At 35.8% G+C, this 129,550-nt stretch overlaps 5 protein-coding genes across 8 annotated transcripts; 4 read left to right on the top strand and 1 right to left on the bottom strand.

Annotated features, from left to right (window-relative positions):
* The first annotated feature begins 24,481 nt into the window (after positions 1–24,481).
* On the top strand, positions 24,482–29,734 carry LOC132554592 (protein c-Fos-like). The gene is made up of 3 exons (XM_060218915.1): positions 24,482–24,703; positions 25,979–26,086; positions 28,730–29,734. Exons 1-3 carry the CDS (start codon positions 24,482–24,484, stop codon positions 28,922–28,924), a joined length of 525 nt encoding a protein of 174 aa, XP_060074898.1. The 3' UTR covers positions 28,925–29,734.
* A 5,390-nt stretch (positions 29,735–35,124) lies between these two features.
* Positions 35,125–38,666, top strand: LOC132554545 (uncharacterized). Its single transcript, XM_060218870.1, has 4 exons — positions 35,125–35,282; positions 35,736–35,967; positions 37,324–37,431; positions 37,597–38,666. Exons 2-4 carry the CDS (start codon positions 35,749–35,751, stop codon positions 38,413–38,415), a joined length of 1,146 nt encoding a protein of 381 aa, XP_060074853.1. The 5' UTR covers positions 35,125–35,282; positions 35,736–35,748; the 3' UTR covers positions 38,416–38,666.
* Positions 38,667–39,447: 781 nt separating this feature from the next.
* LOC132554546 (cyclic AMP-dependent transcription factor ATF-3-like) lies at positions 39,448–45,722 on the top strand. The gene is made up of 4 exons (XM_060218871.1): positions 39,448–39,460; positions 43,148–43,433; positions 44,398–44,505; positions 45,114–45,722. The coding sequence occupies exons 2-4, from the start codon at positions 43,191–43,193 to the stop codon at positions 45,537–45,539; spliced, it is 777 nt and encodes a 258-aa protein (XP_060074854.1). The 5' UTR covers positions 39,448–39,460; positions 43,148–43,190; the 3' UTR covers positions 45,540–45,722.
* A 2,138-nt stretch (positions 45,723–47,860) lies between these two features.
* LOC132554508 (protein zer-1 homolog) lies at positions 47,861–70,719 on the bottom strand. Its single transcript, XM_060218821.1, has 16 exons — positions 70,574–70,719; positions 69,177–70,033; positions 67,643–67,834; positions 67,081–67,198; positions 64,214–64,360; positions 61,596–61,654; positions 59,109–59,223; positions 58,357–58,410; positions 56,620–56,784; positions 55,667–55,757; positions 54,620–54,693; positions 53,936–53,983; positions 53,141–53,208; positions 52,777–52,965; positions 51,589–51,686; positions 47,861–50,542 (listed from the first exon to the last, which is right to left on the bottom strand). The coding sequence occupies exons 2-16, from the start codon at positions 69,989–69,991 to the stop codon at positions 50,358–50,360; spliced, it is 2,418 nt and encodes an 805-aa protein (XP_060074804.1). The 5' UTR covers positions 69,992–70,033; positions 70,574–70,719; the 3' UTR covers positions 47,861–50,357.
* A 5,548-nt stretch (positions 70,720–76,267) lies between these two features.
* On the top strand, positions 76,268–108,818 carry LOC132554522 (prolyl 4-hydroxylase subunit alpha-1-like). Of its 4 annotated transcripts, none has more exons than XM_060218841.1 (13): positions 76,268–76,653; positions 87,999–88,150; positions 88,539–88,700; positions 92,262–92,422; positions 93,440–93,491; positions 94,067–94,290; positions 95,043–95,219; positions 98,552–98,622; positions 99,517–99,616; positions 102,408–102,461; positions 103,946–104,011; positions 105,459–105,527; positions 105,683–108,818. In XM_060218841.1, the coding sequence occupies exons 1-13, from the start codon at positions 76,481–76,483 to the stop codon at positions 105,848–105,850; spliced, it is 1,629 nt and encodes a 542-aa protein (XP_060074824.1). In that variant the 5' UTR covers positions 76,268–76,480; the 3' UTR covers positions 105,851–108,818. The 4 variants fall into 4 exon arrangements, with proteins under 4 accessions (XP_060074824.1, XP_060074825.1, XP_060074823.1 ...); XM_060218842.1 differs by lacking the exon at positions 98,552–98,622 and adding an exon at positions 98,438–98,508; XM_060218840.1 differs by lacking the exon at positions 92,262–92,422 and adding an exon at positions 91,577–91,737.
* The last annotated feature ends 20,732 nt before the right edge of the window (positions 108,819–129,550 follow it).

Here is a 129,550-nt window from a genome sequence, read left to right as displayed (position 1 = left end):
CACTAAGCATTTTTGGTAAATATTTTATTTAAATGTTGACTAATATGTAATACTATTCCTATTTAAATGAGTATGTATGTGTTAGTTGAGCCATGCACCTATTAAACTATGTTTTGTAACTATTACACACTTAAAAATACCAGAAAACAATTTCACAAAGCCGAAATAGGCATCCTTATACATTGCCTAACAGCAAGCAGTCGTGATGCGTGGGGGAAAACCCCGATCTCAGTTGCATGGAACTTGACCAATCATCTATTACAACCAGCAACACGTCATCAAATAGTACATGATTTTATCCAATATAATCAATTCTATTTTTGAAATCAGTTTCACTCGTATTTTAGGAGTTTCCTTAGGTAGTTTTCTAAACGGAATAAAGCGCCAACCAAATTGGACCGGCTTGAAAAAAGTGAACAAAGCATTACTTTCACTTCATTGCATTTAATACTGATAAAACAAATACCTTTCAGGCATTTCAACAAATAAAATAAATAAAATGAAAATAATGAATATGAAAAAAAAAACAAACGAAAAATAAAAAGTAAAAAAATACAGACATTTGTAAGGTAGATATATGTAAATTGAGAACTTTTTCAAGCTCTTGTATTTAACGGACATTTTTGTGCAAATAATCTATTTAATACATCTAGATTTCAAACATTTTTTTAAAAATACCTTAAGCTTTCAGTTATATTGCTTGAGGAAAGCAAAAGCAAAAATGTGTTTCACCTTTTTATAATTTCATGTAACGAGAGAAAAGGGGTCTTTTCTAAATAAATGATCACAATATTATGAATCATAAATGTGTATACTGGTAAATAATCATCTATTGGATATATAATGCTTTTTGGCACTTACAAGAAAATAATTAAGAAAAGAAATCTGAATCTCAAAACATGTAATAAAATACCGTTTTGAATGGATATTTCAATTACATGTATACACCAACAATATTTATATGTGCATTATACAATTAATGCAATTCAAATTGGATTATCCAATCAATATCTAGAAAGCAATACCATTTTGAATGGATATCTATATCTTATGTAAAATACCATTATGAATGGAGATGCACCATACAAATTACCCACCTAGAATCAGATTCACAATGCAATAAAAAATCTGATTTCCTGACAGCAAACGTTTTGTATAAATTCATTTGGCATGACAGGTTTTGGAGTTATGGTCAGTGCCCATAAATTTCCGACACATTCTTCTCTCCTTTACACTCATTTTAAGTGAGAGAATTATGAGCACACATGAACCTTTGTGAGAAGTGCCTCTGAAAATCTGCTTTATTACAATGTCAATGAGCTTTTCTAAGTCCTGCTGGCTGTATCGGACAATAGCACCATGTTTTCTGATGAGATACATGATACCTAAGCATATGAATGTACGGGGTGACATCTTTGGCTTGATAACAACTTATGTACAAGTCACACCACAACTTTGCTTTGTATTCTACATCATCAGCATCTAGGGTGTCAGATTTAATAATGTATGTTCAGCTCTCTAACCCCATCCCACAACTTCTGAATCTGAACAGCTTTATTTCTGTCATCAAAAAACTCAGCTGAATCAAAACGTTTCAGCAGCAAAAGTCTCTCTGGACCAGTGAGCTCCCAATGCCCTAACTTTTTACTATCAACGTTTACACCAAGTTCAAAATGTATTCCCAACATTTGCAACACATTTTCGACCTTCAAGACATTCTTTAACTTATCTTTATCTTGCACTCTAGAGGTAAAAGTTGAATTTTCTGTTATGTTTTCCATGCACCAGCGACAAGAAGATTAAATAGTTTGCCAGCAATGCATAAAAACATGTGAAGGTGATCAATCACAACACGGTGGGGTGAAATTGTAGGGAATAAAGGTTTGTTTGACCCAGAGAAACAATTATTGGCATTTTTTCTCGATTTTCCCTTGGACATATTTTGCCCTTGTACCTCATTGTACTTGTATTCAAGCCTAGCCCCTTGTGTAGTATCATCCATAGACCAAGTTTTTGACAGATCTAATGTCTCAGTTTTGCTACATTTGCAGTAAAGGCAAAAGTATTGGCAAGCAATTGAAGGTATTCCACAAACTACCAAAAGAAATTTGTGATCACCCCCAAAACATTATTTCCACTTTGAAATTTCTTTCATTGACTGTCAGCGTAGTTCCCTGTAACTGACCTACTTCTTTTCTGAGGTCATCTAGACCAATTTCAAGGTCTTGATATTTCTCTTTTGTTCTAATAATAGCTAATGGGTAGTTAGCCTGCGCAGAAGCACTCTTGTTCTCATTGATAATGGTAAATGTCATATTTACAACATGAACTCTCTTTCCCACATTAGTGCCATCCCCAGAAATTTTAATTCTGATGTCTCCATCTGATGCAAAGTTTTTGTTCATATCTAATATATTACACAACACATTTACTAAGTGTTTTTTCAGAGATTGTTGAACACCAAGACCATTTGGAGTAATTTCGATATTGAACTTCAAATTTAATTCAGCCACAATCTTACTGATAGCATAATTTCTTGGAAGTGCTTCAAATAACATACTCAATTCATGGTATGCTTCATTACTAATACTGAAAGTATCCAAGATGTATATGAGGGTATTTTTGTCATCAACATTTTGATTCAACTCTGAATTTTCTTTATACTCGTAATCAAAAAGTTTCAAAACCTCTTCTTTGTTATTTCTCTTAATTGTAACTGAAATAGGAGTAACCCCATTTTCTGTAAGAAAACTCAATGCTGTTCTACACTTATCTGTGTCTCATTTCCTAAGATTTGATTGATACCCAGGCGTACATTCTGTGAATGGTTTGCACTTCAATGTTTTTTTATTTCTTGAGTTTCTGTTGCTAAACTAAACTTACATAACTTTTTGCTTGAGAAGAAGTCGTTATTTTAACATATTTGAGGTGGGTTGAGGTCATTCAGATGAAGTCCTTTGTATATTTTAACATATTTGACCCCTGTGACCTTGAAAGTGGGCCAAGGTCATTCAAACAAACTAAGTCATTGTTTTCTTTTTCCTTTTCTTCTAACTGCCTCTGACTGACTGCCTTTATTGTCTCAACCATTAACTGTGTCTCTTTCTTGTCAACCATGACATCCCAACTATATTTTAAAAACTCTGAGTCCCTCCTTAAACTTATTTATCTGATTCCCACCCTTTACTTTAGCTTTCAAAGCCTTTGTCTTTAATCTGAAAAGCTCCGCTCTTAAATATTTAAGACTAAGGTCATTTGGTAAAAGTTTAAGTGTACAATGCTCTTGCACAGCTAAAGAGTTTGTTCAACTGTTTTTAGATCTAAAGCTTTCTTCCAAATCTGATCTGATGATAAAATCTCGTTCAAAATTTCTCTAGAAATTACAACCATTTTCTATGATAGTATAACTAAGATTTCTAACCAACAGTCATAAAAACAGAAGTCTTTTGATTATTTAAAGTAAGGGGTCATTAAGGAGATGTTGCAACATTCTGTTGTTGCCAGCACACTTAACAAAAGTAAACATTAGCCATGTTCCTCTAGAATTTGAACAAGCTTTCAATTCCAGTTGATCACTCTCAGGTTGCTTCGTGATTTCATATTCATTCAAATCTCTTCATACTCTTAAATAGAATTTCAAAGTGGCAGTCTTAACATAGCAATTGTCCCCTTCTGCATTCAACACACGGCAGTCCCAAGTTTTCCCGAAAATTTTTGTCAACATAAATCTGGATGAAATAGTATATGTGGTCCTAGATCTTGTCACTTTGTGGACAATAGCAACATCTCTTAATATTTCAAAATCTTTTTCAACTAACGGAATCCTTAGGCATACGAAACTGTCAATCTTGGTACCAACAGTAAGGTGTTCTTTGATAAGGACACCTAGATCCTTCAAAGTCTGAGGGTTGTTTTCAGTTTCAATGAATGGTTACAATTTATTTTCTCCTATCAGTCGATCATATTTTTTACTCCAACCTGTAACAGAAATGGCATTATATAGTATACAAAAATATTTGTATGATATAGAACTTTCAAAATGTCTCTGCTACCTTATAATCAGTGGATTGCTATATATAGTGATTTGGGACAGGGCACAACGTGGCGGACAGATGTACATGGGTGCAACGCTTGGTCCACCTCCCTCCCTCCCCCACCCCCCACTATTTAATGGCTAAGGCATCATAAAATCAAAATAAAACTAGCAAATTATAAATATGTGCTTATATATTTATATTGTATATAAGATTTAGAGGGAATTTCCAAATTCATTCAAAGTTCTGTCTACAGATCTCGAAAGCAGTATGATTGAAAGTAGAAAGTTATAATGGTGCAGTGAGAAACACTGTTAAATATTTCATTGATATACACATCATATTTACCAACTGTTATTCTCAGGGCTTTATATAGATATTGTTAATTCTGATTTAACTCTGACTTAAGACTAGAGTTTCAACTGGAATTAATAAATTGAAAACATTTAATTTGACAGTTACCTATGAAATGGATTTTCACATAGCCATCGTTAGTTTCTCCGTAGTCTAATATCCGGACAGGACATAACCGAGGAGTCCATGTAAGCCTATCATCTGCCCCGGGACACTTTCCCCTTGCAGAATTCAGTTCTCTGAAATCATAATAAATTTATGAATTTCATTTCGACACTACCCGGCATATACTGATATATAGGCATAGGCTGGTTAGGGATGGGATTGGGGTTAGGTCGGGGAGATGGGATTGGGATGTCGGTTGTGGTTTGATTTATTAGGCGTAATGCCCCCACCCTAAAATCAGAAACTATTATTTTAACACTCTCTTCAACTATAAGTTAACATTGATATCATATTTACTTATAAGAACCTACCGGGTCTCCAGGAGCCCCAGCTTTGCGATTTGTAATTCTCCGCCTTCGTGCTGTTGTCATTTTTCTTTTCTCCCGGCCTCAGGATAACAAGGGCAGGTAACTCTAATTCGTTTTGCAAAATAAAGTTGATATGTTATTAATTACTATGAAACATTTACCTTACTCTTTAATTTACTCCTTCTTATTTCATCCATAATCCTATGTATTCTCATGAATTTATATTCTTAAAGCTCATGTTAACACTAACAAATAATCATAACGTTAAAGGATATTGCATAATATTTCCGTTACATGATAAGTCCATATTTTTCTGTTTATAATTAGCTGTTCAGCTGAAATCAACATTTCTGTTTTGCGTGTTTAATATGTATTCAATTCAAGCTATGTAAATGATTCGTTAAAGGCTACCGATTTCTATTCATACGAGATATGCAAAAGTCTTCTGCATAATGTAATTACAGCAATTATGTCTTCAAGTGAAACAATAAAGACAAAATGAGTGATTGCGTAAACAATTTTTTAAGTGAACGACTAAGAAAACGGGACCGATGCGGCATCGCACTATAAGCTGTCAGAGTTACTTCCCTTCGACTGACAAACCTCTCTGTGACCGAGAGTGACATGCAAACGTCATTATGAGATCGTCTAAAGATGACGGAAGGCGCAAGTTTCAAACAGGTAGGTCTATTTGAACTAAACGCAAGCAGCACATCGTCGGAAACAGAGTCTTTTTGGTTTCCGATCGCGATGGTGCTGACAACACAGACTTCTTCTAAACGTCAGATATTATATTTATGCCCGACACAATCAGAATATTCACGCAAATCTTGAAAGTACTGAGGTACATTTCCTAGTGCGCTAAATGTTCGATTCACTAACTAGTAAAGTATGTTCAGAAGGACAAGGAAAAACGCAGTCCACTATACGTTATACAGCTCGGCTATATGTATGAAGTTTATCTGTACCAATATATCCAAATTACCCTAACTCCGCTGTATCGTCTGGACATCGGTTCCGACCCGTTATGTATTTCGGATTGGCCATTTTGTCGAAGATTATCACGTGCACTGTCGACCTATGGGACCTTGCACCCAGATAATTTTGGTCGCTGAAACATATCACGCTTCCATAAAGAATAAAAAATAGCGATTAAAATCATTCACTATAAAATATTCTGAGAAATATTTCATTGGCAATTTTGTGTATTTTTTCTCAATGCACATTTTTACAAGTCAAACATCCTCCCAGATATGATGAAATAACTTATCAATTCATCCTCAGTTACCTGTGTTTTGTTGTCATCTGTCAAGTGAATGAAAATCTATCGGGAATAATAGACCACACCTTCTTGCAATTTTTTGGCAATGGAAGTCTGAACATTGCACGTCTTACGTAGGAAAAGTGATGATTTTTAAATTATCACTTTTGATTACTCATATCTGATTTTAATTAACAAGCAAATTGTAGACCAACCATTGAAAAATTAAGTTTATTTAAATAGTTGGTGTTATTGAAAAGAAGTCTGACAAGAAATGTGGTTCCTTTGAGGAACACTACCAAAAAATAAAAACTTTACTCTAACCCTTTAGAAGGGATGCACACATGAACACAGATATCCACCATTTTCGCATCATTACTTTAGTTAGAATTTTTCTGTCATCAGAATGACATTTCACTTTAAATTATGATTTTTTGTGATACATTTGAACTTCTGGGTCACTGTAACCTATCTTAAGTGTCTCTTAGTTTTAGTGATGTCTTCAGAAACAAAAGTGCAGTCACATGTCTGATATACATGTGGATCATTTCAGGTGAGCAAATTTGAGGTCAGATCTGTGGACGTTTATTTGAAAAAAATACTGGTGTTTCAGTGACAAGTTTTAAAAATAAATCTTATAGTATGAGCATATATGAAATCATTCCTGTCTTTGTTTGGTGGCAGTTCATTGACACATAGCATAACTAATGAGAAATGGTCCTTAAGGGGTCCAAAACTTATTCACCATGGATAGTATATATACTGTATTCGATCCAATAAGCATCCAGGGTGCTTAAAAAATTGCAATTAAGGGGGACGCTTATTAGAGACCATCTCAGATGTACAAGAAATGCATTCAGTACTAAAATACTAAAAGATCTACTGTATGGTTCATGAATTTATAAAATCACTAGTTTTTTTTTACATGCAAGAAAAACTGATAATATCATTGTCTTCTTTGTACTAAAAACACAATAGACATTACATAGACATTGGCCAATTTGTTGATGTACAGTTATGTGTATCAACATTAATGTCCACTGCACATGTACATGAATGTACCATTGATAATGTCGATAAATTGTTTGAGATCATCTTAACATGATGACAAGAAAATTCCATCCATACTTGTCTGTTTTAGCACAACTGTTTTATTTGTCATTTGATAACTAATTGCTTCATTTGTTTCTGTCAGATAATCTTTCACACATGAAAATATCATTTCTTAATCTGCTGTATCAATGGCTATCTTACCTGTTAAGTAATGGACTATGCCTATTCAGTCATCATTACTGTGGCTGAGCGCGCGACACAAGGTAAACATCATCTACCACATGGTTTAGGAATGTGTGAAAAAAATGTCTTTTATGTATGAATATTCGTCTGTGGTCAAGGGATCTCATGTTTATAGAGAGTGTTGGAAACCATTCATAGGACAGTGCTTTGATACAGTTATTGAGGATAATAATCCATTTGACAAGTTTGCAATCAGAGTTGTGAAAGAAGGGAAAACGATGGGTCACATTCTAAGTGAACTGTCAAAAACAGTTAATTTTTTTTATCAGACAAGGTGGGAAAATAGCCCCTTTAAACTATAACAATAAAAAGTCTTAATTAAATGCAAAGTCAGGACTACTCAGTTAACTTGGTGATTTTAGTATCAAAAATCTCTTGGTAAATAGTTTAACAATCTGTGTGAATTATAAGGTAGTATTGTACCTTACCACTCTCACTTAAACATGCACATACATATAAATTGGTGAGTGACTAAGGTCAGAGTTCAGTTAGGATTATATATATATATATAGACAAAGTTGAAAAAATCTCTGAAGGTTAGTGTTACAATCTTAGAAATACTGTAACAGTTGTCTCCCTTTCAATCCCATCTCCCTCTCAATCCCATCTCCCTCTCAATCCCATCTCCCTCTCAATCCCATCTCCCTCCCAATCCCATCTCCCTCCTCCCACTCAACTTTCACTTACAAAGTGATCAATCCACAATTCATGTTCATGAGTCTTTTTGTTTTTATTGCAAAAACAATTGGTTCCCAAAATGTGAAATTAAAGTATTTCCAGAAGTACAGGTCTCGGAACTCACAAGTAGATTTTTCACTGCCCACTAGGGCTGTGGCAATGATTGGACAAAATTGATTATCTAATCATTTTAAAAACATCTGATATGATGATCGATTGTAATTTTTTCATAATTGATCATTGGCACACTACTAGTTTCAAGCAAAGTTGTAGCAAGACAAATTTCGTATGATGCATAAAGATCCCTGTTGCCAATGATATTCATTCCTATGCAAGTTCTGGGAAATCAAGGTATTTTAGCCTAAAGTTATAAAAATAGAAAATATTACCGTGATGAATAATGCTTTAACATTCTTTGAATATTGAACTTGCAGTCAGCCGATCATGTAATTGATCAACTAAATTGGGAAGCATATAAAATTATATCTGATAATCAATTTTGATTTTAAATGGTTTCCCATTACACCTGCTTACTTTACTTTCTTTCCCCATTCTCCTCACTTTCCTATCTTTTTTCTTCAGCTGAAACAGCATTATATGTATATGAATAAATTTTATCAATATATAAACTACCGTCTTCTTTTTCACAGGGGCTGTAAATCCTATTAATTAGTGTTAAAGCACTGCCATTTCAATGTCTGCCAGTCTACAATCAGACAGAGATTCCATTTGATGAGGAACTTTATGATAGAATTAAAAAATGGATCCATACATTAGCAGCATCAGTCGCACAGACCTTAAAAATTAAATTATTATCATTGACTTGTTGATTTTTCTATTTCAGCGAACCATCCAGATAATATTTCAAGAATTTTTCAAAGATGAAAAAACAAAAAGTAAGTTGACATTACATCAGATTTCATGTTTGAATTATTTACTTTTCACATTGTGTCCATTGTCCTTCTACCTGGAAACAAATCCTTGTTATCATTATTTCTTGAGAAGTTCTAAATAGATCTTTCTCAAATTTTATCTGAATGTTCCTCGTGTCTGGTTGTGCCCTTCTGAATTTTGGGACTGCTTAAAAAATCATAGCCATCAGGTGTGGATGTGGGCAGTTAAAAGATTATTATTGATATTTCTGAAGAGGAATTTTCATGATCAAATGTTGTATGACTAAAAGCATGGACAGAGAGGTGAATAGAAAAGAAGGGAAAAGATACAACTTTCAAATGAATACCGACCAAAACAGTGGTTGGCTCCAAAATCCCTCTGGGATCTCTTGTTCCATTTTATTATATATATTTGGGTTTTGATATAGACGGGGATTGTTTGTAACAGTTTCCTTACTATAATGATATTTGTATTTGGTTTGTATTTTTCTGCCATTAAGGTTTGGTTCATTTGGGGAAATTGAGGATTTGGTTTGGAAATGGTTTTTAAAATATCAAATGGTTTTATCATAAAAGTAAAAAAGTTATATGGTTTCTGCCTTATGTCACAGCCCAAGGAAGCAGATGTTACTACCAGTCCTAACTTTCTGATTGCTTCAAATTTTCCAATGAGATACCCATGACCTCTAGTAGTAGTCCTGTGCAATAAATAATTCCACCATCTTTTAAAACAGTGTTATGGATGCAAATGGTTGCACTGACAAACATGTACATAATGATATACAGTGTATTAATGTAATGCACTATACAAAAAACTCAAGTGACAGGCAAGGTGTATCTGGTGTGGCATAGTATTGCAATTTTTTGTGAAGCGTTGTGAAATGAAATGGGGTTTAACTGCCATCATGGTGAAATGAAATGGGGTTTAACTGCCACCATGGTGAAGTAAAATGGGGTTTAACTGTCATCATGGTGAAGTGAAATGGGGTTTAACTGCCATCATGGTGAAGTGAAATGGGGTTTAACTGCCATCATGGTGAAGTGAAATGGGGTTTAACTGCCATCATGGTGAAATGAAATGGGGTTTAACTGCCATCATGGTGAAATGAAATGGGGTTTAACTGCCACCATGGTGAAATGAAATGGGGTTTAACTGCCATCATGGTGAAATGAAATGGGGTTTAACTGCCATCATGGTGAAATGAAATGGGGTTTAACTGCCACCATGGTGAAGTGAAATGGGGTTTAACTGCCATCATGGTGAAGTGAAATGGGGTTTAACTGCCATCGTGGTGAAGTGAAATGGGGGTTTAACTGCCATCATGGTGAAGTGAAATGGGGTTTAACTGCCATCATGGTGAAGTGAAATGGGGTTTAACTGCCATCATGGTGAAGTGAAATGGGGTTTAACTGCCATCATGGTGAAGTGAAATGGGGTTTAACTGCCATCATGGTGAAGTGAAATGGGGTTTAACTGCCATCATGGTGAAGTGAAATGGGGTTTAACTGCCATCATGGTGAAGTGAAATGAGGTTTAACTGCCATCATGGTGAAGTGAAATGGGGGTTCAATTCACCAATGTGTTTAGGTGAACCCATGATGGTAAGTTGGCGCTGCCTTAAATTTTGTGTCAATTAATTTTTCTTCACTTTAATCTTTATCAGTTTGCTTACTTTTGTTTCTTTACATATGAGTAAACAAAAACATTACAAGGGTAGGGAAATTTAGGGTGGGGCAGGGAGCCTTACCTTACCATTAATGTAAAGTATGTCATTATTTTTCTTACTAATCAACTTTATTTCAACATTTTTTTTTTCAAATTAATTTAATTCATTCTTTTAAACACAGGTAACAAAAACTATTAATGGGACGAGGAAATTTAGGGTGGGATAGGAAGCTTCACTTTACCATTATAGGAAAGTGAAACATTTTCACTATTTTCTTACTAATTAACTTTATTTAATATCAAAAATAAAAAAAGATGGACAAACCACTAAAGTGAAGCCCCCAGCCCCACCCTAAATTTCCTCACCCCAGATATAGTTATTTTTATGTTTAAAAGCATGAATCAGGATGATTTTTTTGAAAGTTTGACATAAAAAATGTTAGTTAACTAGTATATATAGTGAAATGCTTCATTGTACCATAATGGTAAAGTGAAGCCTCCTGCCCCACCCTAAATTTCCCCATTCCAGACATATTTTTGGTTATTAATGTTTTTAAAAAAATGAATTAGGACAATTGAAAATATATTTGATGAAAAAAATTAACCAGTAAAAAAATAGTGATATGCTTAACCATGGTTTACTTTACCATGGGCTTCAGTTTATCATACAAGGTTTGTGTCAATCACTAATTTAATTGCAGTCCCCTGGTTTATATTTGTCATACGATTTGTAATCTTTGTTTGATTTTACAGTAACTGCAGATGCTGCAGCTCTGGTTGTTGAGGTGATGAATATTTTTGTGTCAGGTAAGTGATTTGAAAAAAAAAAAACCAATATCCTTCAGTAGGTAATTGGTCTCATAATCACTACTTTCTGTGAAATTAACATACTCAGATTTCATATACCAGCAGTTTACCAGTAAAATATCTAGAATCCCACATTATGCTTTGTGTAGAAGTGATTGTAAATGTGTGTTTAGACATACACTTATCAATCTACAATTTATATTCCTTTTCATTTTTATTTGCAGACATTCATAACAAATTTACTTATAATTGAATCTTGTTTTATAAACAGGGGATCCTATTTGAATTTTTATTCATTCACCTTTCGCTCATTTTTTTTCTGTCTGTCACAGTTTTATGGGTATATAGGCTAATATATCATAACAATGTAGTTCATTTCCTTTTTATTTTACTCCAAGTTTCTGGTACATTGAATCCTATTGTTTCATTCCTTACAATCCCAACACTCCATATTCTCTTATAGAGTTCCCTTGTCTGACTTTCAGGGATCTTCCCCTATCTTGCCTCACTTTCCAGGATCTTCCTCTCTTCTGTATCTCCTCTCAGGATCTTTCCCTCACCTGTCTCACTTTCTAGGATCTTCCTCTCTTTTGTCTCTCTTTTCAGGATCTTCCTCTCTTTTGTCTCTCTTTTCAGGATCTTCCTCTCTTCTGTCTCACTTTTCTGGATCTTTCCCTCTCCTGTCTCACTTCCCAGGATCGTTCCCTCTCCTGTCTCACTTCCCAGGATCTTCCTCTCTTATGTCTTGCTTCCCAGGATATTTCCCTCTCCTGTCTCACTTTCCAGGATCTTTCCCTCTCCTGTCTCACTTCTCAGGATATTTTCCTCTCCTGTCTCACTTTCCAGGATCTTTCCCTCTTCTGTCTCACTTCCCAGGATCTTTCCCTCTCCTGTCTCACTTCCCAGGATCTTTCCCTCTCCTGTCTCACTTCCCAGGATCTTCCTCTCTTATGTCTTGCTTCCCAGGATATTTCCCTCTCCTGTCTCACTTCCCAGGATCTTTCCCTCTCCTGTCTCACTTCCCAGGATCTTCTTCTGACTTTATCTCTGACAATCTCTTTCGAGCATCTGGCTGTCCTCATTGTCTCCTCTCTATCCCCCTTCTCTTCCTTACATCTTATAAGACATTCTATCAGATGATCCCCTCTTTAGGAGGGGGTCTTCATTTGTATGTTTGAAGTGTTTAATTCTAATGACTGATCCCCTGTTTATGAGGTGGGTCTTGTTTTGTCGTTGAAGTCTCTTATTCTATTGGTTGATCTCCACATTAGGAGGCCGGCCTTCATTTATATGTTAAAAGTTTAAAATCGTACTGGCTGATCCCCTCTTGAAATGCATCTGTGTGGTGGTGTTGATAGATTTGCGTGGTGATGTTGATATATCTGTGTGGTGATGTTGATATATCTGTGTATATATTTCCAAAACCAATGATGATTGGCCAATTTCCTGTTATTTTCAGAGGCAGGATGTCGAGCCATCAAGGAGGCAAAGGTATGAAAGAAAAACATTACCATGATCATTCTTCTGCCATTTCGATTCTGCAATAATTTTATTGGTGGGGTGGCTGGGAGAGGTGCATAACATACTGCTTGTGACTCAAAGTCAGCGGGCGGGCTTATTGCAGAACAATGAATAAGCCTTTGGTTATAACTACTGATTAATAATTTACGTGGATAGGCTTATTAAAAGACATGATTATTGTCAAAAAATAAGTTTAATAATAGAACTGAGGTTTTGAACTTGAAGACTTTCATACATTTATGTGATAAATATTATATGGCCGAGCTGTGCTCCTTTGAAAAATACCACATACAAACTGTAAAACCATTTTTTCTGTTTTTTAAATGATTTTAGACTGATCACTCTGACGTGGTGACAATTGAACATTTCGAAAAGATTCTTCCCCAGTTGGTAAGTTCACATCTCAGAGTTATGTCCTTATTACACTAATCCTCCTGTGGGATTCAGTATCAAACACTGCTATTTATTACACTCGTCCTCCTGTGGGATTCAGTATCAAACACACAGCTATTTATTACACTCTTCCTTCAGTATCAAACACACTGCCTCTGGGATTCAGTATCAAACTCACTGCTATTTCTTACATTCGTCCTCCTGTGGGATTCAGTATCAAACACACTGCTGTTTATTACACTCGTCCTCCTGTGGGATTCAGTATCAAACACTGCTATTTATTACACTCGTCCTCCTGTGGGATTCAGTATCAAACACACTGCTATTTATTACACTCATCCTCCTGTGGGATTCAGTATCAAACACTGCTATTTATTACACTCATTCTTCTGTGGGATTCAGTATCAAACACTGCTATTTATTACACTCGTCCTCCTGTGGGATTCAGTATCAAACACTGCTATTTATTACACTCTTCCTCCTGTGGGATTCAGTATCAAACACTGCTATTTATTACACTCTTCCTCCTGTGGGATTCAGTATCAAACACACTGCTATTTATTACACTCGTCCTCCTGTGGGATTCAGTATCAAACACACTGCTATTCATTACACTCGTCCTGTGGGATTCAGTATCAAACACACAGCTATTTATTATACTCTTCCTCCTGTGGGATTCAGTATCAAACACACTGCTATTTATTACACTCCTCCTCCTGTGGGATTCAGTATTAAACACACTACTATTTATTACACTCGTCCTCCTGTGGGATTCAGTATCAAACACACTGCTATTTATTACACTCGTCCTCCTGTGGGATTCCTCCTGTGGGATTCAGTATCAAACACACTGCTATTTATTACACTCGTCCTCCTGTGGGATTCAGTATCAAACACACTGCTATTCATTACACTCGTCCTCCTGTGGGATTCAGTATCAAACACACTGCTATTTATTACACTCGTCCTCCTGTGGGATTCAGTATCAAACACTGCTATTTATTTCACTTGTCCTGCTGTGGGATTCAGTATCAAACACACTGCTATTTATTACACTCGTCCTGTGGGATTCAGTATCAAACTCACTGCTATTTACTACACTAATCCTCCTGTGGGATTCAGTATCAAACACACTGCTATTTATTACACTCGTCCTCCTGTGGGATTCAGTATCAAACACACTGCTATTTATTACACTCGTCCTCCTGTGGGATTCAGTATCACACACTGCTATTGAGTACACTCGTCCTCCTGTGGGATTCAGTATCAAACACACTGCTATTTATTACACTCGTCCTCCTGTGGGATTCAGTATCAAACACACTGTTATTTATTGCACTCGTCCTCCTGTGGGATTCAGTATTAAACACACTACTATTTATTACACTCGTCCTCCTGTGGGATTCAGTATCAAACACACTGCTATTTATTACACTCATCCTCCTGTGGGATTCAGTATCAAACACACTGCTGTTTATTACACTCGTCCTCCTGTGTGATTCAGTATCAAACACACTGCTATTTATTACACTCATCCTCCTGTGGGATTCAGTATCAAACACACTGCTATTTATTACACTCATCCTCCTGTGGGATTCAGTATCAAACACACTGCTATTCATTACACTCGTCCTCCTGTGGGATTCAGTATCAAACACACTGCTATTTATTACACTCATCCTCCTGTGGGATTCAGTATCAAACTCACTGCTATTTACTACACTCATCCTCCTGTGGGATTCAGTATCAAACACACTGCTATTTACTACTCTCGTCCTCCTGTGGGATTCAGTATCAAACACACTGCTATTCATTACACTCGTCCTCCTGTGGGATTCAGTATCAAACACACAGTTATTTATTACACTCATCCTCCTGTGGGATTCAGTATCAAACTCACTGCTATTTATTACACTCGTCCTCCTGTGGGATTCAGTATCAAACACACTGCTATTTATTACACTCGTCCTCCTGTGGGATTCAGTATCAAACACTGCTATTTATTACACTCATCCTCCTGTGGGATTCAGTATCAAACACACTCGTCCTGTGGGATTCAGTATCAAACACACTACTGTTTATTACACTCGTCCTCCTGTGTGATTCAGTATCAAACACACTGCTATTTATTACACTCGTCCTGTGGGATTCAGTATCAAACACACTGCTATTTATTACACTCGTCCTCCTGTGGGATTCAGTATCAAACACACTGCTATTTATTACACTCGTCCTCCTGTGGGATTCAGTATCAAACACTGCTATTTATTACACTCGTCCTCCTGTGGGATTCAGTATCAAACACACTGCTATTTATTACACTCGTCCTCCTGTGGGATTCAGTATCAAACACACTGCTATTTATTACACTCGTCCTCCTGTGGGATTCAGTATCAAACACACTGCTGTTTATTACACTCGTCCTCCTGTGGGATTCAGTATCAAACACACTACTGTTTATTACACTCGTCCTCCTGTGGGATTCAGTATCAAACACTGCTATTTATTACACTCATTCTTCTGTGGGATTCAGTATCAAACACTGCTATTTATTGCTCTCTTCCGCCTCTGGGATTCAGTATCAAACTCACTGCTATTTATTACACTCGTCCTCCTGTGGGATTCAGTATCAAACACACTGCTGTTTATTACACTTGTCCTCCTGTGGGATTCAGTATCAAACACACAGCTATTTATTACTCTCGTCCTGTGGGATTCAGTATCAAACACTGCTATTTATTACACTCCTCCTCCTGTGGGATTCAGTATCAAACACACTGCTATTTATTACACTCATCCTCCCGTGGGATTCAGTATCAAACACTGCTATTTATTACACTCGTCCTCCTGTGGGATTCAGTATCAAACACACTGTTTATTACACTCATCCTCCTGTGGGATTCAGTATCAAACACACTGCTATTTATTACACTAATCCTCCTGTGGGATTCAGTATCAAACTCACTGCTATTTACTACACTCATCCTCCTGTGGGATTCAGTATCAAACACTGCTATTTATTACACTCGTCCTCCTGTGGGATTCAGTATCAAACACTGCTATTTATTACACTCATCCTCCTGTGGGATTCAGTATCAAACACACTGCTGTTTATTACACTCGTCCTCCTGTGGGATTCAGTATCAAACACTGCTATTTATTACACTTGTCCTCCTGTGGGATTCAGTATCAAACACACAGCTATTTATTACACTCGTCCTGTGGGATTCAGTATCAAACACTGCTATTTATTACACTCATTCTTCTGTGGGATTCAGTATCAAACACACTGCTATTTATTACACTCATCCTCCTGTGGGATTCAGTATCAAACACTGCTATTTATTACACTCGTCCTCCTGTGGGATTCAGTATCAAACACACTGCTATTTATTACACTCGTGCTGCTGTGGGATTTAGTATGAAACACACTGCTATTTATTACACTCGTCCTCCTGTGGGATTTAGTATCAAACACACTGCTATTTATTACACTCATGCTCCTGTGGGATTCAGTATCAAAAACTGCTATTTATTACACTCGTCCTCCTGTGGGATTCAGTATCAAACACACTGCTATTCATTACACTCGTCCTCCTGTGGGATTCAGTATCAAACACACTGCTATTTATTACACTCGTCCTCCTGTGGGATTCAGTATCAAACACACTGCTATTTATTACACTCGTCCTCCTGTGGGATTCAGTATCAAACACACTGCTATTTATTAAACTCGTCCTCCTGTGGGATTCAGTATCAAACACACTGCTATTTATTACACTCGTCCTCCTGTGAGATTGAGTATCAAACACTGCTATTTATTACACTCATTCTTCTGTGGGATTCAGTATCAAACACACTGCTTTTTATTACACTCGTCCTCCTGTGGGATTCAGTATCAAACACACTGCTGTTTATTACACTCGTCCTCCTGTGGGATTCAGTATCAAACACACTGCTATTTATTACACTCGTCCTCCTGTGGGATTCAGTATCAAACACTGCTATTTATTACACTCGTCCTCCTGTGGGATTCAGTATCAAACACACTGCTGTTTATTACACTCGTCCTCCTGTGGGATTCAGTATCAAACACTGCTATTTATTACACTCGTCCTCCTGTGGGATTCAGTATCAAACACACTACTATTTATTACACTCATCCTTCTGTGGGATTCAGTATCAAACACTGCTATTTATTACACTCATCCTCCTGTGGGATTCAGTATCAAACACACTGCTATTTATTACACTCGTCCTGTGGGATTCAGTATCAAACACACTGCTATTTATTAGACTTGTCCTCCTGTGGGATTCAGTATCAAACACACTGCTATTTATTACACTCGTCCTATGTGATTCAGTATCAAACACACTGCTATTTATTACACTCGTCCTATGGGATTCAGTATCAAACACACTGCTATTTATTACACTCGTCCTCCTGTGGGATTCAGTATCAAACACACTGCTATTTATTACACTCGTCCCCCTGTGGGATTCAATATCGAACACACTGCTATTTATTACACTCGTCCTCCTGTGGGATTCAGTATCAAACACACTGCTATTTATTACACTCGTCCTCCTGTGGGATTCAGTATCAAACACACTGCTATTTATTACACTCGTCCTCCTGTGGGATTCAGTATCAAACACACTGCTATTTATTACACTCGTCCTCCTGTGGGATTCAGTATCAAACACACTGCTATTTATTACACTCGTCCTCCTGTGGGATTCAGTATCAAACACTGTTATTTATTACACTCATCCTCCTGTGGGATTCAGTATCAAACACACTGCTATTTATTACACTTGCCTTCTGTGGGATTCAGTATCAAACATACTGCTATTCATTACACTCGTCCTCCTGTGGGATTCAGTATCAAACACACTGCTATTTATTACACTCGTCCTCCTGTGGGATTCAGTATCAAACACACTGCTGTTTATTACACTCGTCCTCCTGTGGGATTCAGTATCAAACACTGCTGTTTATTACACTCGTCCTCCTGTGGGATTCAGTATCAAACACTGCTATTTATTACACTCATCCTCCTGTGGGATTCAGTATCAAACACACTGCTATTTATTACACTCGTCCTCCTGTGGGATTCAGTATCAAACACTGCTATTTATTACACTCATCCTCCTGTGGGATTCAGTATCAAACACACTGCTATTTATTACACTCATCCTCCTGTGGGATTCAGTATCAAACACTGCTATTTATTACACTCGTCCTCCTGTGGGATTCAGTATCAAACACACTGCTATTTATTACACTCGTCCTCCTGTGGGATTCAGTATCAAACACACTGCTATTTAATACACTCGTCCTGTGGGATTCACTATCAAACACACTGCTATTTATTACACTCATCCTCCTGTGGGATTCAGTATCAAACACACTGCTATTTATTACACTCGTCCTCCTGTGGGATTCAGTATCAAACACACTGCTGTTTATTACACTCCTCCTCCTGTGGGATTCAGTATTAAACACACTACTATTTATTACACTCGTCCTCCTGTGGGATTCAGTATCAAACACACTGCTATTTATTACACTCGTCCTCCTGTGGGATTCAGTATCAAACACACTGCTATTTATTACACTCGTCCTCCTGTGGGATTCAGTATCAAACACTGCTATTTATTACACTCGTCTTCAGTATCAAACACACTGCTATTTATTACACTCGTGCTCCTGTGGGTTTCAGTATCAAACACAGCTGTTTATTACAGTCGTCCTCCTGTGGGATTCAGTATCAAACACTGCTATTTATTACACTCATCCTCCTGTGGGATTCAGTATCAAACACACTGCTATTTATTACACTCATCCTTCCTTTTTTATTCTGTATCAAACACACTGCTATTTATTACACTCGTCCTGTGGGATTCAGTATCAAACACACTGCTATTTATTACACTCGTCCTCCTGTGGGATTCAGTATCAAACACTGCTATTTATTACACTCGTCCTCCTGTGGGATTCAGTATCAAACACACTGCTATTTATTACACTCATCCTCCTGTGGGATTCAGTATCAAACACTGCTATTTATTACACTCGTCCTCCTGTGGGATTCAGTATCAAACACACTGCTATTTATTACACTCATCCTCCTGTGGGATTCAGTATCAAACACACTGCTATTTATTACACTCGTCCTCCTGTGGGATTCAGTATCAAACACTGCTATTTATTACACTCATCCTCCTGTGGGATTCAGTATCAAACACTGCTGTTAATTACACTCATTCTTCTGTGGGATTCAGTATCAAACACTGCTATTTATTACACTCGTCCTCCTGTGAGATTGAGTATCAAACACTGCTATTTATTACACTCATTCTTCTGTGGGATTCAGTATCAAACACACTGCTTTTTATTACACTCGTCCTCCTGTGGGATTCAGTATCAAACACTGCTATTTATTACACTCGTCCTCCTGTGGGATTCAGTATCAAACACACTGCTATTTATTACACTATTCCTGTTGTGGGATTCAGTATCAAACACACTGCTATTTATTACACTCGTCCTCCTGTGGGATTCAGTATCAAACACTGCTATTTATTACACTCGTCCTCCTGTGGGATTCAGTATCAAACACACTGCTATTTATTACACTCATCCTCCTGTGGGATTCAGTATCAAACACACTGCTATTTATTACACTCGTCCTGTGGGATTCAGTATCAAACACACTGCTATTTATTACACTCGTCCTCCTGTGGGATTCAGTATCAAACACACTGCTATTTATTACACTCATCCTCCTGTGGGATTCAGTATCAAACACACTGCTATTTATTACACTCGTCCTCCTGTGGGATTCAGTATCAAACACACTGCTATTTATTACACTCATCCTCCTGTGGGATTCAGTATCAAACACACTGCTATTTATTACACTCGTCCTGTGGGATTCAGTATCAAACTCACTGCTATTTACTACACTAATCCTCCTGTGGGATTCAGTATCAAACACACTACTATTTATTACACTCATCCTTCTGTGGGATTCAGTATCAAACACTGCTATTTATTACACTCGCTATTTATTACCCTGTGGGATTCAGTATCAAACACACTGCTATTTATTACACTATTCCTGTTGTGGGATTCAGTATCAAACACACTGCTATTTATTACACTCGTCCTTCTGTGGGATTCAGTATCAAACATACTGCTGTTTATTACATTTGTCCTCCATTGGGATTCAGTATCAAACACTGCTATTTATTACACTCGTCCTCCTGTGGGATTCAGTATCAAACACTGCTATTTATTACACTCGTCCTCCTGTGGGATTCAGTATCAAACACTGCTATTTATTACACTCATCCTCCTGTGGGATTCACTGCTATTTATTACACTCATTCTTCTGTGGGATTCAGTATCAAACACTGCTATTTATTACACTCGTCCTCCTGTGAGATTGAGTATCAAACACTGCTATTTATTACACTCATTCTTCTGTGGGATTCAGTATCAATCACTGCTATTTATTACACTCATTCTTCTCTGGGATTCAGTATCAAACACTGCTATTTATTACACTCGTCCTGCTGTGGGATTCAGTATCAAACACACTGCTATTTATTACACTCGTCCTCCTGTGGGATTCAGTATCAAACACTGCTATTTATTACACTCGTCCTCCTGTGGGATTCAGTATCAAACACACTGCTATTTATTACACTCATCCTCCTGTGGGATTCAGTATCAAACACTGCTATTTATTACACTCGTCCTCCTGTGGGATTCAGTATCAAACACTGCTATTTATTACACTCATCCTCCTGTGGGATTCAGTATCAAACACTGCTATTTATTACACTCATCCTGTGGGATTCAGTATCAAACACTGCTATTTATTACACTCGTCCTCCTGTGGGATTCAGTATCAAACACTGCTTTTTTTGTATAAAGCGGTTGTTTTCCTTGTTTGTGTCCAGTGTTTTTTTTCGACATAAAGCTGTCTGACAATTTTACCATCTCTTGTAGTCTTACTTAAAACCAGACATGTAGAGTGTAATATGTTTTCAACATATTTCAATTAGTAAACAGTTTGTCTTCTGAATATCAGATTTACACCATAGCAGAAAGTAATATCAAATTCTTGTTAAATTTGTGTGGTCATTGATAGTTTGAAGGTCAAAGGTCACACTCAAAGCCACTTTTGAAGTGAAAAATAGTACATTTACATTGTGTCTGTAGAACCTCTCAGCAGATTTGGTTTTGTCATGGTTTGATGTGTCAAGTTGTATACCTGATATATTGGTGGTCATTGGTTTAATGGGTCCAATTTTATACTAACACTCTCTTCAAATACTTCTGTAGTCACTGATTCTAAACAGGTAGTGGCATGAAGGTATTTGATGATTTGGAGGCCATCCTTACTTAACCCAATCAATATTTGCAGGTATTCTAAAGCATCGCCTATGTCCATAGGGAGGTTTTAGAATATACTCCAACAGTTGAAGATAATGTGTGCATCAAGTTTGAGGTCTAGTTGAATCGTGAAATATCTGTTTCATCAAATATCATTTTCTAAGTCCCTCCTATCCAACATTTTTTTAGTCATTTATAAGGTACACTGTTGTACTGCTGCACACACAAGAATATTAGGAAAACAATATCATGAGTAAAGACCATAGAGGTCAACTTTCTCCCCTAACCCTAACCCATTTTTTTAAAACTTACATAGCTTGCACACTGTATATTGGTGACACTTAGTACTACAATGTTTGTTAAACTTATCGATCTTTAAATAGTTACAGAATCAAACTAGTTGAAACACTTTCAAAGCCAAGAATGATTATATACAGTCGGTGATATTAAGCATTCTGGCCTTGTGTGCTGCTAACGTTTAGTTGGTGGGGGATGGAGGGATGGACATTTGACCAATTATGAAGTTTATAGGGGTCATACTTCTGATTAACTAGTTAAGAAGGACCTTGTTTGGAGTTTGATCACGTGACTGATAACCAATGACCTCTGAAAACAATCAGTCGGTTTTTTTATGAGATACATTTTTCCAGGGACATGAATGCTTAATGAGATGCAGCCTCACCAGGCCTCTTATATTTGATTCCCCCCTCACCTCCTACCCCTTCCTCCAATCACCCTTTACATCATTAGCTCGCATGGCCCAAATGGCAGTGTCCGGCATGAGTCTATCACTTTTTTGTATAAACTAGGACATTAGCTGCTAGTGGTGAAAGACAGCAGATTTTGACAAAATTTTGTCAGAAGCATCCTTAGGGAAGGCGACTCAATTTTGTATAAACCACTCCACTGGACCGAGCCCAATGAAGCAAATTCTTTAATATTCTTATTCTGTAGGGAGTTCCAGTTTGGAATGAAGTATTCTAGGGTGAACGCGAACTAAGTTTGTGTAAATGATGGTCTCGCTGTATTCATACATTGAAATTATTTTTCTCTGCAAAAGTGATGCAACTTTGAAATATGTAATATATGGCAGCTGAAGTTAATTATCATTATTGCACAAGGACTTTGACGTACGCCAAAGCATATACGTGAGCTGATGACTTGAAAATGATAATTTGACAGTGACGCTCCATTGTTATCCTGAATCATTCGGGTACATTGGATTTCTCTTGGGTCGCCATCGTTTACATGACCATCCTCATTGCTTTCTTCTGCAACGTCCTCTCCCTGCAACCTTCCTCATGTATTCCACTCATGTAATGCAGAACGATACAGATGTTTAAAAATACAAGCATTTTCTGCATCAACCTAGAATTCTCCCAAAGGGCGAAATAAAGCAAATTCTTTCGAATCTTTTCGAATCCCGGTCTGAAGCGTCATCGGAAGAAAGAAATCGCCACCCCACTTTTTTCAGACAAAGGAGCGGGGCCACGTGGTAAAATATTTAGGCTAGTTAAAGTAAAACCAGATCAGCTTTACAGGCAGTATGGGCCTCGTGTTGCATGAAAAATTTAAACAGTGTGACGTATGTTTGTTATTTCATAATAAAATATTAGATTCACTACTGATGCCTGTTTAACATGCGGACGCATAAATATTTTCACAAACGTGAGTAAATATTACATTTATGCAAATATGCTCTTAGGTATATTTCCAGGGCCTTTTAAAAGGGCTTAACACTAACAAAATACTTCACTTGGTAAAACCACGTTTATGCCAGTGTATATGATATAAACATATATGTAAGCCTACAGTCGGTAATAACGCCTTGTTCAGATATTGATAATAGCAGCGAACAATACTGCTACTGTCATATTAAATCAAAGGCTCGTTGGAATGCGCCCGTATTTGGATTCAACTCGAGACTTTTTCCAAGAAAAGCTTAATCCTACTTTTATCATATCGAGGCATGCCAAGCCGACATGTATTTCAACACGGGAAGAATGTTGAAACAGAAGCAAAACTTATTAGTTTAAAGAATTTTTTTTCTCGTCGTTTCACCCGAATATAAAGTACGTGAAACTGTATGCAACATCGGACATATCGTAATACGGAAATATCACTTTCATACTCTAAAGCTGGGAGAATAACAGGCCATCGTATTGATCCACCGTCACGTATCAAGTACTGCCATTGAGCTAGGCCTACTTTCGTTTCCTATTGATGTAACGTTGCATATATTTTCTGATATTCTGGCAGGTTGGACGCACTTCCTGGTATAAGAAACGATCCACACCACCATTTGTGAATTGTTAAAAAATACTGTGCACAGACAAAGATATCCAAGCAAGGCGTCACCGACAGGTGCCTCCCGGGAGCTATGGAATTTTTCCGAAACGCCCGAACAAATCATGCATGATTGGATTGAATACTGAGGATTTCCACATCAACAAACAAGCGTGCTATTGTTAGTAAACAAAGTTTAGTTTGACAGGTTACATATCTGCGGCCATTGTGATTTTTTTAGTTTGAGACCCAGGTTTTTGATGTTTTCTCGCATGGCAAATAAATGCATCGACAAAACGAACACCTATGGATTAAAAACAATTGTGATTATACAATTATTGTGCTAACTGTATCCTCCGTTCTATAACATTCACACACACCCGTCTGACGGCGTTATTGCTCGACCATGATGGTTTCAGTGCCTTCTGCAGTGGGCGAGTTTCAATTAGGTTCTCCGAACACCGAACTTTTGGAAATCACCCAGCCTATATTACTGTTTGATGACGAGTTACAAAAGACCATCAGACATGGGCAGGCGAAATTTGATCTTCGCGAAAAAATCCGAAAACGACGTCAGTCAGAAGGACTTGAAGATATCGAGGTGAAATTTGAAAAACCAAAGGAATACGAAGTAAGTTGCTAGTATTTTGTAAATTCGAGATTATCTCGCATGGTAACCCTATATAAACAGGGATTACAAGAACCCCATTAAAATAGGATTAATACAAAACTTTATAATCACGAAGTAAGATACTCCACACTTAACTTTGTTAATACGAAGTAAGAAACTCCACACTTAACTTCGTTAATACGAAGTAAGATTCTCCACGCTGATTGTCGTTAGCAAGAAAAATTACTCCACACCAAACTCTGTTAAGAGGTCAGATACTCGACATAAAGCCTCGTTATTGAGAAATAATTTACTCCATACTAAACTTATTTATCAAGTTAATCCGTACTGAATTTAGTTTGTAAGTCACTCCACACTGAACTTCGTTAATGGGAAGTCAGATACAGCACACTGACTTCGTTGACAAGAGATCGCAGAGGGATATTTGTGCCCACCACTGTTTTATCTTTGTATGCTCTTTGAAAGTGGGAGCCTTTTCACTTCTTTTCTCTTATCTGCCAAATCCAAAATGGCCGCCTGGAAGCCATTTTGTTTCTTCTGGTCAGTCCCAAAATCAAACGTGCACACGGACAGACCAGCGGGAACATACGTATGAAATTTGAGAGACATCAATTCAGTACTTCTTAAGAAATAGCGATAACAAACTTTCAAAGTCAAAATCCAAGATAGCCGCCTGGTAGCCATTTTGGTTTTTTTTATCAGACCCAAAATTAAATGGGCACAACTAGGGGTCAAGGGGAACCTACACGTGACATTTAAGAGGGATGCAGCTCATATTTTTCAAGAAATAGCTATAACTAACTTCATTGAAAAATCCAAGATGGCTGCCTGTCGGCTTTTTGGTGGGGTTTTTTATCAGTCCCAAAATCAAACAAGCACAACGAGGAACCAAGGGGAACCAACATATGCAATTTGAGAAAGATCTATCTAGTACTTCTCAAGAAATAGCAATAACAAGCCACGGATTCAGAGCGATTTGAACCAAAACAAAAAGAAAACTCGCTTTAAGCTAAGAACCCTTACTAAACAGCGTATGTAAAGAAAAAATTCACACGGAAGTTTGTTAGTACAATGTTTATGTTACTCTATAATACACTTCGTAAATAGAAAGCCGTTCAGCTACATGAGGCTAATTAAGGTTTAAACTCGACTTAAACATCATAAACGCATGTACGATGGTTTGAAACTTTACATTCGTGAATGAGAAGTAGATCAAGTACATATGTGTAATGTAAAGTGTGCGCGGATTGTTGACATACACTCTTTGTGTTCCAGATGAGACCAGAGGAAATTGAGAAACGCGAGTCAAGAAAGGCCCGGAACCGGAAGTCGGCACACGAGAGTCGCGTGAAAAGGAAACAACAAGAGCAGGAACTGGAAGAAGTGAGGACAACATTAATTCTTTTAACTGGTTCTTGTAAACTTAGGCACGTTTTACAAGGTTATGGTAATTCATATCACATCTTATAATGCCATACCAACTCATCATGAGGTAAATTTGTGCAATATTAAATCGATTTCGTCAGACCTAACTCACTCAAATCATTAACTTCTACAACTGTTCGGTAATAAATGATATTTATTGCTACAACTGTTAATTGGTAATGTTTATTACTACAACTGTTCCGTAATTAGTGAAGCTTATTTCTACATCTGTTCGGTAATTAGTGATACTTATTACTATATCTGTTCTGTAATTAGTGATACTTATTACTATATCTGTTCTGTAATTAGTGATGCTTGTTTCTATATCTGTTCCGTAATTAGTGATGCTTGTTTCTACATCTGTTCCGTAATTAGTGATGCTTATTTCTACAACTGTTCGGTAATTGGTGATGTTTATTTATGCATCTGTTCTGTAATTAGTGATACTTATTTCTATATCTGTTCGGTAATTAGTGATGCTTATTTCTTCAACTGTTCGGTAATTGGTGATGCTTATTTCTATATCTGTTCGGTAATTGGTGATGCTTATTTCTATATCTGTTCGGTAATTGGTGATACTTATTGCTACATCTGTTCGGTAATTAGTGATACTTATTGCTACATCTGTTCGGTAATTAGTGATACTTATTACTATATCTGTTCTGTAATTAGTGATGCTTGTTTCTATATCTGTTATGTAATTAGTGATACTTATTGCTATATCTGTTCGGTAATTAGTGATACTTATTGCTACATCTGTTCGGTAATTAGTGATACTTATTGCTATATCTGTTCTGTAATTAGTGATGCTTATTTCTACATCTGTTCGGTAATTAGTGATGCTTGTTTCTATATCTGTTCTGTAATTAGTGATACTTATTTCTATATTTGTTCGGTAATTAGTGATACTTATTTCTATATCTGTTCGGTAATTAGTGATACTTATTTCTATATCTGTTCGGTAATTAGTGGTGCTTATTTCTATATCTGTTCGGTAATTAGTGATACTTATTTCTATATCTGTTCGGTAATTAGTGGTGCTTATTTCTATATCTGTTCGGTAATTAGTGATACTTATTTCTACATCTGTTCGGTAATTAGTGATACTTATTTCTACATCTGTTCGGTAATTAGTGATACTTATTTCTATATCTGTTCGGTAATTAGTGGTGCTTATTTCTATATCTGTTCGGTAATTAGTGATGCTTATTTCTATATCTGTTCGGTAATTAGTGATACTTATTTCTATATCTGTTCGGTAATTAGTGGTGCTTATTTCTATATCTGTTTGGTAATTAGTGGTGCTTATTTCTATATCTGTTCGGTAATTAGTGATACTTATTTCTACATCTGTTCTGTAATTAGTGATGCTTATTTCTACAACTGTTCGGTAATTAGTGGTGCTTATTTCTACATCTGTTCGGTAATTAGTGATACTTATTTCTACATCTGTTCGGTAATTAGTGGTGCTTATTTCTATATCTGTTCGGTAATTAGTGATACTTATTTCTATATCTGTTCGGTAATTAGTGGTGCTTATTTCTATATCTGTTCGGTAATTAGTGATACTTATTTCTACATCTGTTCGGTAATTAGTGATACTTATTTCTATATCTGTTCGGTAATTAGTGATACTTATTTCTATATCTGTTCGGTAATTAGTGATACTTATTTCTATATCTGTTCGGTAATTAGTGGTGCTTATTTCTATATCTGTTCGGTAATTAGTGATACTTATTTCTACATCTGTTCGGTAATTAGTGATACTTATTTCTATATCTGTTCGGTAATTAGTGGTGCTTATTTCTATATCTGTTCGGTAATTAGTGATACTTATTTCTATATCTGTTCGGTAATTAGTGATACTTATTTCTATATTTGTTCGGTAATTAGTGGTGCTTATTTCTATATCTGTTCGGTAATTAGTGATACTTATTTCTATATCTGTTCGGTAATTAGTGGTGCTTATTTCTATATCTGTTCGGTAATTAGTGATACTTATTTCTACATCTGTTCGGTAATTAGTGATACTTATTTCTATATCTGTTCGGTAATTAGTGGTGCTTATTTCTATATCTGTTCGGTAATTAGTGATGCTTATTTCTATATCTGTTCGGTAATTAGTGATACTTATTTCTATATCTGTTCGGTAATTAGTGGTGCTTATTTCTATATCTGTTTGGTAATTAGTGGTGCTTATTTCTATATCTGTTCGGTAATTAGTGATACTTATTTCTATATCTGTTCGGTAATTAGTGATGCTTATTTCTATATCTGTTCGGTAATTAGTGATACTTATTTCTATATCTGTTCGGTAATTAGTGGTGCTTATTTCTATATCTGTTTGGTAATTAGTGGTGCTTATTTCTATATCTGTTCGGTAATTAGTGATACTTATTTCTACATCTGTTCTGTAATTAGTGATGCTTATTTCTACAACTGTTCGGTAATTAGTGATACTTATTTCTGCATCTGTTCTGTAATTAGTGATACTTATTTCTATATCTGTTCTGTAATTAGTGATACTTATTTCTATATCTGTTCGGTAATTAGTGATACTTGTTTCTACAGTCGTTTGTTAATTAGTGATGTTTATTTTAGACGATTACATCACTAGAGAAAGAAAATCAGAAATGGAAGAACTACGTCACCAATCTCCAGAATTTTGAGCAGAAGCTACGCCTAAGGTTTGCTGATCATCTCATCCGATGTAAATCGGCGGAAGTGAAACGCCTTCAACAAGACGCCAAACGCCAAACGTCAGACACCGTGTCTGTTAGTGGGAATATTAATTAAATATGAAATTGTCACCGTTGGTGGTCGTTCTAAATTACGTCATCTTTCGACATTTATTGCCTCCCTCAAAGCTTCGTTTTTGTTTTTGTGCATCTACAGCTTTGATTGAATCAACACGACACCCTTAGAATCACAAGAAACACAGTTCTAACGTCGATTTGTCATTTCACGCAGTCTCTGAGGTGGATGGGGGTGCTCTCACGACATCCAGTAAAACAAACAGCTGTCTCTTTTTCTCATACAGGGCATGTTTGCAATTGTGTATCGCTAACACCATACCTCGATACTGTCAATCTTCATTCTGCTTGTAAAATCCTAGCTGGAGGCTGTGTGACACGTAGTCAATAATAAAACTAAATGAAGCTGGTGCACGGGTGAAGTATTTTAGCGAATACTGACAGTAAATCCAGTTTAAATTAGTGATGTTTTGGATTCCGATATATTGGATCTACGGCAGTGGAGTAGTGTTAGTTTGGTGTTTTAGTGTTTTTAGTGACAATTTCTGTACTTTTATTCCACAGACCGCCGTATCCGAATCCTGGTGGTGTTTCTGTTGTTTGCTTGTTTACGTGTTTACGTTTCTTGTTTGACTTAACGAATTAATGCTGCCAACCTATCGGCGTTTTTTCTGCACTGGCATCTCTATAAGGATCAATTTATTTCTTTGGTACAAAAGATAAAAAGACACGCTTTTCCACGAATGCATCTATTTTCGATCATCGGGAAAAACCCATATACTTCTAAATGTAGAAACTTGATAAATATAGATTAATTCTGTGTAGAAAAACAATTTTCTTTGAACAAGTATAATATACACCTTCATTCACTTTTCTTATTTTCATTTTGATATTCCATAAGAATTACTTTAATTTTGATATTCCATAAGAATTCATAATAAAACAATATGAATATATACATGTAAGTAGATGAAGGACAGTATTCATTCAAAAACAAGACGTCATCCTCCAGCTCAGAGTATCAACAGCTCAGTCAACCTCTACGTATATATTAAAAAGAGTATATAGATTTCCCCTGGAGTGCGTTCGTCCTTTATTGGTGAACAATTGTTATATGAACGCCACCTCGAAAATACGAAACGGAGGAGGGATTGGATACCAATAATTTCAGCAATACAAAATACAAAATATTTCGTTTCGTTTGTTTGGAAAAAACCCCAGAGAAGATGGGCTTTAGCATATGTAACCTTTTTTGTCTTATCGTCGATGTGCTTTAAACTCAGAATACGCGATTTCAATCATAGTATGAAATTGATATTTGTTTGAATTTCTCGTTTTCTTATTTTTTATTTTATTTTCATTCTAGAGAATGATAACAGAAATGATATTGTAATATCGCTGACGTTTTAAACGTTTAATGCCGCACAGAAATACATTACATGAATACCGGTTAAGATAACATTATCTCAAATTAAAAAGCGTAATATCTGTGACATTATTTCATTAAACAAATAATGAACTTGAATCACAAAAAGGGAAAAAAGGCAAGCGTGTGCAAATTTTTAAAGTAATACAGAGTTATCTGTTCTTGCTATCAAGTGTTGATTGTCACACAAGAGCAGATAACTCTGCATTACAAAAAGACATAATTATTTATAACTTTTATGACGTAAATTTCACCTTGGCATACACTACTACCATAACTGTCTAAAAAAGCAATCCCAGCTGTTATGTTTTAGTTGATATGTTTTATTGAAATAATTTAAGTGCATCATATAACAATAGTTTTTATCGAGGGTCGGGAATAGGGGCGTCAGTTTATCACCTGAGGTTCTTATAGGTCAAGGCATAATACTGGCGAAGGATATGTATTGTAAATATGCTTAACATTTGTTTTGTATGTACAATTAAATTTGCGCGTTTGAGATGTCGGCGACAAATAGCATGCGTATCTAGTATATATTTCCATTTTATTTTATTTGCTGTTTACGTCATCAATAAATGTGTTCTAAAAACGTTCATTTTTGTTCAATTCCTATTTTTCCCGGATTCATTGTAAACACAATGAGATTGAATTCTGTATTATGAATAAAAATTGAGTAAAATTCTAATTCCGATACAAATTAATGAAAAAAGAATTTATATTTTATTGACACTAAATTTGTGTGTGCGTGTGTGTGTGCGTGTGCGTCTGTGTGTGTGTGTGTGTGTGTGTGTGTGTGTGCGTGTGTGTTTACGGGGGTGGGGGTAGAATTGTTCATTTCCAGTATTTCCAACGTGTTCCCAGAACAAAAACTTAAGATACAACCATATGAACCAAGTCCTCCGTATCTTTCTTTTATTCTATCGAAACCATTAACTACCACGTATATCGTTCAGTTGTGTAATCACGGTTGTGAACAGGTTTCACCCTATCCCCTTCAGAGAAATTCAATGACAACTTTTTGTACAAACAGACCTAATTTCAGTAAATCGAATAATTCATCACGCGAGCTTCAAACGTGGTCTAAATTACCAGTAAGATCACTATCTCCATGTTGTAGACAAAGTACCTCTTCCATGTTGTAGACCAAGTACCGCGCATGAGAGTTTTTTAATTGATCGCTTGAAGACGTCCATACTGTGTATATTATATAGCGTATACTGCTATTCATAGATTAATGAAACTCATTACGAATGTTCGAACTCCAAGTAGAAACGAAACATGATACCCTGCTTATAAAGAAAACTTCGATATATTTTCAAACACTTGTGTAAACGACCTTTTATTCGACCAATGGAAAATCGACATTAGCGAGCATGTCTTCCTCCGATGACGTCATTATGAAATTCATATGTCAAATATACCATTTTGTTACATATTGCAGAAAGCGTCACACATGAAGATCCCGCGACACAAGCGGCAATCATGTGATAGAGGGTGTTATCATACTGATAACAATACAGCACTGTGATAAAGATCCTTACATCACGACGATAAAGATCCTAACGTCACGTGATGTAGACCCGAACGTAACGACATGAGAGACTCAAACGTCATGACACGATAAAAATCCTTACATCACAACATGATAAAGATCCTTACATCACAACATGATAAAGATCCTTACATCACGACATGATAAAGATCCTTACATCACAACAAGATAAAGATCCTTACATCACAACATGATAAAGATCCTAACGCCACGACATGATAAAGATCCTTACATCACGACGATAAAGATCCTAACGTCACGACATGATAAAGATCCTTACATCACAACATGATAAAGATCCTTACATCACGACGATAAAGATCCTAACGCCACGACATGATTAAGATGCTTACATCACATGATAAAAATCCTTACATCACAACATGATAAAGATCCTTACATCACAACATGATAAAGATCCTAACGCCACGACATGATAAAGATCCTTACATCACGACATGATAAAGATCCTTACATCACAACATGATAAAGATCCTTACATCACGACATGATAAAGATCCTTACATCACTACATGATAAAGATCCTTACATCACGACATGATAAAGATCCTTACATCACGACATGATAAAGATCCTTACATCACGACATGATAAAGATCCTTACATCACGACGATAAAGATCCTAACGTCACGACATGATAAAGATCCTTACATCACAACATGATAAAGATTCTTACATCACGACATGATAAAGATCCTTACATCACAACATGATAAAGATCCTTACATCACGACATGATAAAGATCCTTACATCACGACATGATAAAGATCCTTACATCACAACATGATAAAGATCCTTACATCACGACATGATAAAGATCCTTACATCACGACATGATAAAGATCCTAACGCCACAACATGATAAAGATCCTAACATCACGACATGATAAAGATCCTTACATCACGACATGATAAAGATCCTAACGTCACGACATGATAAAAATCCTAACACCACAACATGATAAAGATCCTTACATCACAACATGATAAAGATCCTTACATCACGACATGATAAAGATCCTTACATCACGACATGATAAAGATCCTTACATCACGACATGATAAAGATCCTTACATCACGACATGATAGAGATCCTAACGCCACGACATGATAAAGATCCTAACGCCACGACATGATAAAGATCCTAACGCCACGACATGATAAAGATCCTAACGTCACGACATGATAAAGATCCTTACATCACGACATGATAAAGATCCTTACATCACGACATGATAGAGATCCTTACATCACGACATGATAAAGATCCTAACGTCACGACATGATAAAGATCCTTACATCACGACATGATAAAGATCCTTACATCACGACATGATAAAGATCCTTACATCACGACATGATAAAGATCCTAACGTCACGACGATAAAGATCCGTCACGACATGATAAAGATCCTTACATCACGACATGATAAAGATCCTTACATCACGACATGATAAAGATCCTTACATCACGACATGATAAAGATCCTTACATCACGACATGATAGAGATCCTTACATCACGACATGATAAAGATCCTAACGTCACGACATGATAAAGATCCTTACATCACGACATGATAAAGATCCTTACATCACGACATGATAAAGATCCTAACGTCACGACATGATAAAGATCCTTACATCACAACATGATAAAGATCCTTACATCACGACATGATAGAGATCCTTACATCACGACATGATAAAGATCCTAACGTCACGACATGATAAAGATCCTTACATCACGACATGATAGAGATCCTTACATCACGACATGATAAAGATCCTAACGTCACGACATGATAAAGATCCTTACATCACAACATGATAGAGATCCTTACATCACGACATGATAAAGATCCTTACATCACGACATGATAAAGATCCTTACATCACGACATGATAAAGATCCTAACGCCACAACATGATAAAGATCCTTACATCACGACATGATAGAGATCCTTACATCACGACATGATAAAGATCCTTACATCACGACATGATAAAGATCCTAACGTCACGACATGATAAAGATCCTTACATCACGACAAGATAAAGATCCTAACGTCACGACATGATAAAGAAATCACAAATTAAGAATCATGTCGTCTCTAGTGAAAATTAGTTCAACAGTTTGTTTACTTATTTCATTTGAAAATCATTTGAGGTGGAGGTACTTTGAAGAAGCTGGTGGCTGCCTCTCCGTACAAAATACGGGAGGTGCGTCGCGTGCCATTCAGATCAATTATAGCAAAGTGTCCTGTAGAAGGACACAATTACGGCAGCAAAGACTAGTTCGCTTCACTAGAAATACAAATCGCCGTGGGAAGGGAGCGTGGTACACGCACCTCGACCCGAGGTTACTACTGACAGCATACGGTATATTGTGATGAAATATGAGACGGTTAAGTGCCGTGAAGACAGGCCGGGTTTAAAAAGATCGGAAACACGTGTAATTCTAAACAACGGTTTTATGAAAGGAGAGGTACTCAAGGGACATTAACGATCACCAGAGTTATAATGCTGTCTTTCTTCTTGTAACATATTACAGAAATTATCTCGTTAATAAAGCAAGATTACATGAATTACGTTATACGTGTAATGCAAATGTAAATTGTACATAACGGTAACTGCCATCCAGTTTAAACTATTTTGAACCGTTTTGGGGTGACCGTCTGTACCACTGACATCAATTATTATTTTGAAGAATAAAAGGACAATTTATACATACCAAAGTTTTCATTGAAGGGAAGATTAGATATAATATGTGGCTATGCACAAATCTCAAAATGTCTAACTTATGGTGCTTGGGTTAGAGGAAACTCGGGCTTGTAGTTTGTTGAAGGTAATTGAATATAGAAAATAATCTTTGTGGTATTTCACATCTGGAACACAGGGGGCTAATTGTATATAGAATATACTGTAAGTAAATCCTTAGGATACAATAATTGTCAATTAAGTTATCCGCTTGTGTCCTACTACGAGTAGTGTGGTGTTATAGAGATCTAGTCTGGCAGCTAGCCAGATAAAATATTATACCACGTACGTGTGTGCTACCTTTAGTCGCCATACGACAGATGTATAAATAGTGGTCTAAAAATAGAAATAGGAAAACACCTGTTATAAATAGCCTTGGCGGGCTTCCCCTTGTCAGAATATAACAGTCCGACTACTTCAGAAAAGTCATACGCAGGCTGAAATTGTAGTGAAAATTTACACGCTGTGATTAAAAATAGGTGTCAGTCACATATTGGGAATAACCTCGGATATCCGCTACACGTCACGTCCATTCTTTGCTCGGTGTCGGCTCGCCACGAGGGTGCGGTTCATAGCAGACGTGTGCCTCCAGAGAACCAGTAGGACGAGCCAGCTCACAAGAACTTGTCAAAAGTACAAGGTAAATATTGATATAAAATTACTACTTTTGTGTGTGCTTTTTTCAGTCTTCTGTGTGTTGATGTTTATAAAGAACACGAAACATTTTATCAGACGTCTGTGTATGTATAGCGACTTTTCCCAGTAGATCAATGACTTTTAGCAGAGACGTGTGTGTTATATACGTCTCTGCTTTTAGACACATACCCAAAATGTCTTTTTATCGATATCAGTTTTGGTTTTTTTTAGGCTGAAAAACATATTGGAAAGAATTTTATTTCCTTGGTAAATTTGGTAGGCGTTATTGAAATATTGTACATTTGAATTTTAAGCATGCCCAGGTCAGCTCTCTGGGTGTCAATTACACTAATGAAGTAGCGTCGGGAAATCTCGACATACTTTGGAATGAGTGGCTTGCAAGCTCTGATGATGGATGTGATGTGTTCATAACAGTCTTTGCTCTTTTGAATTTCAGCTTTTTCCCAAAGATGGCCACCGTCAGTGATAATCCTGTCCGTTTACCGTCAGATGTTGAAAAGTTTGGAGAGGAGACGCCGTTGTTTGCGAAAGCATATTCGGAGTTCTTCCAGACAGGTTCTTGTCTGCCTTTATTAAAACAAGAACTGCGTCTTAAAATTCAGAACAGGCGCATGTCGGAGGGTCAACCGGAACTACAGGTGCAATTTGACGAGGAAAAGAAATATCCAGTAAGTTTGTAACGTCAGTAAATATCACTAATTTCAATTTCTAGATTTGTCAAAAAGTTTACTTTTTATAAACAAATATATTTAATGATATTGAGATCCAGTTTTATACTATTTTTAACACGGTGAAAACTCGCTGATAGGCCACCTTTAAATTAGGCAAAACATTTTTACCCAACTAACCAAACCACTGATCAGTTACAAAGTTACCTGACAAGTGTCAGATCAGTTAGCTTTATATTAAGGTTTCAAACTGGCTCCCAGACAAACTAACATGTGTGATTGTTATAATCTTGTATGCTAATTAACTACTAGGTCCTTTCTCGCTACTCAGATCAGCCACGTGTACACAGTTCGCATGCTAGTATAAATAGTAATGTTTTACTGCAATGAATCGGAACACTAATTATATGTATCGTATTGAAAAAAAAGAAACTTTATACTCAATAGACAACCATATTGGATTGATTGACGTAAAATCGGTGACAAATAAACTTTCAAACACGTTGCTTTTTTCAGGACAGAATTTAGATTTTATCGCAGGATTGTTTCAAATGTAGCAAAATTGTCAACCTGTAATACAGGACAGTTGTTAACCTGTGTATAGGATAGTTGTCAAGCTGTAATACAGGACAGTTGTTAACCTGTAATACAGGACAGTTGTCAACCTGTAATACAGGACAGTTGTTAACCTGTGATGTAGGACAGTTGTTAACCGGTGATGTAGGACAGTTGTTAACCGGTGATGTAGGACAGTTGTCAACCTGTGATGTAGGACAGTTGTCAACCTGTGATGTAGGACAGTTGTTAACCTGTGATGTAGGACAGTTGTTAACCTGTGATATAGGACAGTTAACCTGTAATACAGGACAGTTGTTAACCTGTGATGTAGGACAGTTGTTAACCGGTGATGTTAACCGGTGATGTAGGACAGTTGTCAACCTGTGTATAGGATAGTTGTCAACCTGTGATGTAGGACAGTTGTTAACCTGTAATACAGGACAGTTGTTAACCTGTAATACAGGACAGTTGTTAACCTGTGATGTAGGACAGTTGTTAACCTGTTAACCTGTGTAATACCTGTGATGTACAGTTGTTAACCTGGTGATGTAGGATAGTTGTGTTAACCTGTCAACCTGTGATGTAGGACAGTTGTTAACCTGTGATGTAGGATAGTTGTTAACCTTTGATGTAGGACAGTTGTCAACCTGTGATGTAGGACAGTTGTTAACCTGTGATATAGGACAGTTGTTAATCTATAATACAGGTTTGATTAGTATCGATCTAACCGTTAAAATGTCGAACTTTTTTAAAATGTAGTTCCAGCGTAACAATGTTTAATGATTTACCTTTTTTCAGTTGACCAAGATGGAACTGGAGAAAGTTGAACTCCGGAAACGTCACAACCGACACTCGGCCAAGAGATGTAGAGAGAAAAAGAAAGAAAACCAAACGAATTGCGTAAAGGTACGTGTGCGACGACTTACTCTCGGCCAGTAAAATAGTTCTCATTTAAAATTATAACCTTGAGGGTTTTAATGATATAGCAACATTGATAATGATTTTGTATTTTTCATGGCTTATCGTGAACATTGTACTCGTTTGTACTTATTTGTTAAATGTTCCTTTCAGGAGTTAGGCATGCTGAAGGAGAGGAACAAGCAGCTTTGGGCCCAATTTCACAAACTTACACAATGGAAAAGTTTGTTAGCAAAAAAAATATTGAAGCAGGAGTGGGCGAGTCGATCAGACTTTGGAGAAGAAGATTTGTTCAGTCTCCTGCCAGACTTGATGAAGGTACATCAGGCAGAAAAAGCTTTGTTCGTAAAGAATAACGTCATACAACCAAACATCGCAGAGTTACAGGAAAATGAAAGGATGGAATGGAACTCAGAGTTACAGCAGGAAAATGATCACAGTGCAAGGTTACAGCATAACAACGTTGTAAACTGGCTAGAACAGTGCGCAAAAATACATGACATGGAATTACAGACAGAATCTTTCGACGCACGGAAGGACGTAGAGTTACAGACAGAATATTGCGACGTACGGAAGGACGTGGAATTACAGACAGAACATTGCGACGTTCAGAAGGATGCGGAGTTACAGACAGAATGTTATGAAATACTGGCGGAAGTCCAGGCGAACACCTTCATGCTGCCAAGCGGTAATACTGCAAACCACGTATTACAGCAAATTCCTGAAGCACAGTCGAACTTTACGTTACAACCGAATGATGACATAAAGGCAAATAAGGCGTTACAGGATTTACAGCAGGACCAATTCATACAGGAAGTAGAATTACATCAAGGCGATAAGATACAGGATGTGGTGTTATATATAGACTGTAAGCTTCAGGAGGACACAGAAGTGTTAGATTTTCCCTACCAACAGACCAACGCTGTGTTACAAGGGCTTGACTTTTTGTTAAGTGATGGCACAAAAGTTTAGTTACATAAATTGCGACCTACGGTGTCCGTTAATTAAGACACTTAACACTTAGTCACCTGTTTACTCAGAATGCTTCACCAATAGCTTGCTCGATGAAATTAAATTTGACTTTTGTTACCCGATAAAATGTGCCAAAATCAGAAGGACACATAAAAAACGGTGAAATTTCATAAAATAAGATCATTCCAACCTACTGCCGGAATGCATTCCACAAACTTCAGTGTTTTCGTTTAATTGTACCTGTATTTAATTAAGGGGGGGGGGGGGGTGCATGCAAATTTCAGAAATCTTAGGGAGAGGAAACGATGTAAAATCTTGCCGATTGTCTCTGATTAAACATATTAAAATAAGTTATAACTGTGTTTATTTTTTGTTTACGACAACTTGTCAAGCTACATAACCTGCAGTCAGTCAATGAATGTTACGTGTGTTGCGCAGGATGTGGACTTGCCAATACTTAAGATATTAATTATAAAATGGCTGATGTATATTAAAGTAATATCATGACATTATTTCCTGACTCATATCACAAAGTTATATCAAAATGTTAGAAATGAAAAAATGAAATCTTATCACATTCATATTCTAATAGTGAGACGGGAAGATATGTCACAAACTTTGTTTAGAAATTAAAATGTGCATACAAAATTTTTATCACATTCACGTGTGTCGAGTACTAGTGCCACATAACAGACATTGTATTAGGCTGAGTAGGATCCATAAATATCAGTTCTATATTTAGAACGGGAATACCAGTCTATTTTGAGATGTGCGCGTTGAAAACGGAAAACCCCTTATACATAAATAGAATAAATGCATTATTTCGAATGAATGATAAACAGGTAGCTTGTCAACGGTAATTTAATCGGTTGATAACATCCCTAGCTGTGGAAAATAACTTAAACTGCGGCATAATCTGTGGCTCTATTTAAACCACATTAAACGTTGTTTAGATTAAATATGACAAAGCTAAAATTAGAACAAGGTGTTTTCCTCTTCTTTAAATACAACCAACGCAATCCATGGAGGAAGAAGCATATATCGGGTAAGTTTAAGAAAGAAATTCCATGAAATGTCTTCATTTTGTACTTGCACGAACGTAGAACGTGTTGCAGTATATTTGCATTTGTGTTGTCGCACTAATACAGGCCCGGGAATGAGTTCTTTCCAGCACACGTCAAATTAAGGCCCATATTAATTGTCAGTATCCTAAAAACAATGGAATGCGATGTTCACAAACTGCATCCCACGGCTATGACGTCATCTTCAAAGGGGCGAATCATTACAAGAGGCCCGACAGGCCTGTAACGATAACCAGTTCCATATTTTCTATAGAAAGACTTTGTTGAGAGATATTTTAGGCTGTGTTAATCTATACATCCCATTCTTACCAACATGTTACAAGTGAAATTACATTAACCTGGATCTCTTGGACATTCAGAAGTTTTAAGCTACTTAAAAATTATATTTTTGAAATTTCGAAAGATAATGACATGAATGAACTTGCCAGTCCTTTGTCCTATTATGTTACCTCTTGTCTTTATCACGTTCCAATCCCTGCTACTTAACCATTATTAAAACTGAAATTCCAATATCTAACAGGCACAATATCCCGACTCTAGGTCTCATTGTTATTAAGAAGTATTTTTTAAGGAAAATGCTGACAACGGGCGGATGTCATCTCGCAGTATCAGGTTACTTGCCCTGCTGGCAGGAGAGCTAAACAAGAGGTCCATCGGGCATGTATTAATTAACCAGTTTTGTTTGGCTGATATCGCTTCATCCACAGTAGAGGAAAAGGAATTCTTAAATTCCAAGCACACACTATATTTCCCGATTGGGTATCATCCCTCTGTCTTTAGTGGGTCAGTCAAACAATTCATACTTCAAACAAAACATTGGACAGAATGCTGCCATTCCTACAGAAAATTTGTAAAGAATTTGCTCAATATCACTTAGAATAAGTCGTGCTCTCCCATTCGAAAGGCCTAGACCCACTGTTTAAACAAAGCTGACTTCAGTTTGCTCAGGATGCTTCAGACCAAATTAAGACAAAATTCAATTATTCAAACAGAGGAGTAGGGTTTTTAGCACGCCATCATGAGATGGATGGGTTATTAAAATCGTCCTATGTTCGTGGTCCGTTCGTAAACAATGCTTGTTAACACTATTTCTTGAAAAGTTCTTAATGGATCTTTCTTAAATTTCAGATAAGGTTTCTCTTGGTCCCTAGTAGTGCCCATTTGACTTTGAACCGATCAGAAAAACAAAATGGCCGACAGACAGCCATCTTGGAATTAGACTTTGAAAGTTTGTTATCGCTATTTCTTGAGAAGTACTGAATGGATCTTTCTCAGATTTTCTCAGAAAAACTATGGCCGACAGGCAGCTATTTTAGAGTTAGCCTTAATGATTGTCATCCCTATAATTTAAGAAGTACTGAATGGATCTCTCTAAATATTCATACGCATGATGCCTTTGATCTCTTCTTGTGCCTGTCTGAGTTTTGGATTAATCAGAAAAACAAAATGGCCGACAGGCAGCCATCTTGGATTTTGCATAGCAAAGATTGTTATCGCTATTTCTTTTGAAGTACTGGATAGATATATCTCAAAATTCATACTTATGTTCCCTTTGGTCTCTCCTTGTGCTCGTTTGATTCTGGGACTGATAAGAAGAAACAAAGTGGCTTCCAGGTGACCATTTTGGATTTGGCACATAAAGATAATCTTTTCTGCAAAGGAATGTTCAAATTTCTTATCATTAAGAGCAAAAACAGAGAAGAGCAATGTAGGGAAAAGATCAGACTTTCATAGAGCAAATAAAGATCAAACCATGATGGGCGCCAAAAACATCCCTGGGATCTCTTGTTTAGAATTTGCTTATTTCCTGTATTGGGCAACACCCATCCCATGGGACTGAGAACCGCCATTTATACAAAATTGAGTCCCCTTCACCCAACAATGCTTCATATCAAATTTATGCCAAGATCCAAACATTCCTACTGGAGGAGTAGGATTTTTAAAGAATTTGCTTTATTACTCCTGTTGAGCCTCAATTATCAGGCCCAAGGTGCCCTCAGACTCACTGTTTAATTCAAAATTGATTTCATTAATTAGTTAGAATGAGTTTGTCTGTCAGTTGACGAATTCTTACACAACACAATCTTGATAATGGGAGCAGGCCCTTGAATATCAAATCAAATGCGAAATGTAAATACCTTAGGACGGGGATGTAGGGGTGTTGCTATCCAGAAATGGAAAATTCACAATAGGGAAATTGCAATAGTCATGCTTTTCATACAGCTTGATGGAAAGCTGTCCAGTCATTCCTACAGGAGGTGTAGGATTTCAAATAATTTGCTCTGTTCCTCCATTTGAGTCCCGTTCCTCTGTCCCTAAGCGTCTGAGACTAACCAATTTATACAAAATTTATCCCCCTTCACCAAAGAATGCTTCAAACTAAATTTGGGCAAAATCCAATCATTCTTGCCCAAGATTAGGTTTTTTTTTATGTCACCTGCAACAAAGACTCATGGTGACCTACCGCAACCACCTTAATCCAGCATTTTCGACTTCTTCTCAAAAACACCTGAACCGATTTTAGAGAAACCTTCCCTGGCCTAAGATGAAACAAAATAGTAAATTATATAGTCCCCATTCCACTGGGACCAGAGGGGCAGGGCCAACATTGTCAAATTTACTCGAATTTCAAAAATCTTCTCAATACCCAGATATGGTAGGATCAAACACTCTTCATGGATAGAAGCATCTTAAGGTGGTTTACCAAAATTGTGAATTTCATGGCCCCAATTCCCTCTGTGTGTGTAGGGGAGGGGGGTAAAGTTTATATAAGGAAAATAGATTTTTGAGCATAATTTCCCTTGGTAATATTTCAAATTTGGTTGAAATTATAAATGAAGGATGATAGCTAGATGATATGAATAGATTGATATGAATAAATTGATCCTGACTGACCCCCAGGGGCTGATGGGCTGGGCCAAAAGGGGTGAAATTGACTTAAATTTCAAAAATCTTCATCTCAACACCCAGGTTTGTTGGAATCAAACTCTCCTAGGATGGAAGTATCTTAAGGTGCTTTAATTACCAAAATGGCTCTCACATTTCTTCCTATAATTTGTATAGAAAAAATTTTTGAGCATAAACATTGTTTATTTCTCACTGGAAGTAACTTTGTAAGATTTATTAGTATAGGATGACAGTGTTGATGTATGCATGTTTTGACACTGGCTTACTATCATCATTGCCACAATTTCTTTTTCATGACACTTGAAAGCTGCTTTCCCTTTAAGTTTTATGTTCAATATTGCTTTTCTCAGGTGACCGTTAAGGCCACTAAGTCTCTTGTATAGGATTGCAAATGTTCAGCCCCACCCCACTCCTGCCTCAGGGGGCCCCGAAACCCAACATTTATTCGAAATTGGTTTCTCTTTCACTGAGGATGATTTGTAGAAAAAGTTGACAAATGAATGGACAATGGAAGGATGGACTACAGACACTGTAATATGACATAAGCCCACTGGTTCTTTGGACCTGGTGAGCTAAAAATTAAAAAGTGCATGTATTCTTGAACATAATTTCTCAAGAGTTTTGTAATGATGCTGATGAAACTTAAATGGTATTACCTTATGTTAGTTAAGTTCAGTTTTAAAATACCCTTAGTTTTAAAAGTTTTCATTGACAAACAACTTATAAGTTTGATTGACTTCCAGCATCAGCCGAATTTACTGATAAGGACGACAAAGAGGACTCCGGATGCCACCTAGCGCTATATACACAATTCATCCCAACACCATCCCATCTGACAATCAGGGATTTCTGAACAATGTCCAAGAAGAATTTGACCTTACACGAGCCTACATACAGAGTGCAGAAATGGGAACTGTCACTCCACTCCTCAAACAAGAACTACGTTTTAAGATCCAGGCGAGACGTCTATCAGAGGGCAGAGCCGAACTTTCGGTTACAGAAACAAACAAAAATCCTGAAGAAGACAAGGTTGGTAGGACTACTGTCAAACGCTTTGTATTTCTAACCTTTATTTTTTTGTCATTTAAAAGTTTGTAGTTTGAAGGTTATATGTAAATATTATATACAAATTATGTGTATGTAAAGTTGTCTATCTCATAAACTATTTAACTGCAAATACAGAAAAGTTGTCTATCTCATAAACTATTTAACTGCAAACACAGAAAAGTTGTCTATCTCATAAACTATTCAACTGCAAACACAGAAAAGTTGTCTATCTCATAAACTATTTAACTGCAAACACAGAAAAGTTGTCTATCTCATAAACTATTTAACTGCAAACACAGAAAAGTTGTCTATCTCGTAAACTATTTAACTGCAAACACAGAAAAGTTGTCTATCTCATAAACTATTTAACTGCAAACACAGAAAAGTTGTCTATCTCATAAACTATTTAACTGCAAACACAGAAAAGTTGTCTATCTCATAATCTATTTAACTGCAAACACAGAAAAGTTGTCTATCTCATAAACTATTTAACTGCAAACACAGAAAAGTTGTCTATCTCATAAACTATTTAACTGCAAACACAGAAAAGTTGTCTATCTCATAAACTATTTAACTGCAAACACAGAAAAGTTGTCTATCTCATAAACTATTTAACTGCAAACACAGAAAAGTTGTCTATCTCATAATCTATTCAACTGCAAACACAGAAAAGTTGTCTATCTCATAATCTATTTAACTGCAAACACAGAAAAGTTGTCTATCTCATAAACTGTTTAACTGCAAACATAGAAAAGTTGTCTATATGATAAACTTTTAAACTGCAAAGACAGAAAAAAAAAATCTGACCAAAGATTGTACAAAGGCAAATTAAGTGAGGAGCCCTTTTTCATACAAATTCAATTCTAAATACGGTAAAGGCAAACAATGAATTATACTGCATGATATGGCTTAAGACATGCATTTCATGTTGTACCATTTCCTCTAGCTGACCATCGAAGATATAAAGAAAAGGAGGCAGAGACAAAAACAAAACGCTGAATCAAGCCAACGAGCAAGGCGACGAGAGATGTTACGAGAGGATGTTCTTTGGAAGGTAAATGGTTATCTAGACATACAAACAAGGATTACTCGTCAACTTAACTGACTGACAGACAATTTGGTCTTATCTATGTCAAGTTTGAGTTTAGTGCAGTTTTGTTAATATCTATGACCGACAGACAGTTAGGTCTAATCTTTGTCAAGTTTGAGTTTAGTGCAGTTTTGTTAATATCTAAACACCAGATAAAGGGTGTAATTCAACATTTAATGGCCTTTTTTAAGATATCTCTACCAGGCCGCATATTACCCGTCAACAAGGCAGTATTTTCATTGTCAATATGGCAGATTGCACTCTTTTAATTTCAATGCTGAAAGATTTGTCACTCCTATTATTCTGAAAAATATTTAAAGCAGGACAGTTCTGGAAGTTATGTTAATACAGAGAGCAACTGTCTTACAGCCACATAGAAGTTTTTGTCCATACCAAATGTCTTGTCACCTTGTCATTTTGCCAAACCACATCCATTCCGATGCAATGATGTTGTTATGTAATTGTACTACTAATGTGTCTGAGGATGCCACTTAAAATTCTTTCTATGACTAACGAACATTTTCGGATTAAATAATATATAATAATGATTCCCCATTTTTTTTTTTTTTTAGAGAATTAATGTTTTCAGTGCAGCAAACAACAGATTGAGGAGGACACGGGATGCCTTACAGCAGGAAAAAGAAGATATAATGAACAAACTACAAAACATTGGATGCATCCATGAAACAATATCAGAATGTCCAACATCAAACAGAAATCTGCACATAAAAGTAGTGTCCCCACGAACCAGAACTCCAACAATATGTGTGTTGGAATCTTCACAAACCAGCAGTTCAGAAAAGAAATTGGTGTCGCCTCCTCACACAAGTCTAAACAAAAGTGTGATATCATCTCAACAAACAGGAAGTACAATCAAACAAGTGGAGTTGACTCCATCAACAGGAAGTCCAAAAGAACGTGTTGCCTTCATAAACAGGAAATTAAAAAAAAAGAGTGATGCTGCCTTCACAAACCGGGAAGTCCAAACAAACGAGTGATGCCGCCTTCACAAACATGAAGTCCAAACTAAATGAATTGTATTTACTGACCTGCCTGATATTGCTTCATCCGGACTCACATGTAGAGAATGAACTGTACATAAAATTATGGGAATAAATATTCCCAATCAATAATTCTAAAAAAAACTTTTGCTATCTTGTGCTTTCATTTCAAATAAAACACTGAGGACAGGATGATTTTTACAAAATGTTATTTCTGGTGTCGTCTGCTTGAATAATGGAAAACACTCAGGAAAATCCTCTGTAAAGGTCCTTGGAAGGTAATTTTAAAGTCATCCAAAAAGATATATATATACACCTTGAAAATAAATGATATGAAGAAAACTTAAGTTCATTCCAGAATTTCTCAGCTTTTGTTGGCATCTGCTTTAACAATGTCAATACAGTAAGACACAATAGGATACAATAGGATATTTTATGGACGCGTGCATTAAATTGCCTCTATATCCATATCATTACTGGTATACAGTATAAAATACATAGTATATTAGGTTATGCCTCCGGTGACTGATTTATGACTGGCTAAGTAATTACATTTTATCTCCCGATTTTTCCAATAATTACCTAAATTAATTTCAAATTCTTCTACTGTTTTGGATTTAATAACCGATTCAGACAGGTCATTCCAAATATCGACGATTCTAAACGTAAAGGAGTATTTTCAAACATCCATCTTGCAACGTTGCTTTTCTAACTTTTTTTAATTGCCTCTTGTGTCAAGTTGATGTTCAATAAGAACTTAAAAAGTGACGATTTCTCTTTCTTAAAAAAGATAAATTTTGCGTATGTGTAATCAGTTGTAAAAGAGTAACAATGGATATACCAGTCTATATTAAGTGACTAGGTACAGGCGTGCTGTATTTTCACATTGAATATTCTACAAACGTTGTGTCATAATTTGAAGGTAAGCCCTTCAGGACCTCGCAAGATCAGATATGAGTAAAATCCAACCCAATCAGGTCCCAAAGTAATGTCTGAAATACCTGCAAGGTGAAGGACAAACTTGAGAGCGAATGAGTGACAAACCGACAGTAACAGAGTCGGTGAAAGACCTGGCGATGGGGTTTTCTCTGAAAAATGTCATAACAAAATATGCATCGTGAAAAGATACAAAATTAAACCTTGACCTCTGACCCAGTGACCTTAACTTTCAGTCAGCTGACTCCTTCTTTAATTCTGACCAACTCAAAATGTTAGACCAAACTAGACATCATTGTGCTATCAAAAGTTACCATACAACAAGGGCTATAACTCTGGTAAGAATTGGCAGAAATGAATGATGTTTATGAAGACCCAAGATCATTTCATGTATAACATGTGTGCCAAATTTCATCAAAATCCATGTAAAAACTTTGAAGTAGTAGGCAGTACAAAATTGTGTCAATAGACAAACAGAAGGACACACAGATTCCAGTATACTTTGTTGCGAGAGATCTGAAGGTTGTAGCTAATGGCCTAGGCACTCAAACAGAGTTGTGACAGTTCCACATGCTTCAAACAGTGAAGGGGAGTTAGGGTACTGACAGAGACAAGAAAGTGCACACAGCAAAGAGGGTAAAGCATGACTACCGTACAATGTAGGAAAGCATTTACTGCCTGCAATGATGTAGCAGGAAAAGTAAGGATGCTGTGGTAACATCTGATGCCACCAGAAGTAGTCACATATTGCCTAATTGGGCCTTCATCCCTGACCTGACCTGATCAACCCAGCCAGTATACCTCGACTTGTAGTCTGAAGAGTACTTACCAGTGATTTTATATTTCTCTAGGTTGCAGTCAACCAAGACAAAAATGATATCGCAAACAGATATTCAGAACTTGCTCTGTGAGATGTTTGTCTGAGAGAAATGAGGATTACCAGGATTGGATAGCTCCAGTGTATTCAAGGTTAATTTTAAGGTAAAGTGGAAAGCATATAAAAATGAACATTTACTTGTGATAGGTAGTACAATTGTATTTCATTTTTCATATTTCTTTATCAAGTTTACAAATCTGTGCAGACCCCATCTGTTAACACTGGTTAAAATGTCTTTAGTAGTGTGTATCTACAAAAAGTCCTATCCTATCAGCTCTAAGACAACAGTTATTTCTAGATAAACCAAACTGGTTATCTGCATATCAGAACTGGTTTTATATACAACTTTCGTGTACTTGAATATTGTAAACACATATAAAATGTAAATGTGAAAAATCAGAACACATGATCATGACAAAAGACTCGATTATAAAGAGGCCATGTGACCACAACGACGACCAGTGACGTAAGTAATTAAATACCATAAAACATGAATATTCTTTCACATGTTCTCATGATTTATTAATCAAAATCTTCCTTTTTATCTCAACTTTTTATATAAAACAAAATATTTAACAGAAAAATCCATTCACAGGTGTAAATACAATTTCCATAAAAACTCTCCAGACTCATGAGACTTGTACATGTACAGTTCTATAAAACAGTCCAGACTGATGAGATTTGTACATGTACAGTTCTATAAAACTCTCCAGACTGATGAGATTTGTACATGTACAGTTTCTATATAAACAGTCCAGACTGATGAGATTTGTACATGTACAGTTCTATAAAACAGTCCAGACTGATGAGATTTGTACATGTACAGTTTCTATATAAACAGTCCAGACTGATGAGATTTGTACATGTACAGTTTCTATAAAACAGTCCAGACTGATGAGATTTGTACATGTACAGTTTCTATAAAACAGTCCAGACTGATGAGATTTGTACATGTACAGTTTCTATAAAACAGTCCAGACTGATGAGATTTGTACATGTACAGTTTCTATAAAACAGTACAGACTGATGAGATTTGTACATGTACAGTTTCTATAAAACAGACCAGACTGATGAGATTTGTACATGTACAGTTTCTATAAAACAGACCAGACTGATGAGATTTGTACATGTACAGTTTCTATATAAACAGTCCAGACTGATGAGATTTGTACATGTACAGTTTCTATAAAACAGTCCAGACTGATGAGATTTGTACATGTACAGTTTCTATAAAACAGTCCAGACTGATGAGATTTGTACATGTACAGTTTCTATAAAACAGTCCAGACTGATGAGATTTGTACATGTACAGTTTCTATAAAACAGTCCAGACTGATGAGATTTGTACATGTACAGTTTCTATAAAACAGACCAGACTGATGAGATTTGTAATTGTACAGTTTCTATATAAACAGTCCAGACTGATGAGATTTGTACATGTACAGTTTCTATAAAACAGTCCAGACTGATGAGATTTGTACATGTACAGTTTCTATAAAACAGTCCAGACTGATGAGATTTGTACATGTACAGTTTCTATAAAACAGTCCAGACTGATGAGATTTGTACATGTACAGTTCTATTAAACAGTCCAGACTGATGAGATTTGTAATTGTACAGTTTCTATATAAACAGTCCAGACTGATGAGATTTGTACATGTACAGTTTCTATAAAACAGTCCTGACTGATGAGATTTGTACATGTACAATTTCTATAAAACAGTCCAGACTGATGAGATTTGTACATGTACAGTTTCTATAAAACAGTCCAGACTGATGAGATTTGTAATTGTACAGTTTCTATAAAACAGTCCAGACTGATGAGATTTGTACATGTACAGTTTCTATAAAACAGTCCAGACTGATGAGATTTGTACATGTACAGTTTTTATAAAACAGTCCAGACTGATGAAATTTGTAAACAACATCAAAATGTCCAGAGATTTTTAAACAATATATTACAACTGTCAGTTGTAAAAACACCATTAAAATAAGTTTGACTGTTTCTGAAATCAATGTACTACCTGTGTGTAGATGTCTTACCTGTGACCTTTACTGCAGATGAATGTAAAATTAATATAGGGAAAATGGTGAGAAGGTCAACACCTAAAATGTGTCCCTTCCTCTCAAATTTATCATGATAAATCAATTAACGCTTCATCTCCTGGTATTTTCAAGTTTGTACCATGATCCAAGAAATCCTTGTCATTTCTACCAGAACTGACCGCACAAGTTCACAATGTTACAAATAAGCGAGTTAAAATGGACAAAACCCAACACTACCTGTGATGAATATTTTATGATAACTTAAATGATTTTCATGATAAACAGTCCTAACTTGCCCACCAGATAAAACAAGTATACTGACTACTGCTCTAGTAGTATTTATCCCCTACCAGCCTCCACAAGCTATTACACTGCAATATTTTATATAAATTTTCTAAAAAAAGTAACTGTGACCTTGACCCAATTGTCTTACTGTGGGAAGAAGCTCTTGAACTTAGAAATCTCTGGCAGCTGACCTCTTACCTTTCCATGGCCAATCAAGGAATTTACCCCTGGTTTGCCCTTGAAGTATTTAAAAGACGGAGAAGCAAGCTGACAGAGGGATTTAATCAAAAGTACAATAACCTGATAACATGCGCTAGAACTATTCATACCTGATGGAAAAATAGACAACAGACCTCGCGCTAATGCTTAAGTTCACTTGTCATTTTTGCAAAGATGAGTTAAAAATAAATGAAATTACACGAAATTCAATAATACACTTCAATCAAGTATTGTTTCAAATCTATATATTAGTGAACTTCTAAATATTATTATTCCGATATAGGGAAGAAAGTATCACAAAATGGTTCAATAAACAAACGGCTTAAGCAAGTCTATAACATTATACCTTATAAGGATTGATGGCCATTTCCGACCTTAACAGCATGTGGCTACAGGAATTTGTGTCAATTCATTCACTGAAATGAGTTACAATGTCCTAAACATGTTGATATTCATTCTCCTGAGTTGAGTTCCTCTTTTACATTGCTGTCCGTTAATAAAGCTTTGTATGTGGAACATTGCTGTAGGGTCATAACACCAAGCTCCACAGCTCTAGGTAGTACACGGCTATCCTCAACTAATTGTTCTAGCAAAGGGAGACCACCTTCAAGTTCCAGCATTGGGCAGTATCTGTCAGCTTGAAAATAGATAAAAGATACGCAAAACTAAAATGGTGTCAATAAAAAACAAAAAAAAATGTCACCCGAGACAAAAATTTCTGGTGACCTATTTTGCAATCCCCTGTTGTCTGTTTTTTTTTTTACATTTTCAACTTCTGGAAAACCCCTTGAACATTTCTTATGAAATTTTGCAGAAAATTTTCATGGTCAAAGGTGAACCAAAATCATAAATCCTAAGGTTCCCACTGCTCAGGGGCTGATTGGCTCGGCCAAAAAGGGTCAAATTTACTGAAATTTCAAAAATATTTTTCTCCATACCCAAATATGGTAAGATCAAATACTTTCCATGGATTAAAGGATTTCAAAATGCTTCACCAAAATTGTAACCTTGTAGTTGATATTCTATAACAATTGAAAGTAGATTGAACTTGGTTAGAATAGGATGACAATAAGATGTTATGCCCTGTTAACCCTTGCTGCTGCCCAGGGACTGATAGTTGGTACAAAAAAGGGTCAAATTGACTGAAATTTCGAAAATTTTCGATGGAAAGGTCCTATAAACTACTTTACCAAAACTGTAAATTTTATACCCCAGGATCTCACATCTCCCCCAGGGAGGGGGTGGGGGTAAAGCTAACAATAGTTTATGAAGTCTCTGTTACATCATGAAAGTTACAATAATGAGTTCAAACTTCATTAACAATCTTCTATTCCAGTATAAATAGCATTTCTCATTTCCTCTTCTCTATGATACACATTCACTCTAATTGCTTAATCTTTTAGGCACCTGGTCCTCTTGGTTTCCATCATCAGGTCCTATCTTTGGCTAGGTCAGGTTACAGGTCCTACCTTTGACTAAGTTAGGTTACAGAGCCTAGCTTTTGACTGGGTAAGGTTACAGATCTTAACTTACGAGTGGGTCAGAATACAGATCCCACCTTTGTCTGAATCAGAATACAGAGCCTAGCTTTTGACTGTGTCAGGATTCAGATTATACCCTTTGACTGGGTCAGAATACAGATCCCACCTTTGTCTGAATCAGAATACAGAAAACAGATCATACCTTTAGACCGAGTCAGGTTACAAAGTGCCCAGGTTGCCCAGAGTTGTGCCTCTGGAGTATCGTATTCCACCACTAACTCCAGGATCGGTCGCAGAGATCTGGTTAATAAGAATGTTTGTGTAGTTCCATTACTGCATTTTGATACTAGGTGCTGCGCAGGCTATAAAGGACTTACACAACTAAATCAGGCAATGGGAGACAGGGATTCTGTTTACCCTATTATGGTCTCTACCAAAAATTGAGATTTGATAAAAGATTAAGCCCTGTGGGGGTTTAAATTTATAATTTATAAAATATGAAAGAAGTTTGTATTTAATGGGCTTCATGAAAATGCATAGCTTTAACACATTTCAATGCATCTGGGACAGATTTAGTCAGTTGTTGGGGTTATTCCTAAGTAGGAATTTAGTTTCACTTGTAAACTTCTGATTGTTGACTTCTGAAAGTGATGACAGTCCAAGATGCCATTCAACCTACTGAATTATGCCATATGTTGCCTTTGACAGGCAGGTTTCTATGAATCTAGACAGCTGAATGTAAAGTTTACACACGGCAAATTTCAACAGAAGAAACACAAAGGTTATAGATCATGCCAATCCTTCGAATCAACATTTATTGTTCCAGGTACATCAACAATTTTGACCAACTGTCAAGGTTTGAGAAAACTTAAATGTATACAGTAGTCCTGGAGATGATTGTTTATTACGTATTTAGCAGTGAAATATAGAGATATCTCAAACTGATAAAAGTGATATTTTTCACTAGTGAACTAGCTTCGCACTCGTGAAAGATACCAAAATATTAGTCACACAAGTAAAAAATATTTGTCATTACTGAAGACACTATTAAATATCCTATATCTCTTTTCTAAACAGAAAATTAAAACTGCTCCCACATATGGTTGTGAATTGTTTTTGATCATTTGCAAGAAAAAGTTTTGTCAGAGATAATTATCATTTAGCTTATTATATATTAAGACACTTATGAAAAGGTTTCGTAGTGATCATCTTTCTTTTACTGAAATATTTTTTACGTAGTGCCTCTGTAAAACCCATGTTAAACATTGATTTAAATTTTTCTTGACCATTTATTCCTTTTAATTCTACACGAGGATTTGAAGTAATTTACAGAGTTATTCCCCTTCAAGTGATCAGTCCAGGTTACAGCTGAGCAATATCTGTAACTCACCTGTACTTTATCTTCATCTTGGAGTCCAGGTCCCAGCGGTCAACTGTCTCCACCATTTTGTTCAATACGACACTTCGTTCAGGTTGGCTGATAATCCATGTACTTAATGGATCGATGACCATCGTGGACATGACGGATGTTGCATGGTAGCTCACACCATTCTTGTCTAACTCAGAGTCCATTAAATTACTAAAAAATAAGAATTGTTTGCTCAATAAGGATCTTTATCATGGTGTTGTGTATAATGGCTTTGTCAGCAATCCATATTTTTTCAGTTACATACCAGTAAAATCTAGTGTGATTTTTTTAAAGATATATACAAATGATTTAAATTTTAATATATGTTCTTTTTACATATATTTACCAATATAACATCATCAGTTCTTCATTCATCAACTGTTTTCTTAGCTCTGGAACTTCAGAAAGATTAGCCTGAAAAACAAATCAAATTACATTGTTAAAATACAGACATCATGGTAATCTTGAACAAACCCACCATTTACACAAAAAGTTGGTTTCTCTCCCCAAGGATGCTTCAGACAGATCAAATTTGATTAAAATCTGTGCAATCATCCATGAATAGTTGCAATATATAGTAAAAGTTGACAGACACCGGACACTACTGTATTCCTTCAGGGCAGGTGAGCTAAAAAGCAGTCAAATTTGCCACCTGTATGTAACGAGTACCTGTGTATAAAGACCACTGGTTAAAGGTCCCTGTATCATATCCTTACTCACTCAACCTTTATATAGACCATCTATATATTGTAATGATTACCTGTGTATAAAGACCACTTGTTAAGGGTCCCTGTATCATATCCTTAACTAGCTCAACCTTTATATAGACCATCTATATATTGTAATGAGTACCTGTGTATAAAGACCACTAGTTAAGGGTCCCTGTATCATATCCTTAACTAGCTCAACCTTTATATAGACCATCTATATATTGTAATGAGTACCTGTGTATAAAGACCACTAGTTAAAGGTCCCTGTATCATATCCTTACTAGCTCAACCTTTATATAGACCATCTATATATTGTAATGAGTACCTGTGTATAAAGACCACATTGATTGACTACCAATCTTCTGTGTTATTAACAAACCCCTGTAATACTGGTAAAAATTTTGATCACCAATTTGTAATGCAATACTTACCATTAATCCCGTCATCTTCTTCAACAGCCCGTCTTGTTTGGCGAAGGTCTGAAAGTTCACAGATTTTGGAAATAAATATTCTATCATTGAATATTCACATTTGCCAAACATCACTCTAAAAACCAACCAATAAGTGCCATTTAAGGTATCATAAATGACATTCATCACCTAACCACTGCGATGGCAGTATCATGGGCAAATAAACAATGATGGTTCGTCATCAAATGACTGTTCCACTGGCCGATAACAATGACAATAAACCGTTTTTTATTTCACTTTGAATTAAATAATAATCAGCTTTGACCGATTTCGCTGATGATAATCAATCATTTATTTAATTTTGAATAAAGTTATAATCAGCATGAGATGTGTAGAGAATGTAAACATAAACACAGATCAAATTACGATGTTTTCCTTCAAAGCATGTCTTTTATTATGACCATAAATGCCGTAAAGAAAATTTCAGTTAATTACATCGCAAAATGGCTTATTCTCTAGCATTATGCAAACATGTTTTAACTTATCTCCTTTAATGCTAGCATATTCAACTCAGTATTTATGGCATTACATTCCAGGGCATAGAACTGCAGACTCAGGTATCAAGTAAGCTTGGTTTGTGTAATTTTAGTGGTGGACCGAATTTCAGTTCAATAACTTTAAACAGAACAAAACCATCAAAGACACCTGTATACATGACATGTAGATATCCATGGCTGATGGTTCCTCCATAAATCGCTTGGCATTCTCTGGCATGTCATCTACAACATAACAATTTATCATTATACAAAGTTCTTTATATGTAGAACAACTTTTTTCTGTCAGGTGAATAAGTCTTCAGGACTAGGAATTATTGGGATTGTAACAGTAAGACTCAAGAAACTCCAGAAACAGTTATCAGAATTATACTAGTAGGACCTAACAGAGATTTTACCAGTACCACTCCGCAGACATTTACAGAGATTTTACCAGTACCACTCCGCAGACATTTACAGAGATTTTACCAGTACCACTCCGCAGACATTTACAGAGATTTTACCAGTACCACTCCGCAGACATTTACAGAGATTTTACAAGTACCACTCCGCAGACATTTACAGAGATTTTACCAGTAAGGCTCCAGACAGTTATAGAGATTTTACCAGTAAGTCTCCAGACAGTTATAGAGATTTTACCAGTAAGGCTCCAGACAGTTATAAAGATTTTACCAGTAAGGCTCCAGACAGTTATAGAGATTTTACCAGTAAGGCTCCAGACAGTTATAGAGATTTTACCAGTAAGGCTCCAGACAGTTATAGAGATTTTACCAGTAAGGCTCCAGACAGTTATAAAGATTTTACCAGTAAGGCTCCAGACAGTTATAGAGATTTTACCAGTAAGGCTCCAGACAGTTATAAGAGATTTTACCAGTAAGTCTCCACAGACAGTTATAGAGATTTTACCAGGAAGGCTCCAGACAGTTATAGAGATTTTACCAGTAAGGCTCCAGACAATTATGGGGATTTTACCAGTAAGGCTCCAGACAGTAAATCTCAGTTAGGCTCCAGACAATTATAGAGATTTTACCAGTAAGGCTCCAGACAGTTATGGAGATTTTACCAGTAAGGCTCCAGACAATTATAGAGATTTTACCAGTAAGGCTCCAGACAGTTATAGAGATTTTACCAGTAAGGCTCCAGACAATTATAGGGATTTTACCCAGGAAGATTCCACAAGAAGTTATTGGGTTTTTACCAGTAAGACTCCATAAACAGCTCCAGGCACGCTCCATGGTATCATCACAGCAGGAATTGGCCAACTTGTGGCGAATCAGTGACAACAGGTACTACAACACAAACAATTAATAAGGAAGTAGGTCTACAGATCCTGGACCTTTTGAAATTTATTTCACGACAGACTACAATGAAGCTATTAGATAGGTTTAGAAATTTGACAAATGACAATAAAGATTTTGCATCATTTCTTACTAAAAAAAAAAAACCCCAAAAAACTATGTATACCTCATTTTTATCTTTATGCTTCAAGGCTTGGAGAAATATTTCATAGATCAAACAGGTATTCAAAACACGAGATACAGACGCTATAGAGGGTAAGTGTTTGTTTATTGCTATTTTTTAATAAAACATTCAAAAAGTTAACTTTCCAAATCGTTTTATTCTTCTTCATCCATAATACCCTACTGTATACTGGTCCATGTAAAATACATATGACTGTGAACTGATTGGGTAGAGAAACTGTCGAAGCTTTTCTGATTTTAAGTTGGATATGCTACAGACATGTACCGGGTATATGGTATGAATGTTCCCTATATGTAGGAGTATTAACATAATGATTTCAAAAATGTAACGAGAAAATTCAATACAGAAGTAAATAAATCATCATGATCATTTATCTTGCTTCTACCACTTTTTTGTTTTATCTTATCTGTTAATGCCGTCCTTCTTAATATTTTTCATCCTTTCAAGATGAAAAAGTTCCACGTCCACTGTTTGGCAGTAAATAAAAATTAAAACATTGTACGAACATTGTCTTAATATTGATATAAAGTTCAAATATTTTCTAAAATTACTTTTTCATGAAATTCATTCACATTCATGTATAAATAATATTTTTACAGTGACAAGATCATCTTCCAGGAAGTTTTACTTGACATTCTGTAAATTCTGCACATTGAAGACTCTAGTTACCGTCAACGTATCTGTTTCTCTGCCAATTATAGATTTTTCCGGCCTCTCTGTTCTGCATGTTTCGTGTAAAAGCTTCAAGGCATACATTTCAAAGAAATCGCCATGATAGGAATTCAGGATTCGAAGAAGGCAGTTGACATATCTCTTGAACAGGTGACAATAAACCTACAATGATTAAAGAACCATTAGCAATAAAGCCGTCTACGAACAGCCATGAAATGTCACTCACGTTGGACAAGTAAGATCGGGACAAAGTTCGCTATCACTTAAACAGTCGCTGGCATACAGACCCAAACAAGATATATAAAACCACCTTTTTTATGTCATAAGTACTGTCAAACCTACATTACGAGGTCATCTAATGAACCGCCAGAAATTGTCCGCTTCAGACAGACGGCTGATAAAACCAGGTTCAAAGTTTTCATATGTGTACAGTTGTAGTATCATAAGTCTATTAAATATACATGTAGAAGTTATATAACTGCAGGATAATACATTAACTGTGGGCATACAGTATGATGCACACATAATGCATACATGATTCACATTTCTGGGAAGTTCATGTTCAGTTTTTAATCCTCACATACATATCTAATGTATGGCTTCCTATATCAAGGACAATTTGTGTATGATGGCATCAGTGTAGTTAAAAAACACAAAAATCAAAATATCTTTTAGACAGATACATATTTAATGTGTTTGAGTTTCATTTTAATAATTGAAAATTTCTATAATAAAATCCATAAAGCTTACCTTCAGTAAATAAGAAGCTGTGTATACAGTAAAGATCGTTATTTTGTAGAATTTTTTTTCTCCTCTATTTTTGAAAATGCAATAAAATTGCAAAAACGGAATAGAGAAAATTATATTCAGATTAATGATCTCAGTGAATATTACATTTGTTTTGCTTCCAGGTTCTGCTTACACCCTGAAAATTTGAACCACTAAAAACCAACTCTTTATAGTAATGCGCACACAGTTTGACCTTATTATGAGCACGACCTGACCTGCATGTATACAGATACAAACAAGGTACAAAATACTATTCTATATTCTATATACATGAAACATACCGAGAGACAGATATGATCAAACAAATACCAGTAGATAAAGAAGAGCTCCCAGACGGATCTTTGCATCCACAATTGTTTGATCTTTATTTGCTCTTTAAAAATTGGATCTTTTCTCTTTTCCATTCTCTTCTCTGTTTTTGCTCTTAATGCTAAGAAATTTAAACATTCCTTTTCCGAAAAATAGCGATGGTAATCGTTACCTGCCAAATCCAAGATGGCTATCTGTTTTTTTCTAATCAGACCCAAAATCAAATTGGCATCACTAGGGACCAAGGGGAACCTACATATGAAATTTGCGAGAGATCCATTGAGTACTTCTCAGGAAAAAGTGATAACAATTTTTCAAAGTAAAAATCCAAGATGGCCAACTGTGGGCAATTTTATTTTTCTGATCAGACCCAAAATCAAATTGGTACAACTAGGGACCAAGGGGAACCTAGGAAACCTACACATGAAATCTGAGAAAGATCCATCCAAGAAAAAAATGATAACAAAAATTGTTTACGGATGGACAGACGGACGACGGACCATGGAATGTACAGTTATTTGAATGACCCACCATCCCATGATGGGAGGAGGGGTCATAAATTAAAATAAATCAATAAATTAACACAGATAGACCTGCTCACACTAAGAAGGGGTACAAATGGTTGGAAAGACTTACCGCATCATGAGGCATATTCAGGCATAAAAAACTGCACACACAGCACTTGGCCGTCTGAAAACACACAATTCCTAATATTTAGATACTAAAGTAACATAAGTACCCTTCAGTATTATCATAAATTTACAGTACAGCTAAAGAAGTCCCCTATTACAGACGGACAGACAGACAGACAGACAGATGCACTGACAGACGGACAGACAGACAGACGTTACAGTAGTTGGTGTACCTCAGGAATTGTTTTCATTCACAGATCTGACAATGTGATAAGGACCTTATATTTACACCAAGTCATTCAGATCATTTTTCTCCAAACATTTAAAAGCATTCAGTCAATATAAGCCTAAATCAAAACATTCAGAATGTATTAGGATAGTAAACAAATATTTTGAATGATCATTCCAAAAATTTTGTTAACTGGTGACACAACACAAGAGTCTCTTTCTACTTCATAATTATGTAGGTGTTATCTTATACCTGGTTAACCCACAACACAAGTGTATCTACCTCATAGTTACATAGGTATCATTTTGACCTGGTTAACACACGACACAAGTGTATCTACCTCGTACTTACATAGGTATCATTTTTGACCTGGTTAACACACGAAACAAGTGTATCTACCTCGTACTTAAATAGGTATCATTTTGACCTGGTTAACACACGACACAAGTGTATCTACCTCATACTTACATAGGTATCATTTTTCACCTGGTTAACACACAACACAAGTGTATCTACCTCGTACTTACATAGGTATCATTTTTGACCTGGTTAACACACGACACAAGTGTCTCTACAATGAAGGTTCGTGTCCTTTGTGGTATGGCCTGACTCTTTCCATTCATCATTAGGAACAGGCAGGCACTGACAACAACATAAAAATAGCATATAATATCACACCATACAACATCACACCATACAATATCACACCATACAACATCACACCATACAACATCACACCCATACAACATCACACCATACAACACCACACCATACAACATCACACCTTATAACATCACACCATATAACATCACACCATACAATACATACAACATCACACCATACAACACCACACCATACAACATCACACCTTATAACATCACACCATAAAATATCACACCATACAACATCACACCATACAACACCACACCATACAACATCACACCTTATAACATCACACCATAAAATATCACACCATACAATACATACAACATCACACCATACAACATCACACCATATAATATCACACCATACAATACATACAACATCACACCATACAACATCACAATATATAACATCACACCATAAAATATCACACCATACAACATCACACCATACAACATCACAATATATAACATCACACCATAAAATATCACACCATACAACATCACACCATACAACATCACAATATATAACATCACACCATAAAATATCACACCATACAACATCACACCATACAACACCACACCATACAACATCACACCTTATAACATCACACCATAAAATATCACACCATACAATACACACAACATCACACCATACAACATCACACCATATAATATCACACCATACAATACATACAACATCACACCATACAACATCACAATATATAACATCACACCTTATAACATCACATCATACAACATCACACCATATAACATCACACCATACAACATCACACCATACAACATCACACCATACAACACCACACCATACAACATCACACCTTATAACATCACACCATAAAATATCACACCATACAATACACACAACATCACACCATACAACATCACACCATATAATATCACACCATACAATACACCATACAACATCACACCATATACACATACACATCACAATATATAACATCACACCTTATAACATCACATCATACAACATCACACCATATAACATCACACCATACAACATCACACCATACAACATCACACCATACAACACCACACCATACAACATCACACCATATAACATCACACCATATAACATCACACCATACAATACATACAACATCACACCATAAAATATCACACCATACAATACACACAACATCACACCATATAACATCACACCATATAATATCACACCATATAACATCACACCATATAACATCACACCATATAATATCACACCATACAACATCACACCATATAACATCACACCATACAACATGACACCATACAACATCAAACCATATAATATCACACCATACAACATTACACCATACAACATTACACCATATAACATCACACCATACAACATCACACCATACAATATCACACCATATATCACACCATACAACATTACATCATACAACATTACACCATATAACATCACACCATATAACATCACACCATACAACATCACACCATACAACATCACACCATATAATATCATACCATACAACATCACACCATACAATATCACACCACACACCATACAACATCACACCATACAACATCACACCATACAACATCACACCATATAATATCATACCATACAACATCACACCATACAATATCACACCATATAATATCACACCATACAACATCACACCATACAATATCACACCATACAACATCACACCATACAACATCACACCATACAACATCACACCATATAATATCACACCATACAACATCACACCATACAATATCACACCATACAACATCACACCATACAACATCACACCATATAATATCATACCATACAACATCACACCATACAATATCACACCACACACCATACAACATCACACCATACAACATCACACCATATAATATCATACCATACAACATCACACCATACAATATCACACCATACAACATCACACCATACAACATCAAACCATATCACACCATACAACATCACACCACACACCATACAACATCACACCATACAATATCACACCATACAACATCACACCATACATTGTACACTACTAATACAAATAATTTTACAAAATTTATTTCTTATCAAGACAAAGTTAATGTACAAAATCATTTCAATCACCTCACTTGAGAAAAAAAAAATCTTAACAAATTTGAAATCAGCCCTTCAGGACTTTACCACAATAAAGGAATCTTAAATCTAAAAAAATTCTCCTTATTGAGAAGAGGACTCTTTATCAAAATTGAATATTTCAAACTACATTAAATTGTTGTTTTGAAGCTTAAATACTTAGGTCAATTGTAACATTGTTTAATAAAATCAGCACTGACTTGGCAGATCTTTGGATTTCTCTGCACAGTGGATGGAGCTGTATTGCCTTTAACATTGTCTGTAAAGCAAAATAAACATTTATACATCCACATGGGTGTAGCTCTCACACACAAGAGTTATTTCCCTTGTTTAAGGTTGCAGTCAGCTTATTAATGATGCCACATACATAGCTCTTCAAAGTCAAGGGGTTTTAAAATCGTCATCAAGTAAAAAAAATCTTATTATCATACACCATTAGTAGTATATGGCCTACTTGGTCTTTTGATTGAGGAAATTAAAATGTGCAATACTTAATTCATGATGATTTCATAATTTTATTTTTATATAGATTTCTATTAATTCAATGAGTGATGATTTATCTCACTATTTCTGATATTGTCAGTTTTGTAATAAATTATAAGTTATCTATTCATTTCTGATATTGTCAGTCTTACAATGAATCATAATTCATATGAGGAGAGTATGAATCACAACATACTCATGCATTACCCAGGTGGGTGTTATTATTCGTCAACTAGTTTCGCCTCGGTCGTGGTGGATTCATCAGGACAAATTCATATATACATTTTAGTTTTGGTTAATCAGCCTGCATACCTTATGGTATCTAAACTCACAGCAAAGTACATACTTAACGTCCACTCACTTACATCCGACACTGGCTCCTTCCTTTTGAAGAATTATAATTTATCTACATATTTCTAATACTGTCAGTTTTGTTGTAAACCATAATTTATCTATATATTTTTGATATTGCTAGTTTTTTTTATAAATTATAATTTATCTTTATATTTCTAATATTGTAAGTTTTGCATATTGATTAGATGCATTTCAGTAAATGTTATGTCATACACCCCCAACTGATGACATTAACAAAATATAAGTACTGTACAGGTCAATTCATTCTCTGAACAGTTTGAAAAACAGAAGAAAAAACATGTCAAACACACATGGTTGTTACATAGATATTTCATTCACTATTGTTAAAACTGAATTTTTTTTGTAACTTATGAAAAATAATGATCTCGAGTGAATGATGTTCAGCATTGTTTGAATAACCTCTGTCTACCTTTACATATTACGTCTGAACATCATTTTGCCTATATCAGATCCAAAAACAGATTTTTGAATGTAAAAAACTGATAAAAATAAAGAAATATCAGTCAATTCTAGCCTTTTTACAACTTGAGCAGGTTATGTGACCAATATCAGATTGACCTGACAAAATCAGGTGCAACGTAATGATTTCCCAGCCGCAATCAATACCTACACAATTATTTTTCAAATGTTAAATAATATCTATTTCATGGTTTGAACAAGGACTCAAAGTGATTTTAAATATCTGTTAAATATTTTTTCGTAGAAGCATTACAGAACAGAAAACAATTTGCAATAGACGGTCAATGGTTTCAAACACTATAACAATGACACCAAGAGATGATCCTTCAACACTTTGGCATTCATAGCCAATACAAAAGGCCTGATGGGCCTGCGTTTCTCACCTGGTTCACATCACTTTTACTTACTTCCTTCAAACAAGCGTCATCTTATGAACCTATCAGACAAATGGTATGTTTCTGGGACTTTTGGTCAATCAAATGAAGCTGCTTAAAAGTTTTAACACATTTGACCCCTGTGACCTTGAATGTAGGTAAAGGTAATTTCTTTTTGCAAATTTTGTTGGGTTTTCAATCCTGGAACCTATCCGCTCAATATCATGTTTCTGGGTATTTTGATTAATCAGAGGAAGTCATTTTAAGGTTTCAACAAATTTGACATGTGACTTTGAATATGGGTCAAGGACATTTTATTAGCAAAGTTTAGAGCAGAATTCCTACCAGGAAACTACCAGTGAAAAATCATCATCATTTTCTATGTGTCTGTTTCATAATCATCATCATAGCATGTACAAGAAGCAGTATGAAAGTATGCATGTGTGTAAGCATTGTGTCTAAGTGCTTTTGTCATGTATTGATATTGTAGTGAGAAATCCCTGAGAAAAAAAAAATTATATCTAAAATAAAATTTTCCATGCTTCTGTGCCTATTGGTTAATGAACAGGAATTGTTTTAAGGTTTTAACAAATTTGACCCCCTGGGTCAAGGTAATTTTTTGTTTGTGTTTTGTTTGTTTTTTTATTTGGAATTCATATTAGGAACTTATTAACAAAAACATTATGTTTCTTAATGTCATATTAGAATTATTTCATATGTGTAATATGACATTTATTACACATGTGTTGTATGACATTTATTACATGTGTGGTATGATGTTTATTACAAATGTGTAGTGTGACATTTATTACACATGTGTGGTATGACATTATCATATATGTGTAGTATGATGTTTTATTACATATGTGTAGTATGATGATCATTACATATGTGTAATATGACATTTATTACATATGTGTGGTATGACATTATCATATATGTGTGGTATGATGTTTATCACATGTGTAGTATGACATTTATTACATATGTGTGGTATGACATTATCATATATGTTTAGTATGATGATCATTACACATGTGTAGTATGACATTTATTACATATGTGTAGTGTGACATTTATTACACAACAGAACAGTACATAGATGAAATCTTTACTGAACTACTTACAGGTACTCCATCAAGTATTTTATTTGGGCGAGGTCCAACACGAAGCCCTGCAAACAGCTTGTTGAGAACATGGGTAAGCATTTTCTCATTCTCCAGGTACACACTGGCAGAGAACAATATCTGATCATCGTTCTCCCAGCCAGAGAACTGAAAAATTTAAACAGCTGTGATTAAAATGGCCATAGGAATAACCAAATTACAGATTAGCAAATAAACAAATATCAATCATTCTGAAGGTTGAAGAGACAAAACTTAAAAAAAGACAAAAATGATAACCATGGACTGGTATTACTTTAGAACACATTACATATGTGTAAAAAGGGAGTTCATAGGGCCTGTGTTGCTCAACGGTTTTGTAGGTTATAAAAAAAATTATTCTGAATAGCTAAAAAAGTAATTTATATATAACTTTTCAAAGTTGATCTAGCTTCCTGAAAAGAAAGTGTGAAGATAAAGACAGGTTTTCACTAACATGACTGTACAAGAGACATTCAAAAGATTAGCACCTTTCAATACAATTATAGATAAAGATATTATTATGGTGTCAGAAGCTGTTAAACATATTATATATTATATATATATATAAGAGCCGCAAAGTGTGTCATTATCCCCCGCACCCAGCTGTCAGTGTAAAACCCAAATATTATATATATATATATATATATAGGAGCCGCAAAGTATGTTAGTGTAAAACCCATATATTATATATTATATATATATATATATATAGGAGCCGCAAAGTGTGGCATTATCCCCCGCACCCAGCTGTCAGTGTAAAACCCATATATTATATATATATATATATAGGAGCCGCAAAGTGTGGCATTATCCCCTGCACCCAGCTGTCAGTGTAAAACCCATATATTATATATATATATATAGGAGCCGCAAAGTGTGGCATTATCCCTTGCACCCAGCTGTCAGTGTAAAACCCATATTATATATATATATATAGGAGCCGCAAAGTGTGGCATTATCCCCCGCACCCAGCTGTCAGTGTAAAACCCAAATATTATATATATATATATAGGAGCCGCAAAGTGTGGCATTATCCCTTGCACCCAGCTGTCAGTGTAAAACCCAAATATTATATATATATATATATAGGAGCCGCAAAGTGTGGCATTATCCCTTGCACCCAGCTGTTAGTGTAAAACCCATATATTATATATTATATATATATATAGGAGCCGCAAAGTGTGTCATTATCCCCCGCACCCAGCTGTCAGTGTAAAACCCAAATATTATATATATATATATAGGAGCCGCAAAGTGTGGCATTATCCCTTGCACCCAGCTGTTAGTGTAAAACCCAAATATTATATATATAATAATAAAAAGATAAAAACTTTGTGTATCGTGTATACAGAGAGAATTAATCACTTAACATGACAAACAAATATATCACTAACGTTTTCGGGTCTCGCGGCCATCTTCAGGTGATTACATTCCATGTACACTGTACATTACTTAGTAACCTACATTGTGAAGTAATGTTATTGTTATAATAAAAGGGGAGTTAATAACGTTATTAATTGTGTCCCAACGCAATCTTCAGTGTGTATTTAGGGACGGTTTAAACAGTTTGACAAAAAAATCTTCTTTGATGATTCGTTTTGATGTTGTAGATTCTGACATCTTATAGAACGGGTATATAAAAAAGTTTCCTTTGCCGCAGATGTCCAAATGTTCACTCAGTGGGATATTCCGTGTTTCCGGCGAGCGTATCTGCTGTCTGTGAACCCGAACTCTTTCAGATAGGGCATTTCCTGCCTGCCCAATGTAGTTTTCGAGACACGTTGGACAGGTAATGCAGTAAATTAAGTTTCTGCTTTTACAGTTTAAATCACAGTTTGGTTTCACCATTTTCCCGTTTTTCAGGGTTATGGAATATCCTGCTGAGTGAACATTTGGACATCTGCGGCAAAGGAAACTGTTAGCTGTTAGTGTAAAACCCAAATATTATATATATATAGGAGCCGCAAAGTGTGGCATTATCCCCCTCACCGAGCTGTTAGCGTAAAACCCAAATATTATATAAATATATACACCGGTATAACAATTTGTGACCTCATTCAATTATGTACCGCTACTATCACCTAGAGATCTAATACAGTGAAAGGGCTAGTGAAAAAATGTAAAAAAATGTCTTCTTTTGTCAATTATCAATTAAATTTCCTTGCATCCCCTCAACTTCAACATTATATATATTTATATATATATATATATATGTTACAAGGAATTGAAATTGATATTGTATGGTGTGATGTTGTATGGTGTGATGTTGTATGGTGTGATATTATATGGTGTGATGTTGAATGGTGTGATGTTGTATAGTGTGATGTTGAATGGAGTGATGTTGTATGGTTTGATGTTGAATGGTGTGATATTGTATGGTGTGATGTTGATAGTAACAGATGTCCTCAATAGGTAAAAGACATAACAAGGGCACTAACCCAATATATACAGAAAGTTGAGTTGAGTGAAATGGTTTTAAAGTTGTAGCACTGGTACACACATGGACGTACAGCACCCAAATTACTTGCTTATCGTGTGGATAATTAAAATGCATCATACAAGTGCTTCATCTGTCTAGAACTTTTCAGAAATGCTAGGGAGTGAATATGTTAGGACCAAATATTGAAAGTGAAACAGATCAGGATGGAGGACAGTAAAGTCCAGAAACCTTTTAGTGCCGTTAGTGAAAAATATTCTGGTGGCCGACACTAAATGTTAATTTAAATTTTCTAGCGGTAGCCACTTCATTTCTTATGACACATAACATATTTTCAATAAAGGCACTATCAGGCTTCCATAGTAAAAAAAAAATGGTTATCACAGAATGAGAGATTAGGGAGGAATTCTACCTGGTCTGCTGGTGTGTCATTCCAGGAAAATGGTAAATCAGGACAGTTCCACAGCCCCAGGAAAGCAAAGTGTCGTCCACTAAGACTGTTACAACTCTTCTCTGAGGTACACATGCCACTGGTTATAACACCAAAGATAGATTTCATCAAAATATTAACAGCAAAGATATTTTCCCAATATTGTATGGTTGATGATATTTGTAAGGGATTTATTTTCGCAATATTTGCGAGGCCATAAAACAGATGGAAGTGAAATACCCAGTTAACATTAACACCAATAACAACATAAATGGCCCAAAATGGGCATTGGACAACCATAAAATATTAGCCCTGAAAATTGAACTACAATCCTGTATCAGACATCAAAAATTACAAATTATCTCCCTATATCAAAAATTTCAAACCAATGAATTATCTCCCTTTATCATTCTTGTTCACATCTACCATTATCATACATCTGAATAACTAAAATTACCTTCCTTTATAAACTTATCAAATGCCATAGATTTCAAATTCCAATATCTATCCTACTACATAATAGCTCTAACATTAGACTACCTACATGCTTCCTTCCTGCTGACCGCTGGTCTCCAGTTTGTGTGAAACACTTTCTTTGAGCCTGTCACCTGCGAGATTTGTGCCTGAGATGTCTAGAGATGTGAGATTAGACAGTAGTTCGAGTAAAGCAGACATATTTACCACTGCATTGGGGTAGATTTTAGGGTCCTGGGAACTACATGAGATATCTAGGTGTCTGAAAAAGATAGTTTCAAACTTTTAAATGATATAAACAAGATAGCCAAAAGTTTGAAATGGTAAACTCTGGTTAAACTAGCTTGTAAGGAAATTTAGGTGTCTGAAATATAAATTCAGGTTATATCAAGTTTTAAAGGAAACAGAGAATAGAGAAAAAGAGAGAGCCAGTGCCTGCTACTTCCTTCAGATTTAATAATGGTACCCTCGTCCTCTGCTTGGATACCAAAAAGTTTGCAGGGTGTCCCACTAATTAAGAAAGTAAAAAGATAAAAGTGGTGGTGATCACAACATGTCAGGAGGTCTTGTCACAGCTGTAACAGGTGAAACTCAAGGTCACAAAATCCAACTTAGTAAACCTTAACATTCCAGCTTCTTGTCACACACCACCTCCTTCAACTTGTAAAGGAACTACACAAGACGTCTGGGTGTCTGAAATGACAAATCTAGGTTACTCTGGCTTGTAAAGGAACTACACAAGATATCTGGGTGTCTGAAATGATATAAATTCAGATGATCAGGGTATGCTTTAATTGTAATCTATCAATTTAAATCAATCTTTCAAAATTTCTCATCCGAACAAGAAAAATTTCATTTCATCTCTTATTTTAATTTAATTTTAAAATGATATTCTAATTATTATGTGTGATAACCTGCTTTCTTCATATTCACTTCTTTTGCTAATATCTCTTGAAATTTTAAAAATTAAGGAATAGTATGAAATAAACAGTCTACCTCAAGGTTTAATACAATACAGTATTGATCCTGTCATCAGCCTATGGGACCAATATTTTGACTCGAAGTCAGAAGTGTGCTGATATTTCTATTACATTATGAAGAAATAAGATAATCTGTAAATCTACTAAACATGAATCATAATAAATCTAGGTTAATTGGCCTATTACTAGGTGTTGGCATATTGACAGATAATGTCAGGGACATTACCATTGTAGTTCCATTTCTGTTTTACCTATACATATACAAATATATCATTTAAATTTAACTTTTAATATCGATGATCTTTCAATCACTGTCACCAACTCATCTGATTTGTTGCGTCAAACTGATATTGGCGATATCATAACCTGCTCAAATATTGGAAAATACTAGAACCACCTGATGTTTCTTTTAATTTTCATCAGTATTTGAAAATTTCAAAATTTGGATCTATTATACTTTAACATGTTCAAACATTACATAGAATAATAGAAACAAGATAATTATGCAACAGAATTGATCTTTTAGAACATCAAACCACCCTTGATTTTGATCAGATAGATGGCTAGAAGCTGGTGACACTGCTCAATAGCATATTACTAGCAGTGTTATATATGTATTCTTACTTTAATTTGGAAGCTTTCCCAAGTTTCACGAATCCTTCATGTATATCGTCAAACTGAATTCCGGACAATACAAGAAATGTGATTTTTGGCAAGGCAACAATAGAATCCAAATCATTTTCTGTGATTCCACAGCCAGTCAAATTTAGATGACACAAGTTCTGTAGAGGTTCCACTAAACACTTCAACATTGTCGGTGATTCAGTAAATTCTCTATGTTTAAAATTCTGTACACTGAGAAGACGAAGGTCTACAATGTTACTGGATATCAATGGCGCCATGTTGTCTCTCGACTCCTGCATCTTTGTTAGTTTATTTACACTCTCTGTGGTGGACATGTTTCCACATCTCAAACAGTTAGGCTTGGCCCATAACTTTAATGCTCTCATAGAGTTCCTTAATTTTTTTATCAACTGGAAAATTTCATAACTGAAAACATCACAAAAACTGCAACAGGTGAGTTCTAAGTGGTTAAGGGGGTGATTGAACAGGGACTGTGACCCTGGCTCTGAAAGGTCAATCTGTTGTCGAATCACTACTTTTGAGAGTGGTGTTTTCTCTATGTCACTGAACACAGGTATAAGGTCTTGACACTGTGCATTCCATGACTCGCTAACATTTCGTGTCAGGTAGTTGAACAAATTATCACTGATGGTTGTTGGAAAGTTTAGGCCAGGTTGCAACCTCTGAAATGAGCTATCCCATGGCCCAGACTCCTCGGCAGCTTTCACCAAGATGCTCATATTATTCATGCAGTAGCTGACACACATATCAAGAAGGGTGTCAGGACCATTCTCTTTTCCTAGTTGGTATGGCATCTTCAATGTTTTTACAGTCTTTCTTTACAAATTAGATAATTTCTGCAATGAAAAATGAAAATTACTTTACATTTTATGTATGGTCTCCAACACTTGTAAGAGCCTATATACTACCCAACAACCCAATACAAATTGTAATTCTGTCATTAACAGCATTGCAGCTGGTGCACGTGGTAGTCAGGAGATTCCTCTGGTTCAAGCACCAGATGTACATATTTTAACATGAAAAATAATTAGCTTTGCGGTTATGATGGGCACCATAAATGACCAGGCGGGTCTAGGTCGTAAATGTCAATAGTAGAGTGTTGGTTAAAGTACCGGTTTCTCGGTATGTAACTTTCTGGACCGTAACTGTACCCCAGTCGTTATACGTAAGTAAGTAGGCTTACATTTATAGAAAATAACCGACAGCACCCATATCGCAAGGTGATTTTCTTAAGATTCTTATACATAACTGTTATTTGAAGTCTTTAAACAAGTGACAATATATCGTATACACGCAAAAATTGAATCTGGTTGGAAAAGGCAACGTCATTTTCTGCGGCGATTTTGTAAACAACAACAAACCGACAAGTGACCTACTTCTCGAGTAACTTTCGCTCGTGTCCCTCTGGTCAATCGGATACTCGATATTGCGGGACATTTTCATGGATGTATACATAATTAACCAAAGTAACTATATGCATGACATATCCAGGTGACAACTTAGCAAAACGGTACTTTCAGCAAGCAGTCCCAACTCTTAACAAATATGAAGTATAGACCTAACAAAACCGGAAATGCATTAACACTATCTAACTTCCGAACGTGGCGCGGTTTCCTGAAAAAATGTTAATAATGTTACGGTGACGCATAGAGAGCTTAAAAAAACCGTTATTTTAAAGCTTAAGATTTCGATGGTATTTAACATGTATTAAAAGCCATAAAATTCCAAGCAACCTTTTTCAATAAGCATCTGACATGAAAATTGGGTTCGGTTATACAAAGTCCTAGATAATCGAGTATCACTATAATCCTAATAGCGTATTTGATAACGACACTCAAGATGAAACTGAAATTTTAAAAGGGATTTGATTGCTATTTTAAATGCCTGTTGTAGCATCCTTGCCCTTTCCATGTTGCTTATAACAACTTTATATGTATTCTCCAATGACACCACATGACAACGCAAAGGGCCAGATAAAACTTTTACAATTCCGTGTTGATGATTCTTAAATCGTTTTCAGTAAAGAAATTGTGCTCATAATATAGTTATTCTACGTAAACGATGGTAAATTGTACCCCCTCCCCAGAAGGAAATGGGAGACCCTGTGATCATGATATTCCATACTTTGATACAGAACCTTAACACATTTCCTTCAATGACGACTATTTGATTATACCATCTGAATATTAAGATTTTTGAAATTTGAGTCAATTTGGCCTGTATTTATCCCGCCCGTCAGCTCCTGGTGGTCAGTCAGAATAACTACGTGTCTACCATCAAATCATTATCATGCACTAATATTTCTAATCAAGTTTGAAATATTAACAGCGGAAATTAAACATAAATATATATAACTGTTGTAATATATAATTTGTATACTTGTACACATAAATATATATAATTGTTGTAATATATAATTTGTATACTTGTACACATAAATATATATATAATTGTTGTAATATATAATTTGTATACTTGTACACATAAATATATATAATTGTTGTAATATATAATTTGTATACTTGTACACATAAATATATATAATTGTTGTAATATATAATTTGTATACTTGTACACATAAATATATATAATTGTTGTAATATATAATTTGTATACTTGTACACATAAATATATATAATTGTTGTAATATATAATTTGTATACTTGTACACATAAATATATATAATTGTTGTAATATATAATTTGTATACTTGTACACATAAATATATATAATTGTTGTAATATATAATTTGTATACTTGTACACATAAATATATATAATTGTTGTAATATATAATTTGTATACTTGTACGCATAAATGTATATCGTTGTTGTAATATTGGAATTAATAGTATGTGGATTTTAAAGACACACTCTTAATACACTTCTTCTATAAGAAAATTTGATTTTTTCCCACCCAGCATACCACCATACCCATGCTAAACTAAATGAACGCTTTTGTTCTCTTCTTATATGAGCTTTCGGTTCCAAGAAAAGTGAGAACGGCGGTATAGATATATGGTTGTAAACCATACTGAAGCGTATTTCGCTAAAAAAAACCCAAAAAAAACCCCACCCATTCAAGAAAGAAATATACGGAAAATATAAAATAGGGCTACGAATGACTGAGTTTCTGGTTGAAAACATTTTCGTCGAGTTTGGTGGTAAGATCTTCCAACAGACTATTGACATACCTATCATTCAACCTAAATGCGTCTCTTTGTTAGCTGACTTGTTTTTTGTTTTCATCCAATGATGAATTCAGCAAAGAGCTGATCAAAACAAGGCACAACGACTTTGCAAGGTCGTTTCATTTCACTTTCAGACATATTGATCACGTCTTGTCTTTTAAAAACAAGAAATTTATTGACTACGTCCATCAAAATTGGAAATCAATGACACGACTGACTCTTCTACGTTAGCCGCTTATCTGGATCTTGTCCTTACAACGAAACAACATGGACAGCTTTTCACCAAACTGTATTGATAAGCGTGATGATTTCAATTTCCCTATTAAGAGTTTTCCATTTCTTGATAGCAACATATCTGCATCCCCAACATATGGTTTTTACATGTCGCTATTGATTCGATATTCACGGACCTGTTTCTATTGTCACGGTTTTCGTGCAAGAAGTAAAGAGATAGACAAACCCGTAACACAGGGTTTCAAAATATGAAGGTTGATAAAGATTATGGGGAAATCTCACGGTCGCCAAAGTGATCTCATTAAGAAGTGTTCTAATTCTTTGAGCGATATGAAGCTGGACATGTTGGAGGCTCGTTAGATTTCCTGTTGTTGTTTCGTTGTACTATGCCTTGTTCTCATTTGAGAACATGACATTACTTGTTTGAATTGACCAATGTTTACATGGCGGGCATCGTCGATGAAGCTGAAGACGATTACTCTTCCGGAACACATGGTCTTATTCTCCTTTTTTTCTTTTGTTCCTATTCTGGCATAGTTATATTGAATTTGAGTTTGTATTATGATTATGTCTTCATGTTAGTAATTTCTGGTTGTTTAATGTATATGTGTATTTTTTATCTCTACTATGTCTATATTAACACTCTGGTAAAGGCCTTTATACTAGATCTACAACAGATTTGTGAACCACCATTCTTACACCAGACACTGATGGTTATATGGGTCAAATATTTCCTTTTCAAATCAATCAGATATTTACAGGTCTGCGTATCAAATTTTGAAACTTAAGAATATCAAAACACTACTTTTTCAATATATTTTACATTCATTAAAACCGACATGTTCCCATCACAAGACTTTTAGAGGTTCTTTTGGGCTGTAAATAGAAATCCGTTTAGATGTTTCAATTCATGTAACTGTTATCTCAACACCTTTACAAATAACGATAAACAAAGATATATAATAGAAATTATACTAGATTTACAGTCAAGAAATATAACGCGCATGCGTGAATACGCATACTGTGCTTCAAGTAATTAATTACTCAGCGGAATCGAAGATATCGATTTTTTAAACCAAAGGTACACAACTTCTGTTTTTCAAAGGTACTCGTTTAGACATCATCGGATATTTTTAATGATACCTCGTTGTTCGTGATAATTAATTTCAACGGATTAACTTCCAAAGCCAAATTCGTCCTTAAAAATCACATAAGTTATTGTTTTTGGAGAATTTCGACATATATCCGTCCAGGTTTGTTTAAATTACTCAGTTAATGTAAATTTGATATCTGAAAGAAGCAATTTAGGATTAATAAGATTTTTAATTGACCATAAAGTGGAAAGTCTACAATTATTCAACATGCATTGAATACATTCGGTCCATACAACAGAACTATCACATTTTTCGTTTACAATAGTCGATGTTTTCAATGTTTGATCTTTAGAATAAAGGAAGCTGATGACGTAATATGACCCTGATTAATGCGATGGCGTTATCCAATTAGGGTCTATTAAAGATTAAGGTCTCGTTCGGTGTTACGGTTGTTGGGTATAATGTTTAATTTAAATCATAAACAAAGTTGGCTGGCAAACTAAAAGCTGAAGGCAGTTTGAACTACGTAAATTTAACTGAAATAAACCAAGCATACGCCATTTGATGTCTGAGTATATGTACATCAGGGTAAGTACGCCGTCTATACATGAATATTTCATTGACACGTAGTTTTAGGACGATAAAACGAGTCTAGTAAGTTACAGAAATGGCAATGGCTGATATTAGTACTGGACTCTGACAAAAACAAATATTCGTTGGAGACTGGAATAGGTATAGCATATTATCACCGAGTAATTACGGCCGATGGATACAAGAGGCCCTTTATAGGAGAGAGAGAGAGAGAGAGAGAGAGAGAGAGAGAGAGAGAGAGAGAGAGAGAGAGAGAGAGAGAGAGAGAGAGAGAGAGAGAGAGAGAGAGAGAGAGAGAGAGAGAGAGAGAGAGCCACTGATAGTGGTGGTTGATCTAGATATCATATTACACGCACGTGCTTTGTTCTTTAATATTTTAATTTTTATATCACAACTAGTAAGGAAATTATGTGATGTTTCGATATAAAGTTATTATTTATAAAGTGTACGATATGGTAATGAATTAAAAAGACTTTTCGACCCTCGTATAAACAATGGTTCACTAAAGTGGAAATTAGTGTGACGAGATGGTATTGTAAGAAACGTTCCGAGATATACTTTATCGTCCTTTTTAAGGGAACAGAACGATATGGCATTTGCCGCTATCAATTATCGTATCATGTTGTGTCATCAATTATATTACTGGGAAGTTTAACATGACAGCCAAAAATATGACTTTTTAATTTGTTTGATAATAAAAATATAGCTGTAACATGTTGTATACAGACGTAAATTCTAGTAAACATCTTTCAATAAATCTTGTCATGTTCATTATTACATCTGTTTTTGTGATCAGCAATCTGACGGAATTAGTTTCCAGCGTGTCTTTGTGGTTCTCCGCAGACCATACGAGAACCATCGATTTTAGCTTAGCAACACATACGTCGATAAACTCATCTCGTTTTGCTATCTATTTACATATATTTTAACGAGGAAAAGACACGAAAATCTATTCGTTGTTTTGTTTGGTTTGAGATCTACCTGATTTTTCTCTTAGCGATATATTTTTACCTATTTTGTAGTACATTTTACCCACAAACTTAGGTATCTGACTTACATGATGGACTATCTACAACGTTGCTATCATATCAAAACCCTAAACTTGGTATTATTTTGTATATATATCTCTTTGATACAATATTTTGTATTATTTTGTATATCTATCTCTTTAATACAATATTTTGTATTATTTTGTATAAATATATCTCTTTGATACAATATTTTGTATTATTTTGTATATCTATCTCTTTGATACAATATTTTGTATTATTTTGTATATCTATCTCTTTGATACAATATTTTGTATTATTTTGTATAGATATATCTTTGATACAATATTTTGTATTATTTTTGTATATATATCTCTTTGATACAATATTTTGTGTAACACAATATCGGATCTTATTTTGTTACATTTGTATACATATTTCTTTTTAATACAATATTTTGTATTATTTTGTGTATATATCTCTTTGATACAATATTTTGTATTATTTTGTATATATATCTCTTTGTTACAATATTTTGTATTATTTTGTATGTATTTCTATTTGATATAGTTAATTAAACGACATGATATGTTTTACCTAGCTGCCTTGAAACTCATCTTCTGGATACAAAAACGCATTGTGAGATTGAGGCGGGTAGATATTGGTTTTTCTTCTTCGAGTTTTTATACTGGGTATAAAGATGATCGGGATGATCGGCTTTTACTCTAAATCTCTGACAACAAATTTGTAATCACTGACTTGGCGCACACTAATCCCACAGTTTGGTTATCCTGTACTTACGTAACTAATCTATCTGACGGTGATTTAGTTTTGTCATTTCTACCCCAATTGTCAAAATTGTAATGGACTCGTCCAAAGTAATTTGACACGCTAGACTATACAGCGGAGTTTTCCAGAATGCCCCACTTCCGTTGAGGGATCGAGTTACTCGGCACGTACGCTGTTGGTACGTAGGCATTCCTCGTACAACGTGGACAGAAAATCGGAGGAAAACGTAAGTTTCAAGAGACGATCAGCTGTTTTCCAGGTGAACATTGCGACCTACGGAGACTGTCACAGAGGCAGTGGAACGTGACGGATACACACGTGTATACATAGCAGGTTGTTGTTGTTTACTGCCGTTGGACGGTTTTGTGTGTATGTTGTTGCTGAGCCTGAGGTAAAGATGACGGCGTTTCTGGTTTGGTATGCTTGCGTGGCACTGATCACGATGGTCCGAGGGGAAATGTTCACTTCTTTAGCAGCCATGCAGACTGCCCTTTGGGCAGAAAGGGAAATCGCCACTACCATAAACGACTATGTTCAGGAAGAAGAAGCAAGGCTAGCTAAACTTAAACAGTAAGTATCGCACCCCGACTTCCCCATAGACAAATTTTAAAAATATTTTGTACCGTCTAAACCCATTCAAAGAAAACCAGAGCCTGAAGTTGTACCAGGTATGACCTTTTCATTTGATAGACTTGCTCAAGTCTCTTCTAAAACATGTATATAGAGTTTTAGGCCTAATCGGTTCACCATTATGCCATCTCTTTGATTCAGAGACTGCAAACATGTTTACTAAAGTCTCTGACAGTATTTGACTCGACAGGAAACAGGGATTTCATCATTCAGACTCCAAATGTTTTCTCGCATCTACAACAAATTTATATAACACTCGCATATTTGCCTGCAAGTACACATTGCCAGAATACTGACGTTAGTCTTTGAAACTATACTTGGACATGGGAGATGTCAGAGCGACGGAAAATCTGTCAATCAATCAAGCCTGGAAGAACATGGATACTTTATAAACGCAAGCATATTATTCATATCCTAATATGTATTTTCTAAACTGAAAAAGAAAGGAAAATGATATTTATATAGATTAACATAGAGAGATTTCTCTTTAAGATTATACAAGTTCATCAGAGATTTCTATGAAATTGTTCCAGACATGTCCAGGATTGTGTTTTCCAAATTTTGATGAGTCCTGTTACTTAGGGATATCAATGGATTCTCTAAATGTAGCAGAAACTCACAGGAAAAGAATGAATCCAGGACTCCAATATCTCAGTAACCGGAAATGACAAAATCAGCAACAGGATTATATTTTGTAGACTTTCTGAATACTGGTCTGAAAAGGACCCCTGTAGAAATCAGCTTAGTCTACTGTAACATGACAGGGTCCTTCCTGCCAAGCACACCCTGTAGGAATCAATTTAGTCCACTGTAACATGACAGGTCCTTCCTGCCAAGCACCCTCTGTAGGAATCTACTTAGTCCACTGTAACAGACAGGACAGGGTCCTCCCTGCCAAGCACACCCTGTAGGAATCAATTTAGTCCACTGTAACAGAACAGGGTCCTTCTTGCAAAGCACCCCCAGTAGAAATCGGCTTAGTCCACTGTAACAGGACATGGTCCTTCTTGCAAAGCACACCCTGTAGGAATCTATTTAGTCCACTGTAAGATGACAGGGTCCTTCCTGCCAAGCAACCCCATGTAGGAATCTACTTGGTCCACTGAAACAGGACAGGGTCCTTCTTGCTAAGCACACCCTGTAGGAATCAATTTAGTCCACTGTAACATGACAGTGTCCTTCCTGCCAAGCACACCCTGTAGAAATCGGCTTAGTCCACTGTAACAGGACAGGGTCCTTCCTGCCAAGCACACCCTGTAGAAATCGGCTTAGTCCACTGTAACAGGACAGGGTCCTGCCTGCCAAGCACACCCTTTAGAAATCGGCTTAGTCCACTGTAACAGACAGGACAGGGTCCTCCCTGCCAAGCACACCCTGTAGGAATCAATTTAGTCCACTGTAACATGACAGGATCCTTCCTGCCAAGCAACGCCTGTAGGAATCAATTTAGTCCACTGTAACAGGACAGGGTCCTTCTTGCCAACCACACCCCCTAGGGAATCAAATTTAATCCACTGTAACATGCCAAGGTCCTTCTTGCTAAGCACCCCCTGTAGAAATCGGCTTAGTCCACTGTAACATGACAGGGTCATTCCTGCCAAGCACCCCCTGTAGGAATCTACTTAGTCCACTGTAAAAGGACAGGGTCCTTCTTGCTAAGCACCACCTGTAGGAATCAATTTAGTCCACTGTAACATGACAGGGTCCTCCCTGCCAAGCACACCCTGTAGGAATCAATTTAGTCCACTGTAACATGACAGGTCCTTCCTGCCAAGCAACCCCTGTAGGAATCAATTTAGTCCACTGTAACATGACAGGGTCCTTCCTGCCAAGCACCCCCTGTAGGAATCAAATTTAATCCACTGTAACATGCCAAGGTCCTTCTTGCTAAGCACCCCCTGTAGAAATCGGCTTAGTCCACTGTAACATGACAGGGTCCTTCCTGCCAAGCACCCCCTGTAGGAATCTACTTAGTCCACTGTAACAGACAGGACAGGGTCCTCCCTGCCAAGCACACCCTGTAGGAATCAATTTAGTCCACTGTAACATGACAGGGTCCTTCCTGCCAAGCACCCCCTGTAGGAATCAATTTAGTCCACTGTAACATGACAGGGTCCTTCCTGCCAAGCACCCCCTGCAGGAATCAATTTAGTCCACTGTAACATGACAGGGTCCTTCCTGCCAAGCACCCCCTGTAGGAATCAATTTAGTCCACTGTAACATGACAAGGACCTTCCTGCCAAGCAACCCCTGTAGGAATCACTTTAGTCCACTGTAACAGGACAGGGAACATTCCTGCCAAGGACCAGCTGTAGCAATCAGCTTTTCCCACTGTAATATGTAATAGGACAGGTACTTTCCTAACAAGAACCCACTGTAGCATTCAACCAGGACAGACGGGACAGTCTTAATGTTGTTTAATGGAAATTGAAGGAAATATACACAGGGATTAAATCAAGCCAAATTTTGATACCAGAAAAGGAAAGTATTCCCCAAGTTTCCCTCCCTGAATATATAAACAAATCAAGAAAATTTCCCCAAAACAGAGCTAATAAGTATGTTTTTACCCAACATATTTTCAAATTATGCCATCATGAAAAAGAAGTATTGGTCAAACCTCAACATTGTCATATTTTATTCATGTAAATTTCATGGATGTCATATATGTAACCCTATCCCTCATTTGAATTCTGACCAAAAGGGCTATCTTAGATTTTTCTCTTTATCAAAATAGGCCAAAAAAATCCCCATTTTCACGAAGGGCCGTATTCCCCAAGTTCTAGATTAATCCACGATACACAACAAAGATAATGAGCAAATTGAAGTAATATTACTTCATTACAGGTGCTAGTTAGCAGTTCAGGTGGGGAACATGATTCAGTCAGTACAACATCTGACCAGCAAACTTTTGGTGAAGAACTGATGTTTGTGGTTTGACAATCTTTGTCTGCCGGGGGTGGTTTGTATTTCTCAGAAACATTATGAGATCACAAACAGTCCTGGTTGTGCCCTTTGTGGGCAAGAAATATATTAATATTGTTAAGGTTAGGATTGGATGTGCCTCCCACATTTGTTTCATTGAGATTGCCACCAGTTACTAGAAGGTGACCTGACCTCAAAATGACCCTGGCTGTTCATAGGGCAATAAATCTAGCAAACAAACAGGCAGAATTAATAGTTATTAAAATGATCTCTTGCATCTGAAAAATTATCATATGAGCATACATTATGTAACATCAACTGGGCTTGTTTGTTAAGAAATTGATAACCAAATGTACTAGATTTAGAGCAAATATGACTGGCTTTACAGTGTGCACATACATAATGCGTGCTTTCAGCAATAAAAACAGTCTGAACACTTACAAAATTGATATACTTGTGTATATATATTTAGGAACATGTGACGAAATAACCACAACTTTGTGACATGTCCAGCAATAGGGCGGTAGAAGATTTGTCAATATGTACAAATGTGCGATAACAAAATTATGTGTATTACAGGAAAGAGTTCATTTTCTGTCCCCTTTCGTAAATACATAACAATAATTAGCCAGGTCTGTTAAAGGCTTAGTCACCATGTCGTGTTACATACAACAATGTGGTAGTCTTGTTGAACTGGATAGAAACATGATACATGAAGATGTTAAATTCTGTTTATCCCCAGTTCCCCAGGGAATCTGTCTAGCCTACAAGTATATAGATTATAACCTAGGACAAGTAAGGTTAGTCACAATCCAGGGACAAGAATACACAGTAGTGTTTATTGTAAATTTATGTGTACAACTGGCAGCAAATACAATATACACCAGTTATGAATGAATGTAACAAACACACAACTTCCACAAAAACGTTAAGTCTCTACAGGGCCTGTTTAACTAATGAACTAAATTTGAATAGTTGTCTAACATTTCGAAAAGCTTCAGTATTGACCTATTACAGCTTCAGAAAGGATACAAGGCTTAATGGTCTGTCTGTAACAAGACTTCAACCGCCTGTCTGCTCAGCCGTCCAACACGGCCTAGTCCTGGGTTCAAACGCCTTGCTTCATCAAAAACTTGCATGAGTAAGTCTCCCTGAACATATCGAACTGAATGATTTATCCTTGACAAGCAAGCTACTATGGTTGGTGATCCACTCAGTTTTAGGAGTTGATGGAAGCTAGTTCAGTATCATAACTCAGCTGTTTACATCATCCTAATATTGTACATTAATATCATATGTGGCCATATAAATAGTACAATACTATTCCAGCCATGACACGGCCTGATAGAGCACTGTCATGGCTCCTGTTCATGCGTTGTCTGTTACCCTCTATGGATCACCAGTTGCGCCACGAAGTGAAGGAAAGAAAACGCAGATGACACACAATGTTGGGGAATACACGCGATCGTGACATAGATGCCGTATTGTCACACCATCATGCCATAAATCTGACATGGTATAGACAGTGTTCATGATTCGTTACTCTTTTTCTAATAACCCACACATTTGTGCCGTTAGCTTTCATTTTAACAACAAAATCTAAAACTTCTCATCAGACTGGTTCTGAACTTTCGGTATAGGATTCCAGTCAATTCCTTTCCATCAGCCAGAATATGTTACTTTGATATTAAGGTTGTGATATACACTCCCTACCATCCAGAATATGTTACTTTGATATTAAGGTTGTGCTATACACTCCCTACCATCCATCTTTGATATTAAGGTTGTGATATACACTCCCTACCATCCAGAATATGTTACTTTGATATTAAGGTTGTGATATACACTCCCTACCATCCAGAATATGTTACTTTGATATTAAGGTTGTGATATACACTCCCTACCATCCAGAATATGTTACTTTAACATTATTAAGGCTGTGATATACACTCCCTACCATCCAGAATATGTTACTTTGACGTTATTAAGGTTGTGATATACACTCCCTACCATCCAGAATATGTTACTTTGATATTAAGGTTGTGATATACACTCCCTACCATCCAGAATATGTTACTTTGATATTAAGGTTGTGATATACACTCCCTACCATCCAGAATATGTTACTTTGATATTAAGGTTGTGATATACACTGCCTACCATCCAGAATATGTTACTTTGACGTTATTTAGGTTGTGATATACAATCCCTACCATCCAGAATATATTACTTTGATATTAAGGTTGTGATATACACTCCCTACCATCCAACTTTGATATTAAGGTTGTGATATACACTCCCTACCATCCAGAATATGTTACTTTGATATTAAGGCTGTGATATACACTCCCTACCATCCAGAATATGTTACTTTGATGTTAAGGTTGTGATATACACTCCCTACCATCCAGAATATGTTACTTTGATGTTAAGGTTGTGATATACACTCCCTACCATCCAGAATATGTTACTTTGATGTTAAGGTTGTGATATAAACTCCCTACCATCTAGCATTTCTAAACATAAAAACAATGGCTTTTAAATTGTTTAGAATATTTTTGACTGAAATTTCCAATCAGCATTTTGGAAAATTTCATGATTACGTCATCCTTTTATTACAAACTTTCTAACGAGATGCTTTTCATGAAGATGATACTGAATTAGGTCTATTTGGCTGGCTAATGGCTGTCTTGGTTTACGAGCTGTTGGTGTAAAATGACCTCCCATTGACCATAAATTTACACCTGTTGTCATGGAACTTTGGAGAAAAATGTCGCACACACATAATTAAATCAACATAAAGGAAATAGAATCTCCACTTTATTACTGGAGAAACCTTTAAAAGGTAATCTGGAATTAATTGCGTACAGTTATCGAAAAAATCAATATCGGGATAAGAGACGCAGTCATCTGACTGCTGTTTGTCGTACGACTGTAATAGGAAAAGAGGATGTTGGTGATTATTTGTCAATGCTGTTTCAATCCGGAACTGTATACTTTCTATACTTAACTGTATTAACCCAGAATTGTACACTTATCTATATAACACTGTATTAACCCAGAATTGTACATTTATCTATACTAAACTGTATTAACCCAGAATTGTACATTTATCTATACTAAACTGTATTAATCCAGAATTGTACATTTATCTATATAACACTGTATTAACCCAGAATTGTACATTTATCTATACTAAACTGTATTAACCCAGAATTGTACATTTATCTATATAACACTGTATTAACCCAGAATTGTACACTTATCTATATAACACTGTATTAACCCAGAATTGTACATTTATCTATACAAAACTGTATTAACCCAGAATTGTACATTTATCTATACTAAACTGTATTAATCCAGAATTGTACATTTATCTATATAACACTGTATTAACCCAGAATTGTACACTTATCTATACTAAACTGTATTAATCCAGAATTGTACATTTATCTATATAACACTGTATTAACCCAGAATTGTACATTTATCTATACAAAACTGTATTAACCCAGAATTGTACACTTATCTATATAACACTGTATTAACCCAGAATTGTACACTTATCTATATAACACTGTATTAACCCAGAATTGTACATTTATCTATACAAAACTGTATTAACCCAGAATTGTACATTTATCTATACTAAACTGTATTAATCCAGAATTGTACATTTATCTATATAACACTGTATTAACCCAGAATTGTACATTTATCTATACTAAACTGTATTAATCCAGAATTGTACATTTATCTATATAACACTGTATTAACCCAGAATTGTACATTTATCTATACTAAACTGTATTAATCCAGAATTGTACACTTATCTATACCCAGAATTGTACATTTATCTATATAACACTGTATTAATCCAGAATTGTACATTTATCTATATAACACTGTATTAACCCAGAATTGTACATTTATCTATACAAAACTGTATTAACCCAGAATTGTACACTTATCTATACTAAACTGTATTAATCCAGAACTGTACACTTACCAATATAACACTGTATTAATCCAGAATTGTACATTTATCTATATAACACTGTATTAATCCAGAATTGTACACTTATCTATACAACACTGTAGGCCTGCATGTATTAATCCAGAATTGTACACTTTTCTATACAACTTTACAAGACTGTATTAATCTAGAATTGTACAAATATCTATATCTATATATATATATGAAATTGCACATTTATCTAAAATAAAGAAAGGGGCAAGATCCAAGAGGTCCCAGCAGGGGGGAGAGGAGCAAGATCCAAGAGGCCCCAGCAGGGGGGAGAGGGGCAAGATCCAAGAGGCCCCATCAGGGGGGAGAGGAGCAAGATCCAAGAGGCCCCAGCAGGGGGGAGAGGGGCAAGATCCAAGAGGCCCCAGCAGGGGGGAGAGGGGGCAAGATCCAACATAGTTAGCTTTAGAGGAGATATCGGATTTATGTTCTATGAATAATTCTGAGAGCCAAATTCAGACCAGAAAATATTTGTAATATTACTGTGTTGAGAAGGCTGTAATAATGCAGGCCTTCTCTTGCAGTTGTCTGACAGCCTTATATTAAAACTAGTACATCTAGAATACAGATAATCAGAGATGTTTTGTAGCTCGTGGTTATTCTATACTTCGGTAGTTGAAATGATGGTATAATAATATTAATTGGATCTCCATTTTCTCATTAGACTTGAGTGATATACGAGATAGTGAAGCGTCCTAAAGCTAGACTAGTCAAATGGATTAATGCAATTTGTTTGGCTGCACAGTGTGTAGTAACATACAAGAACATGTTGTGAGGCATAAAAGAAAAAAAAATTAAAAAAGGAAATTATGTTGTGGACAAACTTTTGGCACTGAAAATACAACATATGTTTATTATGTAGAATAAGTACAAATACAAATGTTTAAATTTATGATATATAGTTTGTGTATCTTTGACGATACCATAGGTAAATTAAGTAAAATCAAAATTTTAAAAAAAATTCTGGCAGACAGGATTATTAAACAGGTGACATGTAGTCTTAATTCTAATCTACAAGATGAAATATGAAATTCTGATTATCTGGTAGTGAATTATGATCATGTACACAGTTACTAGAACACCTAAGGTGGCAGGCACAAAGCTTCAACTCGTAGGCATACTGCAATTTTTATATCGAAGATCTTTCCGAATAATTAACTGATGATTACTAAGGCATCATGCAGCCTCAAGTATTTTTGTTAATCTACACTGCATTGTAGACCTACCCCAGTACTTGACGTCACCATACCCTGTATATATTTTCTCATGTTAGGCTCAGTTTAGATTGGATTTGATAAAAAGAAAAGGATGACATTTGATATTAAATCAGACTTCCAGTTATTTGAATTAGATGTCATTTTACTTGATTAAAGACTGTTTAACTGCTACACCACATTGTTCGCTGTGAACAGTTTAACCTTGTCTTCAATGACAAATTAGTCAGCCCTAATCAACATTATAAGATGTTCTATTTTGGTGCACCTGACAGAAAGCTGATGGTTTGAATAATTATTCCTAAAGAGGATCTTTGATTTAATAAATGGAAGTTGTGTCTTTCTTTAGACCAGATGGCAGGATTTAAATAGGGAACATGTAAGTTTTGTATATCTTCAGCATCCAGGATTGTGACAGGATTGCAAGCAGATTTGATTATTTGAGCTTTCCTGGTCCAAAGAAAGTCAGTGTTATGTTAGATAAGTAACGAAGATTGTAGCTCTTTTTTAGGGGCCTAATTTGGAAATTGATCATTAAGATTTGTCATTACTAAGTCTTAAAAACTAGTAGAGATCAGAGGTGACAATATTTTATTTTGTCAATTAAAGTGATTCATTGCTTCTCAAGTTTTTTGTGCAACACTCAGTGAATTCTTGCCTATTACCTATGGGCTGTATGATTTGAAATATAGAAAAAAAAAACCATCTGCGGGCTATCTGATAAAGCGGGCTATCTGATGAAACGTTTTCAAAAAAAAAACCTGCATGCTATAAGAAATCTGTCAAATGTCAGATAGACAATGAAAAAAAAAACCCACAAATAGTTTGTTTTAATTATCCAACACATTGAATATTTGATATTGTTCTGGAATGAACGAAGTTTGTCTGGGAGAATATTTAATATTGTTCTGGAATGAACGAAGCTTGTCTGGGAGAATATTTAATATTGTTCTGGAATGAACGAAGCTTGTCTGGGAGAATATTTAATATTGTTCTGGAATGAACGAAGTTTGTCTGGGAGAATATTTAATATTGTTCTGGAATGAACGAAGCTTGTCTGGGAGAATATTTAATATTGTTCTGGAATGAACGAAGTTTGTCTGGGAGAATATTTAATATTGTTCTGGAATGAACGAAGCTTGTCTGGGAGAATATTTGATATTGTTCTGGAATGAACGAAGTTTGTCTGGGAGAATATTTGATATTGTTCTGGAATGAACGAAGTTTGTCTGGGAGAATATTTAATATTGTTCTGGAATGAACGAAGTTTGTCTGGGAGAATATTTAATATTGTTCTGGAATGAACGAAGCTTGTCTGGGAGAATATTTAATATTGTTCTGGAATGAACGAAGCTTGTCTGGGAGAATATTTAATATTGTTCTGGAATGAACGAAGCTTGTCTGGGAGAATATTTAATATTGTTCTGGAATGAACGAAGCTTGTCTGGGAGAATATTTAATATTGTTCTGGAATGAACGAAGTTTGTCTGGGAGAATATTTAATATTGTTCTGGAATGAATGAAGCTTGTCTGGGAGAATATTTAATATTGTTCTGGAATGAACGAAGTTTGTCTGGGAGAACGCTTATATAGGCTCTAGCATGATGTCCAATCTTATTGATTATTTTTATCAATAAAATATTCTGAAATGAACCAAGTTTGTCACAGCTGACCAGAAGTGTATCAGCCCAATACCCAGACCTAGCTGTTCCCTATCCAGGCTAGCAATCTCTGCTAGGGGTATGTCATCATCACTTTCTCTAGTTTGTTTATACTGTTCACATGTCAAGGTAATAGTTCCTGTGAGAGCTGTCAACTGCGATACAAACAATGCATTGGGGGATTCCCCAGGTAGAGTTATTTGACATTCATAAGACAATAATATATAATTAGTAGCAGGTAACCCCTGACATTGCACAGGAGCAGCTATCTGCAGAATGAAATTCTTAAAACAGCTATTTTGGTTAGTGCGGGCAAACTAACAGAGCGGGCAATACACAGGAAATTAGGATACTTCTCACGATATATATGAAGTGAGAGGTAGCAGGTACATAAATTAAACACCAAGTAAGGCTTTTTTCCTTTGATATATAATATCATGTAAATTTTCTTGTAGAGCTATATCAGAGTGAAAAAAAACCCCACAAAATGTAGGTTTCCATTTCATTTCCTGTGTACACATATCATAAGATAGAAATGATTGACATGGTGTTTCATTATCCTACAGCACACTGTATAGAGTGTTTCTGTATGTCTGTCTATCATTGAATACATCTATGTGATTTCATTATGAATGTTAAACACGTATATTTGTAATGTTACCTGTATTTAATCTGTAACTGTTGTCACCTGTATGTAATCTATTTCCAGTGTGACCTGTATGTAATCTATTTCCAGTGTGACCTGTATGCAATCTATTTCCAGTTTGACCTGTATGTAATCAATTTCTAGTGTCACCTGTTGGTGAACTGTTGCTGGAGTAACCTGTATGTAACCTGTTTCTAGTGTTACCAGGATGTAAACTGTTGCTGGTGTAATCTGTTTCTGGTGTGACCTGTATGTAATCAATTTCTAGTGTCACCTGTTGGTGAACTGTTGCTGGAGTAACCTGTATGTAATATGTTTCTATTGTGACCTGTATATAATGAGTAACTGATGTAACCTGTATGTAATTTGTTCCTATTGTGACCTGTATGTAATCTGTAACTGATGTAACCTGTATGTAATCTGTTGCTGATGTTACCTGTATGTAATCTATTTCTATTGTGACCTGTATGTAATCTATTTCTGTTGTGACCTGTATGTAATCTGTTGCTGATGTAACCTGTATGTAATCTATTTCTCTTGTGACCTGTATGTAATCTATTTCTATTGTGACCTGTATGTAATCTGTTGCTGATGTAACCTGTATGTAATCTATTTCTCTTGTGACCTGTATGTAATCTGTAACTGATGTAACCTGTATGTAATCTGTTTCTATTGTGACCTGTATGTAATCTGTAACTGATGTAACCTGTATGTAATCTGTAACTGATGTAACCTGTATGTAATCTGTTTCTATTGTGACCTGTATGTAATCTATTTCTAGCGTAATTTGTATGTAAATGTATGTTTTGTAGGCTTGCTTCTGACATGGCTGATCACAGCACAACAGTGTTACAGAATCCTGAGAAATACCTTGGAAATCCAGTCAATGCTTACTTGTTGATTAAAGGGTTCACGATAGACTGGGATCGAGATGTTACAGGGGAGATAAATTCGCTCAAACCTGGTAAGTTTTACTGAGATATTTTGAATGTGTTTTACTCGATTATATTTACTCTTCTCGACACAATGAAATAGACATGATGAAAGACTGGAAAATGTTTAGATACCTGGTCCAAGTGGAGTGTATAAACATGCTTATGTGATAGCGAAACATCTTTCATTAATCCAATCCAAACTTTTTCACGACCATTTTGGTCTACAGCAACATAAGGTAAATATGAGTCATTTTTTGGTGATGCAAGGGTACTTCCCCATTAGAGACAGAGGGGCAAAACTGAACAGAGAAAAGCAGCTGCTAATCTGTAAAATCCTTCCTCGTCATTTTTGATTAAGCAACTTTGTAGTACACTTAAGCTTATTGTCGAGATAATTTCAAACTGTATTACACACAGATTTGGAAGAGCGGATCCAACATCTGAGAGAAAGTCTTCCATCATATGAAGATTTAAATGGGGCTGTGGTGGCTTTGCTGAGATTACAAGATACATACAAACTAGACACCGACCGTATTGCTGGAGGAGACCTTCAGGGTACCCCATCTGTGTCATTAACAGGTAAGCTGGACAAGGACCTTATTCCTGGGTTTAGGGGGAGGGAATCATCAGGGTACCCTACTGATGTCATTAATAGGTTAGCTGCACAAGGGCTTTATTCCTGGAGGGAACTTTTAGGGTACCCAATCAGTTTCATTAACAGATAACCTGGACAAACTTGCAAACTGGACAAGGACCTTGTTCCTGTGTTTGAAGGGGGTGGGGGGGGGAGTCATCAGGATAACCTACTGATGTCACTTATAGATAAGCTCGACAAGCCTACAAACTGGACAAGAACTTTTGCTGGTAGGGGATGGGTGGAGGGGGAGGAGGGAATCAAGTGGGAGAGGGGAGGAACGTTCAGGTACACCAATAGTGTCTTTGATAGGTAAGCAAGACAAACTCTCATCCATACAATACATACTACTTTCCAGCAAGCCATAAGCAATGACAAATAGTTTCGACAGAATCCATTTTTCAAATAATGCAATAATATAAGAATCACACATGCTCCATTGTGTATATCATGTTTATTTTTATTGTTTGATTCTAATTACATTGTTTTGTATGTTGATTTCCGTGTCCCATAACAACACACATGACTTTGTAAAGATCTGTAATTATCAGCATGTGAAAATGAATGATCATCTGCATGCCCTGTAGATAGATGTGTGTTTTGCCTGGTCAACTTACGTTTGAGTTAAGTGGTATACTGCTAGAAGTTTGATTGTCAGGTGGTAAGGGACAAGACTGGTAAGGGAATGAGATATGTGAATAAGGTGGTATATGCAAATGAGGTAAGATGTGGGAATGAGGTGGTATATGTTGATAAACCAGATAGACTTGGCCCCCTGGGGCAGAATTGATGGGCCCTAATAAGGGAAAAAGAACAAATTCTTTAAAATTCTTTTCTTCCTGCAGGAATGATTGTACTCTGCCAAAGGTCTGAAGCATTCTCCGGTTAAGGGGGCTGAAATTTGGTGTGAAGTATTTATTGTTAAATGGGAATCAATGTTGTATAGGATATTGACCCGACTGTCAATAGGGTGGGACATGAGAGGCCCAATTGGGGAAATAGAACAACCTCTTTAAAATCCTATTCCTTCGTAGCAATGATTGAATTTTGCCCAAATTTGGTCTGGTTGAAGGGAAATCAATGTTGTAATAGCCATAGATTCCAGCCCCCATATGGCTGTAGGGTTGATGCCCAGTCTTCGGAAATAAAGCAACTTCTTAAAAATCCTACTCCTCCGGTAGGAATGATTGGAGGCCCCAACTCTGTATTATAAGCGATTGGTAAATACAGACCAAGGAATTTCTATGAAACTACTGGAATGTTATTAACAATGTGTAAATATGCATGCATTTTTTTTGTCAGCAGAAATTTTGATTGCCATGGTAACCAGCTTAATAAACACAGATTTTTGCGTGCAAATAGTGTGTGAACAGTTCCTCCTAAACTGACAAGAACATTAAGAGACCATGTGTAGATGGGCATGCAGGGTTTTTTTTTTTGAGCAGAAATTTTGGTTTGCCATAGTTACTAGGTCACTATACACAGTTTTTTTGTGAGCAGAAAGTTTGGTTTGCCATAGTTACTAGGTCACTATACACAGGTTTTTGTGAGCAGAAAGTTTGGTTTGCCATAGTTACTAGGTCACTATACAGTTTTTTTTTGTGAGCAGAAATTTTGGTTTGCTATAGTTACTAGGTCACTATACACAGGTTTTTTTGTGAGCAGAAATTTTGGTTTGCCATAGTTACAAGGTCACTATACACAGTTTTTTTGTGAGCAGAAATTTTGGTTTGCCATAGTTACTAGGTCACTATACACAGGTTTTTGTGTAGTGGATTTATGATGGTCAAACATTCCATAAATCAATTTTAATGAAACTTGATAAAATGATGGACTTATAAAAAGCTTTGATTTGACTGTGTGTTTCCAGAATTGTTTCTATGGAAACAATGAAAATTGTTGTTTAAGGATTTTGAAAACCAATAATTACCAAACCTCCAGTAAGATTTGAAAAAATGTTTGGTTGTTTTAATTGTAACTGTGTCCCTGTACATATGTATTTGTGTAATATCCAATAGCTTTTAAATGTTTGAAGGAATTTTATTCAGACTTGGGGAATTGTGTGTCTATAATTTGACACATCAGATGTTTCCAGAATTAATGTTCTGGAAAAGTGACGGAGTTTCCTGATACGTTCTAATTGAAGTATTGTCTGATAGAGCTGAAAGTTGTCATATAGGAAGGCAAATACATCCTGTTTTGGTACTGTTTGCTCTCCTTTGCCTGCCATGGTAACTAAGATAAGATATATGTTTTGGCAAAATCTTTTCCAATCTGACATTTCCTAAACTTGTAAGTTGTGAACTCTGAGAGGAAATTGAGTTTTACTTTGAATTGCTGTTGAGTTTGAATGTGACTTTAAGTTGCATTTTACTCTGAGCTGTTGTTGAGTCTGTGAATTTAAGTTGAGTTTTACTCTGAGCTGTTGTTAAGTCTGTGAATTTAAGTTGAGTTTTACTCTGAGCTGTTGTTAAGTCTGTGAATTTAAGTTGAGTTTTACTCTGAGGTGTTGTTGAGTCTGTGAATTTAAGTCTGAGAGGAAATTGAGTTTTACTTTGAATTGCTGTTGAGTTTGAATGTGACTTTAAGTTGCATTTTACTCTGAGCTGTTGTTGAGTCTGTGAATTTAAGTTGAGTTTTACTCTGAGCTGTTGTTATGTCTGTGAATTTAAGTTGAGTTTTACTCTGAGCTGTTGTTAAGCCAGTGAATTTAAGTTGAGTTTTACTCTGAGCTGTTGTTGAGTCTGATTGTGACTGTGGGTTGTTGTAAGATATTGATGTAAACTACTAACAACATGATAGTAGTGTATATTATTTGTAGCGGACGATTGCTTTGAGTTAGGCCGTGTTGCCTATCATGATCTTGATTACTACCACACCTCACTGTGGATGGAAGTCGCCCTCAACAAACTTGACAAGGAAATCAACAAGACTGTCCATCGTAAGGACATCCTTGACTACCTCTCCTTCTCTGTGTACAAAGTAAGTTAATCATCATTTAACAACATTTAAACTTTACACATAAAGGTAGGTTTTAATTTTTTTCATGGACTTTAACGTCCAGAGTCACATGACGACTGAGGTTTTATTTTAGTGATCCTACAGGTGAGTATTTGTGATGTCAGACAGAGTTAAATTTTACTGTCACAGTTTTTGGAGGAGCACCCAATGTTTTGGGTATGATACTTTGTGTGTGGATACTGCATGTCCAAATCTAACTGCATGGATAAAGGTGAAACTGCATCTCTGCCTGCACAGACTTAACCCATGATCTTGTTTATTTGGCTGATCAACTGAAGGCAAGAAGTCTCCATATATCAACCTTTGACCCCCCAGTATGCCTGCCTCCTGTGGATTGATACAATTACCCATGATGCATCAATAGTTGGTGCGCGTTGCCTGCTTGTCCATACACCTTCAATCTGACGGTCAGTAGTCCTAATAGCATGGCACAAGGCAGACCTTATCAACACCTGTTGCCTTAGTAATTGGTATTGCCTTTACAGCCGAGGACTGCTTCACGATTGGACGATTGGCCTACTCCATAAGAGACTACTACCATACGTCCTTATGGATGCAGACGTCGCTGAATCAGGACGCAAGAGAGATAAACAAAACAGCCCAGCGTTCTGACATCCTCGACTACTTGTCCTATTCCAACATGATGGTATGGGCCAGAAATGACCAAAATAGGACCTGTAAAAACCGTTAAAGAGCTCACTGTGTGTAAAGGGCCAAGTGAGCTGATACTGTTTGTCAATCTGTCAACTTCTTCTTAAAAAGCATATGTTATAGAGTCATTAAGTTTGGCAAGGATCTTCCTGGGATGATACCTGACAAATGAAGAGTTACAGTTGTAAAATTTCTCAAAAACACATCTGATAATAAACCTAGAATACCTGAAATCATACTATCTGGTCAGTAGCATGCTTGCACTGGAGTCTACAATTTTTTTTGAAGAGAAATGAACTTGACTCAAATGAAGTTTTTAGGTACAAAAAATTGAAAAATTTCTCTTGAGTATCTGAAAGGCCAAGATTGATGCTATTTGGATAATGCTGTTTGCTCACCAGGGTTTCTAAAAAAGTTTATGCAAAGAAATGACCTTGGCCCATGCATAGTCATGGTCATATTTTTTTTTTGTAAAGGTCAAATGACCTCTACAAATTGATAGATAGGACAAAACAAAATTGATATAATAGCCTTTAATTTGCTGATATCAAACATTTCAATGTTTGAGAAATAAAAGGAGTTTGATCTATTTTTGTAAGTCAGAATTTTAAAGAATGGATTAGGGTTACCAAAATAATGAAGATGTAGAGTGTTAGTCAGTACTTTACATTATTAATCAACAGAGCTGACTGTAAGTTACTGACATAAAGATTTGTTGTAGGTCATATTGTTTAAATTGTAAGATGTACTTTTAAGCTTTGATGGTAAATGTAATTATGTTTCTTTCAAATTTGATAGCTCCATAAGAAAAAATGAAATAAGATGTTACATTTCTAACTTCTAGACCAATGTTCTGATAAAGGATTTAATTTGGAACCACAACTGCCCAAGTTCAACAAAAGACAAACAATTTGATCATTTGGATGACTCCATTGATTAGCTTTTCCAATTCTTTGATAAACTTATAAATGTTGATATGGTCAGAGTTTAATGTATATATATTTTTTTGTAGGAAGGAAACCTGAACTATGCTCTGACATTAACTGAGGAACTACTGACTCTGGGTAAGACTGAGCCAGAGGGAAAGTCTACCCTGTGGAGAGTTAAAAGACTTTACATCTGGGTTTTTTTTTTTTTCACTTTTTCAATCAATTTTCTGATGACAAATGTCACAAACAATATGTATTACAATGCATTATTGTAGGGATGGAGAGAATCTTGTTGATTAAAATTAATTATCAAAGTCTTTGATGAAAATGTCAACTACCAAGGTATATCAAGAGAGATCCTGATGGAGTATCAGAGTAATACTAAAGAGGTGACACCTGTCTTTAACATGTTGGTCTAATCTTAGTAATGTCAGGTTCTCAAAGTATATATTGGAATTGTAACAACAGAATAGCATTACTTATATCAATCTACATATTGCACAATGAAATAAATACAATATTTTCCAATGAGATCAAAATTAAGCTTGTAGTATATATGTTTAATGTAACCTTGTTTTGTAATTAATTTCAACAATAATTATTGATATCTGTCATTAAAATTGTGATATATAGAACCATTCTCTGAAATCACCTGTTAATAACGATGTATAGATATCGCTAAATGATATTTTCTGCTGTAACTGTTACAGCTCCTGATAATACGAGAGCCCAGAATAATAAAAGATATTACCAGAAAATGTTAAATGACCGAGCTGCAGAGGCACGTAAACTGGCCACCCAGCGAGGTGAGACTGGAGAGGATACTGCCAAGCAGGAGGAGGAGGTGGTCAAACATGAAAGACAGCTTGACGAGTATCGTAACTCTGAGGAATTTGCCACCTATGAAAAACTTTGTAGGGGAGAAACTACACATGTAAGTAATTATGGAACTATGGTTTTAGACTCAGGTAGATGATACAGGTGTTTAACATGTTAAGGTGGTAATTACATATGTTTTAAAATGTTGATGTAGTAATTACAGGTGTTTAACATGTCTGTTTAGTAATTACAGGTGTTTAAATGTCTGTTTAGTAATTACAGGTGTTTAACATGTCTGTTTAGTAATTACAGGTGTTTAACATGTCTGTTTAGTAATTACAGGTGTTTAACATGTCTGTTTAGTAATTACAGGTGTTTAACATGTCTGTTTAGTAATTACAGGTGTTTAATGTGTCTGTTTAGTAATTGCAGGTGTTTAAGGTGTCTGTTTAGTAATTGCAGGTGTTTAACGTGTCTGTTTAGTAATTACAGGTGTTTAACGTGTCTGTTTAGTAATTACAGGTGTTTAACGTGTCTGTTTAGTAATTACAGGTGTTTAACGTGTCTGTTTAGTAATTACAGGTGTTTAACATGTCTGTTTAGTAATTACAGGTGTTTAACATGTCTTTTTAGTAATTACAGGTGTTTAACATATCTGTTTAGTAATTACAGGTGTTTTACATACCTGTTTAGTAATTACAGGTGTTTAACGTGTCTGTTAAGTAGTTACAGGTGTTTAACATGTTTATCTAGTAATTTAAGATTTAGTAAATTTTTGTGGTAATTACAGCAGACTGACTTGTGGTAAATATGAGAGGACATTTTTCGTGGTAATTATTGATCATGTTATTGTCATGCTATCTACAGGTATATAAACACAGACACCAGCTCGTCTGCAGATACCACACAAACAATATGAACCCCTTGCTTATCTTGAGTCCGATGAGGATGGAGGAGATCTATCTTGACCCTTATCTGATATTTTTCCATCAAGCTCTCACAGATAATGAAATGGAAGTTATCAAGGATCTTGCCACCCCAAGGGTGAGTATCGTTAATGCCTCAGGGTCATATACTATACCAAAAGGTTACATGTGTGTTTTAGTGGCATTGTACTGGACTTTCACTCGACTAACTTGGTTAAGATTTCAATAATCAGTATCTATAACCCTTGCTGTTTTGGGGACATTGAATACAAATGAACAGACCATGTTCAGACATGAAAAGATCACCTGACTATCTCCTTCACCAGGACGATCTTTCCTAGCCAACAGTTAATATGACTTGTAGAAATGTTCCATTTTGATCAACAAAGAAAATAAATGTCACTATTTAAACTTTTTATCTTGATTTAAAGTTAAAGCTGACAATACAAGCTCAAAGGAATTAATATCCCTTTGACAAAGGTATCTTCTGGTAATTCAGAGACTTCCCCTACAATAAGGGTATATTAAGGTCATTAGCTGCCCAAAGGGCAAAATGAGCTGATGCCATGGGGCAGTGTCTGTCATCCAGCCCTTCAGTGTCAACATTTCCATTTAAATGACTTCTTCTAATTAACCAGCAGTCCTAATGTCATGGTATTTGGCTTGTGCATTGCTTGGGTGAAGCCTATCATAGTCGGTGAATAGAAATGACCTTGATCTATATTCAAGGTCACAGAGGTCAAATTTCTTAAAACCTTTGAATGACCTCTTCTGACTAATCAAAAGTCACAGAAGCATGGATTTGGATAATACGTTCCTAAGATGGAGCTTGACATAGTTTCAAAAAAGAAATGACTTTGACCGTTATTCAGGGTCACAGGGGTCTAATTCATTAAAACTTCCGATCAAGTTCTTCTGATTATTCAAAAGATAGTTTCCTAGGATGACGCTTGACAAATTTGTGTAAAGAAATGACCTTGACCCTAATTGAAGTTCAAATTTGTTGACCTGTAAAAAGACTTTGTCTGGTAAACCAAAAACCCAAGAAGCAGGATTTGGTGGAAAGGTGTTTCGTGGTCAAAGCCTGACAAATTTTGAGTAAAAAGATAATGGCATTTACCTGTAAACCAGATCAACACTATCACTGCTTAGAGTTGTGTAAAAGAAGCTGTTTGTTGTGGAAATTTGTTAAAATTGATACGATCTGCCCACTTTGAATGCCAATGGTGTACATGTCAATAGATTTGTGATATTTACACTGATTCTATTTTTGATGAACATTGAATACCGGGTGAGTGATGCAAAGGCCTCTTGTCTGGAGATGCCCTCTTTGATAAGGGTATTTTCCTGTCATTATACTTTACAAACACATTTGCTGATATTTTAGATCCTGTCCTTTGCTAAGCTGATAATTTAGATACTGTCCTTTGCTAGGCTGATATTTCAGATCCTGTCCTTTACACAGGCTGATATTTTAGATCCTGTCCTTTGCTAGGCTGATATTTTAGATCCTGTCCTTTGCTTGGCTGACATTTTAGATCCTGTCCTTTGCTAGGCTAATATTTTAGATCCTGTCCTTTGCTAGGCTGACATTTTAGATCCTGTCCTTTGCTAGGCTGATATTTCAGATCCTGTCCTTTACTAGGCTGATATTTTAGATCCTGTCCTTTGCTTGGCTGATATTTTAGATCCTGTCCTTTGCTAGGCTGATATTTCAGATCCTGTCCTTTACTAGGCTGATATTTTAGATCCTGTCCTTTGCTAGGCTGATATTTTAGATCCTGTCCTTTACTAGGCTGATATTTTAGATCCTGTCCTTTGCTTGGCTGATATTTTAGATCCTGTCCTTTACACAGGCTGATATTTTAGATCCTGTCCTTTACACAGGCTGATATTTTAGATCCTGTCCTTTACACAGGCTGACATTTTAGATCCTGTCCTTTGCTAGGCTGATATTTTAGATCCTGTCCTTTACACAGGCTGATATTTTAGATCCTGTCCTTTGCTAGGCTGATATTTTAGATCCTGTCCTTTACACAGGCTGATATTTTAGATCCTGTCCTTTGCTAGGCTGATATTTTAGATCCTGTCCTTTACTAGGCTGATATTTTAGATCCTGTCCTTTGCTTGGCTGATATTTTAGATCCTGTCCTTTACACAGGCTGATATTTTAGATCCTGTCCTTTACACAGGCTGATATTTTAGATCCTGTCCTTTACACAGGCTGACATTTTAGATCCTGTCCTTTGCTAGGCTGATATTTTAGATCCTGTCATTTACACAGGCTGATATTTTAGATCCTGTCCTTTGCTAGGCTGATATTTTAGATCCTGTCCTTTGCTAGGCAGATATTTTAGATCCTGTCCTTTGCTAGGCTGATATTTTAGATCCTGTCCTTTGCTAGGCTGATATTTTAGATCCTGTCCTTTGCTAGGCTGACATTTTAGATCCTGTCCTTTACACAGGCTGATATTTTAGATCCTGTCCTTTGCTAGGCTGACATTTTAGATCCTGTCCTTTGCTAGGCTGACATTTTAGATCCTGTCCTTTGCTAGGCTGACATTTTAGATCCTGTCCTTTGCTAAGCTGACATTTTAGATCCTGTCCTTTGCTAGGCTGATATTTTAGATCCTGTCCTTTGCTAGGCTGATATTTCAGATCCTGTCCTTTACTAGGCTGATATTTTAGATCCTCTCCTTTGCTAGGCTGATATTTTAGATCCTGTCCTTTACACAGGCTGATATTTTAGATCCTCTCCTTTGCTAGGCTGATATTTTAGATCCTCTCCTTTGCTAGGCTGATATTTTAGATCCTGTCCTTTACACAGGCTGATATTTTAGATCCTGTCCTTTGCTAGGCTGACATTTTAGATCCTGTCCTTTACCTGTCCTTTGCTAGGCTGACATTTTAGATCCTGTCCTTTGCTAGGCTGACATTTTAGATCCTGTCCTTTGCTAGGCTGATATTTTAGATCCTGTCCTTTGCTAGGCTGATATTTTAGATCCTGTCCTTCGCTAGGCTGACATTTTAGATCCTGTCCTTTACACCGGCTGATATTTTAGATCCTGTCCTTTGCTAGGCTGACATTTTAGATCCTGTCCTTTGCTAGGCTGATATTTTAGATCCTGTCCTTTGCTAGGCAGATATTTTAGATCCTGTCCTTTGCTAGGCTGATATTTTAGATCCTGTCCTTTGCTAGGCTGATATTTTAGATCCTGTCCTTTGCTAGGCTGATATTTTAGATCCTGTCCTTTGCTAGGCTGATATTTTAGATCCTGTCTTTTACACAGGCTAACATCTTATTTCAATTTTTATTTATGTATATTTTTTTACCAGCTGAATACAGCGACAGTTCGAAACCCTAAGACTGGAGTGATTGAACCTGCCGATTATCGAATCAGCAAAAGGTACTCGGGCTTTAAATGTTATTCTTTGTTTTTCTGGTGCTAGCTTGGAAGAGCCACAGTCCACAATGCAAAGACTGGTAAATTAGAAACTGCAACATACAGGATCAGTAAAAGGTTAGTACTAAATAAAGGATAAAGGTGAGTACTAAATACAGGATCAGAGGAGAGTGCTACATACAGGATAAAGGTTAGTACTAAATAGAGGATAAAGGTGAGTACTAATTACAGGATCAGAGGAGAGTACTACATACAGGATCAGTAAAAGGTTAGTACTAAATAAAGGATAAAGGTGAGTGCTAATTACAGGATCAGAGGAGAGTACTACATACAGGATCAGTAAAAGGTTAGTACTAAATAGAGGATAAAGGTGAGTACTAATTACAGGATCAGAGGAGAGTACTACATATAGGATAAGAGGTGAGTACTAAATACAGGATCAGGTTGAGTACTACATACAGGATAAGAGGTGAGTACTAAATACAGGATCAGGTTGAGTACTACATACAGGATAAGGGGTGAGTACTACATACAGGATCAGAGGTGAGTACTTCATACAGTATCAGGGGTGAGTGCTTTAAGCAGGATCAGGGCGAGTACTGAATACAAGATCAGGTTGATTATTGTATACAGGGTTAGAGTGAGTAATATACAGGGTCAGGATAAGTACTTCATACAGTATCAGGGGTGAGTGCTTTAAGCAGGATCAGGGCGAGTACTGAATACAAGATCAGGTTGATTATTGTATACAGGGTTAGAGTGAGTAATATACAGGGTCAGGATAAGTACTTCATACAGGATCATGGTGATTACTTCATACAAGATCATGGTGAGTACTAAAAACAGGATCAGGACAAGTACTATAAACATGATTGAAGTGGAGTACTATATACAGAATTAGGATGAGTACTATATCCAACACTATGACTGAAACAGTATGAAGATTGCATCATCACTGTTATTCTATAGTGAAGACCATTTGTAGATGGCAGCATCTTCATTACATTACAGTGCCTGGCTAAAAGATGAAGATGACTTGGTAATACAACGAGTCAACAGAAGAATAGAGGCATCTACTGGATTAGATATGGCTACAGCTGAAGATTTACAGGTAAGTGGTAAACTATACACGAAAGCTCTGTATAGTGGTGAATACACACAACAGGTATCACACTATACAGCCCTGTATAGTGGTGAATACACACGACAGGTATCTCACTGTACAGCCCAGTATAGTGGTGAATACACACGACAGGTATCTCACTGTACAGCCCTGTGTAGTGGTGAATACACAACAGGTATCTCACTGTACAGCCCTGTATAGTGGTGAATACACACGACAGGTATCTCACTGTACAGCCCTGTATAGTGGTGAATACACACAACAGGTATCTCAATGTACAGCCCTGTATAGTGGTGAATACACACAACAGGTATCTCACTGTACAGCCCTGTATAGTGGTGAATACACACAACAGATATCTCACTGTACAGCTCTGTATAGTGGTGAAGACACACGACAGGTATCTCACTGTACAGCCCTGTATAGTGGTGAATACACATGACAGGTATCTCAATGTACAGCCCTGTATAGTGGTGAATACACACAACAGGTATCTCACTGTACAGCTCTGTATAGTGGTGAATACACACAACAGGTATCTCACTGTACAGCAATGTATAGTGGTGAATACACACAACAGATATCTCACTGTATAGCTCTGTATAGTGGTGAAGACACATGACAGGTATCTCACTGTACAGCCCTGTATAGTGGTGAATACACACAACAGGTATTTCACTGTACAGCTCTGAAGAGTGGTGAATACACACAACAGGTATCTCACTGTACAGCCCTGTATAGTGGTGAATACACACAGCAGGTATCTCACTGTACAGCCCTGTATAGTGGTGAATACACACAACAGGTATCTCTCTGTACAGTCCTGTAAAGTGGTGAATACACACAACAGGTATCTCACTGTATAGCTCTGTATAGTGGTGAATACACACAACAGGTATCTCACTGTACAGCTCTGTATAGTGGTGAAGACACACGACAGGTATCTCACTGTACAGCCCTGTATAGTGGTGAATACACACAACAGGTATTTCACTGTACAGCCCTGTATAGTGGTGAATACACACAACAGATATCTCACTGTACAGCCCTGTATAGTGGTGAATACACACAACAGTTATCTCACTGTACAGCCCTGTATAGTGGTGAATACACACAACAGGTATCTCACTGTAAAGCCCTGTATAGGGGTGAATACACATGACAGATATCTCACTGTACAGCCCTGTATAGTGGTGAATACACACAACAGGTATCTCACTGTATAGCTCTGTATAGTGGTGAATACACACAACAGGTATCTCACTGTACAGCCCTGTATAGTGGTGAATACACACAACAGGTATCTCACTGTACAGCCCTGTATAGTGGTGAATACACACAACAGGTATCTCACTGTACAGCCCTGTATAGTGGTGAATACACACAACAGGTATCTCACTGTACAGCCCTGTATAGTGGTGAATACACACAACAGGTATCTCACTGTACAGCCCTGTATAGTGGTGAATACACACAACAGATATCTCACTGTACAGCCCTGTATAGTGGTGAATACACACAACAGATATCTCACTGTACAGCTCCGTATAGTGGTGAATACACACAACAGGTATCTCACTGTACAGCCCTGTATAGTGGTGAATACACACAACAGGTATCTCACTGTACTGCCCTGTATAGTGGTGAATACACACAACAGATATCTCACTGTACAGCCCTGTATAGTGGTGAATACACACAACAGTTATCTCACTGTACAGCCCTGTATAGTGGTGAATACACACAACAGGTATCTCACTGTACAGCTCTGTATAGTGGTGAATACACACAACAGGTATCTCACTGTACAGCTCTGTATAGTGGTGAATACACACAACAGGTATCTCACTGTACAGCCCTGTATAGTGGTGAATACACACAACAGATATCTCACTGTACAGCCCTGTATAGTGGTGAATACACACAACAGTTATCTCACTGTACAGCCCTGTATAGTGGTGAATACACACAACAGGTATCTCACTGTACAGCCCTGTATAGTGGTGAATACACACAGCAGGTATCTCACTGTACAGCCCTGTATAGTGGTGAATACACACAACAGGTATCTCTCTGTACAGTCCTGTAAAGTGGTGAATACACACAACAGGTATCTCACTGTACAGCCCTGTATAGTGGTGAATACACACAACAGATATCTCACTGTACAGCCCTGTATAGTGGTGAATACACACAACAGATATCTCACTGTACAGCCCTGTATAGTGGTGAATACACACAACAGTTATCTCACTGTACAGCTCTGTATAGTGGTGAATACACACAACAGGTATCTCACTGTACAGCCCTGTATAGTGGTGAATACACACAACAGATATCTCACTGTACAGCAGTATACAAAAGATAGGTTTAGAAATCTCTCCATATTTAGTTTATATATATATAGTTTTGACCACAAATGACAGGGTACGAAATCTCACTATACAGGAAGTGTTGAATACAAACGATAGGTTTAGAGATCTCGTCACAAAGGGAGAAGTGAAAACACTTGACAGTCCTGCTTACAACCAGAAATAAGGAATCTCACGGTCCTGATATAAGACCAGTTGGATTGAATTATATTGATGAAGGACTACCAAGTTTTACCTGTAACCCATCTAATAAAAAACAAGATTATTTTTTGTATGAACCTGAAAGGTAATCAACCGATTATATTGTCTTAGTGGAAGCTATCGACTAGTGTAACAATAACAGGCCCATTAGACCTCATGTTTTCGAAATAATTATCTTGATCTCAAAATGTTTTTCGCAATTTCAGATTGCTAATTATGGTCTTGGTGGACATTATGAGCCTCATTTTGATTTTGCAAGGGTAAGTGACTTCTTTTAGCTCACCTGGTCTGAAGAACTGAAGAGTTTATGCCATGGTGCAGCATCCATCATCTGTTCCTCATCTGTCATCTTTCCTTTTGCAACGTTTGAGTAAAAACAATCTCTATTCATGAACCACTGATCATACTTTGTTCAAACTTGGTCTGAAATATCCTTATTGAGTAATCAAGTTGATATGAATATTAGTTCTGGCCCCAGTGGCTTGAAGGCCAGAATCCAAAAGGAGAAATTTAGCAAGTGCTTTAAATTACTTCTTCTATAGAAATAATTGAATATTTCCTAAATTCGAACTGAAGCATTGTTGTGTAAAGGGGCATCAATTTTGTTTAAAAGTCGGGTCCCTGACCACTTGTGCAGGAGGGGCTGGACCAAAAAAAAGGAAGTAGAGAAAAATCTTAAAAGTCCTACTCCTCCTGTAGGAATTATTGAATTTTGCCCAGATTTGATCTGAAGCATTGTTGGGTAAAGGGAAAGTAATTTTGTGTAAACGGTGGCTCTCTGACCCTTTGGGCAGGAGGGGCGGTATGAAAAATGGGAAACAGAGAAAAATCTTTAAAATCCATCTTCTTCTGTAGAAATATAAGGATTGTGTCCCACTTTGGTTTGAAGCAGATCTATTTTAAATTAACCAAATTCACAACTTGAAGTCTGACTTCAGAGATGTTTGGCCAAAAAAGGGAAATGTAAGTTCTTAAAAATCCTTCTTTCATACAAAGATATTGTCAAAATTTGGTTTGAGGCAATTGGTAAATCTGACCACAAGTTCAAGGACCCAGGAGGGAAATTATTTCAGAAATTATCTGTTATATTTGAAATTCCTTGTTAAATGATTGAATAGCCAGGTGAGCAATGCAGGCCCCTTGGGCATCTTGTGAACCATTCTAACTTACATAAATATATAAGTGTAAGCATGTGTGATAGTGATGAGAGTTTTAGGGAGGTAGTCACTGTATTTTGCCAGAAGACTGAGAGGCTCTCTTGTGATAAAAAGTTTCTGCCTCATCAGTAAAGAAAATCATTTATGATATATAACTGGTAAATAGTGTAATAACTTCTGTCAAGAAAAGCTGGTGAAATAAGTTCTCTTATTAAAGGTGAATCAGGCCTGGTACGGAAATATATTTTGTGCTGTTTTTATAAATCAACTGGACTTAGTGGTGTTTATTTTGATTCATACACATGTTTATCACATAATATCCTTGTTATTCACAGATTGTGATGTCACTTTAAGAAATTGATTTTTTTTTAATTGATCATGTCATAAAAAGGATATTGAATTCAAAAATCATGTATTAAATTGAAACAAAATTGTCACGAATTTTTTATTTTAGTGAGACTTCTTCAGCTCATTTCAAAACTTCATGTATCAAGTTAAAACTCACTGAGATCCTATATCTCTAGGTGTTGGAGAGAAACTGTATAATAATTGATGATTCCACTGAAGGTCTGATGTCTTTTATACAGAAAGAAGAAAAACATGCTTTCAAGAGTTTAGGAACAGGCAACAGAATAGCAACATGGCTCACCTATGTAAGTAAGAAATAGTTGGAGGTTTGTTCTGATCTGATACTGTAAATATCCTTCCTTTAGAGAGAGTGAAAAGTCTATATAGCATTATAGTCAAGTGTAGTGCCAAGGTATATTCTGTGAAAACCCAGATATATTCTCTAAATACCCAGATATATTCTCTAAATACCCAGATATATTCTCTAAATACCCAGATATATTCTCTAAATACCCAGATATATTCTCTAAATACCCAGATATATTCTCTAAATACCCAGATATATTTAGTAAGTACACAGATATGAAGTTTTCAAGTACCTGGGTATACTATAATGGTATCTTTGTATATTTCTGTAAGTACTAAGTATAATCACTAAGTACGCAGGCGTATAATGAATTGACCTTCAAAATCAAATGAATATTGTGTTATAGAAAAATAAATCAAAATGCTGTGATTTTGTTTTTAAGAACCCGTGGTCAATGTCACACAAAAATATAATTTACATATTGACTGATTTTAAGGAGTCATTGTTCTGCCACAGATTTTTGAGGATTAGGTGTGTGATGGAATCACAGACCTCAAGAGAGGGTGAAAAACTGCAAAATACAGATTAAAACAATGTGTCAAAAATTTAGGAATAAATATAAAATGTGCAGCTTGGAATTTAACATTTTATACTAATCACACTAATCACATCTATTAACTTGGAGCGGTTTCATATACATGCACGTAAATATACTATGTAACCCCGTTACCGTAATCGGGGGCAAATAGATTTAGCATCTATGTCAACCTATTCTAAATTGTTAAACTAAATCCACTATTTGGAATTACACTTTGTTGAAAGAAACGAAATTATGATTAAGTTCTACAAGCATGTTATAAAAAATAAACGAGCAGTGTATGACAGACATACCGAATGGATTTGACCTGAAGATCTATTTTTAAATCTAGGTATCAATTATCACTTTACAGTGTATTACTAATAAATTGAATTAAACTGGAATCAAATATTTGAGTATAAACTGATATCAGAAAGGAATGATACAATAAACTTACACGATAGTTGCCTTAAGATGTTTTGATTATCATGAAGCATGCACGGTGCAACTATTTAACAAAAGAGTGGTAAATAACTAATACAAACTGAAAGGGAAGGTAATGTTTAGTTGAAAGTTATTGCATTATATCTGAGGTGATAGTTTGTAACCTTTGAAGAGAGGTGATTACATATAAACTGTGAGAGGGTGTGGGGGGAGGGGAGATAACCTAGTTATAGACATGGTCAGGATGTACAGGAAGGCCAAAATCTGAATTATAGACATGGCCAGGAAATAACTAATGTAATCATTTCCCAGATGAACAAATGTGTATTTTCAATATACTGAATACTAAAACAAAACAGAAAAATAATTATTTGACAAAATTATATGTCCGATGGATATTTTCATGACCGATGGATATTTTCAGATGAGTGATGTTGAAGCTGGAGGAGCAACAGTGTTTCCTTATATTGGTGTAAAAATTTTCCCAGAAAAGGTAATTTTAATATTGTTCTTTAAACATTTCAGTGTTGGCTTGTATCATATTGCTATTGCTATGTCATTTATTCATAAGTAAATGTCAAAGACTTCTTGAATTTTTTCAATGTTTTACCTTGATATTAAGAACCAGCTGGTGATGTCTATTTCTAGGGAGGAGCTGCATTCTGGTACAACTTATATAAGAGCGGTGAAGGTATATATAACACACGACATGCTGCATGTCCAGTGCTTGTAGGAGCCAAATGGGTTTCAAATAAATGGATTCATGAACGAGGCCAGGAGTTCCGGCGAAGATGTGGTCTACATCCCGACGATTAATGAAAAATCTTCTTCATTTCCCTAATTACCTCACAATTTCATTGAGCTCATTATCATTTCATAATATTCATCACAGAGAATGTAACAGAGTAAAACGAAATTTTCACTTGAATAACGATGTACACAAACCCAAACAGAACTTGCCATGTACCTAGGAGTGACCATTCTTAAACCATCTGTCTCTGAATTTATATCAGTGATAATGATTTGGTCCAGTAAGATGGAAGTAAGATTGGTCTTGTTGTTATATGAATGGTTGAAATGGTGTTTTAACGAAATTTTGTTTCAAGGAAATTTTTCTTTCTGACTTTTTTGTTTTCGTTTTTGGTTTTTATTTTGAACAATTCATCATTAGATCTTAAAGCACTCTCTGTTTGTGAAACTATCCACATCATTAGGTCTAAAAGTTTTCTGTTTGTGAAACTATTTAGACAATTAATGTGATGCATCCTGGGATAGTCATGGACAAAGTGGTGCATCCTGGGATACTCATGGACAAAGAAATGCATCCTAGGATTCTCATAGACAAGACAATGTGATGCATCCGTAGACAATGGGATGCATCCTGGGATACTCATAGAAAATGTGTTGCATCCTGGGATACATAGATAATATGATGCATCCTTAGACAAGGTGATGCATCCTTGGATACTCATAGAAAATGTGTTGCATCCTGGGATACATAGATAATATGATGCATCCTTAGACAAGGTGATGCATCCTTGGATACTCATAGAAAATGTGTTGCATCCTGGGATACATAGACAATGTGATGCATCCTTAGACAAGGTGTTGCATCCTTGGATACTCATAGAAAATGTGTTGCATCCTGGGATACATAGACAATGTGATGCATCCTTAGACAAGGTGTTGCATCCTTGGATACTCACAGACACTTTGCAGAATCCATCCATAGGTGCACAGAACTTTTAATAATATATGATTTTTAAGTTTATGAATAATGTAAGTTTACTAAACTTGTAGTATGTATTGGAAAATGACATTTTGGGCATAATTTGTTTATTTTCTATTGGAAATAGTTCAAACTTGGTTAGAATTATTAGTATAAGTTGACAGCTGGACGATATGCACATATTGATCCTAACTGACCCCAAAGGGCTGGAAGGCAGGGTCAAAAGGGGTCAAATTGATTCAAATATGATAGAACCAATTAAATACTGGTCATGGGTGGAAGAGTTTGTGTAGGAAAATCACAATAGTATGGTTAGAAGCCCTAACATGAGATGATGGTCAATGTTGTGCATGTTTTACATTTGCATTTCATGTACCATTTAGTTAAAGCCTACTTTGTTAACAAGATACAACATTGTAAGTGAGACGACTGTTAAGGCCCTTTTGGCCTCTTGTTGTTTGTACCTTTGTGTAAAGATATTTCTATGTTGATTAGTTAACATCTCAACAGAAGTGACAAATGTCCGACAGTAAATTTCATTTTTTTTTTTTTTTTGCAACCATTATGATGTCATATATGATGTGTATAAAAACATGTTTAAAAAAGGGCTGTACCATCTAATCAATCACATCTCTGGTCACAAATGTCATTTTTTGGAATAAATCTAATCATATCAAAATCACCAACATTGTTGGAAACTTAAATACTGTACATTGAGCTGACATTTTCAGTTGATATCAATGACACAGCTTTACATGCATTACACATAATGATCACACATGATTTTTTAATTTTTTGTATGTGATGCATGTTACTAGCACTGGCTCTTACAGAATTTTTTCAATTGTAAAAATTAATTTCCGGAACATATGTCCTGATGTTTACTTACTGGTGTGTCGAGTTGGTGGATTGAACTTAATTAGCCAATTTTATAACAACTAATATTTAGTGTTTATTTGATGTGATCTCATAAAACGAGAACAGCAGGTTCTCTTTTGACACAAGAATTGTAACAATTTTTCTGTACAGTAAAAGAACCTGCTTAAAAATACTTTGTATTTATATTGTATAACTAGAATACTTTGGTAATTTAAAATCAAGAAATGTGAAGTTGGAAATACCAAAACTTTCCTTGATCTTAAATTCCAAAAATCTCTTTTGTTAGGATAAGAAGGATATTCTAATAATGATTATCTGATCCCTGCGTAATGAAGGACATCAATTTTGCATAATTTACATAACTGTACATTTAAATGTAGCTGCAGCAGTATTATGTTATTTTGTAACTTTCTACAGTTGGTAAATGTGATGGCTTTAAAGGATATTTTATCAGACAATATGTGTAATGTAACCAAAGGTTGTCGGGTGAAAAACAAAATATGATATTAACATTAAAATGACTCGTATATCTCTCTCTTTAGCCCAGTATTCGTTCAGTTTTGGTTTACAACTAACCCCCTTTTTGATCAGTGTTGTTGTCCAGGTAACCCCCAGTTTAATCAGCTTTGTTGTCCAAGTAACCCCCTGTTTTGTTAAATGTCAAATGACTGTTAAGGCCCATGGCCCTCTTATTCTCAGTCTTCAGTCAGTGTCGTAAAGAGGTCAAGTTAGTCCCTGGACGTCGGAATTGAAACACTGCAGTACATACAAGTACCTTAAATCCTGATGGTGATCACATGATAGGATCTGTGAAATCCAAGGTGATGTCAAAAGGGGAATGGAAGGTGAAGAAAGATTTTAAATCCTTGTCATTTTTACAGAGTCAGATTTGATTAGTGTGTTATATAACCGGTCTTCTTATACTGAGACGTTGCTTTGTGTTTTGTTGCGTTCTTATGTTCAAAGGATGTTGTCCACAGGATCAGTAAAACTGTTTGCACTTTGAACCCACTTGAGCAGGAAACGGTTTAGAAGTGTCAAACAGAGGTCACTAGGACAGGGAAAGGTTAAATAGGGTCCTACAAGGATAATTAAGGTTAACTAGAGTCCAAGAGGAATTATTTTGGCAGGGCAAGATAAGATGTTTTAGAGTGGGGTTGGGGGTGGGGGAGGGGATCATAGTGACAGGCCAAGATAAATTATGTAGAGATAGGGTCACTACAAGAGGGGACCTTTAAGAATAGCTGATTTATCAGATGTGGAACCATGAGTTAATTTGATTTTTAATTCCCAAGCACAGAGTGACTATCACTGTTTTTAAGCTGCAGAGTAATTACATGTGCAGGACAAATCATCATCCTGTTAACCTGATAAAGATGCACAGTTTTTGAGATACATGTTCTAAATGGTTCACATATTGATCCAATCAAAACTTCTGTATATATTGAACAATCAAATATTGTGATTGGAATCAAGTTCCATGAATTTTGTTGTTAATAACTTTTTGAAGTAGTCGTACCCATGAGATCAGCTATAAAATTAATTCTAATTTTTGTTCGGTTTACAAATTATGAGACATGTGATTTCAAGAATATAAAATGACCCGAAAGTTTATGAAAATAAAGCCCCAATAATATTAACTGATATTGCAATATGCTACAAAGTTTCTCTGTATGAAGATGAACTGTTTGTATGATGTGAATATGTTTACTGTAATTTCCTTATCTTTCCAGATGTGCCATATTTACTGTTTATTCTTACCATCAAATGGTGTAGCAACTTATACAATATTATAATTTAATTTTAAATGATTTTTATGTTGTAAAATGGAATTCCATCTTAATTGTGTATTATCCATATGGTGTCAAATATCCATCCTGCTTGCACAGAGTTGCATTTCTAATTATTTTCACAGGTATACAGAAGTATTACTGGAGACCAAGAGTGTGAAGCTACCATTTCAAAGGGGTATAGGGACAAAGCTAGAATTTAAGGGAAGGAAGGAGCAACCATTTTTTTTTTTTTTTGAGGGGGGGGGGGGGGGGGGGGGGAGAAGATACCATTGAAGAAAGGGAAGAAGCTACCATTTTTTTTTTTGTGGGAGGGAAGAAGGTTCCATTTTAGGGAAGGAAGAGAAGGAAGAAGCTACCATTTTTTAGGGAGGGGTGAGGTAGGAGAGTATTGTTTACCCATATTCATACTATTGTGTCTGTTCAATCAATATATGATCACGGTAGTGGCTTAATTTCTACAGGGATCTTGATAAAACTGTGCCAAGGTCGGTTACAAAAATACCTATGACGGGTTCCTAGGTCAAAACCAACAACCACTGAAATGCCAAAAGGAAATAATTTTTATAAGGAATTCGGTTCTACATTGTTTTACCAGGGACAAATTTATGTTTAAGGTGAAGGTCATCATAACTTATAGTAAAAAAAATCATCAGATATACGCGGGAGCAGGAGTATTGATTTTTTTTTTACATTTTTCTTGTTTTCAGTTTCAAGTTGGCATTGTGAATAGCTTGATGCTACGTCCTGGACTTTGTTATGATTTGTGGATATCTGATCCACTGGGTTCAAACCAGGTGTCAGTAATATATGAAGGATGTACAGTCATATCCATGTGTTTCCCTCTGAGTGTCTTGGAGTTTAACCATTGCTTCTTGTTAAATTACTGTGATATTAAATATTGTTTTGTTGGAATGATTGTCAAAACAGAGACATATTGTCAATCTACACACACAAAGGATTATATATGTTGGAGAAAAAAATATTGCTATGTGTCAATCAATTACCCCTGGTATTTTTTTTTGTATGAATAATATATGCAGACCTATTGGGCCTCTTGTTTTTATTGATAGGAAAGCACTTGTACTGTGATTATAGAAATGCCATTGTTCAAATGAAAGTGCGAAATCTTGACTGCTGTGTCAGGTCAAATTTTAAATCAGTTAAAATTTCATGAAGTGAGTGTCCTGAATTTTTAAATTTAGTCGAAAATCCTTTTTTTTTTTTTCTTAGATCTCCAAGAAGGACACTTCACTGATCTATGATACAAAAACAGGTTATGTGATAATTTCTTGCCGCTTTGGTCACAAACAAACTATGGATTTAAGAAAACATGTGATTCTATCACTGACAAAAACCTGGTAGTGTCAGTAAAGGATCTAGGGGATCTGTGTGTTTTATGCTGTTCATACTTTCTTATAATTATTTTTCACCTGCAGAAAAAAGGTGTGTTGAAAGAACATTTTTACCAGACGTCAAGGTGAAAACAGCAAAAATTTGATTAATTTTTCAATTTGAAATACCAAAACATGAAAACTTTAACAAGTGTATACCATATTTAGAAATATCAAAACACAAGGAAAAATAACAAGTTGTCTTGAAAATGAAATAATTCAAAGAATTTATGTTAAAATTTTTTATGTGATTTTGTTTGTTTGGAAGAACTCTGTAGATTTTGTTTCATTTTTTTTAAACATGATTTGATAAATTATGTACAATTTTCAGATTAACTGAGGCAAAGTCTTATGGTAACCTACTGCTATCGCCTTTTGTCCGAAGTAATGTGTCATGCTTTTAACTTTAAATATTTTCAACCTCTTCTCTGAACCCTGAACCGATTTCAAAGAAATTTTGCAGAAACCTTCCCTGGCCAAACATTAACCGAAATAGTAGATTATACAGCCCCACTTCCTCTTCCTGCCAAGAGTAGTCAAATTGACTCAAATTTCAAAAATCTTTTTCAACACCCAGATCTGTTAGAATCTAGTACTCTTCAAAGATGGAAGCATCTTGAGGTGCTGTACCAAAATTGTGAATTCCATGGCCCCAGGGGAGGGGGTAAAGTTTATAATAGGTTATATAGGAAAATACATTTTTAAGCATAGTTTTAATTTCCTTTGGAAATATTTAAAATTTGTAGAATGACAGCTTGATGGTATGCACATATTGATCCTAGCTGTCTCCCAGGAGCTGATGTACTGTAAGGCCAAATGCTCTTTCAGGTCTAAACGGTCTTGTGGTGCTTTACCGATATTGTGAATTTCATGGAGAAAAATTGCATTTTGAGCACGACATTATTTTCCATTGGAAATGACTTTTATTCAATAATGCTTACCTCAGGTGACCGTCAAGGCTGCAAGGTCGCTTGATCATAATTTGATAAATTATGCACCTGTAACATAGCCAGAATATAAAACCACCTTGATACCCACCTTGTGCAATGTCCAACTCACAAGATTCAATATCTTATGAGAATCAGCCAGAGATGAGATTTGTCAGTGTTTGTCTCCAAGAGTCTCTATTGGAGAAAACTTAAATCAAAATGATAATTGAATAAAATATATTTCTAAAAATGCATATTACAACTGTTGTTGTTTTTATTTCACCTTCATCTTTAATAATGCATTAATGTAACTAATATTTAAAATGTGGGACAATGGAAATACATTTGATATGTTTGTATAATAGACAGCAGGTCTAGAGAAGTTGTTTTGTGTTGATTTGTGATTGTTTATTTGATGGTTAGACAGCAGGGCAGTGCTCAGTATTGGTACCAGGCTTCAATTTAAACTAGAACTTTCGCCAGGATTGGTAACTAATACCCCCTGCTCCCCAATCTACAATAGTTTTGGAGGGGTTGTCCCAATAAGATTCCTCCAAAAGGTCTTCATTTGGTCACCATGGCAACCAAATGGAAACCTTTTTTTTTTTTTTTTTTTGAAAATGGTATCATTGTATTTATTATGCCCCTAAATCTGTTTATACCAATCTTCAACTTTATCAGGTAATAACTAAATTTTGACCAATCAGAAGTCTCCAAAGTGTTTCCATGGTAACAGAAAACATAATATGTCAAATTATGGGCTATGATTGGCTGTAGCATTTTATCAAGTTTAAATGAAAAGTGAAAGGGAATAGCTGTATATGGAAAGGATGCCAGATTTGAGAAATATTGCTTCAGCGCTTTTTTAGATACACTTGACAATATTTCACGCAGATGGATGGTTGTTGGGGTATAACAATTCTTTACAAATAGGTAAAGATGATCATGACAACGTCTGACTTGGTTTACCACCTTTAATCAAGGATATTGACTTAGCTTCCCTAATATCCTTTCTTCCTATCCCCAACTATATTCAATACTTGTAGTAGACAATATATTCATATCTCATGACGAATATTCTGTATGTTGCAACTTACGGTATTGAAATGATACTGAAGTGTCTAGAATAGTAGCTTAATTCACACATTTAATCTGTTGATGAAAATTTTATTCTGATAGGTCTGTTTGCTGCTGACAACACTCTGAAGATTGGCTTGGTTCCTTGTACAGTATTCTTGAGTGTTTTTCTAGTGAGTTTTGTAGCGTTTGATATGTTTAGACATGGCCGGAGCTCGCCTCGTAACTAGTCAATGTCCTATATTAAAGCCGGTCAACCCAGCTTGATGTTGTCATAGTGTTTTTTAAGGCTGTTGTTGAGTCCTTCAGCTGGGCATCACAGCACTTTACTATACTTGTTACGTGGACGTGTGATCTCCTATTCTTTGTGAATCCTGTACAAAGTTTGAATCAGGGTATCTGTGATACTTAATGTGTGAACTGTGTTACTTTTCCAATTAAATTGTCGTTTGTCGTTCAATGTTGAAGATGGAATGGAAAGTTAATGACACATTTGTCATTAAAAGAACATTAAAAAGAATGAAATCACAGCGTCTTATAGAACCGTTGTAACAAAACTGAAAGATCGAAGGCTAATGTCAGGAAATCAATACCAGAGAGCCAGATCCTCTATCTCCAAGTACAGAGATGTTTAAACACTACAAATTCTAGCCTATGCTTTGTTATGAACACTTTGCGTAGGTTATTTACCAGACACAGTAAAACAAAATGCTTGGTAATAAGTCCATTGATATTATATATTAACACTGCCCTTTAATAAGCACAGCCTTTAGTGAGAAGTTTATCTTCTCACTAGATCACAGTCTATGTCTTAGCTAGCACAACCCTCTACAAGGCAAAGGCAAATGTGGATACTGGACTTACATGGTTTGATGCTTGGTTGTGAAATAAGTATGCTTTGAGATAAGTGATCTGAAGTACGCTTTGAGATAAGTGATCTGAAGTACGCTTTGAGATAAGTGATCTGAAGTACGCTTTGAGATAAGTGATCTGAAGTACACTTGGAGATAAGTGATCTGAAGTACGCTAGGAGATTAGTGATGTGAAGTATGCTTGGAGATAAGTGATCTGAAGTACGCTTGGAGATTAGTGATGTGAAGTATGCTTTGAGATAAGTGATGTGAAGTATGCTTTGAGATAAGTGATCTGAAGTACGCTTTGAGATAAGTGATGTGAAGTATGCTTTGAGATAAGTGATGTGAAGTATGCTTTGAGATAAGTGATGTGAAGTATGCTTTGAGATAAGTGATGTGAAGTATGCTTTGAGATAAGTGATGTGAAGTATGCTTTGAGATAAGTGATGTGAAGTATGCTTTGAGATAAGTGATGTGAAGTATGCTTTGAGATAAGTGATGTGAAGTATGCTTTGAGATAAGTGATGTGAAGTATGCTTTGAGATAAGTGATCTGAAGTACGCTTTGAGATAAGTGATGTGAAGTATGCTTTGAGATAAGTGATGTGAAGTACGCTTTGAGATAAGTGATGTGAAGTATGCTTTGAGATAAGTGATGTGAAGTATGCTTTGAGATAAGTGATGTGAAGTATGCTGAATAAGTGATGTGCTTGCTTTGAGATAAGTGATGTGAAGTATGCTTTGAGATAAGTGATGTGAAGTATGCTTTGAGATAAGTGATGTGAAGTATGCTTTGAGATAAGTGATGTGAAGTATGCTTTGAGATAAGTGATGTGAAGTATGCTTTGAGATAAGTGATGTGAAGTATGCTTTGAGATAAGTGATGTGAAGTATGCTTTGAGATAAGTGATGTGAAGTAGATAAGTGATCTGAAGTAAGCTTTGAGATAAGTGATCTGAAGTATGCTTTGAGATAAGTGATCTGAAGTACGCTTTGAGATAAGTGATCTGAAGTAAGCTTTGAAATAAGTGATGTGAAATAAGTATGCTTGGAGATTAGTGATCTGAAGTAAGCTTTGAGATAAGTGATGTGAAGTAAGTATGCTTGGAGATTAGTGATCTGAAGTACGCTTTGAGATAAGTGATGTGAAGTATGCTTTGAGATAAGTGATCTGAAGTACGCTTGGAGATTAGTGATGTGAAGTATGCTTGGAGATAAGTGATCTGAAGTACGCTTGGAGATTAGTGATGTGAAGTATGCTTTGAGATAAGTGATCTGAAGTACGCTTGGAGATTAGTGATGTGAAGTATGCTTGGAGATTAGTGATGTGAAGTATGCTTTGAGATAAGTGATCTGAAGTACGCTTTGAGATAAGTGATCTGAAGTACGCTTTGAGATAAGTGATGTGAAGTATGCTTTGAGATAAGTGATGTGAAGTATGCTTTGAGATAAGTGATGTGAAGTATGCTTTGAGATAAGTGATGTGAAGTATGCTTTGAGATAAGTGATGTGAAGTATGCTTTGAGATAAGTGATCTGAAGTACGCTTTGAGATAAGTGATGTGAAGTATGCTTTGAGATAAGTGATGCTGAAGTATGCTTTGAGATAAGTGATGTGAAGTATGCTTTGAGATAAGTGATGTGAAGTATGCTTTGAGATAAGTGATGTGAAGTATGCTTTGAGATAAGTGATCTGAAGTACGCTTTGAGATAAGTGATGTGAAGTATGCTTTGAGATAAGTGATGTGAAGTATGCTTTGAGATAAGTGATAAGTGGAGATAAGTGATGTGAAGTATGCTTTGAGATAAGTGATGTGAAGTATGCTTTGAGATAAGTGATGTGAAGTATGCTTTGAGATAAGTGATCTGAAGTACGCTTTGAGATAAGTGATGTGAAGTATACTTTGAGATAAGTGATGTGAAGTATGCTTTGAGATAAGTGATGTGAAGTATGCTTTGAGATAAGTGATGTGAAGTATGCTTTGAGATAAGTGATGTGAAGTATGCTTTGAGATAAGTGATGAAGTATGCTTTGATCTGAAGTATGCTGAAGTATGCTTTTTGAGATAAGTGATGTGAAGTATGCTTTGAGATAAGTGATGTGAAGTATGCTTTGAGATAAGTGATGTGAAGTATGCTTTGAGATAAGTGATGTGAAGTATGCTTTGAGATAAGTGATGTGAAGTATGCTTTGAGATAAGTGATCTGAAGTACGCTTTGAGATAAGTGATGTGAAGTACGCTTTGAGATAAGTGATGTGAAGTATGCTTTGAGATAAGTGATGTGAAGTATGCTTTGAGATAAGTGATGTGAAGTATGCTTTGAGATAAGTGATGTGAAGTAAGCTTTGAGATAAGTGATGTGAAGTATGCTTTGAGATAAGTGATCTGAAGTAAGCTTTGAGATAAGTGATGTGAAGTATGCTTTGAGATAAGTGATGTGAAGTATGCTTTGAGATAAGTGATGTGAAGTATGCTTTGAGATAAGTGATGTGAAGTATGCTTTGAGATAAGTGATGTGAAGTATGCTTTGAGATAAGTGATGTGAAGTATGCTTTGAGATAAGTGATGTGAAGTATGCTTTGAGATAAGTGATGTGAAGTATGCTTTGAGATAAGTGATGTGAAGTATGCTTTGAGATAAGTGATGTGAAGTATGCTTTGAGATAAGTGATGTGAAGTATGCTTTGAGATAAGTGATCTGAAGTACGCTTTGAGATAAGTGATGTGAAGTATACTTTGAGATAAGTGATGTGAAGTATGCTTTGAGATAAGTGATGTGAAGTACGCTTGGAGATTAGTGATGTGAAGTATGCTTTGAGATAAGTGATCTGAAGTACGCTTTGAGATAAGTGATGTGAAGTATGCTTTGAGATAAGTGATGTGAAGTATGCTTTGAGATAAGTGATGTGAAGTATGCTTTGAGATAAGTGATGTGAAGTATGCTTTGAGATAAGTGATGTGAAGTATGCTTTGAGATAAGTGATGTGAAGTATGCTTTGAGATAAGTGATGTGAAGTATGCTTTGAGATAAGTGATCTGAAGTACGCTTTGAGATAAGTGATGTGAAGTATGCTTTGAGATAAGTGATGTGAAGTATGCTTTGAGATAAGTGATGTGAAGTATGCTTTGAGATAAGTGATGTGAAGTATGCTTTGAGATAAGTGATGTGAAGTATGCTTTGAGATAAGTGATGTGAAGTATGCTTTGAGATAAGTGATGTGAAGTATGCTTTGAGATAAGTGATGTGAAGTATGCTTTGAGATAAGTGATGTGAAGTATGCTTTGAGATAAGTGATGTGAAGTATGCTTTGAGATAAGTGATGTGAAGTATGCTTTGAGATAAGTGATGTGAAGTATGCTTTGAGATAAGTGATGTGAAGTATGCTTTGAGATAAGTGATGTGAAGTATGCTTTGAGATAAGTGATGTGAAGTATGCTTTGAGATAAGTGATCTGAAGTACGCTTTGAGATAAGTGATGTGAAGTATGCTTTGAGATAAGTGATGTGAAGTATGCTTTGAGATAAGTGATGTGAAGTATGCTTTGAGATAAGTGATGTGAAGTATGCTTTGAGATAAGTGATGTGAAGTATGCTTTGAGATAAGTGATGTGAAGTATGCTTTGAGATAAGTGATGTGAAGTATGCTTTGAGATAAGTGATGTGAAGTATGCTTTGAGATAAGTGATGTGAAGTATGCTTTGAGATAAGTGATGTGAAGTATGCTTTGAGATAAGTGATGTGAAGTATGCTTTGAGATAAGTGATGTGAAGTATGCTTTGAGATAAGTGATGTGAAGTATGCTTTGAGATAAGTGATGTGAAGTATGCTTTGAGATAAGTGATGTGAAGTATGCTTTGAGATAAGTGATGTGAAGTATGCTTTGAGATAAGTGATGTGAAGTATGCTTTGAGATAAGTGATCTGAAGTACGCTTTGAGATAAGTGATCTGAAGTACGCTTGGAGATAAGTGATCTGAAGTACGCTTGGAGATTAGTGATGTGAAGTATGCTTTGAGATAAGTGATGTGAAGTATGCTTTGAGATAAGTGATGTGAAGTATGCTTTGAGATAAGTGATGTGAAGTATGCTTTGAGATAAGTGATGTGAAGTATGCTTTGAGATAAGTGATGTGAAGTATGCTTTGAGATAAGTGATGTGAAGTATGCTTTGAGATAAGTGATGTGAAGTATGCTTTGAGATAAGTGATGTGAAGTATGCTTTGAGATAAGTGATGTGAAGTATGCTTTGAGATAAGTGATGTGAAGTATGCTTTGAGATAAGTGATGTGAAGTATGCTTTGAGATAAGTGATGTGAAGTATGCTTTGAGATAAGTGATGTGAAGTATGCTTTGAGATAAGTGATGTGAAGTATGCTTTGAGATAAGTGATCTGAAGTACGCTTGGAGATTAGTGATGTGAAGTATGCTTTGAGATAAGTGATCTGAAGTATGCTTTGAGATAAGTGATGTGAAGTATGCTTTGAGATAAGTGATGTGAAGTATGCTTTGAGATTAGTGATGTGAAGTATGCTTTGAGATAAGTGATGTGAAGTATGCTTTGAGATAAGTGATGTGAAGTATGCTTTGAGATAAGTGATGTGAAGTATGCTTTGAGATAAGTGATCTGAAGTACGCTTTGAGATAAGTGATGTGAAGTATGCTTTGAGATAAGTGATCTGAAGTACGCTTTGAGATAAGTGATGTGAAGTATGCTTTGAGATAAGTGATCTGAAGTACGCTTTGAGATAAGTGATGAAGTATGCTTTGAAGTGATGTGAAGTATGCTTTGAGATAAGTGATCTGAAGTACGCTTTGAGATAAGTGATGTGAAGTATGCTTTGAGATAAGTGATGTGAAGTATGCTTTGAGATAAGTGATGTGAAGTATGCTTTGAGATAAGTGATGTGAAGTATGCTTTGAGATAAGTGATGTGAAGTATGCTTTGAGATAAGTGATGTGAAGTATGCTTTGAGATAAGTGATGTGAAGTATGCTTTGAGATAAGTGATGTGAAGTATGCTTTGAGATAAGTGATGTGAAGTATGCTTTGAGATAAGTGATGTGAAGTATGCTTTGAGATAAGTGATGTGAAGTATGCTTTGAGATAAGTGATGTGAAGTATGCTTTGAGATAAGTGATGTGAAGTATGCTTTGAGATAAGTGATGTGAAGTATGCTTTGAGATAAGTGATGTGAAGTACGCTTTGAGATAAGTGATGTGAAGTATGCTTTGAGATAAGTGATGTGAAGTATGCTTTGAGATAAGTGATGTGAAGTATGCTTTGAGATAAGTGATGTGAAGTATGCTTTGAGATAAGTGATGTGAAGTATGCTTTGAGATAAGTGATGTGAAGTATGCTTTGAGATAAGTGATGTGAAGTATGCTTTGAGATAAGTGATGTGAAGTATGCTAGATAAGTGATGTGAAGTATGCTTTGAGATAAGTGATGTGAAGTATGCTTTGAGATAAGTGATGTGAAGTATGCTTTGAGATAAGTGATGTGAAGTATGCTTTGAGATAAGTGATGTGAAGTATGCTTTGAGATAAGTGATGTGAAGTATGCTTTGAGATAAGTGATGTGAAGTACGCTTTGAGATAAGTGATGTGAAGTATGCTTTGAGATAAGTGATGTGAAGTATGCTTTGAGATAAGTGATGTGAAGTATGCTTTGAGATAAGTGATGTGAAGTATGCTTTGAGATAAGTGATGTGAGAGTGATCTGAAGTACGCTTTGAGATAAGTGATGTGAAGTATGCTTTGAGATAAGTGATGTGAAGTATGCTTTGAGATAAGTGATGTGAAGTATGCTTTGAGATAAGTGATCTGAAGTACGCTTTGAGATAAGTGATGTGAAGTATGCATTGAGATAACTGATCTGAAGTACGCTTTGAGATAAGTGATGTGTAGTATGCTTTGAGATAAGTGATCTGAAGTAGTGCTTTGAGATAAGTGATGTGAAGTATGCTTTGAGATAAGTGATGTGAAGTATGCTTTGAGATAAGTGATGTGAAGTATTCTTTGAGATAAGTGATCTGAAGTACGCTTTGAGATTAGTGATGTGAAGTATGCTTTGAGATAAGTGATGTGAAGTATGCTTTGAGATAAGTGATGTGAAGTATGCTTTGAGATAAGTGATGTGAAGTATGCTTTGAGATAAGTGATCTGAAGTACGCTTGGAGATTAGTGATGTGAAGTATGCTTGGAGATAAGTGATCTGAAGTACGCTTGGAGATAAGTGATCTGAAGTACGCTTGGAGATTAGTGATGTGAAGTATGCTTTGAGATAAGTGATGTGAAGTACGCTTTGAGATAAGTGATGTGAAGTATGCTTTGAGATAAGTGATCTGAAGTACGCTTTGAGATAAGTGATGTGAAGTATGCTTTGAGATAAGTGATCTGAAGTACGCTTTGAGATAAGTGATGTGAAGTATGCTTTGAGATAAGTGATGTGAAGTATGCTTTGAGATAAGTGATGTGAAGTATGCTTTGAGATAAGTGATGTGAAGTACGCTTTGAGATAAGTGATGTGAAGTACGCTTGATGAGATAAGTGATCTGAAGTATGCTTTGAGATAAGTGATGTGAAGTATGCTTTGAGATAAGTGATCTGAAGTATGCTTTGAGATAAGTGATGTGAAGTATGCTTTGAGATAAGTGATGTGAAGTATGCTTTGAGATAAGTGATGTGAAGTATGCTTTGAGATAAGTGATGTGAAGTATGCTTTGAGATAAGTGATGTGAAGTATGCTTTGAGATAAGTGATGTGAAGTATGCTTTGAGATAAGTGATGTGAAGTATGCTTTGAGATAAGTGATCTGAAGTACGCTTTGAGATAAGTGATGTGAAGTATGCTTTGAGATAAGTGATCTGAAGTACGCTTTGAGATAAGTGATGTGAAGTATGCTTTGAGATAAGTGATCTGAAGTACGCTTTGAGATAAGTGATGTGAAGTATGCTTTGAGATAAGTGATGTGAAGTATGCTTTGAGATAAGTGATGTGAAGTATGCTTTGAGATAAGTGATGAGAAGTCAGTATGCTTTGAGATAAGTGATGTGAAATATGCTTTGAATAAGTATGCTTGATGAGATAAGTGATCTGAAGTACGCTTTGAGATAAGTGATCTGAAGTACGCTTTGAGATAAGTGATGTGAAGTATGCTTTGAGATAAGTGATGTGAAGTATGCTTTGAGATAAGTGATCTGAAGTACGCTTTGAGATAAGTGATGTGAAGTATGCTTTGAGATAAGTGATCTGAAGTACGCTTTGAGATAAGTGATGTGAAGTATGCTTTGAATGTGAAGTATAGATAAGTGATGCTTTGAGATAAGTGATGTGAAGTCAGTATGCTTTGAGATAAGTGATGTGAAATAAGTATGCTTTGAGATAAGTGATGTGACAAAAGTATGCTTTGAGATAAGTGATGTGAAGTCAGTATGCTTTGAGATAAGTGATGTGAAGTAAGTATGCTTTGAGATAAGTGATGTGAAGTCAGTATGCTTTGAGATAAGTGATGTGAAATAAGTATGCTTTGAGATAAGTGATGTGAAGTATGCTTTGAGATAAGTGATGTGAAGTACGCTTTGAGATCAAATTTCATATGCAGGTTCCCTTTGGTCCCTTGTTGTGCATTGTACCTTTTTTGGGACTGATTCGAATTCAAGATGGCCGACAGGTGGCCATCTTGGATTTTGGATGTAAAAGTTTGTTACCGCTATTTCTTGGAAAGTACTGGATGGATCTTTCTCAAATTTCATATGCAGTTTCCCCTTAGTCCCTAGTTGTGCATTGTACCTTTTTTGGACTGATTCGAAATCAAGATGGCCGACAGGTGGCCATCTTGGATTTTGGATGTAAAAGTTTGTTACTGCTATTTCTTGGAAAGTACTGGATGGATCTTTCTCAAATTTCATATGCAGGTTCCCTTTGGTCCCTTGTTGTGCATTGTACCTTTTTTGGGACTGATTCGAATTCAAGATGGCCGACAGGTGGCCATCTTGGATTTTGGATGTGAAAGTTTGTTACCGCTATTTCTTGGAAAGTACTGGATGGATCTTTCTCAAATTTCATATGCAGGTTCCCTTTGGTCCCTAGTTGTGCATTGTACCTTTTTTGGATTGATTCGAATTCAAGATGGCCGACAGGTGGCCATCTTGGATTTTGGATGTAAAAGTTTGTTACTGCTATTTCTTGGAAAGTACTGGATAGATATTTCTCAAATTTCATATGCAGGTTCCCTTTGGTTCCACGTTGTGCATTATACCTTTTTGCACTGATCCGAAATCAAATCTTGGATTTTGAGAGTAAAATCTTGTTACTGCTATATCTGAGGAAGTCCTGGATGGATCCTTCTGATATTTCATAGATATTGATTTCCCTTTGTCCCTAGTTGTGCATTGTACCTTTTTTGGACTGATTTGAAATCAAGGTGGCCCACAGGCAGCCATCTTGGATGTCGACAGTAATACAGCACAAGCATATTGTCCATTATCCACCTGTAACTGACTGCTATCTAATAATACTTTGGGATCTTTTTCAAATGATATTTGCTAATAGGTGCTTAATAAATATATCTTGTGCCATCATTGAGTATATTCAATGAAGACCAGTTCATGAACATTTACAACACCTGTAACAAACAAAAAAAAAAAAAAACAAATCTTCAAGAACTGAAAACAGATCCTCAAATGGTAGGCGCCAAGATCCCTCTGGGATCTCTTGTTATCTCTGAAACGACACATCAAGCTAGTCACTTTATAAATAATCAATAAGGCCATACAAAACAAAATCTTTTCAGCATCTTTCCAAAATAAGATTGTCCTTCCAGAAAGCATGTCCATATAGTCAAATATTAAAGAGATTTGTCTAAAGAGATAAGTACCACAAAATTAATAAAGCAAATCTGCTGTGAAAAAAATTCTTCTAACTGGGACAGGCAACCAGATTTTCATTTTGAAACTTTCCCAGAATAGGACCGTAGCAGGTTCTGGTGAAGGGATGATCCCAACGTAAGTAAAATGTAATGAAAGATTCCATGCTGTTTGTTAAAATTGAGATGATGGGATAATTGCATTGTCTTTTAATCTGCGTGTAAATTTTATCAAGTAAAAATATAAAAGTATCAAAGTTAAAACACTGACTTGCTTGGAAACGTCTTTTCAGGCAAAGACATGAATTTCAGAAATATAAATCATATTAGAAATTTAATTGAATTAAAATGGGTGGAGGAAAATTAATGTCTGGCTGACGTCGACCAGGGATGCTAATGAACTGCGGTTGGCATCCCTGAAGAATAACTGGAGGGCAAAAAATATGGACATCATTTATCTTCCAAAACCTCCGACACCCTTCTAGATCAAGTACATGGAGGCCTCAGCACTGTTGAGGATATTGCTGTAGATCAAAGGAAGCTGCTCTTGTAAATAGTAAGGCTTGCTCAACACCTGTGTAGATTGCTGTCTTGATTTGGGTTGTTCACCCCAAGATCTTGAGCTACTGGGCCCAGGATCATGAGAAAATCTTATACTTGTTTGCTTATCCAATAATATGATGTCTCCTTTCTTATCCTTATCCATGATTGGGCGACTCTAAACCTATGATAGTTTAGACTTAAGACCATTTTAGGATCCTTGGGTAGTAGTATGAACACCAAATCTAAATACAACTTTGCACTTTCACTTCTTCATCCCACAGTGACAAAAAAATATCTGTAGTTTTCATATGTTTTGAAAATATTGTTCCATTTCCAGTTCCTATTACTACATACAGCAGAACATCAACATGACAGGAAGAATTATCTCCCTTGTGGAAACAGACACCAATAAGACAGGCTTTACCTCACTAGATGGAAGCAGTTATCTCCCTTGAGTCAATATAGAAACAAATTCCATAGTCAACTAAAGGAGTAAACAGTGGATTAAAAAAGCAAATACCAGACCATGAAAATAGTCAGGGACTTTTTAGTCGTCTGACCTGAAGGATCAGGATGACCTATAGCCATTATGTTTTGTCTGTCATCTACTGTGCATAAGCTTTCCATTTAAATAATTTTTTTCTCAATAACTGAAAGGTCCAGGGTTCTTATATTTGGCCTGTAGAATACTTGGATAACGGGCTATCAAGTTTGTTAAAATGAATGACCCTGTCTTACTTTAAAGGTCACAGGAGTCAAATTTGTCAAAATTGTTAAATAATTTCTTTTTAATAACCAAAAGCAGGATGCTGATATAAGACCTGTACCATATGAGGGTGAAAGGACACTACATTTTTGAACCTTGAACCACTTTCTAGGTCAAAGGGGTCAAATATGTTACAAACGTTAAATTAGTTCTTCTCAATAACCAGAAACTCTAGGGTGTTGGTATTAGGGTTGTAGCATACTTGCATGAAGGGCTACCATGTTTTTTTTTCATAACTGACCTTGACCTATTTTCATGGTCATAGGGGTCAAATATGTCAAAATCTTTAAACAACTTCTTTTCAATAACCAAAGGGCCCAGGGTGCTGATATTAGACCTGTACCATGTGAGGGTAAATGGACACTACATTTTTTTTATATGATCAACTTAAAACCACTTTCTAGGTCATAGGGGTCAAATATGTTAAAATCTATAAATGACTTTTTAATAAACAAAACTCCAGGCTATTGATATTGGTTCTTTATCATAACTGGATAAAGGGCTTTAAATTGTATTCAAATGATTGACCTTGACCCACTTTTTTTAAGGTATCTAAGGTCAAATATGTTGAGATTTTAAAATTTCTTCTTTCAATGAGCAATACGTCTGGAGTAATGGAGTGTAGTAGCATGTATGAGGAACAGGAATTAAAGTATGCAGAAAATATTATTATGAACCGTCAATATCTTGGTAAGCTGTAGATAAGTTGAGCAATTTAGGCCTTTTTGGCTTCATTCATATATACATGTAGGCCTGTATAGTCAGATGACCATTAAGGCCCAATGGCCTCTACTTCATATAAACATCTGACTTGGAGAGTTGAGGTCCAATATGAACTGATGTAGATAACAGATGGGTTTAAGGAATTTACTGGATATTAAAGATCTACTATTGATTGTAAATATGACAGCAATACATCCTTGTACCGAGTTTTATGTTGATATTTGTCAAATTGGTTGAGCAGCGGAGAGAAAAATTGTCCTTGATCTTCGACGGTACAAGTGTGTATGTGTATTACACCTGAGAACAGTGCCATCATTGTTATAATGTTGTTTAATAAGGAAGAAAATCAGTCACAAGAAAGAGTTCATCCCATAATCACTTTTGGATGGTATGCATACAAAAGATAAACATCTCTGATTTTATATTCATCACACATTATACACAAATCAGGTAACTATGATCTGTGAGTGAAATTTTCTTTCATGTCCCTATGTCGTATTGTGCGTGCACCAGCTGACATAAACTGAGGACCCAACTCTATATTGCAAACAATCGGTATGCAGAGCTGATTTTAATTAAGAATAAATCTGTAGTCATAAGACACGATGCAGATTCTGCACACTAATATGTCAACACTAACTTTCATCAATAAACAAGCAATCAGACAAATGCACACGACTTTTCTTCTGTGATATCCAATGTGACAGAGAATAAAACGAATCCTGTCATTTCTCGTCAGTCAAAAGTTTTAAGTGTTTCAATGTTCTGGTCTGTGATTTCCCGTCTTGATAATTACCATCGTGTTTTTAAACAATACATTCTGATTTTGGATGATGTCAACTCGGACAGTTTGCTTCAACATATACAGTGATCTTTTATTTATATTTGTTGCTCTTAACTATTTGCATTCCAGATAATTCCGAAAATCAATTACGGCAGTCTCACAAAATCTTTTATCTTTCCACAAAAAAACAAAAAAAAATAGACAGAAAAATCCTAAAATCCTATATATAACCCCATAATGTGCACACTCCCTCATTTGGACCTTGAATTTTGCAAGAAAAATTGGGCACTTTTTATGCACAGGTTTTTTACAGAAGAAAAACCAATACGAATGCTGGTGACAAGATCTTATTTCGGTACTTAAAAATGTTTCTGTGTATTGTACAGTTTGGACAAATTTCACTGATAGTCATCTTCTATAAAAGTGTGTGATTGTTAAGCATGTGATAGATTATATCTCAAATCTAAGGTCACAAATACATATCTTTATCAACATGTCTTTCATTAACTTCAGCACTTTGATTTTCTGTTTGTTTTGTAAAATGTTTACAGTATGTCAAGCATTCACATTAATCACAGTTGACCAATTTTTTTTTTTTTTTAGTCGGTCCCAAATTTTGAGAATGCACATCTACAGATCAAGAGTAATCTACAAATGAAATTTGAAAATTATCCATCCTGTACTTTTCCAGATGTAGCGATAAAAACACCTGTTGGCCATTTTGTTTTTCAAATTAGTCCCAAAGGAAGACGATGCAAAACTTGAAACCAAGGGATTCTATCTATGAAATCTGGAAATTCCAGTACTTCTTGAGCGTAAACAAGAAATTGTTAAGGACAGAAGGAAGGAAAACGGGCGACTTGAGCAGCAGACTAACTGATGATGGGGGGTAAAAACAACACAGATTTTTTTTTCTTACTGATACTATCATAGACACTGAAATTTTATTTGACACAGTTACATTACACAATTTAAATGACACAAATTGCATACTGTGATTTTATGTAAACATAGTGGTTCCTATAGATCAAGGCTCTACAAACTTAAAATCTTAATGAAACCCTGAAAACAAACATCAGTGGCAAACCTTTCATCCCCATCTCTGCTGTACATATACACTTGCACTCTCCATTCACTTTCTGAATCATCTTTCAATTCAATAGTCCATCTGAAATTTATATTCAAAGTTGTGTGCTTTGTTAGAAATAAATGAAAAACAACAAATAAAATTATGGAAGCACTACAATTTGGTTCTAAATCTGAATAATCATTGTCCATGTCCTTATACATGTTATCGTCTATATATAACTCAAAGACTTTTTTGGAACAGTTCTCTCCCTTAGAAGCCTCTTTTGGGATAAGAGATACACAAAAAAAAGGTAGCTTATCCAAAGGCCTAACAACAATCAATGAAGAAAGTCATACAAAAGCATCATATTAAAAAGATTTCAGGATTCAGTGTCAGAATTATATCAGAACACATAATCTAGCTCAGAAATCCCTAACCATTTGATTTAAGGAGGTATGCTACCTTGCTGTGCCGATACACCTTATTTTCAAACAAACACAAATCAAAAAGCACCTAAATTTAAGTACAGAAATTCAGATTTTGTTAATCAACAACAAAATGCGTTATGAGAAAATATCACAACAATCAGTTTAACCAAATTAGGCTTAAAGTATTAAACACCCGTGTTCCTTAGCAATTATTACTAGAGTGATTGCACAACCTTCCAAACTTCTACTTCTTTGATATTTCACACATTTCCAAATAAAATAGGTGAAAGGGATGGAAATAAGGGCAATAAAAATAACTCTATGACAGGTACTGCTTCAAAGGGAAATAACTTTCACAAAAAGTACAGTTTAGGCAGCATATACCCTTAATATCAGGACAATACAACTTGTACACATTCTCCCTCAAAGTGAAAAAAGATAGAAATACCTAAACTACATACTGCTAAGTTTGCAATAGGGTTTAGATTTGGAAGTCTGAATTTACCTACAAGGTAAATAGAGTACCCTGTACACTGTATATATTCATCATTAACTGCAAGTTACATCATAGAAAGGTGTTTATTGTTACATTTTTAATTATGTATCTACTCATTAATGATGGTTTGCAGAAAAACTCCACAACATAATTCAACTGTATAAAGCAATAAGACAGGAGTATTACAGTAAATCCTCTCTCTCACTACTTCACAGCATAAACAAAGGGCCATAACTCTGTATATTTACGGTGACAAATGTACAGTCTCCACTACAGTGGTTTGGGGAAATGGGGTTCTTAGTGTAAGTGTAATAGGTTTGAGAAATGCATAGTAACATGGAAATGAAATCTTATACTGGGACAAAGGTTTAGTGTGGAAATTGAAAGACAATCGGAATACCTTACTTTACATAGCTACCTCTACAATTACACTAATAGTTTGGTTTCATATATGGTTAAACCATTTCTATATACAGTTAATAGGGAGTGTGTTTAGCTTGATTATCAAACAAAGCAAATTAAGAGGACAGAAAGAAAATAGAAATCATCTTCAAATAGTACTCTACACAGAAATTAATTGTAAAAGATGGTCTCAATTTTCAAAATTAAAAAAAAAAAAAAAAAAAAATAAAAACAAAAAAAAAAAAAAAAACAAAAAAACCACCAAATTCTTTAAAACAACATTGTTAATTCAACACATTTTTTTCAGTATGATGTGTCATAATTACAGAAATTGTTACATAAGAACTAACAGACCCTCATAACTTTCCAAATAGACACTAACCCAACCATGAGTGCTTCAATGTAGAAAATCAGTCACAGTTTACAGACTTTCATACCACAGGTGCTTCCTCACTGAAAATCAGGAGAGCTCTGCAGACTGTCACACCACAGGTGCTTCTACCTAGAATATCAGGAGAGCTCTGCAGACTGTCACACCAAAGGTGCTTCTACGTAGAATAATCAAGAGAGCTCTGCAGACTGTCACATCAAAAGTGCTTTTACGTAGAATATCAGGAGAGCTCTGCAAATTGTCACACCAAAGGTGCTTCTACGTAGAATATCAGGAGAGCTCTGCAGACTGTCACACCAAAGGTTCTTTTACGTCGAATATTAGGAGAGCTCTGCAGACTGCCACACCAAAGGTGCTTCTATGTAGAATATCAGGAGAGCTCTGCAGACTGTCACACCAAAGGTGCCCCCATGTACAAAATCAAAGGGCTCTGCTGACTTTTAAACTAAGGGTGCTTCCTTGTAGAAAATTGGGAGAACTTCAAAAGCTTTCACACCAAAGGAGCCTCCATATTGAAAATCAGAAGAGCTCTACAGAATTACATACCAATACATAGCTCCCGGTCATAAATCACAGACCCATGTGGACAAAACAAATGCATTTGAAAGGGATAAATACATGTACTTGCAATAAAAATACAATGAAAATCTCGCACAAGCATAAAGCAAGTCTGTCACACATGAAATTAATACTTAACTTCATAATTTATGTGATTTACGAAAATCCTTAATTTCATTATCGCAATATATTTACATTTACATTTGTACACAAATCATTTTCAAACAAAGTTACTATCAATATTTCCATCTTCTTCAACGAAAAAAAATGTAATGGTACATCTTTCTAATAGACAGTTACAAGTGAAAAGTCTGGAAAGAGTCCATTTTTCTAATTGACCAATTTTACTATCCTAACAAGCAAACAGTGCAATAATTGAATCCAAATTGCAATGATTTTGCAGAAAAGACCCATTCTGAATCTAAATCACACATTAAATAGTTTTCTGACAGTAAACAATTAGGTATAATAAAAAAAACCTCTGTTTTTCATTACATAACCTCTTAAAAAAATTAGTTAAGAAGACAGCAAAATATTTCAGTTGCACAGCTTCTAAAACATCAACGGATTAAAATATGTACTGGTATACAATGAACACACATTTGTGAACTGATGCTTTGGAGTAAGTTAAGTCATTGGCAAGAAATTGTCAACTGCGATACATTAGATATATCCAGCTAAAAACCCGAGGTGCCAAAACATAACAAATGACTAAAAGAGGGGTGGGCTTATTACAGAACAATGGAATAGCATTATTAGTTGGCACTTCAACTGAATATATGATTACCAGACGTACCTGGTATATACTTTACTTTCTTGCTGTCGGTAATATTATTGGGAAC

This window comes from Ylistrum balloti, unplaced genomic scaffold (assembly GCF_031769215.1).
Source record: "Ylistrum balloti isolate Yb309-2 unplaced genomic scaffold, AGI_CSIRO_Ybal_v1 Utg370416, whole genome shotgun sequence".
Lineage (NCBI taxonomy): Eukaryota > Metazoa > Mollusca > Bivalvia > Pectinida > Pectinidae > Ylistrum > Ylistrum balloti.
The sequence above is the reverse complement of the archived record's forward strand: the minus strand, read 5'-3'. Positions and strand labels throughout refer to the sequence as shown.

Coding starts and splice junctions, on each gene's coding strand:
- LOC132554546 (XM_060218871.1), top strand. CDS start 43,191: ATGCCACCTAGCGCTATATACACAATTCATCCCAACACCATCCCATCT. Junction 43,434..44,397: donor AAAATCCTGAAGAAGACAAG/GTTGGTAGGACT, acceptor CATTTCCTCTAG/CTGACCATCGAAGATATAAA. Junction 44,506..45,113: donor GAGAGGATGTTCTTTGGAAG/GTAAATGGTTAT, acceptor TTTTTTTTTTAG/AGAATTAATGTTTTCAGTGC.
- LOC132554522 (XM_060218841.1), top strand. CDS start 76,481: ATGACGGCGTTTCTGGTTTGGTATGCTTGCGTGGCACTGATCACGATG. Junction 76,654..87,998: donor AGGCTAGCTAAACTTAAACA/GTAAGTATCGCA, acceptor TATGTTTTGTAG/GCTTGCTTCTGACATGGCTG. Junction 94,291..95,042: donor GTAGGGGAGAAACTACACAT/GTAAGTAATTAT, acceptor TGCTATCTACAG/GTATATAAACACAGACACCA.
- LOC132554592 (XM_060218915.1), top strand. CDS start 24,482: ATGGTTTCAGTGCCTTCTGCAGTGGGCGAGTTTCAATTAGGTTCTCCG. Junction 24,704..25,978: donor AAAAACCAAAGGAATACGAA/GTAAGTTGCTAG, acceptor TTTGTGTTCCAG/ATGAGACCAGAGGAAATTGA. Junction 26,087..28,729: donor AAGAGCAGGAACTGGAAGAA/GTGAGGACAACA, acceptor TGTTTATTTTAG/ACGATTACATCACTAGAGAA.
- LOC132554545 (XM_060218870.1), top strand. CDS start 35,749: ATGGCCACCGTCAGTGATAATCCTGTCCGTTTACCGTCAGATGTTGAA. Junction 35,968..37,323: donor ACGAGGAAAAGAAATATCCA/GTAAGTTTGTAA, acceptor ACCTTTTTTCAG/TTGACCAAGATGGAACTGGA. Junction 37,432..37,596: donor ACCAAACGAATTGCGTAAAG/GTACGTGTGCGA, acceptor TGTTCCTTTCAG/GAGTTAGGCATGCTGAAGGA.
- LOC132554508 (XM_060218821.1), bottom strand. CDS start 69,991: ATGCCATACCAACTAGGAAAAGAGAATGGTCCTGACACCCTTCTTGAT. Junction 61,655..64,213: donor AAATACTTGATGGAGTACCT/GTAAGTAGTTCA, acceptor TTTGCTTTACAG/ACAATGTTAAAGGCAATACA. Junction 51,687..52,776: donor AAGATGAAGATAAAGTACAG/GTGAGTTACAGA, acceptor CTTATTAACCAG/ATCTCTGCGACCGATCCTGG.